This window comes from Rhopalosiphum padi, chromosome 1 (assembly GCF_020882245.1).
Source record: "Rhopalosiphum padi isolate XX-2018 chromosome 1, ASM2088224v1, whole genome shotgun sequence".
NCBI classification, from domain to species: domain Eukaryota; kingdom Metazoa; phylum Arthropoda; class Insecta; order Hemiptera; family Aphididae; genus Rhopalosiphum; species Rhopalosiphum padi.
The window spans coordinates 8,856,167-9,000,345 of NC_083597.1; the positions used below are offsets into that span (position 1 = coordinate 8,856,167).

General features: G+C 25.9%; 6 protein-coding genes, 3 long non-coding RNA genes and 1 pseudogene across 13 annotated transcripts; 4 read left to right on the forward strand and 6 right to left on the reverse strand.

The window, feature by feature from the left end:
* Positions 1–42,214: 42,214 nt before the first annotated feature.
* LOC132931797 (small ubiquitin-related modifier 2-like) lies at positions 42,215–44,059 on the reverse strand. Its single transcript, XM_060997813.1, has 3 exons — positions 43,874–44,059; positions 42,872–42,991; positions 42,215–42,557 (listed from the first exon to the last, which is right to left on the reverse strand). Exons 1-3 carry the CDS (start codon positions 43,889–43,891, stop codon positions 42,420–42,422), a joined length of 276 nt encoding a protein of 91 aa, XP_060853796.1. The 5' UTR covers positions 43,892–44,059; the 3' UTR covers positions 42,215–42,419.
* Positions 44,060–44,874: 815 nt separating this feature from the next.
* On the forward strand, positions 44,875–45,689 carry LOC132931799 (uncharacterized). Its single transcript, XR_009662778.1, has 2 exons — positions 44,875–45,043; positions 45,485–45,689. It is a non-coding gene; the product is annotated as an uncharacterized LOC132931799 (long non-coding RNA).
* A 25-nt stretch (positions 45,690–45,714) lies between these two features.
* Positions 45,715–46,886, forward strand: LOC132931798 (uncharacterized; annotated as a pseudogene).
* Positions 46,887–47,506: 620 nt separating this feature from the next.
* On the forward strand, positions 47,507–49,318 carry LOC132917491 (uncharacterized). The gene is made up of 3 exons (XR_009660291.1): positions 47,507–48,020; positions 48,135–48,814; positions 48,908–49,318. It is a non-coding gene; the product is annotated as an uncharacterized LOC132917491 (long non-coding RNA).
* Positions 49,319–50,508: 1,190 nt separating this feature from the next.
* On the forward strand, positions 50,509–52,301 carry LOC132917371 (chromobox protein homolog 5-like). The gene is made up of 2 exons (XM_060978088.1): positions 50,509–50,782; positions 51,735–52,301. Exons 1-2 carry the CDS (start codon positions 50,772–50,774, stop codon positions 52,195–52,197), a joined length of 474 nt encoding a protein of 157 aa, XP_060834071.1. The 5' UTR covers positions 50,509–50,771; the 3' UTR covers positions 52,198–52,301.
* A 674-nt stretch (positions 52,302–52,975) lies between these two features.
* Positions 52,976–55,220, reverse strand: LOC132918668 (uncharacterized). The gene is made up of 3 exons (XR_009660531.1): positions 54,977–55,220; positions 54,774–54,869; positions 52,976–53,270 (listed from the first exon to the last, which is right to left on the reverse strand). It is a non-coding gene; the product is annotated as an uncharacterized LOC132918668 (long non-coding RNA).
* Positions 55,221–64,928: 9,708 nt separating this feature from the next.
* On the reverse strand, positions 64,929–67,501 carry LOC132916956 (small ubiquitin-related modifier 3-like). Its single transcript, XM_060977429.1, has 4 exons — positions 67,261–67,501; positions 66,208–66,336; positions 65,503–65,637; positions 64,929–65,100 (listed from the first exon to the last, which is right to left on the reverse strand). The coding sequence occupies exons 1-4, from the start codon at positions 67,276–67,278 to the stop codon at positions 65,089–65,091; spliced, it is 294 nt and encodes a 97-aa protein (XP_060833412.1). The 5' UTR covers positions 67,279–67,501; the 3' UTR covers positions 64,929–65,088.
* A 3,409-nt stretch (positions 67,502–70,910) lies between these two features.
* Positions 70,911–85,522, reverse strand: LOC132918162 (uncharacterized). 5 transcript variants are annotated; one of them, XM_060979279.1, is made up of 11 exons: positions 85,251–85,522; positions 84,965–85,100; positions 82,893–83,009; positions 82,661–82,808; positions 75,998–76,133; positions 75,747–75,923; positions 74,454–74,573; positions 73,484–73,607; positions 71,631–71,717; positions 71,312–71,556; positions 70,911–71,135 (listed from the first exon to the last, which is right to left on the reverse strand). In XM_060979279.1, the coding sequence occupies exons 6-11, from the start codon at positions 75,792–75,794 to the stop codon at positions 71,034–71,036; spliced, it is 726 nt and encodes a 241-aa protein (XP_060835262.1). In that variant the 5' UTR covers positions 75,795–75,923; positions 75,998–76,133; positions 82,661–82,808; positions 82,893–83,009; positions 84,965–85,100; positions 85,251–85,522; the 3' UTR covers positions 70,911–71,033. The 5 variants fall into 5 exon arrangements, with proteins under 5 accessions (XP_060835262.1, XP_060835263.1, XP_060835267.1 ...); XM_060979280.1 differs by having other exon boundaries at positions 84,965–85,192; XM_060979284.1 differs by lacking the exons at positions 82,661–82,808; positions 82,893–83,009; positions 84,965–85,100; positions 85,251–85,522 and adding exons at positions 80,634–80,780; positions 80,844–81,261.
* A 5,785-nt stretch (positions 85,523–91,307) lies between these two features.
* On the reverse strand, positions 91,308–93,400 carry LOC132932023 (inhibitor of growth protein 3-like). The gene is made up of 10 exons (XM_060998192.1): positions 93,268–93,400; positions 92,973–93,211; positions 92,805–92,910; positions 92,642–92,728; positions 92,487–92,573; positions 92,332–92,418; positions 92,177–92,263; positions 92,022–92,108; positions 91,703–91,947; positions 91,308–91,526 (listed from the first exon to the last, which is right to left on the reverse strand). Exons 1-10 carry the CDS (start codon positions 93,302–93,304, stop codon positions 91,425–91,427), a joined length of 1,164 nt encoding a protein of 387 aa, XP_060854175.1. The 5' UTR covers positions 93,305–93,400; the 3' UTR covers positions 91,308–91,424.
* Positions 93,401–107,022: 13,622 nt separating this feature from the next.
* LOC132923842 (52 kDa repressor of the inhibitor of the protein kinase-like) lies at positions 107,023–115,040 on the reverse strand. The gene is made up of 6 exons (XM_060987852.1): positions 114,952–115,040; positions 114,617–114,849; positions 113,470–113,609; positions 111,817–111,907; positions 108,617–108,712; positions 107,023–107,150 (listed from the first exon to the last, which is right to left on the reverse strand). The coding sequence occupies exons 1-5, from the start codon at positions 115,038–115,040 to the stop codon at positions 108,645–108,647; spliced, it is 621 nt and encodes a 206-aa protein (XP_060843835.1). The 3' UTR covers positions 107,023–107,150; positions 108,617–108,644.
* Between the last annotated feature and the right edge of the window lie 29,139 nt (positions 115,041–144,179).

A 144,179-nucleotide genomic window follows, 5' to 3' on the forward strand; every position in this document is an offset into this window, starting at 1 on the left:
TTATTTTTTTTATCAGTTACAGAATGATATTGGAGTCTTCCTATTTAAGCTATTGCAGTCGCTTGCTCAAGAAGAAATATTCACGTATAATCATTTTGAACAAACTATAAATGTTTTGGATCTTTATCTTCAAAAGAGCATAGTAATCAATTGTTATTTTGAATGAATAATCCTATTTATGAGTAAATAATCAAACTTTAAATTTTTATTATATCTATTGATGTCGCAATTACCCAGATTTGTTTAATTTAGCTAATTTTATTATTTTTTTTTTCAGTTACAGAATGATATTGGAGTCTTCCTATTTAAGCTATTGCAGTCGCTTGCTCCAGAAGAAATATTCACGTATAATCATTTTGAACAAACTATAAATGTTTTGGATCTTTATCTTCAAAAGAGCATAGTAATCAATTGTTATTTTGAATGAATAATCCTATTTATAGTTACAGAATGATATTGGAGTCTTCCTATTTAAGCTATTGCAGTCGCTTGCTGAACAAGAAATATTCACGTATAATCATTTTGAATAAACTATAAATGTTTTGGATCTTTATCTTCAAAAGAGCATAGAAATCAATTGTTATTTTGATTGAATAATTCTATTTATGAGTAAATATTTCAGATTATAATTTTCTTTATATCCATTGAATTGGCTGTTACCAAATTTTTCAGATAAACCTAATTTTATTCTTATTTTTTTCAGAGACAGAACACATTGGTGACATCTTTTTTAAAGTTTTGCAGTCGCTTGCTGAACAAGAAATATTCACGTATAATCATTTTGAATAAACTATAAATGTTTTGGATCTTTATCTTCAAAAGAGCATAGAATTCAATTGTTATTTTGATTGAATAATTCTATTTATGAGTAAATATTTCAGATTTTAATTTTCTTTATATCCATTGAATTGGCTGTTACCAAATTTTTCAGATAAACCTAATTTTATTCTTATTTTTTTCAGAGACAGAACAAATAGGAGACATCCAATTTAAGGTTTTGAAGTCGCTTGATCAAGAATCAATATTTACGTTTTATAATTTTTAACAATCCTAAATGTTTTGGGTCTTTGTCATAAAAGGGCATAGAAATCAATTGTGATTTTGAGTGAATAATCCCATTTATGAGTAAATATTTACGTTTTTAATTTTCTTTATATCTATTGAATTGGCTGTTACCAAAATTTTCAGATAAACCTAATTTTATTTTTTTTTTTCAGTTACAGAATGATATTAGATTCTTACTATTTAAGCTATTGCAGTCGCTTGCTCAAGAAGAAATATTCACGTATAATCATTTTGAACAAACTATAAATGTTTTGGATCTTTATCTTCAAAAGAGCATAGAAATCAATTGTTATTTTGATTGAATAATCCTATTTATGAGTAAATATTTAAGATTATAATTTTCTTTATATATTTTGAAATAGCCGTTACCAAAATTTGTCAGATAAACCTAATTTTATTATTTTTTTTATCAGTTACAGAATGATATTGGAGTCTTCCTATTTAAGCTATTGCAGTCGCTTGCTCAAGAAGAAATATTCACGTATAATCATTTTGAACAAACTATAAATGTTTTGGATCTTTATCTTCAAAAGAGCATAGTAATCAATTGTTATTTTGAATGAATAATCCTATTTATGAGTAAATAATCAAACTTATAATTTTCATTATATCTATTGAATTGGCTGTTACTAAAATTTGTTAGATAAACCTAATTTTATGCTTTTTTTCAGAGACAGAACAAATTGGCCACATCGTTTTTAAGGATTTGCAGTCGCTTGCTCAATAAGAAAAATTCACGTATAATAATTTTGAACAAACTATAAATGTTTTGGATCTTTATCTTCAAAAGAGCATAGTAATCAATTGTTATTTTGAATGAATAATCCTATTTATAGTTACAGAATGATATTGGAGTCTTCCTATTTAAGCTATTGCAGTCGCTTGCTCAAGAAGAAATATTCACGTATAATCATTTTGAACAAACTATAAATGTTTTGGATCTTTATCTTCAAAAGAGCATAGTAATCAATTGTTATTTTGAATGAATAATCCTATTTATGAGTAAATAATCAAACTTTAAATTTTTATTATATCTATTGATGTCGCAATTACCCAGATATGTTTAATTTAGCTAATTTTATTATTTTTTTTTTCAGTTACAGAATGATATTGGAGTCTTCCTATTTAAGCTATTGCAGTCGCTTGCTCCAGAAGAAATATTCACGTATAATCATTTTGAACAAACTATAAATGTTTTGGATCTTTATCTTCAAAAGAGCATAGAAATCAATTGTGATTTTGAGTGATTAATCCTATTTATGAGTAAATAATTAAACTTATAATTTTCATTATATCTATTGAATTGGCTGTTACTAAAATTTTTCAGATAAACCTAATTTTATTCTTTTTATTTTCAGAGACAGAACAAATAGGAGACATCCAATTTAAGGTTTTGAAGTCAATTGATCAAGAATAAATATTTACGTTATATAATTTTTAACAATCCTAAATGTTTTGGGTCTTTGTCATAAAAGGGCATAGAAATCAATTGTGATTTTGATTGATTAATCCTATTTATGAGTAAATAATTAAACTCATAATTTTCATTATATCTATTGAATTGGCTGTTACCAAAATTTGTTAGATAAACCTAATTTTATGCTTTTTTTTTCAGAGACAGAACAAATTGGCTACATCGTATTTAAGGTTTTGCAGTCGCTTGCTGAACAAGAAATATTCACGTATAATAATTTTGAACAAACTCTAAATGTTTTGGATCTTTATCTTCAAAAGAGCATAGAAATCAATTGTGATTTTGAGTGATTAATCCTATTTATGAGTAAATAATTAAACTTATAATTTTCATTATATCTATTGAATTGGCTGTTACTAAAATTTGTTAGATAAACCTAATTTTTTGCTTTTTTTCAGAGACAGAACAAATTGGCGACATCGTTTTTAAGGATTTGCAGTCGCTTGCTCAATAAGAAATATTCACGTATAATAATTTTGAACAAACTATAAATGTTTTGGATCTTTATCTTCAAAAGAGCATAGAAATCAATTGTTATTTTGATTGAATAATTCTATTTATGAGTAAATATTTCAGATTATAATTTTCTTTATATCCATTGAATTGGCTGTTACCAAATTTTTCAGATAAACCTAATTTTATTCTTATTTTTTTCAGAGACAGAACACATTGGTGACATCTTTTTTAAAGTTTTGCAGTCGCTTGCTGAACAAGAAATATTCACGTATAATCATTTTGAATAAACTATAAATGTTTTGGATCTTTATCTTCAAAAGAGCATAGAAATCAATTGTTATTTTGATTGAATAATTCTATTTATGAGTAAATATTTCAGATTATAATTTTCTTTATATCCATTGAATTGGCTGTTACCAAATTTTTCAGATAAACCTAATTTTATTCTTATTTTTTTCAGAGACAGAACATATTGGTGACATCTTATTTAAAGTTTTGCAGTCGCTTGCTCAAGAAGAAATATTCACGTATAATCATTTTGAACAAACTATAAATGTTTTGGATCTTTATCTTCAAAAGAGCATAGTAATCAATTGTTATTTTGATTGAATAATTCTATTTATGAGTAAATATTTCAGATTATAATTTTCTTTATATATTTTGAAATAGCTGTTACCAAAATTTGTCAGGTAAACCTAATTTTATAATTTTTTTTTTAGTTACAGAATGATATTAGATTCTTCCAATTTAAGCTATTGCAGTCGCTTGCTCAAGAAGAAATATTCACGTATAATCATTTTGAACAAACTATAAATGTTATGGATCTTTATCTTCAAAAGAGCATAGAAATCAATTGTTATTTTGATTGAATAATCCTATTTATGAGTAAATATTTAAGATTATAATTTTCTTTATATATTTTGAAATAGCTGTTACCAAAATTTGTCAGGTAAACCTAATTTTATTCTTTTTTTTTTCAGAGACAGAACAAATTGGTGACATCCTATTTAAGGTTTTGAAATCGCTTGATGAAGAAGCAATATTTACGTTTAATAATTTTTAACAATCCTAAATGTTTTGGGTCTTTGTCATAAAAGGGCATAGAAATCAATTGTGATTTTGATTGATTAATCCTATTTATGAGTAAATAATTAAACTTATAATTTTCATTATATCTATTGAATTGGCTGTTACCAAAATTTGTTAGATAAACCTAATTTTATGCTTTTTTTTCAGAGACAGAACAAATTGGCGACATCGTTTTTAAGGATTTGCAGTCGCTTGCTCAATAAGAAATATTCACGTATAATAATTTTGAACAAACTCTAAATGTTTTGGATCTTTATCTTCAAAAGAGCATAGAAATCAATTGTTATTTTGATTGAATAATCCTATTTATGATTAAATATTTAAGATTATAATTTTCTTTATATATTTTGAAATAACTGTTACCAAAATTTGTCAGGTAAACCTAATTTTATTAATTTTTTTTCAGTTACAGAATGATATTAGATTCTTCCAATTTAAGCTATTGCAGTCGCTTGCTCAAGAAGAAAGATTTACGTTTAATAATTTTTAACAATCCTAAATGTTTTGGGTCTTTGTCATAAAAGGGCATAGAAATCAATTGTGATTTTGATTGATTAATCCTATTTATGAGTAAATAATCAAACTTTTAATTTTTATTATATCTATTGATGTTGCAATTACCCAGATTTGTTTAATTTAGCTAATTTTATTATTTTTTTTTCAGTTACAGAATGATATTGGAGTCTTCCTATTTAAGCTATTGCAGTCGCTTGCTCAAGAAGAAACATTCACGTATAATCATTTTGAACAAACTATAAATGTTTTGGATCTTTATCTTCAAAAGAGCATAGAAATCAATTGTTATTTTGATTGAATAATTCTATTTATGAGTAAATATTTCAGATTATAATTTTCTTTATATCCATTGAATTGGCTGTTACCAAATTTTTTAGATAAACCTAATTTTATTCTTATTTTTTTCAGAGACAGAACACATTGGTGATATCTTTTTTAAAGTTTTGCAGTCGCTTGCTGAACAAGAAATATTCACGTATAATCATTTTGAATAAACTATAAATGTTTTGGATCTTTATCTTCAAAAGAGCATAGAAATCAATTGTTATTTTGATTGAATAATTCTATTTATGAGTAAATATTTCAGATTATAATTTTCTTTATATCCATTGAATTGGCTGTTACCAAATTTTTCAGATAAACCTAATTTTATTCTTATTTTTTTCAGAGACAGAACACATTGGTGACATCTTTTTTAAAGTTTTGCAGTCGCTTGCTGAACAAGAAATATTCACGTATAATCATTTTGAATAAACTATAAATGTTTTGGATCTTTATCTTCAAAAGAGCATAGAATTCAATTGTTATTTTGATTGAATAATTCTATTTATGAGTAAATATTTCAGATTATAATTTTCTTTATATCCATTGAATTGGCTGTTACCAAATTTTTCAGATAAACCTAATTTTATTCTTATTTTTTTCAGAGACAGAACAAATAGGAGACATCCAATTTAAGGTTTTGAAGTCGCTTGATCAAGAATCAATATTTACGTTTTATAATTTTTAACAATCCTAAATGTTTTGGGTCTTCGTCATAAAAGGGCATAGAAATCAATTGTGATTTTGATTGATTAATCCTTTTTATGAGTAAATAATTAAAGTCATAATTTTCATTATATCTATTGAATTGGCTATTACCAAAATTTGTCAGATAAACCTAATTTTATTATTTTTTTTATCAGTTACAGAATGATATTGGAGTCTTCCTATTTAAGCTATTGCAGTCGCTTGCTCAAGAAGAAATATTCACGTATAATCATTTTGAACAAACTATAAATGCTTTGGATCTTTATCTTCAAAAGAGCATAGTAATCAATTGTTATTTTGAATGAATAATCCTATTTATAGTTACAGAATGATATTGGAGTCTTCCTATTTAAGCTATTGCAGTCGCTTGCTCCAGAAGAAATATTCACGTATAATCATTTTGAACAAACTATAAATGTTTTGGATCTTTATCTTCAAAAGAGCATAGAAATCAATTGTTATTTTGATTGAATAATCCTATTTATGAGTAAATATTTCAGATTATAATTTTCTTTATATCCATTGAATTGGCTGTTACCAAATTTTTCAGATAAACCTAATTTTATTCTTATTTTTTTCAGAGACAGAACAAATTGGCGACATCGTTTTTAAGGATTTGCAGTCGCTTGCTCAATAAGAAAAATTCACGTATAATAATTTTGAACAAACTATAAATGTTTTGGATCTTTATCTTCAAAAGAGCATAGTAATCAATTGTTATTTTGAATGAATAATCCTATTTATAGTTACAGAATGATATTGGAGTCTTCCTATTTAAGCTATTGCAGTCGCTTGCTGAACAAGAAATATTCACGTATAATCATTTTGAATAAACTATAAATGTTTTGGATCTTTATCTTCAAAAGAGCATAGAAATCAATTGTTATTTTGATTGAATAATTCTATTTATGAGTAAATATTTCAGATAATAATTTTCTTTATATCCATTGAATTGGCTGTTACCAAATTTTTCAGATAAACCTAATTTTATTCTTATTTTTTTCAGAGACAGAACAAATAGGAGACATCCAATTTAAGGTTTTGAAGTCGCTTGATCAAGAATCAATATTTACGTTTTATAATTTTTAACAATCCTAAATGTTTTGGGTCTTTGTCATAGAAGGGCATAGAAATCAATTGTGATTTTGAGTGAATAATCCTATTTATGAGTAAATATTTACGTTTTTAATTTTCTTTATATCTATTGAATTGGCTGTTACCAAAATTTTCAGATAAACCTAATTTTATTTTTTTTTTTTCAGTTACAGAATGATATTAGATTCTTACTATTTAAGCTATTGCAGTCGCTTGCTCAAGAAGAAATATTCACGTATAATCATTTTGAACAAACTATAAATGTTTTGGATCTTTATCATCAAAAGAGCATAGAAATCAATTGTTATTTTGATTGAATAATCCTATTTATGAGTAAATATTTAAGATTATAATTTTCTTTATATATTTTGAAATAGCCGTTACCAAAATTTGTCAGATAAACCTAATTTTATTATTTTTTTTATCAGTTACAGAATGATATTGGAGTCTTCCTATTTAAGCTATTGCAGTCGCTTGCTCAAGAAGAAATATTCACGTATAATCATTTTGAACAAACTATAAATGTTTTGGATCTTTATCTTCAAAAGAGCATAGTAATCAATTGTTATTTTGAATGAATAATCCTATTTATGAGTAAATAATCAAACTTTAAATTTTTATTATATCTATTGATGTCGCAATTACCCAGATATGTTTAATTTAGCTAATTTTATTATTTTTTTTTTCAGTTACAGAATGATATTGGAGTCTTCCTATTTAAGCTATTGCAGTCGCTTGCTCCAGAAGAAATATTCACGTATAATCATTTTGAACAAACTATAAATGTTTTGGATCTTTATCTTCAAAAGAGCATAGAAATCAATTGTTATTTTGATTGAATAATCCTATTTATGAGTAAATATTTCAGATTATAATTTTCTTTATATCCATTGAATTGGCTGTTACCAAATTTTTCAGATAAACCTAATTTTATTCTTATTTTTTTCAGAGACAGAACACATTGGTGACATCTTTTTTAAAGTTTTGCAGTCGCTTGCTGAACAAGAAATATTCACGTATAATCATTTTGAATAAACTATAAATGTTTTGGATCTTTATCTTCAAAAGAGCATAGAAATCAATTGTTATTTTGATTGAATAATTCTATTTATGAGTAAATATTTCAGATTATAATTTTCTTTATATCCATTGAATTGGCTGTTACCAAATTTTTCAGATAAACCTAATTTTATTCTTTTTTTTTTCATAGACAGAACAAATTGGTGACATCCTATTTAAGGTTTTGAAGTCGCTTGATCAAGAATCAATATTTACGTTTTATAATTTTTAACAATCCTAAATGTTTTGGGTCTTTGTCATAGAAGGGCATAGAAATCAATTGTGATTTTGAGTGAATAATCCTATTTATGAGTAAATATTTACGTTTTTAATTTTCTTTATATCTATTGAATTGGCTGTTACCAAAATTTTCAGATAAACCTAATTTTATTTTTTTTTTTCAGTTACAGAATGATATTAGATTCTTACTATTTAAGCTATTGCAGTCGCTTGCTCAAGAAGAAATATTCACGTATAATCATTTTGAACAAACTATAAATGTTTTGGATCTTTATCATCAAAAGAGCATAGAAATCAATTGTTATTTTGATTGAATAATCCTATTTATGAGTAAATATTTAAGATTATAATTTTCTTTATATATTTTGAAATAGCCGTTACCAAAATTTGTCAGATAAACCTAATTTTATTATTTTTTTTATCAGTTACAGAATGATATTGGAGTCTTCCTATTTAAGCTATTGCAGTCGCTTGCTCAAGAAGAAATATTCACGTATAATCATTTTGAACAAACTATAAATGTTTTGGATCTTTATCTTCAAAAGAGCATAGTAATCAATTGTTATTTTGAATGAATAATCCTATTTATGAGTAAATAATCAAACTTTAAATTTTTATTATATCTATTGATGTCGCAATTACCCAGATTTGTTTAATTTAGCTAATTTTATTATTTTTTTTTTCAGTTACAGAATGATATTGGAGTCTTCCTATTTAAGCTATTGCAGTCGCTTGCTGAACAAGAAATATTCACGTATAATCATTTTGAACAAACTATAAATGTTTTGGATCTTTATCTTCAAAAGAGCATAGAAATCAATTGTTATTTTGATTGAATAATCCTATTTATGAGTAAATATTTCAGATTATTATTTTCCTTATATCCATTGAATTGGCTGTTACCAAATTTTTCAGATAAACCTAATTTTATTCTTTTTTTTTTCAGAGACAGAACAAAATGGTGACATCCTATTTAAGGTTTTGAAGTCGCTTGATCAAGAAGCAATATTTACGTTTAATAATTTTTAACAATCCTAAATGTTTTGGGTCTTCGTCATAAAAGGGCATAGAAATCAATTGTGATTTTGATTGATTAATCCTTTTTATGAGTAAATAATTAAACTCATAATTTTCATTATATCTATTGAATTGGCTATTACCAAAATGTGTTAAATAAACCTAATTTTATGCTTTTTTTTTCAGTTGCAGAACAAATTGGCGGCATCGTATTTAAGGTTTTGCAGTCGCTTGCTCAACAAGAAATATTCATGTATAATAATTTTGAACAAACTATAAATGTTTTGGATCTTTATCTTCAAATAGCATAGAAATCAATTGTTATTTTGATTGAATAATCCTATTTATGAGTAAATATTTAAGATTATAATTTTCTTTATATATTTTGAAATAGCTGTTACCAAAATTTGTCAGATAAACCTAATTTTATTATTTTTTTTATCAGTTACAGAATGATATTGGACTCTTCCTATTTAAGCTATTGCAGTCGTATATTCAAGAAGAAATATTCAAGTTTAATAATGCTGAACAATCCTAAATGTTTTGGGTCATTGTCATAGAAAGAACATAGAAATCAATTGTTATTTTGATTGATTAATCCTATTCATGAGTAAATAATCAAACTTTTAATTTTTATTATATCTATTGATGTCGCAATTTCCCAGATTTGTTTAATTTAGCTAATTTTATTATTTTTTTTTTCAGTTACAGAATGATATTGGAGTCTTCCTATTTAAGCTATTGAAGTCGCTTGCTCAAGAAGAAATATTCACGTATAATCATTTTGAACAAACTCTAAATGTTTTGGATCTTTATCTTCAAAAGAGCATAGAAATCAATTGTTATTTTGAGTGAATAATCCTATTTATGAGTAAATATTTACGTTTTTAATTTTCTTTATATCTATTGAATTGGCTGTTACCAAATTTTTCAGATAAACCTAATTTTATTCTTTTTTTTTTCATAGACAGAACAAATTGGTGACATCCTATTTAAGGTTTTGAAGTCGCTTGATCAAGAATCAATATTTACGTTTTATAATTTTTAACAATCCTAAATGTTTTGGGTCTTTGTCATAGAAGGGCATAGAAATCAATTGTGATTTTGAGTGAATAATCCTATTTATGAGTAAATATTTACGTTTTTAATTTTCTTTATATCTATTGAATTGGCTGTTACCAAAATTTTCAGATAAACCTAATTTTATTTTTTTTTTTCAGTTACAGAATGATATTAGATTCTTACTATTTAAGCTATTGCAGTCGCTTGCTCAAGAAGAAATATTCACGTATAATCATTTTGAACAAACTATAAATGTTTTGGATCTTTATCATCAAAAGAGCATAGAAATCAATTGTTATTTTGATTGAATAATCCTATTTATGAGTAAATATTTAAGATTATAATTTTCTTTATATATTTTGAAATAGCCGTTACCAAAATTTGTCAGATAAACCTAATTTTATTATTTTTTTTATCAGTTACAGAATGATATTGGAGTCTTCCTATTTAAGCTATTGCAGTCGCTTGCTCAAGAAGAAATATTCACGTATAATCATTTTGAACAAACTATAAATGATTTGGATCTTTATCTTCAAAAGAGCATAGTAATCAATTGTTATTTTGAATGAATAATCCTATTTATGAGTAAATAATCAAACTTTAAATTTTTATTATATCTATTGATGTCGCAATTACCCAGATATGTTTAATTTAGCTAATTTTATTATTTTTTTTTTCAGTTACAGAATGATATTGGAGTCTTCCTATTTAAGCTATTGCAGTCGCTTGCTCCAGAAGAAATATTCACGTATAATCATTTTGAACAAACTATAAATGTTTTGGATCTTTATCTTCAAAAGAGCATAGTAATCAATTGTTATTTTGAATGAATAATCCTATTTATAGTTACAGAATGATATTGGAGTCTTCCTATTTAAGCTATTGCAGTCGCTTGCTCCAGAAGAAATATTCACGTATAATCATTTTGAACAAACTATAAATGTTTTGGATCTTTATCTTCAAAAGAGCATAGAAATCAATTGTTATTTTGATTGAATAATCCTATTTATGAGTAAATATTTCAGATTATAATTTTCTTTATATCCATTGAATTGGCTGTTACCAAATTTTTCAGATAAACCTAATTTTATTCTTATTTTTTTCAGAGACAGAACACATTGGTGACATCTTTTTTAAAGTTTTGCAGTCGCTTGCTGAACAAGAAATATTCACGTATAATCATTTTGAATAAACTATAAATGTTTTGGATCTTTATCTTCAAAAGAGCATAGAAATCAATTGTTATTTTGATTGAATAATTCTATTTATGAGTAAATATTTCAGATTATAATTTTCTTTATATCCATTGAATTGGCTGTTACCAAATTTTTCAGATAAACCTAATTTTATTCTTATTTTTTTCAGAGACAGAACAAATAGGAGACATCCAATTTAAGGTTTTGAAGTCGCTTGATCAAGAATCAATATTTACGTTTTATAATTTTTAACAATCCTAAATGTTTTGGGTCTTTGTCATAGAAGGGCATAGAAATCAATTGTGATTTTGAGTGAATAATCCTATTTATGTGTAAATATTTACGTTTTTAATTTTCTTTATATCTATTGAATTGGCTGTTACCAAAATTTTCAGATAAACCTAATTTTATTTTTTTTTTTCAGTTACAGAATGATATTAGATTCTTACTATTTAAGCTATTGCAGTCGCTTGCTCAAGAAGAAATATTCACGTATAATCATTTTGAACAAACTATAAATGTTTTGGATCTTTATCATCAAAAGAGCATAGAAATCAATTGTTATTTTGATTGAATAATCCTATTTATGAGTAAATATTTAAGATTATAATTTTCTTTATATATTTTGAAATAGCCGTTACCAAAATTTGTCAGATAAACCTAATTTTATTATTTTTTTTATCAGTTACAGAATGATATTGGAGTCTTCCTATTTAAGCTATTGCAGTCGCTTGCTCAAGAAGAAATATTCACGTATAATCATTTTGAACAAACTATAAATGTTTTGGATCTTTATCTTCAAAAGAGCATAGTAATCAATTGTTATTTTGAATGAATAATCCTATTTATGAGTAAATAATCAAACTTTAAATTTTTATTATTTCTATTGATGTCGCAATTACCCAGATTTGTTTAATTTAGCTAATTTTATTATTTTTTTTTTCAGTTACAGAATGATATTGGAGTCTTCCTATTTAAGCTATTGCAGTCGCTTGCTGAACAAGAAATATTCACGTATAATCATTTTGAACAAACTATAAATGTTTTGGATCTTTATCTTCAAAAGAGCATAGAAATCAATTGTTATTTTGATTGAATAATCCTATTTATGAGTAAATATTTCAGATTATTATTTTCTTTATATCCATTGAATTGGCTGTTACCAAATTTTTCAGATAAACCTAATTTTATTCTTTTTTTTTTCAGAGACAGAACAAAATGGTGACATCCTATTTAAGGTTTTGAAGTCGCTTGATCAAGAAGCAATATTTACGTTTAATAATTTTTTACAATCCTAAATGTTTTGGGTCTTCGTCATAAAAGGGCATAGAAATCAATTGTGATTTTGATTGATTAATCCTTTTTATGAGTAAATAATTAAACTCATAATTTTCATTATATCTATTGAATTGGCTATTACCAAAATGTGTTAAATAAACCTAATTTTATGCTTTTTTTTTCAGTTGCAGAACAAATTGGCGGCATCGTATTTAAGGTTTTGCAGTCGCTTGCTCAACAAGAAATATTCATGTATAATAATTTTGAACAAACTATAAATGTTTTGGATCTTTATCTTCAAAAGAGCATAGAAATCAATTGTTATTTTGATTGAATAATCCTATTTATGAGTAAATATTTAAGATTATAATTTTCTTTATATATTTTGAAATAGCTGTTACCAAAATTTGTCAGATAAACCTAATTTTATTATTTTTTTTATCAGTTACAGAATGATATTGGACTCTTCCTATTTAAGCTATTGCAGTCGTATATTCAAGAAGAAATATTCAAGTTTAATAATGCTGAACAATCCTAAATGTTTTGGGTCATTGTCATAGAAAGAACATAGAAATCAATTGTTATTTTGATTGATTAATCCTATTCATGAGTAAATAATCAAACTTTTAATTTTTATTATATCTATTGATGTCGCAATTTCCCAGATTTGTTTAATTTAGCTAATTTTATTATTTTTTTTTTCAGTTACAGAATGATATTGGAGTCTTCCTATTTAAGCTATTGAAGTCGCTTGCTCAAGAAGAAATATTCACGTATAATCATTTTGAACAAACTATAAATGTTTTGGATCTTTATCTTCAAAAGAGCATAGAAATCAATTGTTATTTTGATTGAATAATCCTATTTATGAGTAAATATTTCAGATTATAATTTTCTTTATATCCATTGAATTGGCTGTTACTAAAATTTGTTAGATAAACCTAATTTTATGCTTTTTTTCAGAGACAGAACAAATTGGTGACATCGTTTTTAAGGATTTGCAGTCGCTTGCTCAATAAGAAATATTCACGTAAAATAATTTTGAACAAACTCTAAATGTTTTGGATCTTTATCTTCAAAAGAGCATAGAAATCAATTGTTATTTTGAGTGAATAATCCTATTTATGAGTAAATATTTACGTTTTTAATTTTCTTTATATCTATTGAATTGGCTGTTACCAAATTTTTCAGATAAACCTAATTTTATTCTTTTTTTTTTCATAGACAGAACAAATTGGTGACATCCTATTTAAGGTTTTGAAGTCGCTTGATCAAGAATCAATATTTACGTTTTATAATTTTTAACAATCCTAAATGTTTTGGGTCTTTGTCATAGAAGGGCATAGAAATCAATTGTGATTTTGAGTGAATAATCCTATTTATGAGTAAATATTTACGTTTTTAATTTTCTTTATATCTATTGAATTGGCTGTTACCAAAATTTTCAGATAAACCTAATTTTATTTTTTTTTTTCAGTTACAGAATGATATTAGATTCTTACTATTTAAGCTATTGCAGTCGCTTGCTCAAGAAGAAATATTCACGTATAATCATTTTGAACAAACTATAAATGTTTTGGATCTTTATCATCAAAAGAGCATAGAAATCAATTGTTATTTTGATTGAATAATCCTATTTATGAGTAAATATTTAAGATTATAATTTTCTTTATATATTTTGAAATAGCCGTTACCAAAATTTGTCAGATAAACCTAATTTTATTATTTTTTTTATCAGTTACAGAATGATATTGGAGTCTTCCTATTTAAGCTATTGCAGTCGCTTGCTCAAGAAGAAATATTCACGTATAATCATTTTGAACAAACTATAAATGATTTGGATCTTTATCTTCAAAAGAGCATAGTAATCAATTGTTATTTTGAATGAATAATCCTATTTATGAGTAAATAATCAAACTTTAAATTTTTATTATATCTATTGATGTCGCAATTACCCAGATATGTTTAATTTAGCTAATTTTATTATTTTTTTTTTCAGTTACAGAATGATATTGGAGTCTTCCTATTTAAGCTATTGCAGTCGCTTGCTCCAGAAGAAATATTCACGTATAATCATTTTGAACAAACTATAAATGTTTTGGATCTTTATCTTCAAAAGAGCATAGTAATCAATTGTTATTTTGAATGAATAATCCTATTTATAGTTACAGAATGATATTGGAGTCTTCCTATTTAAGCTATTGCAGTCGCTTGCTCCAGAAGAAATATTCACGTATAATCATTTTGAACAAACTATAAATGTTTTGGATCTTTATCTTCAAAAGAGCATAGAAAACAATTGTTATTTTGATTGAATAATCCTATTTATGAGTAAATATTTCAGATTATAATTTTCTTTATATCCATTGAATTGGCTGTTACCAAATTTTTCAGATAAACCTAATTTTATTCTTATTTTTTTCAGAGACAGAACACATTGGTGACATCTTTTTTAAAGTTTTGCAGTCGCTTGCTGAACAAGAAATATTCACGTATAATCATTTTGAATAAACTCTAAATGTTTTGGATCTTTATCTTCAAAAGAGCATAGAAATCAATTGTTATTTTGATTGAATAATCCTATTTATGAGTAAATATTTAAGATTATAATTTTCTTTATATATTTTGAAATAGCTGTTACCAAAATTTGTCAGGTAAACCTAATTTTATTAATTTTTTTTCAGTTACAGAATGATATTAGATTCTTCCAATTTAAGCTATTGCAGTCGCTTGCTCAAGAAGAAAGATTTACGTTTAATAATTTTTAACAATCCTAAATGTTTTGGGTCTTTGTCATAAAAGGGCATAGAAATCAATTGTGATTTTGATTGATTAATCCTATTTATGAGTAAATAATCAAACTTTTAATTTTTATTTTATCTATTGATGTCGCAATTACCCAGATATGTTTAAATTAGCTAATTTTATTATTTTTTTTTCAGTTACAGAATGATATTGGAGTCTTCCTATTTAAGCTATTGCAGTCGCTTGCTCAAGAAGAAATATTCACGTATAATCATTTTGAACAAACTATAAATGTTTTGGATCTTTATCTTCAAAAGAGCATAGAAATCAATTATTATTTTGATTGAATAATTCTATTTATGTGTAAATATTTCAGATTATAATTTTCTTTATATCCATTGAATTGGCTGTTACCAAATTTTTCAGATAAACCTAATTTTATTCTTATTTTTTTCAGAGACAGAACACATTGGTGACATCTTTTTTAAAGTTTTGCAGTCGCTTGCTGAACAAGAAATATTCACGTATAATCATTTTGAATAAACTATAACTGTTTTGGATCTTTATCTTCAAAAGAGCATAGAAATCAATTGTTATTTTGAGTGAATAATCCTATTTATGAGTAAATATTTACGTTTTTAATTTTCTTTATATCTATTGAATTGGCTGTTACCAAATTTTTCAGATAAACCTAATTTTATTCTTTTTTTTTTCATAGACAGAACAAATTGGTGACATCCTATTTAAGGTTTTGAAGTCGCTTGATCAAGAATCAATATTTACGTTTTATAATTTTTAACAATCCTAAATGTTTTGGGTCTTTGTCATAGAAGGGCATAGAAATCAATTGTGATTTTGAGTGAATAATCCTATTTATGAGTAAATATTTACGTTTTTAATTTTCTTTATATCTATTGAATTGGCTGTTACCAAAATTTTCAGATAAACCTAATTTTATTTTTTTTTTTCAGTTACAGAATGATATTAGATTCTTACTATTTAAGCTATTGCAGTCGCTTGCTCAAGAAGAAATATTCACGTATAATCATTTTGAACAAACTATAAATGTTTTGGATCTTTATCATCAAAAGAGCATAGAAATCAATTGTTATTTTGATTGAATAATCCTATTTATGAGTAAATATTTAAGATTATAATTTTCTTTATATATTTTGAAATAGCCGTTACCAAAATTTGTCAGATAAACCTAATTTTATTATTTTTTTTATCAGTTACAGAATGATATTGGAGTCTTCCTATTTAAGCTATTGCAGTCGCTTGCTCAAGAAGAAATATTCACGTATAATCATTTTGAACAAACTATAAATGATTTGGATCTTTATCTTCAAAAGAGCATAGTAATCAATTGTTATTTTGAATGAATAATCCTATTTATGAGTAAATAATCAAACTTTAAATTTTTATTATATCTATTGATGTCGCAATTACCCAGATATGTTTAATTTAGCTAATTTTATTATTTTTTTTTTCAGTTACAGAATGATATTGGAGTCTTCCTATTTAAGCTATTGCAGTCGCTTGCTCCAGAAGAAATATTCACGTATAATCATTTTGAACAAACTATAAATGTTTTGGATCTTTATCTTCAAAAGAGCATAGTAATCAATTGTTATTTTGAATGAATAATCCTATTTATAGTTACAGAATGATATTGGAGTCTTCCTATTTAAGCTATTGCAGTCGCTTGCTCCAGAAGAAATATTCACGTATAATCATTTTGAACAAACTATAAATGTTTTGGATCTTTATCTTCAAAAGAGCATAGAAAACAATTGTTATTTTGATTGAATAATCCTATTTATGAGTAAATATTTCAGATTATAATTTTCTTTATATCCATTGAATTGGCTGTTACCAAATTTTTCAGATAAACCTAATTTTATTCTTATTTTTTTCAGAGACAGAACACATTGGTGACATCTTTTTTAAAGTTTTGCAGTCGCTTGCTGAACAAGAAATATTCACGTATAATCATTTTGAATAAACTCTAAATGTTTTGGATCTTTATCTTCAAAAGAGCATAGAAATCAATTGTTATTTTGATTGAATAATCCTATTTATGAGTAAATATTTAAGATTATAATTTTCTTTATATATTTTGAAATAGCTGTTACCAAAATTTGTCAGGTAAACCTAATTTTATTCTTTTTTTTTTCAGAGACAGAACAAATTGGTGACATCCTATTTAAGGTTTTGAAGTCGCTTGATGAAGAAGCAATATTTACGTTTAATAATTTTTAACATTCCTAAACGTTTTGGGTCTTTGTCATAAAAGGGCATAGAAATCAATTGTGATTTTGATTGATTAATCCTATTTATGAGTAAATAATTAAACTTATAATTTTCATTATATCTATTGAATTGGCTGTTACCAAAATTTGTTAGATAAACCTAATTTTATGCTTTTTTTTCAGAGACAGAACAAATTGGCGACATCGTTTTTAAGGATTTGCAGTCGCTTGCTCAATAAGAAATATTCACCTATAATAATTTTGAACAAACTCTAAATGTTTTGGATCTTTATCTTCAAAAGAGCATAGAAATCAATTGTTATTTTGATTGAATAATCCTATTTATGAGTAAATATTTAAGATTATAATTTTCTTTATATATTTTGAAATAGCTGTTACCAAAATTTGTCAGGTAAACCTAATTTTATTAATTTTTTTTCAGTTACAGAATGATATTAGATTCTTCCAATTTAAGCTATTGCAGTCGCTTGCTCAAGAAGAAAGATTTACGTTTAATAATTTTTAACAATCCTCAATGTTTTGGGTCTTTGTCATAAAAGGGCATAGAAACCAATTGTGATTTTGATTGATTAATCCTATTTATGAGTAAATAATCAAACTTTTAATTTTTATTTTATCTATTGATGTCGCAATTACCCAGATTTGTTTAATTTAGCTAATTTTATTATTTTTTTTTCAGTTACAGAATGATATTGGAGTCTTCCTATTTAAGCTATTGCAGTCGCTTGCTCAAGAAGAAATATTCACGTATAATCATTTTGAACAAACTATAAATGTTTTGGATCTTTATCTTCAAAAGAGCATAGAAATCAATTGTTATTTTGATTGAATAATTCTATTTATGAGTAAATATTTCAGATTATAATTTTCTTTATATACATTGAATTGGCTGTTACCAAATTTTTCAGATAAACCTAATTTTATTCTTATTTTTTTCAGAGACAGAACACATTGGTGACATCTTATTTAAAGTTTTGCAGTCGCTTGCTGAACAAGAAATATTCACGTATAATAATTTTGAACAAACTCTAAATGTTTTGGATCTTTATCTTCAAAAGAGCATAGAAATCAATTGTTATTTTGAGTGAATAATCCTATTTATGAGTAAATATTTACGTTTTTAATTTTCTTTATATCTATTGAATTGGCTGTTACCAAAATTTGTCAGATAAACCTAATCTTATTCTTTTTTTTTTCAGAGACAGAACAAATTGATGACATCCAATTTAAGGTTTTGAAGTCGCTTGCTCAAGAAGAAATATTCACGTATAATAATTTTGGACAAACTATAAACGTTTTGGACCTTTATCTTCAAATGCGTATAGAATTCAATTGTCATTTTTATTTATTAATCCTATTTATGAGTAAATATTTACGTTTTTAATTTTCTTTATATCTATTGAATTGGCTGTTACCAAAATTTTCAGATAAACCTTATTTTATTTATTTTTTTCAGTTACAGAATGATATTGGACTCTTCCTATTTAAGCTATTGCAGTCGTATACTCAAGAAGAAATATTCAAGTTTAATAATTCTGAACAATCCTAAATGTTTTGGGTCATTGTCATCGAAAGAACATAGAAATCAATTGTTATTTTGATTGAATAATCCTATTTATGAGTAAATATTTAAGATTATAATTTTCTTTATATATTTTGAAATAGCTGTTACCAAAATTTGTCAGATAAACCTAATTTTATTATTTTTTTTATCAGTTACAGAATGATATTGGACTCTTCCTATTTAAGCTATTGCAGTCGTATATTCAAGAAGAAATATTCAAGTTTAATAATGCTGAACAATCCTAAATGTTTTGGGTCATTGTCATAGAAAGAACATAGAAATCAATTGTTATTTTGATTGATTAATCCTATTCATGAGTAAATAATCAAACTTTTAATTTTTATTATATCTATTGATGTCGCAATTACCCAGATTTGTTTAATTTAGCTAATTTTATTATTTTTTTTTTCAGTTACAGAATGATATTGGAGTCTTCCTATTTAAGCTATTGAAGTCGCTTGCTCAAGAAGAAATATTCACGTATAATCATTTTGAACAAACTATAAATGTTTTGGATCTTTATCTTCAAAAGAGCATAGAAATCAATTGTTATTTTGATTGAATAATCCTATTTATGAGTAAATATTTCAGATTATAATTTTCTTTATATCCATTGAATTGGCTGTTACTAAAATTTGTTAGATAAACCTAATATTATGCTTTTTTTCAGAGACAGAACAAATTGGTGACATCGTTTTTAAGGATTTGCAGTCGCTTGCTCAATAAGAAATATTCACGTAAAATAATTTTGAACAAACTCTAAATGTTTTGGATCTTTATCTTCAAAAGAGCATAGAAATCAATTGTTATTTTGATTGAATAATCCTATTTATGAGTAAATATTTCAGATTATAATTTTCTTTATATATTTTGAAATAGCTGTTACCAAAATTTGTCAGGTAAACCTAATTTTATTCTTTTTTTTTTCAGAGACAGAACAAATTGGTGACATCCTATTTAAGGTTTTGAAGTCGCTTGATGAAGAAGCAATATTTACGTTTAATAATTTTTAACATTCCTAAACGTTTTGGGTCTTTGTCATAAAAGGGCATAGAAATCAATTGTGATTTTGATTGATTAATCCTATTTATGAGTAAATAATTAAACTTATAATTTTCATTATATCTATTGAATTGGCTGTTACCAAAATTTGTTAGATAAACCTAATTTTATGCTTTTTTTTCAGAGACAGAACAAATTGGCGACATCGTTTTTAAGGATTTGCAGTCGCTTGCTCAATAAGAAATATTCACCTATAATAATTATGAACAAACTCTAAATGTTTTGGATCTTTATCTTCAAAAGAGCATAGAAATCAATTGTTATTTTGATTGAATAATCCTATTTATGAGTAAATATTTAAGATTATAATTTTCTTTATATATTTTGAAATAGCTGTTACCAAAATTTGTCAGGTAAACCTAATTTTATTAATTTTTTTTCAGTTACAGAATGATATTAGATTCTTCCAATTTAAGCTATTGCAGTCGCTTGCTCAAGAAGAAAGATTTACGTTTAATAATTTTTAACAATCCTCAATGTTTTGGGTCTTTGTCATAAAAGGGCATAGAAACCAATTGTGATTTTGATTGATTAATCCTATTTATGAGTAAATAATCAAACTTTTAATTTTTATTTTATCTATTGATGTCGCAATTACCCAGATTTGTTTAATTTAGCTAATTTTATTATTTTTTTTCAGTTACAGAATGATATTGGAGTCTTCCTATTTAAGCTATTGCAGTCGCTTGCTCAAGAAGAAATATTCACGTATAATCATTTTGAACAAACTATAAATGTTTTGGATCTTTATCTTCAAAAGAGCATAGAAATCAATTGTTATTTTGATTGAATAATTCTATTTATGAGTAAATATTTCAGATTATAATTTTCTTTATATACATTGAATTGGCTGTTACCAAATTTTTCAGATAAACCTAATTTTATTCTTATTTTTTTCAGAGACAGAACACATTGGTGACATCTTATTTAAAGTTTTGCAGTCGCTTGCTGAACAAGAAATATTCACGTATAATAATTTTGAACAAACTCTAAATGTTTTGGATCTTTATCTTCAAAAGAGCATAGAAATCAATTGTTATTTTGAGTGAATAATCCTATTTATGAGTAAATATTTACGTTTTTAATTTTCTTTATATCTATTGAATTGGCTGTTACCAAAATTTGTCAGATAAACCTAATCTTATTCTTTTTTTTTTCAGAGACAGAACAAATTGATGACATCCAATTTAAGGTTTTGAAGTCGCTTGCTCAAGAAGAAATATTCACGTATAATAATTTTGGACAAACTATAAACGTTTTGGACCTTTATCTTCAAATGCGCATAGAATTCAATTGTCATTTTTATTTATTAATCCTATTTATGAGTAAATATTTACGTTTTTAATTTTCTTTATATCTATTGAATTGGCTGTTACCAAAATTTTCAGATAAACCTTATTTTATTTATTTTTTTCAGTTACAGAATGATATTGGACTCTTCCTATTTAAGCTATTGCAGTCGTATACTCAAGAAGAAATATTCAAGTTTAATAATTCTGAACAATCCTAAATGTTTTGGGTCATTGTCATCGAAAGAACATAGAAATCAATTGTTATTTTGATTGAATAATCCTATTTATGAGTAAATATTTAAGATTATAATTTTCTTTATATATTTTGAAATAGCTGTTACCAAAATTTGTCAGATAAACCTAATTTTATTATTTTTTTTATCAGTTACAGAATGATATTGGACTCTTCCTATTTAAGCTATTGCAGTCGTATATTCAAGAAGAAATATTCAAGTTTAATAATGCTGAACAATCCTAAATGTTTTGGGTCATTGTCATAGAAAGAACATAGAAATCAATTGTTATTTTGATTGATTAATCCTATTCATGAGTAAATAATCAAACTTTTAATTTTTATTATATCTATTGATGTCGCAATTACCCAGATTTGTTTAATTTAGCTAATTTTATTATTTTTTTTTTCAGTTACAGAATGATATTGGAGTCTTCCTATTTAAGCTATTGAAGTCGCTTGCTCAAGAAGAAATATTCACGTATAATCATTTTGAACAAACTATAAATGTTTTGGATCTTTATCTTCAAAAGAGCATAGAAATCAATTGTTATTTTGATTGAATAATCCTATTTATGAGTAAATATTTCAGATTATAATTTTCTTTATATCCATTGAATTGGCTGTTACTAAAATTTGTTAGATAAACCTAATATTATGCTTTTTTTCAGAGACAGAACAAATTGGTGACATCGTTTTTAAGGATTTGCAGTCGCTTGCTCAATAAGAAATATTCACGTAAAATAATTTTGAACAAACTCTAAATGTTTTGGATCTTTATCTTCAAAAGAGCATAGAAATCAATTGTTATTTTGAGTGAATAATCCTATTTATGAGTAAATATTTACGTTTTTAATTTTCTTTATATCTATTGAATTGGCTGTTACCAAAATTTTCAGATAAACCTAATTTTATTTGTTTTTTTCAGTTACAGAATGATATTGGAGTCTTCCTATTTAAGCTATTGCAGTCGTATACTCAAGAAGAAATATTCAAGTTTAATATTTTTGAACAATCCTAAATGTTTTGGGTCATTGTCATAAAAGGGCATAGAAATCAATTGTGATTTTGATTGATTAATCCTATTTATGAGTAAATAATTAAACTTATAATTTTCATTATATCTATTGAATTGGCTGTTACCAAAATTTTCAGATAAACCTAATTTTATGCTTTTTTTTCAGTTACAGAATGATATTGGAGTCTTCCTATTTAAGCTATTGCAGTCGTATACTCAAGAAGAAATATTCAAGTTTAATATTTTTGAACAATCCTAAATGTTTTGGGTCATTGTCATCGAAAGAACATAGAAATCAATTGTTATTTTGATTGAATAATCCTATTTATGAGTAAATATTTACGTTTTTAATTTTCTTTATATCTATTGAATTGGCTGTTACCAAAATTTTCAGATAAACCTAATTTTATTTGTTTTTTTCAGTTACAGAATGATATTGGAGTCTTCCTATTTAAGCTATTGCAGTCGTATACTCAAGAAGAAATATTCAAGTTTAATATTTTTGAACAATCCTAAATGTTTTGGGTCATTGTCATCGAAAGAACATAGAAATCAATTGTTATTTTGATTGAATAATCCTATTTATGAGTAAATATTTAAGATTATAATTTTCTTTATATATTTTGAAATAGCTGTTACCAAAATTTGTCAGGTAAACCTAATTTTATTCTTTTTTTTTTCAGAGACAGAACAAATTGGTGACATCCTATTTAAGGTTTTGAAGTCGCTTGATGAAGAAGCAATATTTACGTTTAATAATTTTTAACATTCCTAAATGTTTTGGGTCTTTGTCATAAAAGGGCATAGAAATCAATTGTGATTTTGATTGATTAATCCTATTTATGAGTAAATAATTAAACTTATAATTTTCATTATATCTATTGAATTGGCTGTTACCAAAATTTGTTAGATAAACCTAATTTTATGCTTTTTTTTCAGAGACAGAACAAATTGGCGACATCGTTTTTAAGGATTTGCAGTCGCTTGCTCAATAAGAAATATTCACGTATAATAATTTTGAACAAACTCTAAATGTTTTGGATCTTTATCTTCAAAAGAGCATAGAAATCAATTGTTATTTTGATTGAATAATCCTATTTATGAGTAAATATTTAAGATTATAATTTTCTTTATATATTTTGAAATAGCTGTTACCAAAATTTGTCAGGTAAACCTAATTTTATTCTTTTTTTTTTCAGAGACAGAACAAATTGGTGACATCCTATTTAAGGTTTTGAAGTCGCTTGATGAAGAAGCAATATTTACGTTTAATAATTTTTAACATTCCTAAATGTTTTGGGTCTTTGTCATAAAAGGGCATAGAAATCAATTGTGATTTTGATTGATTAATCCTATTTATGAGTAAATAATTAAACTTATAATTTTCATTATATCTATTGAATTGGCTGTTACCAAAATTTTCAGATAAACCTAATTTTATGCTTTTTTTTCAGTTACAGAATGATATTGGAGTCTTCCTATTTAAGCTATTGCCGTATACTCAAGAAGAAATATTCAAGTTTAATATTTTTGAACAATCCTAAATGTTTTGGGTCATTGTCATCGAAAGAACATAGAAATCAATTGTTATTTTGATTGAATAATCCTATTTATGAGTAAATATTTCAGATTATAATTTTCTTTATATCCATTGAATTGGCTGTTACTAAAATTTGTTAGATAAACCTAATATTATGCTTTTTTTCAGAGACAGAACAAATTGGTGACATCGTTTTTAAGGATTTGCAGTCGCTTGCTCAATAAGAAATATTCACGTAAAATAATTTTGAACAAACTCTAAATGTTTTGGATCTTTATCTTCAAAAGAGCATAGAAATCAATTGTTATTTTGATTGAATAATCCTATTTATGAGTAAATATTTCAGATTATAATTTTCTTTATATCTATTGAATTGGCTGTTACCAAAATTTTCAGATAAACCTTATTTTATTTATTTTTTTCAGTTACAGAATGATATTGGACTCTTCCTATTTAAGCTATTGCAGTCGTATACTCAAGAAGAAATATTCAAGTTTAATAATTCTGAACAATCCTAAATGTTTTGGGTCATTGTCATCGAAAGAACATAGAAATCAATTGTTATTTTGATTGAATAATCCTATTTATGAGTAAATATTTAAGATTATAATTTTCTTTATATATTTTGAAATAGCTGTTACCAAAATTTGTCAGATAAACCTAATTTTATTATTTTTTTTATCAGTTACAGAATGATATTGGACTCTTCCTATTTAAGCTATTGCAGTCGTATATTCAAGAAGAAATATTCAAGTTTAATAATGCTGAACAATCCTAAATGTTTTGGGTCATTGTCATAGAAAGAACATAGAAATCAATTGTTATTTTGATTGATTAATCCTATTCATGAGTAAATAATCAAACTTTTAATTTTTATTATATCTATTGATGTCGCAATTACCCAGATTTGTTTAATTTAGCTAATTTTATTATTTTTTTTTTCAGTTACAGAATGATATTGGAGTCTTCCTATTTAAGCTATTGAAGTCGCTTGCTCAAGAAGAAATATTCACGTATAATCATTTTGAACAAACTATAAATGTTTTGGATCTTTATCTTCAAAAGAGCATAGAAATCAATTGTTATTTTGATTGAATAATCCTATTTATGACTTAATATTTCAGATTATAATTTTCTTTATATCCATTGAATTGGCTGTTACTAAAATTTGTTAGATAAACCTAATATTATGCTTTTTTTCAGAGACAGAACAAATTGGTGACATCGTTTTTAAGGATTTGCAGTCGCTTGCTCAATAAGAAATATTCACGTAAAATAATTTTGAACAAACTCTAAATGTTTTGGATCTTTATCTTCAAAAGAGCATAGAAATCAATTGTTATTTTGAGTGAATAATCCTATTTATGAGTAAATATTTACGTTTTTAATTTTCTTTATATCTATTGAATTGGCTGTTACCAAAATTTTCAGATAAACCTAATTTTATTTGTTTTTTTCAGTTACAGAATGATATTGGAGTCTTCCTATTTAAGCTATTGCAGTCGTATACTCAAGAAGAAATATTCAAGTTTAATATTTTTGAACAATCCTAAATGTTTTGGGTCATTGTCATAAAAGGGCATAGAAATCAATTGTGATTTTGATTGATTAATCCTATTTATGAGTAAATAATTAAACTTATAATTTTCATTATATCTATTGAATTGGCTGTTACCAAAATTTTCAGATAAACCTAATTTTATGCTTTTTTTTCAGTTACAGAATGATATTGGAGTCTTCCTATTTAAGCTATTGCAGTCGTATACTCAAGAAGAAATATTCAAGTTTAATATTTTTGAACAATCCTAAATGTTTTGGGTCATTGTCATCGAAAGAACATAGAAATCAATTGTTATTTTGATTGAATAATCCTATTTATGAGTAAATATTTACGTTTTTAATTTTCTTTATATCTATTGAATTGGCTGTTACCAAAATTTTCAGATAAACCTAATTTTATTTGTTTTTTTCAGTTACAGAATGATATTGGAGTCTTCCTATTTAAGCTATTGCAGTCGTATACTCAAGAAGAAATATTCAAGTTTAATATTTTTGAACAATCCTAAATGTTTTGGGTCATTGTCATCGAAAGAACATAGAAATCAATTGTTATTTTGATTGAATAATCCTATTTATGAGTAAATATTTAAGATTATAATTTTCTTTATATATTTTGAAATAGCTGTTACCAAAATTTGTCAGGTAAACCTAATTTTATTCTTTTTTTTTTCAGAGACAGAACAAATTGGTGACATCCTATTTAAGGTTTTGAAGTCGCTTGATGAAGAAGCAATATTTACGTTTAATAATTTTTAACATTCCTAAATGTTTTGGGTCTTTGTCATAAAAGGGCATAGAAATCAATTGTGATTTTGATTGATTAATCCTATTTATGAGTAAATAATTAAACTTATAATTTTCATTATATCTATTGAATTGGCTGTTACCAAAATTTTCAGATAAACCTAATTTTATGCTTTTTTTTCAGTTACAGAATGATATTGGAGTCTTCCTATTTAAGCTATTGCCGTATACTCAAGAAGAAATATTCAAGTTTAATATTTTTGAACAATCCTAAATGTTTTGGGTCATTGTCATCGAAAGAACATAGAAATCAATTGTTATTTTGATTGAATAATCCTATTTATGAGTAAATATTTACGTTTTTAATTTTCTTTATATCTATTGAATTGGCTGTTACCAAAATTTTCAGATAAACCTTATTTTATTTATTTTTTTCAGTTACAGAATGATATTGGACTCTTCCTATTTAAGCTATTGCAGTCGTATACTCAAGAAGAAATATTCAAGTTTAATAATTCTGAACAATCCTAAATGTTTTGGGTCATTGTCATCGAAAGAACATAGAAATCAATTGTTATTTTGATTGAATAATCCTATTTATGAGTAAATATTTAAGATTATAATTTTCTTTATATATTTTGAAATAGCTGTTACCAAAATTTGTCAGATAAACCTAATTTTATTATTTTTTTTATCAGTTACAGAATGATATTGGACTCTTCCTATTTAAGCTATTGCAGTCGTATATTCAAGAAGAAATATTTAAGTTTAATAATGCTGAACAATCCTAAATGTTTTGGGTCATTGTCATAGAAAGAACATAGAAATCAATTGTTATTTTGATTGATTAATCCTATTCATGAGTAAATAATCAAACTTTTAATTTTTATTATATCTATTGATGTCGCAATTACCCAGATTTGTTTAATTTAGCTAATTTTATTATTTTTTTTTTCAGTTACAGAATGATATTGGAGTCTTCCTATTTAAGCTATTGAAGTCGCTTGCTCAAGAAGAAATATTCACGTATAATCATTTTGAACAAACTATAAATGTTTTGGATCTTTATCTTCAAAAGAGCATAGAAATCAATTGTTATTTTGATTGAATAATCCTATTTATGAGTAAATATTTAAGATTATAATTTTCTTTATATATTTTGAAATAGCTGTTACCAAAATTTGTCAGGTAAACCTAATTTTATTCTTTTTTTTTTCAGAGACAGAACAAATTGGTGACATCCTATTTAAGGTTTTGAAGTCGCTTGATGAAGAAGCAATATTTACGTTTAATAATTTTTAACATTCCTAAATGTTTTGGGTCTTTGTCATAAAAGGGCATAGAAATCAATTGTGATTTTGATTGATTAATCCTATTTATGAGTAAATAATTAAACTTATAATTTTCATTATATCTATTGAATTGGCTGTTACCAAAATTTGTTAGATAAACCTAATTTTATGCTTTTTTTTCAGAGACAGAACAAATTGGCGACATCGTTTTTAAGGATTTGCAGTCGCTTGCTCAATAAGAAATATTCACGTATAATAATTTTGAACAAACTCTAAATGTTTTGGATCTTTATCTTCAAAAGAGCATAGAAATCAATTGTTATTTTGATTGAATAATCCTATTTATGAGTAAATATTTAAGATTATAATTTTCTTTATATATTTTGAAATAACTGTTACCAAAATTTGTCAGATAAACCTAATTTTATTTTTTTTTTCATCAGTTACAGAATGATATTGGAGTCTTCCTATTTAAGCTATTGCATTCGCTTGCTCAAGAAGAAATATTTACGTTTAAAAATTTTTAACAATCTTCTAAATGTTTGGGGTCTTTGTCATCAAAAGAGCATAGAAACTAATTGTTATTTTTATTTATTAACCCTTTTAATGAGTAAATATTTAAGTTTATAATTTTCTTTATACCTATTGAATTGGCTGTTACCAAAATTTTCAGATAAACCTAATTTTATACTTTTTTTTTCAGAGACAGAACAAATTGGCGACATCGTATTTAAGGATTTGCAGTCGCTTGCTCAATAAGAAATATTCACGTATAATAATTTTGAACAAACTCTAAATGTTTTGGATCTTTATCTTCAAAAGAGCATAGAAATCAATTGTGATTTTGATTGATTAATCCTCTTTATGAGTTAATAAGTAAACTTATAATTTTCATTATATCTATTGAATTGGCTGTTACCAAAATTTGTTAGATAAACCTAATTTTATGCTATTTTTTCAGAGACAGAACAAATTGGCGACATCGTTTTTAAGGATTCGCAGTCGCTTGCTCAATAAGAAATATTCACGTATAATAATTTTGAACAAACTCTAAATGTTTTGGATCTTTATCTTCAAAAGAGCATAGAAATCAATTGTTATTTTGATTGAATAATCCTATTTATAAGTAAATATTTAAGATTTTAATTTTCTTAATATATTTTGAAATAGCTGTTACCAAAATTTGTCAGATAAACCTAATCTTATACTTTTTTTTTTCAGAGACAGAACAAATTGGTGACATCCAATTTAAGGTTTTGAAGTCGCTTGCTCAAGAAGAAATATTCACGTATAATAATTTTGAACAAACTATAAACGTTTTGGATCTTTATCTTCAAAAGCGCATAGAAATCAATTGTCATTTTTATTTATTAATCCTTTTTATGAGTAAATTTTTACGTTTTTAATTTTCTTTATATCTATTGAATTGGCTGTTACCAAAATTTTCAGATAAACCTAATTTTATTTGTTTTTTTCAGTTACAGAATGATATTGGAGTCTTCCTATTTAAGCTATTGAAGTCGCTTGATCAAGAAGAAATATTCAAGTTTAATAATTTTGAACAATCCTAAATGTTTTGGGTCATTGTCATCGAAAGAACATAGAAATCAATTGTTATTTTGATTTATTAATCAATTTTAGGAGTAAATATTTAAGATTATTATTTTCTTTATATCCATTGAATTGGCTGTTACCAAATTTTTCAGATAAACCTAATTTTATTCTTTTTTTTTTCAGAGACAGAACAAAATGGTGACATCCTATTTAAGGTTTTGAAGTCTCTTGATCAAGAAGCAATATTTACGTTTAATAATTTTTAACAATCCTAAATGTTTTGGGTCTTTGTCATAAAAGGGCATAGAAATCAATTGTGATTTTGATTGATTAATCCTTTTTATGAGTAAATAATTAAACTCATAATTTTCATTATATCTATTGAATTGGCTATTACCAAAATGTGTTAAATAAACCTAATTTTATGCTTTTTTTTTCAGTGGCAGAACAAATTGGCGGCATCGTATTTAAGGTTTTGCAGTCGCTTGCTCAACAAGAAATATTCACGTATAATAATTTTGAACAAACTATAAATATTTTGGATCTTTATCTTCAAAAGAGCATAGAAATCAATTGTTATTTTGATTGAATAATCCTATTTATGAGTAAATATTTAAGATTATAATTTTCTTTATATATTTTGAAATAACTGTTACCAAAATTTGTCAGATAAACCTAATTTTATTTTTTTTTTCATCAGTTACAGAATGATATTGGAGTCTTCCTATTTAAGCTATTGCATTCGCTTGCTCAAGAAGAAATATTTACGTTTAAAAATTTTTAACAATCTTCTAAATGTTTGGGGTCTTTGTCATCAAAAGAGCATAGAAACTAATTGTTATTTTTATTTATTAACCCTCTTAATGAGTAAATATTTAAGTTTATAATTTTCTTTATACCTATTGAATTGGCTGTTACCAAAATTTTCAGATAAACCTAATTTTATACTTTTTTTTTCAGAGACAGAACAAATTGGCGACATCGTATTTAAGGATTTGCATTCGCTTGCTCATTAAGAAATATTCACGTATAATAATTTTGAACAAACTCTAAATGTTTTGGATCTTTATCTTCAAAAGAGCATAGAAATCAATTGTGATTTTGATTGATTAATCCTCTTTATGAGTTAATAAGTAAACTTATAATTTTCATTATATCTATTGAATTGGCTGTTACCAAAATTTGTTAGATAAACCTAATTTTATGCTATTTTTTCAGAGACAGAACAAATTGGCGACATCGTTTTTAAGGATTCGCAGTCGCTTGCTCAATAAGAAATATTCACGTATAATAATTTTGAACAAACTCTAAATGTTTTGGATCTTTATCTTCAAAAGAGCATAGAAATCAATTGTTATTTTGATTGAATAATCCTATTTATAAGTAAATATTTAAGATTTTAATTTTCTTAATATATTTTGAAATAGCTGTTACCAAAATTTGTCAGATAAACCTAATCTTATACTTTTTTTTTTCAGAGACAGAACAAATTGGTGACATCCAATTTAAGGTTTTGAAGTCGCTTGCTCAAGAAGAAATATTCACGTATAATAATTTTGAACAAACTATAAACGTTTTGGATCTTTATCTTCAAAAGCGCATAGAAATCAATTGTCATTTTTATTTATTAATCCTTTTTATGAGTAAATTTTTACGTTTTTAATTTTCTTTATATCTATTGAATTGGCTGTTACCAAAATTTTCAGATAAACCTAATTTTATTTGTTTTTTTCAGTTACAGAATGATATTGGAGTCTTCCTATTTAAGCTATTGAAGTCGCTTGATCAAGAAGAAATATTCAAGTTTAATAATTTTGAACAATCCTAAATGTTTTGGGTCATTGTCATCGAAAGAACATAGAAATCAATTGTTATTTTGATTTATTAATCAATTTTAGGAGTAAATATTTAAGATTATTATTTTCTTTATATCCATTGAATTGGCTGTTACCAAATTTTTCAGATAAACCTAATTTTATTCTTTTTTTTTTCAGAGACAGAACAAAATGGTGACATCCTATTTAAGGTTTTGAAGTCTCTTGATCAAGAAGCAATATTTACGTTTAATAATTTTTAACAATCCTAAATGTTTTGGGTCTTTGTCATAAAAGGGCATAGAAATCAATTGTGATTTTGATTGATTAATCCTTTTTATGAGTAAATAATTAAACTCATAATTTTCATTATATCTATTGAATTGGCTATTACCAAAATGTGTTAAATAAACCTAATTTTATGCTTTTTTTTTCAGTGGCAGAACAAATTGGCGGCATCGTATTTAAGGTTTTGCAGTCGCTTGCTCAACAAGAAATATTCACGTATAATAATTTTGAACAAACTATAAATATTTTGGATCTTTATCTTCAAAAGAGCATAGAAATCAATTGTTATTTTGATTGAATAATCCTATTTATGAGTAAATATTTAAGATTATAATTTTCTTTATATATTTTGAAATAACTGTTACCAAAATTTGTCAGATAAACCTAATTTTATTTTTTTTTTCATCAGTTACAGAATGATATTGGAGTCTTCCTATTTAAGCTATTGCATTCGCTTGCTCAAGAAGAAATATTTACGTTTAAAAATTTTTAACAATCTTCTAAATGTTTGGGGTCTTTGTCATCAAAAGAGCATAGAAACTAATTGTTATTTTTATTTATTAACCCTTTTAATGAGTAAATATTTAAGTTTATAATTTTCTTTATACCTATTGAATTGGCTGTTACCAAAATTTTCAGATAAACCTAATTTTATATTTTTTTTTTTCAGTTACAGAATGATATTGGAGTCTTCCTATTTAAGCTATTGCAGTCGTATACTCAAGAAGAAATATTCAAGTTTAATAATTTTGAACAATCCTAAATGTTTTGGGTCATTGTCATCGAAAGAACATAGAAATCAATTGTTATTTTGATTGAATAATCCTAGTTATGAGTAAATATTTCAGATTATAATTTTCTTTATATCTATTGAATTGGCTGTTACCAAATTTTTCAGATAAACCTAATTTTATTCTTTTTTTTTTCAGAGACAGAACAAATTGGTGACATCCTATTTAAGGTTTTGAAGTCGCTTGATCAAGAATCAATATTTACGTTTTATAATTTTTAACAATCCTAAATGTTTTGGGTCTTTGTCATAAAAGGGCATAGAAATCAATTGTGATTTTGATTGAATAATCCTATTTATGAGTAAATATTTAAGATTTTAATTTTCTTTATATATTTTGAATTGGCTGTTACTAAAATTTGTTAGATAAACCTAATTTTATGCTTTTTTTCAGAGACAGAACAAATTGGTGACATCGTTTTTAAGGATTTGCAGTCGCTTGCTCAATAAGAAATATTCACGTAAAATAATTTTGAACAAACTCTAAATGTTTTGGATCTTTATCTTCAAAAGAGCATAGAAATCAATTGTTATTTTGAGTGAATAATCCTATTTATGAGTAAATATTTACGTTTTTAATTTTCTTTATATCTATTGAATTGGCTGTTACCAAAATTTTCAGATAAACCTAATTTTATTTGTTTTTTTCAGTTACAGAATGATATTGGAGTCTTCCTATTTAAGCTATTGAAGTCGCTTGATCAAGAAGAAATATTCAAGTTTAATATTTTTGAACAATCCTAAATGTTTTGGGTCATTGTCATCGAAAGAACATAGAAATCAATTGTTATTTTGATTGAATAATCCTATTTATGAGTAAATATTTAAGATTATAATTTTCTTTATATATTTTGAAATAGCTGTTACCAAAATTTGTCAGGTAAACCTAATTTTATTCTTTTTTTTTCAGTTACAGAATGATATTAGATTCTTCCAATTTAAGCTATTGCAGTCGCTTGCTCAAGAAGAAAGATTTACGTTTAATAATTTTTAACAATCCTAAATGTTTTGGGTCTTTGTCATAAAAGGGCATAGAAATCAATTGTGATTTTGATTGATTAATCCTATTTATGAGTAAATAATCAAACTTTTAATTTTTATTTTATCTATTGATGTCGCAATTACCCAGATTTGTTTAATTTAGCTAATTTTATTATTTTTTTTTCAGTTACAGAATGATATTGGAGTCTTCCTATTTAAGCTATTGCAGTCGCTTGCTCAAGAAGAAATATTCACGTATAATCATTTTGAACAAACTATAAATGTTTTGGATCTTTATCTTCAAAAGAGCATAGAAATCAATTGTTATTTTGATTGAATAATTCTATTTTTGAGTAAATATTTCAGATTATAATTTTCTTTATATCCATTGAATTGGCTGTTACCAAATTTTTCAGATAAACCTAATTTTATTCTTATTTTTTTCAGAGACAGAACACATTGGTGACATCTTATTTAAAGTTTTGCAGTCGCTTGCTGAACAAGAAATATTCACGTATAATAATTTTGAACAAACTCTAAATGTTTCGGATCTTTATCTTCAAAAGAGCATAGAAATCAATTGTTATTTTGAGTGAATAATCCTATTTATGAGTAAATATTTACGTTTTTAATTTTCTTTATATCTATTGAATTGGCTGTTACCAAAATTTGTCAGATAAACCTAATCTTATTCTTTTTTTTTTCAGAGACAGAACAAATTGATGACATCCAATTTAAGGTTTTGAAGTCGCTTGCTCAAGAAGAAATATTCACGTATAATAATTTTGGACAAACTATAAACGTTTTGGACCTTTATCTTCAAAAGAGCATAGAAATCAATTGTTATTTTGAGTGAATAATCCTATTTATGAGTAAATATTTACGTTTTTAATTTTCTTTATATCTATTGAATTGGCTGTTACCAAAATTTTCAGATAAACCTAATTTTATTTGTTTTTTTCAGTTACAGAATGATATTGGAGTCTTCCTATTTAAGCTATTGAAGTCGCTTGATCAAGAAGAAATATTCAAGTTTAATATTTTTGAACAATCCTAAATGTTTTGGGTCATTGTCATCGAAAGAACATAGAAATCAATTGTTATTTTGATTGAATAATCCTATTTATGAGTAAATATTTAAGATTATAATTTTCTTTATATATTTTGAAATAGCTGTTACCAAAATTTGTCAGGTAAACCTAATTTTATTCTTTTTTTTTCAGTTACAGAATGATATTAGATTCTTCCAATTTAAGCTATTGCAGTCGCTTGCTCAAGAAGAAAGATTTACGTTTAATAATTTTTAACAATCCTAAATGTTTTGGGTCTTTGTCATAAAAGGGCATAGAAATCAATTGTGATTTTGATTGATTAATCCTATTTATGAGTAAATAATCAAACTTTTAATTTTTATTTTATCTATTGATGTCGCAATTACCCAGATTTGTTTAATTTAGCTAATTTTATTATTTTTTTTTCAGTTACAGAATGATATTGGAGTCTTCCTATTTAAGCTATTGCAGTCGCTTGCTCAAGAAGAAATATTCACGTATAATCATTTTGAACAAACTATAAATGTTTTGGATCTTTATCTTCAAAAGAGCATAGAAATCAATTGTTATTTTGATTGAATAATTCTATTTTTGAGTAAATATTTCAGATTATAATTTTCTTTATATCCATTGAATTGGCTGTTACCAAATTTTTCAGATAAACCTAATTTTATTCTTATTTTTTTCAGAGACAGAACACATTGGTGACATCTTATTTAAAGTTTTGCAGTCGCTTGCTGAACAAGAAATATTCACGTATAATAATTTTGAACAAACTCTAAATGTTTCGGATCTTTATCTTCAAAAGAGCATAGAAATCAATTGTTATTTTGAGTGAATAATCCTATTTATGAGTAAATATTTACGTTTTTAATTTTCTTTATATCTATTGAATTGGCTGTTACCAAAATTTGTCAGATAAACCTAATCTTATTCTTTTTTTTTTCAGAGACAGAACAAATTGATGACATCCAATTTAAGGTTTTGAAGTCGCTTGCTCAAGAAGAAATATTCACGTATAATAATTTTGGACAAACTATAAACGTTTTGGACCTTTATCTTCAAATGCGCATAGAATTCAATTGTCATTTTTATTTATTAATCCTTTTTATGAGTAAATATTTACGTTTTTAATTTTCTTTATATCTATTGAATTGGCTGTTATCAAAATTTTCAGATAAACCTTATTTTATTTGTTTTTTTCAGTTACAGAATGATATTGGACTCTTCCTATTTAAGCTATTGCAGTCGTATACTCAAGAAGAAATATTCAAGTTTAATAATTCTGAACAATCCTAAATGTTTTGGGTCATTGTCATCGAAAGAACATAGAAATCAATTGTTATTTTGATTGATTAATCCTATTCATGAGTAAATAATAAAACTTTTAATTTTTATTATATCTATTGATGTCGCAATTACCCAGATTTGTTTAATTTAGCTAATTTTATTATTTTTTTTTTCAGTTACAGAATGATATTGGAGTCTTCCTATTTAAGCTATTGCAATCGCTTGTTGAACAAGAAATATTCACGTATAATCATTTTGAACAAACTATAAATGTTTTGGATCTTTATCTTCAAAAGAGCATAGAAATCAATTGTTATTTTGATTGAATAATCCTATTTATGAGTAAATATTTCAGATTATTATTTTCTTTATATCCATTGAATTGGCTGTTACCAAATTTTTCAGATAAACCTAATTTTATTCTTTTTTTTTTCAGAGACAGAACAAAATGGTGACATCCTATTTAAGGTTTTGAAGTCGCTTGATCAAGAAGCAATATTTACGTTTAATAATTTTTAACAATCCTAAATGTTTTGGGTCTTTGTCATAAAAGGGCATAGAAATCAATTGTGATTTTGATTGATTAATCCTTTTTATGAGTAAATAATTAAACTCATAATTTTCATTATATCTATTGAATTGGCTATTACCAAAATGTGTTAAATAAACCTAATTTTATGCTTTTTTTTTCAGTGGCAGAACAAATTGGCAGCATCGTATTTAAGGTTTTGCAGTCGCTTGCTCAACAAGAAATATTCACGTATAATAATTTTGAACAAACTATAAATGTTTTGGATCTTTATCTTCAAAAGAGCATAGAAATCAATTGTTATTTTGATTGAATAATCCTATTTATGAGTAAATATTTAAGATTATAATTTTCTTTATATATTTTGAAATAGCTGTTACCAAAATTTGTCAGATAAACCTAATTTTATTTTTTTTTTTATCAGTTACAGAATGATATTGGAGTCTTCCTATTTAAGCTATTGCATTCGCTTGCTCAAGAAGAAATATTTACGTTTAAAAATTTTTAACAATCTTCTAAATGTTTGGGGTCTTTGTCATCAAAAGAGCATAGAAACCAATTGTTATTTTTATTTATTAACCCTTTTAATGAGTAAATATTTAAGTTTATAATTTTCTTTATACCTATTGAATTGGCTGTTACCAAAATTTTCAGGTAAATCTAATTTTATTATTTTTTTTTCAGTTACAGAATGATATTAGATTCTTCCTATTTAAGCTATTGCAGTCGCTTGCTTAATAAGAAATATTCACGTATAATCATTTTGAACAAACTATAAATGTTTTGGATCTTTATCTTCAAAAGAGCATAGAAATCAATTGTTATTTTGATTGAATAATCCTGTTTATGAGTAAATATTTAAGATTATAATTTTCTTTATATATTTTGAAATAGCTGTTACCAAAATTTGTCAGATAAACCTAATTTTATTATTTTTTTTTTTCAGTTACAGAATGATATTGGAGTCTTCCTATTTAAGCTATTGCAGTCGTTTACTCAAGAAGAAATATTCACGTTTAATAATTTTGAACAATCCTAAATGTTTTGGGTCTTTGTCATAAAAGGGCATAGAAATCAATTGTGATTTTGATTGATTAATCCTATTTATGAGTAAATAATTAAACTTATAATTTTCATTATATCTATTGAATTGGCTGTTACCAAAATTTGTTAGATAAACCTAATTTTATACTTTTTTTTTTCAGAGACAAAACAAATTGGCGACATCGTATTTAAGGATTTGCATTTGCTTGCTCAACAAGAAATATTCACGTTTAATAATTTTGAACAATCCCAAATGTTTTGGATCTTTATCTTCAAAAGAGCATAGAAATCAATTGTTATTTTGATTGAATAATCCTATTTATGAGTAAATATTTAAGATTATAATTTTCTTTATATATTTTGAAATAGCTGTTACCAAAATTTGTCAGGTAAACCTAATTTTTTTTTTTTTTTTTCAGTTACAGAATGATATTGGAGTCTTCCTATTTAAGCTATTGCAGTCGCTTGCTTAATAAGAAATATTCACGTATAATCATTTTGAACAAACTATAAATGTTTTGGATCTTTATCTTCAAAAGAGCATAGAAATCAATTGTTATTTTGATTGAATAATCCTATTTATGACTAAATATTTAAGATTATAATTTTCTTTATATATTTTGAAATAGCTGTTACCAAAATTTATCAGATAAACCTAATTTTATTATTTTTTTTTTCAGTTACAGAATGATATTGGAGTCTTCCTATTTAAGCTATTGAAGTCGCTTGATCAAGAAGAAATATTCAAGTTTAATATTTTTGAACAATCCTAAATGTTTTGGGTCATTGTCATCGAAAGAACATAGAAATCAATTGTTATTTTGATTGAATAATCCTATTTATGAGTAAATATTTAAGATTATAATTTTCTTTATATATTTTGAAATAGCTGTTACCAAAATTTGTCAGGTAAACCTAATTTTATTCTTTTTTTTTCAGTTACAGAATGATATTAGATTCTTCCAATTTAAGCTATTGCAGTCGCTTGCTCAAGAAGAAAGATTTACGTTTAATAATTTTTAACAATCCTAAATGTTTTGGGTCTTTGTCATAAAAGGGCATAGAAATCAATTGTGATTTTGATTGATTAATCCTATTTATGAGTAAATAATCAAACTTTTAATTTTTATTTTATCTATTGATGTCGCAATTACCCAGATTTGTTTAATTTAGCTAATTTTATTATTTTTTTTTCAGTTACAGAATGATATTGGAGTCTTCCTATTTAAGCTATTGCAGTCGCTTGCTCAAGAAGAAATATTCACGTATAATCATTTTGAACAAACTATAAATGTTTTGGATCTTTATCTTCAAAAGAGCATAGAAATCAATTGTTATTTTGATTGAATAATTCTATTTTTGAGTAAATATTTCAGATTATAATTTTCTTTATATCCATTGAATTGGCTGTTACCAAATTTTTCAGATAAACCTAATTTTATTCTTATTTTTTTCAGAGACAGAACACATTGGTGACATCTTATTTAAAGTTTTGCAGTCGCTTGCTGAACAAGAAATATTCACGTATAATAATTTTGAACAAACTCTAAATGTTTCGGATCTTTATCTTCAAAAGAGCATAGAAATCAATTGTTATTTTGAGTGAATAATCCTATTTATGAGTAAATATTTACGTTTTTAATTTTCTTTATATCTATTGAATTGGCTGTTACCAAAATTTGTCAGATAAACCTAATCTTATTCTTTTTTTTTTCAGAGACAGAACAAATTGATGACATCCAATTTAAGGTTTTGAAGTCGCTTGCTCAAGAAGAAATATTCACGTATAATAATTTTGGACAAACTATAAACGTTTTGGACCTTTATCTTCAAATGCGCATAGAATTCAATTGTCATTTTTATTTATTAATCCTTTTTATGAGTAAATATTTACGTTTTTAATTTTCTTTATATCTATTGAATTGGCTGTTATCAAAATTTTCAGATAAACCTTATTTTATTTGTTTTTTTCAGTTACAGAATGATATTGGACTCTTCCTATTTAAGCTATTGCAGTCGTATACTCAAGAAGAAATATTCAAGTTTAATAATTCTGAACAATCCTAAATGTTTTGGGTCATTGTCATCGAAAGAACATAGAAATCAATTGTTATTTTGATTGATTAATCCTATTCATGAGTAAATAATAAAACTTTTAATTTTTATTATATCTATTGATGTCGCAATTACCCAGATTTGTTTAATTTAGCTAATTTTATTATTTTTTTTTTCAGTTACAGAATGATATTGGAGTCTTCCTATTTAAGCTATTGCAATCGCTTGTTGAACAAGAAATATTCACGTATAATCATTTTGAACAAACTATAAATGTTTTGGATCTTTATCTTCAAAAGAGCATAGAAATCAATTGTTATTTTGATTGAATAATCCTATTTATGAGTAAATATTTCAGATTATTATTTTCTTTATATCCATTGAATTGGCTGTTACCAAATTTTTCAGATAAACCTAATTTTATTCTTTTTTTTTTCAGAGACAGAACAAAATGGTGACATCCTATTTAAGGTTTTGAAGTCGCTTGATCAAGAAGCAATATTTACGTTTAATAATTTTTAACAATCCTAAATGTTTTGGGTCTTTGTCATAAAAGGGCATAGAAATCAATTGTGATTTTGATTGATTAATCCTTTTTATGAGTAAATAATTAAACTCATAATTTTCATTATATCTATTGAATTGGCTATTACCAAAATGTGTTAAATAAACCTAATTTTATGCTTTTTTTTTCAGTGGCAGAACAAATTGGCAGCATCGTATTTAAGGTTTTGCAGTCGCTTGCTCAACAAGAAATATTCACGTATAATAATTTTGAACAAACTATAAATGTTTTGGATCTTTATCTTCAAAAGAGCATAGAAATCAATTGTTATTTTGATTGAATAATCCTATTTATGAGTAAATATTTAAGATTATAATTTTCTTTATATATTTTGAAATAGCTGTTACCAAAATTTGTCAGATAAACCTAATTTTATTTTTTTTTTTATCAGTTACAGAATGATATTGGAGTCTTCCTATTTAAGCTATTGCATTCGCTTGCTCAAGAAGAAATATTTACGTTTAAAAATTTTTAACAATCTTCTAAATGTTTGGGGTCTTTGTCATCAAAAGAGCATAGAAACCAATTGTTATTTTTATTTATTAACCCTTTTAATGAGTAAATATTTAAGTTTATAATTTTCTTTATACCTATTGAATTGGCTGTTACCAAAATTTTCAGGTAAATCTAATTTTATTATTTTTTTTTCAGTTACAGAATGATATTAGATTCTTCCTATTTAAGCTATTGCAGTCGCTTGCTTAATAAGAAATATTCACGTATAATCATTTTGAACAAACTATAAATGTTTTGGATCTTTATCTTCAAAAGAGCATAGAAATCAATTGTTATTTTGATTGAATAATCCTGTTTATGAGTAAATATTTAAGATTATAATTTTCTTTATATATTTTGAAATAGCTGTTACCAAAATTTGTCAGATAAACCTAATTTTATTATTTTTTTTTTTCAGTTACAGAATGATATTGGAGTCTTCCTATTTAAGCTATTGCAGTCGTTTACTCAAGAAGAAATATTCACGTTTAATAATTTTGAACAATCCTAAATGTTTTGGGTCTTTGTCATAAAAGGGCATAGAAATCAATTGTGATTTTGATTGATTAATCCTATTTATGAGTAAATAATTAAACTTATAATTTTCATTATATCTATTGAATTGGCTGTTACCAAAATTTGTTAGATAAACCTAATTTTATACTTTTTTTTTTCAGAGACAAAACAAATTGGCGACATCGTATTTAAGGATTTGCATTTGCTTGCTCAACAAGAAATATTCACGTTTAATAATTTTGAACAATCCCAAATGTTTTGGATCTTTATCTTCAAAAGAGCATAGAAATCAATTGTTATTTTGATTGAATAATCCTATTTATGAGTAAATATTTAAGATTATAATTTTCTTTATATATTTTGAAATAGCTGTTACCAAAATTTGTCAGGTAAACCTAATTTTTTTTTTTTTTTTTTCAGTTACAGAATGATATTGGAGTCTTCCTATTTAAGCTATTGCAGTCGCTTGCTTAATAAGAAATATTCACGTATAATCATTTTGAACAAACTATAAATGTTTTGGATCTTTATCTTCAAAAGAGCATAGAAATCAATTGTTATTTTGATTGAATAATCCTATTTATGACTAAATATTTAAGATTATAATTTTCTTTATATATTTTGAAATAGCTGTTACCAAAATTTATCAGATAAACCTAATTTTATTATTTTTTTTTTCAGTTACAGAATGATATTGGAGTCTTCCTATTTAAGCTATTGCAGTCGTTTACTCAAGAAGAAATATTCACGTTTAATAATTTTGAACAATCCTAAATGTTTTGGGTCTTTGTCATAAAAGGGCATAGAAATCAATTGTGATTTTGATTGATTAATCCTATTTATGAGTAAATAATTCAGATTATAATTTTCTTTATATCCATTGAATTGGCTGTTACCAAATTTTTCAGATAAACCTAATTTTATTCTTTTTTTTTTCAGAGACAGAACAAATTGGTGACATCCTATTTAAGGTTTTGAAGTCGCTTGATCAAGAATCAATATTCACGTTTAATAATTTTGAACAATCCTAAATGTTTTGGATCTTTATCTTCAAAAGAGCATAGAAATCAATTGTTATTTTTATTTATTACCCCTTTTTATGAGTAAATATTTAAGTTTATAATTTTCTTTATACCTATTGAATTGGCTGTTACCAAAATTTTCAGATAAACCTAATTTTATTTTTTTTTTTTCAGTTACAGAATGATATTGGAGTCTTCCTATTTAAGCTATTGCAGTCGTTTACTCAAGAAGAATTATTCACGTTTAATAATTATAATGTCTTTTACACTTTTAATGAATCATTTAAAAATTTAAAATAGTAAAACAAATTAAAAAACCTCATTAATTATATCAAAAGTTTATTAATCTAGAGAAATATGAAAATAATATTAATAGTATAAATAAATTGGTATACAAATAAAGTTTTACAGTATATATTTTATCTATAATGTTCTACACACATCAATTAATCTATCAAATGTAGTTCTTGATATAATACTAATTTATTATTTTAAATATTTTTTTATTATGTCAAATAATAAGTAGTTAATAAAGGCCACCACCAGTCTGATGCTGGAAAACTTCAATTACATCTTTATCCTTTATTCCCATAGAATTCGCCGTACTTGTTTCAGAAATTGCCGCTCCGTTAAACCTGAACCTAGTTATTGCTCTGTCTAAACCCTAAAACATTAAAAAATTTCAGAAAAACAATTTTATTACCTTCAATAATATATCTCTGTTTAACTAATGTACAATATGTATCTTAGCTATGATAAAAATAGTAGTGTTTCTATTTCTAAAATCTAGACAATATGGTAAATAGAATTTATTATTTTCAAGTTAATAAAACATTATATGGATGTTATTAAAAAACATGACACCAAGTTATAAGTAAGAAATATATTCTATTAAAAAAAAATGTAGTCTAATATTAAGTTAAATTGTTACTAATGGTATAAATTACAATTAATTACTTCTTAATAGCTTATACTTACCGATTTTGCGCAGTACGCATTCATGAGCTTTATTAAATGACAATGTGTCTTGATTTTAAATTGGATAACATTATTATCTACGCCAAGAACATTAACTTTAATGAACATTTGAGGGGAATCCTAAAATACAAAATATTTTTTAATAATGTAAACTAATAATAATAAACTAACAAAATTATAATTTAAAAATAATATTCTAATTTTATAAAATTTAGATAAAATAATAATTCAATAACCAGTTAACTAGTTATTATTATTGTATCGAAACACTTTTTTACAAAAATCCAAAATTGATTTTGAATAACCATTTGATTATGAACTTAAAAAATCTTATGCAAGTCAGAAGTCAGTTGACTTATCGTCATATAAAGAATGTTAAAGATAATAAATGCCAACAGTGATTGAGGTACATCAATGATGGTGGTAAATTTCAGATTCGAGGTAAATTATAAAACTTATGATTGACAGATTTAATGGTACCACCACTTCTGGGAATATCAACATAACGACCTTCAATATGGTAAAATTACATGGTTGATCAGCACTGTTGAATTTTAGAAAAACTTGATTGTTTAACGATACGTGTATGAAACAAACGAGCGTGTGCGGAAATGAAATAAAACGTTAACAAACGCTTAAGAGGACTCCATACCCACATATGTTGTCTCTGTCTTACTAACGTACATCATAACAATTTGCGTTTAGAAGAATATATTTTATGTTGTATATAAGTTAGTAAGACATAGACAACACATGGGAGTATGGCGTCTCCTTAAAATACTAGACAGAGGTTAAGACGGAATATGCGTAGACACGATGGTGACTTGAGCACAAAAAAACGGGCGGGCATCAGGTGTCAAAACGTACGGCGCGCAATAGCAAACGTCAAAACGGGTGGGTAACAGGCGCGATCAACCATTGTTTTCCATCGTCCGAAGCCATTAAAGAACGCCAACTCGTGTTTTTATTTTTCGCGCAATATGCTAACTTGTTTATACTTACTCCTGTGTTTTCAGCCATTTTTGATCTGTGAAAAATTATTGAAAACAGACGAACGGTGTTGAAGTCTATGAAGATGAGATGATGAAGAGAACAGGGCTCCTTCAAAGAATAATGAACAATGTAGGTCACACACCAGACACAGACGCCAGTCGCCACACGAATGGATCTTCGCAGCAGCGTTGCCAATGTTTGTTATCTAGTCAGCGGGGAGAATATGACAAAATTACCGTACTATGAACAATATTACCGTACTTATTGATTTATAATTTGAGGTTAGAATTCAAACTATTCAAACTGTGGCGATATATGTTATAAGAAACATTGAAGCTTCCATATATTTTATTAAATGTCATTACAAAATAATCCAATAATTTTTGAGCATAGATCTTTAGGTAATGACTAGGGAGGGGATTTTATTGTAATAAATAAATCAATATAATATGTATCAATTTTTCTTAAAATATGGAATAAAAAATCCAAAATATGTAAATATTGAAAAAATGTATAAGTATTGAAAATTACAAAAAAATAAATATTTCCTAATTACAAATATTGAATAAAATTAAAACAAATGATGTGGTGGAAGGGAAACAATTAATAGCAGAATACTTCTATTAGACATAAAAAACAATACATTTTATTTAACATAAAAATATGTTTTTTATTAGATGATTGTTATAGAACAAACAATACAAAAATTTGTAGATAGCATATTTATGTATAATAGACGTATATATTAATATTTTATAGCCGCTATAACAGCTGCGCAGCCCTGGATCTTGGTGTGCGGCAACTGTAGTAGGTAGACTGTAATATGTTTTTTGTAGTGGAGGGGCCATGTATCTCACTATCAAATTTTTATCAATAAATAACAATATAAGTTATCACAGTGACACTCACAGTCTACATTCTACTCCATAGTTAATACTTGATATTATTATGTTATTATTTATTAATTTATTATTAATTTAATATGGGTATTTTGTTATTTAATTTATCGATTGTCAGAATGTCTGATAAAGTGATAACTCTCGTCGTCACTCACAGTTTTCACACTACTTTGTACTTTGTATCTGCGTACTGTAGTTTATTTTATTCTGTAACTGTGACCTAGCAGTATACGGTGTACAACATCAAGATCAGCCTCACACCAAAATTTAAATTGATATTGTAAGTATGCCTAAACATCCTTTTAAAGATTTTAAACACTTAGGTCGAGCTCAATGGTATAGACGATTAAATAGTATAAATGGACTAAACGGCCCTGAAATAATAAAAAGTACTGCAACACCAGAACATTTAATTGAAAAAATAGAACACGAAAATAGTTTGAACGATTTTAACATTACCTCCTATGAAAGTGATATTAAAACTATCTCATCTGAAAGTGAAATTGATATAGAGGGTAGTAGTAAAATGTATGAACAAAATGCTCTTCAATGTAAACTAGCACAATGCGTTTTAATTAACTGTGTCCCTCTTAATGTAACTACCCAATTACTTAAAATTCTAAATGAATGTAATCCATCTGATGTGATTAAACTTTCTGCGAGAAGTTTGTTAATATAAATTATATTTTATTTATCAGTACCTAATATATTTTAATTATAGAAACATATGAGAAAGCTAGAAGTAAATTACCATAATATGACAATAATGATGATGATAAAAGCTCGAATATTGAAAACCGGGGTCGTGGAACTCGTAAAAAGAAACCCAATATTGGAAAAGGAATTCAGATTCAGAATGAGATTCACCATCAATGATAACTATGCCAGAACCAGAAACCAAACCAGCTACTTGGATAAGATCCCTTGGTATGGATTTTTTTATGTGCTAGGTTACAAGGTATTTAAAACTAAATAATGTATGTTACAAAATTATTGCTTACTGACTTATCAATTATTAATATCAAATGTATTGTAGATCAGTTACCAACAGAAACAATTTCTGACAATTGTTTTCACCACCAATGTTTGAAAATTATAATGAATCTCATAATGAAGGTAAATATTTTCTTCTGCATAAGCATAAATGTCATACATATTATAGTTATGTGTTACATATTTATATTTTATTTTGTAGAAAATGAACAGTATTAGCCTTCATCACCCGGAGCCGTGGATTTGTCACATACTACAATACATTTATTACAACAGAAAATTTTGTTAGTCTAACAAATTGTACGAGGTCAACAGATAACCAATAAATTATTAAATTATTAACAACATTAATCATTAGCAATGAAGAATCTAACCTCAATCAACAATCAGACAAAAATGTTCTGAACATTTTATTCTACCTGCTAAATCTATAGCTGAAGTGTGTGATATCGAAGAAAAATTACAATTGTCTGCTTCACGACAACTAATGATATTAATTAAATCACTCATCCAATTATTAAAAACTACCATAATAAAACAGTAATTCAAATTTAATTTTAATTTTAGATCAGTAGATTACAGCAATGTGGGGAAAGATTGCAGAATGACACTACCACATTGGTATTAAGAACATTATTAACAGACCATTGCGCATCTAACTACACTTAGATGGCCGAAATTCTGGAAAACATGTTTTCAAAGATTTGATAATGTTTAGCATTGTATTTGGTAAGACCATTTTTAACTTAAAAATACTAGTTACTTACTCAAATTAATTATACTATTATTTTAACTTTTCAAGATGTAACTATGATGAAAGATCCAACAGGATCCGAAGATGAGGTTAGATGCAGAATTAAAAATTGGTTACGCTTAGCATCAACTCAGGACAAATATAAAAGTAATAAATAATAATATTAAGTGGTATTGTGGTTGGTAGGAAGTGTATATAGTGTATTATTATGATTTATAATTCATAACAGTTTTTTTTTTTAAATTGACTAAATATAAATGTATATTTTATTGTAAATATTATTAAAGAAAGCTTAAAAGCTTTCATTACAACAGTTTAATTTTAACTTAACATGTTAAATTGTTATTTTATCATAATATAATTTACATATTATGTATTTTATGGGAGTGCGCACTTTTCCAATTATTAGTTATTATTTATTTATACTTATTAAAATTAATTAATTTTGTGTAGTTATTAATTTTTATTTTTGAATATATTAATTACATTTAATGCCTATCCAACTGTAAACATGTACATTTACCTCAAAATGTATAATAATAAATAAGTGGACTTATTAGTCAATAATGGTAAACATAAAGATTATAGTTTAAGACTAAAGACTATATTAAATTAAATTGTATTAATTAGTCATGTATCATAATCCTACACAAATAATAGATATTTTATATACACCTAAAATGCTAGTTTGTATACCAATAAAAGACCATCTTAAATACGTATTAACAATATTCACTTAGAGATTTTAAATAGCTGTCTCATTTAGACTTATTTTGGAACATAAAAAGAACATCTATTACACATAAAAAATAGATACTTTGATCTAATAAATCATATATAATAGACATTGGCATGTTTACTGGGAAGTTATTTACCTACTTTATTTATGTAGGTAATTTAATTATTTACTCTTTGGTAGGTAAACAATTCATATTTTAAGTACCTAAAATCTAAATATAAATTACCTACTTATTTTTTTTCAGAAAATTCATATATATATATATAAGTATGCAGAGTTTTTAGCTGATACAGATGTGGTAAAAAACTAATTGCTTACAAAATATTCAAAATTATGAAGATACAGTAACAAAAAAAATCCACTGACGGATGCTAAATCGAGCAATCTCATACAGTCTACATTATACAGAATTGGTACTGGAAATGAAATAATTACCCAAAAGCAACTGGACTCAGCAATAATTAAATTTGTTGTTCATAATACACAGCCAATTAATATTATTGACAAGCCAGTATTTTTAAATTTAATTAGGTTGGGACTACCAAAATCATTAAGTGTAATGTGTTCAAAAACATTAAAAACACGGTTAAACTCTGCAGCTGATTCAATAGTAAATCATATTACTAAAGCACTGTCAAATATTGAATATAAGAAACCGCAGATTGTTGGACCCAAGATAAAAAAAATCTTACCTTGGCATAACAGCCCATTGGATTAATACAACAATGTTAGTTAGAAAAGGTGCATCATTAGCTTGTGCAGTGATAAAAGGTAGGCATACTTTTGATATAATAGCCAAATATAATATAATATAAACGTTAAATACAAAATTCAAAATAAAGTAACTAGTGCTGATAATGGTAGCAATTTTGTTAAAACATTTAGGGTTTTTTGAATTGATAAAAATTATGAGGAAAACTTATTCGTTGAAGATCAGAATAATGATGAAGAAATAGAGTAAATTTGAAATTGATTTAACTAGTATAATTGAAAATGCTGAAGGTGGTGCAGAAAATGATTATGTAAATGAAGTTAGTTTGTCGTCTCACTGACGATATGTGAGTCATACTTTGAACTTGGTCGCAACAAAAGATCCTGAAAAATGGTTCAATGAAAATGAAAGAAAGGCTGATGTTCTTCAACTCAAAAAGCTCTACAGAAAACTCTTTGTCAAAACAAAATCACTCAACAATTGTGGCAGAAAAAATTCATGAAGTACTTAATGTGTATTTCAAAGTACCTATTAAAACAAGATGGAATTCCATGTATGATGCATTACTTCAATTAAAAAAAACCGGGTGGCTTAGAAAAATTGAACCAAGTCCTAGATTTTATTACATTATTATGAATATTAAAGGAAGAAGCTTTATTCATTAATGAATTTTGTGATATATTTGGACCATTCGCAGAGTTTTTAGATTTCTTACAAGGTGAATAAGCTATGTGTATATGGGATATCTGCTTCGAATTTTACATGTTTTAGAGATGTATTAAAGTAGACAATGTAAACCTATGACGTATTGTACACTTCTATAGGAAGCTGTTTTAAGATCAATAAAAAAAAGGTTTGTATGATTAAATTAGAAAATTAAATAAATTATTATTTAATATATTAACGGTTATTCTTAATTAATATTATTATGTTGCTGGTGTTTTAGATTTGATCACATATGGATGGAAAAATAATTAGTGATTGCTGCATGTCTTATTCCAAGATTTAAATTAAATTAGCTGGAAGGTAACGACAAATTGAATGCAGAATTATTTTTAAAAACTGAGTTTTCATGTTCTGAAAATGAAGTATCTGATGGTAATTCAGATAGAGATTCTGATTCTGTTCAAATAAAGATTTTTTTTTGTTTACCAACAAAAAGCTATTATAATAAAATATAACCTCGGATCAAGAACTTTTAAATTTCTTAAAAAACAAAAATGTTAATTTAAAAGTTTATTTACATTTCCTAAAGTACTATCCAAATTCATTTAGTTTGATACAAGTTTACCCACTAGTGCACCTGTAGCAAGGTTATTTAGTATTGGTGGAAATGTAATTACCTTAAAACGCTATAGACTGGGTGATGATATGTTTGAAAACTTAATTTTTTTAAAACAAAATAAGATGTTTTGAAGTTAAATAAAATTTACAAATGGTTTATTTTTTATTTATAAGTAATAAGTACCTATAATTCATATGACTATAATGTATTATAAATAGATATTTACCTACAGTTATATTTTATTTGATGTTTTAAATTAAAATAACATAAGGATGCAAGTTGTTTTTTTTTATTCAATAATGTTGTAAAAATGTATCAAATTAAAATATGAATTATTTATTTATTATGTACCTATTTACTGTTATTGATTCAATATTTAAAGTCTCAGTTGAATATATTAGGAAATAAAATCATAGTTTTCAATTCCAACTGAATTTAAGTCTTCAATAGAAAAGATTTTTTTCGACTGGTCGGCTGTGTGCATAATGCCCTAGTATTTGCTTAACTTTATCAATACGAAATCCTTATCAAAATGTACCTCAAATAACATGTCAGATATTAAAAATATAATTCAGATACTTAATAAATTGTAAATGCTCTAAAGTCTAAATTGTATTTTTATTATTGGGTTGAGTCGTATATTTTTATGGATTCTTATCTTTACTGCAGGTTGATTCATAATAAAAATTTAAAAAAATTAATGAACGCGTTTATTTTTTTGAAAGAACGAGAACGTGAACGAATCCATTTTTTTTAGTGAACGTTCCGAACACGGCTTTTTCCATTAAGCGAGCACGTATAATGTTAGTGTTATTTATTCTATAGTAATAAGCAGTGACTTTTTAAAAAAAAAAATTGGCGGGCTGGTATCGAGCATTCCATTTTTATGATAAAAGTGTTCGTAACATCATGCCATATACTGTCAAGCTTGTCGCTCCGAAATAAAGAAAATAAAAGTGGAAAGGTGAGCATTGCTTCTATAGTGTTGTATGGTGATGGGCTTCTTTTGATTTGTTTTTTTATTCATATTGCACAATAAAACGTTAATATAATTATATAAAACAGTACTAAACGGTAATAAAACAATAATATTTTTTTTTTATATTTTTTAATTATTTTATAATATAGATAATATAGATAGAAGGTAGTTGTCCAAAAATAATAAGAGCATCAACCGAAAAATTTGTTATATTGATTACGGAGAATTGATAATAATGAGCATGGATCGGGGGGGTTTTGATCCGCTCGTGTTATAACAACGACCCGGTGGCAGGAAGCCTAATCAAAATTGTTGGCGTGAATACCATTTTTTTTCCGTTACAAACACATTGTCTTTAGTGTTGGTATCTCTTGTCCCATCATCATCTTTTATTAAGTTGTTGAGATTGTATATATTTGTTCTGTTATCTGTTATTTGTCGTTTGATGATTCACCGTTTTCTTTCATTTACTCGAGTCCCGCCACACGGTTGACATCTCCAACGCCGTAAACTCATTTCAAATATTTTCATAGACAAATCTTCGATATGAATCCCAGGTGAGTAACAACTATAATATTTATGCACATGCACGAGCTTCCGAATTTCCGGCAACTCGGTTTTTACCTGCTGTTTTCATTGTTTGCAAATGTTATCCGTCCCCATGTTATCTGCACATGACTGAGGTCTGAATAGTTTTTTCAAAAAATACCATAATTTTATAGTTCATCGGTAATACTGGCAACGTCACCGCCGTAATCATTATTCAAATGTAGGTAATTGTGGTTATAGGTAAATGTTCGACCGAACAAATAATAAATCACAAAATCCATTTCGAATTTATAATGGATACCTATCTACATCAACAATTTTCTATCGCGTAACTTGATAGTTGACAGTGTTAAGTGTTATGCATTGCCTTTCTGTTACTTTGTAGTCCTAAGTGACTAAGTAGAATATTATGCAATGCACATACGTCTTCGCCGCAACTGTCGGGATCGACTAATTGTTATACAAATAATCGTCGAAGTCACGTTATCATATACCTATCAAATGAATAAACAATAGTAAAAAAACTATTTTCATACAGCTACTAACTAATTTACATAAACTACCTCTACAGGTGGTTCATGACGTCAAGTTAACGCTCTCCGTGTCGCAAAAATTTATAGAACAACCCCAACCGGCTTACAATGATAAGATGAGGAATTTATTTTGTTCTACAAATATACAATTTTTATTTTATAATTTTAATTCAATTTTTTTTTAATAATACAAAATAAAAGTAACTAAAATAATGTAGTGAATCATAAGCATAATATTCCGTCTATAATATAAATAATATCAAACAAATTGTAGGATTTGTAAAGCATAACACTTGTAGAGGTTACACAAATACAAAAAAAAGTTTAGTAACACTGTTTGGTAGTTTCTGCAGCAACCTATTTTAAATACATGATGAATCTATTTTGATGTTTCAATTATCAACATATAAATTTTATTTTATTACAGCCCAAACAAACTCACTGAAAATAATACAGATTCCAATTCAAATAATGAAAAACAAGATGAGGAGTATGTGGTGAAAAAGATTTTAGATAAGCGTATACAGCATGGTAAGGTGGAATACCTTCTCAAATGGAAAGGTTTCAGTAATTTTGAAAATTCTTGGGAACCTATTGAAAATCTTAATTGTGAAGATTTGATAAAAAAATATGAAAAAGAAAGAAAAAGAAAAAGCAAGCCATCAAATTCAATTGATTCCAAATCTTCTGATGAGTCTGATAATAATAATACTGAGCATCAGAAAGTAGCAGAAAAAGTTGTGCATGTTAAAAAACTGCGTGGCAAGATTACATATTGTATTAAATTTAAAGGAATTGAAGAACCTGTGGAGATCAAATCTAAAAAGGCTACAAAATTATATCCACAACTCATACTCAAACACTATCATAAAATATTTGTATGGAAATAATAATTAACTGTTTTAATCAAATCCTATAGTAAATATCTTGAATTATTTTATTTTTTTATTATATGTGACAATTATGCCTTACAGAAAAAAATAAAATACTTAAATGTTAGTAACTTAATATACTTTCATAAAATAATTAACTATTTTTATTTCACTGATACAATTTAATAATAGTGTATTTTTAAAATGTATTAATATTTCAATTTATGTTGATAAGTAACTAATTAATTTTGAATTTTTTCATTATTAATTTGTTTAAATTGTAACGCAATAGTAAATAAATATATATATATATGCTAATTTAAGTTTATTTACTTTGTATTTGGTTGTTTAAAATGTAGGTTAAACATTCAATACTATTTTATTTTAATAACTAAAGCATTTTTCACCATTTCTTATCTTTTATTATTATTAGACAGAACCCTAGTACTTTAGTACCATAGATTTTTTTATATTATTTATATACATGACTAACTAGTATGCCCAAATGTGCTGATTTTCTAGCAAGTGTCCCTTTAAATATTTTTATTATTTCAGGTCCTCAAAATATACCGATTGTTACTCAGCATCTAGCTTTTAACCCAACTTCAAATAATTATTATTTTATATTAAAATTAGTGGTAATTGTAGTTAAATTTATTCAATACTATGATCATGTTTTTTAATCGTAAGTAATTTGATAAAAGTTTTAAATATGTATTTAACAAGAAGATTCAAAACAAACTACATATTCATATTCTATAATTGGTTTTTTATAATAATAATATAATAAGGGTATCTAAAATCGAATCTAGTTATGTGTGATGTATAATATTAATGGTACGTTGTGATTGCTCAATTAAAATTTAAGAGAATTAATTAAAAATCAGAGCATGTTTAATTAATCACTAAGAAGTTAGGCCACAATCTTTTTATCACTATTTTAAGTATGAAAAAAAGTAGTTATATGTATATTATATACATTTAAAAACTAGTTTGTTCATGTTTTAAGAATAATTTCATCTTTAATGCCACCTGCCTTTTTGTACCAATATGACAGCACATAGATTTTGAGCGAGGCATATGCCTAAAATCTGAAATTTAAAATAAAATAATATTAATACAAATATTAAATTAAAAATAAGAATGTTATACTTTGAACTAATAGCAAATTAAAAACATTTCAATAATAATTTGTTTTTAAAACATGCACAAACTTTGTAATTTTTTACCAATATCACTATTAAAATATCTGCAAAATAACAGCCAAAAAATCTAAAAAATTTATACTTTATTTAGGAAAAAGATGCAAAGGATTTTAAAGTAGTTTTCGTTTAATTAAACTAGAAAATAACATGAAATATAAAGATTGTATTGGCACCATCAGTAATCAGAAAATTAATAAACAAAAATATAGTTAAATTTGTAATTGCTACATTTTCAAGTAAACTGTAAACTATACATCCTTATTCTACCAAGCAGGTGGTCTTTAGGATTTACAATTATAATATCATTACTATTTTATAATAAATAAATATTCAAGTGTAGTTATTGGTAACTCAAACATTTAGATTGCTGTTGATGAAACATAGTCATCTCTATCTTTTAGATTAGGTAAGTAAACTTCCTAAAACCAATCACTTTACAGTATCTTGTGACAGCTTAAGTATATTATAGCCTACAGGTGGAAATAATGTTAATCTTGAACCAATTATTACAAGTTGGTGCACATCGAAAGAAGCAGTTATATTTAATACAAATAACTATGAGTATATTAAAACTTAAATAGAAAAACCAACAATGATTCATCAGCAAGTGTAGAGTTGTAAGAAAATGCTCATTTAAAAAAAAATTAACTTTAAAGGACAAATTCGAGTAATTACAAATTTAAGAAGATACCAAAATGAATTTACTATGATCATTAAAAATTATGAGAAATATAATTTCAGAACTATCAAATATTAAATATATTTAATTTCAATTGCATCACAGATATTAATAACCTACCTTTTACAATGATTTAAAATAAAAAAGTCAAAAACCATTTTTTCAAAAAAATTTTTTTAATTTGAAAATAGCCATTTTGTATTGAAACAATACCACAGAAATGTGATTGGGAATGAGAAGGCATTTTAGTATAGCAGCACTTGCTTTCATTATCAAAGAAATATTATATAATGTGTTAAATAAAAAAAAAAACTTCAAAGTCGGTAGTTAGAAAATGGAGCTAAACATATTTCATTTATATTTTATTATTTTTACAATTTGACTCATTTTTAATTATTTATTATTTTTAGTTGATATATATTTTTTTAAGATACATAATTCTTTGTATGTCTGGTTTAAATGAATCTGTGGAGTATCATACTATTTTTGTGTGTGATATTGTTTTACTCATTTTGAACGGTATTGGGTCATGTTTATGCTGTAATGGAAAGCGCAGATAAATAACTATGTAAAATGTTATTGAATTTTATATTCAATATTATTTAAAATATATAGGTTAAGAAAAAAAAACAATTTTTTAGAAAATATTATAAATGATAATAACTGTAAAAATATCAATGAAATATGCAAAATGTGCATTTTAAACTTACCATCATAAAGTTCAGATTTCTAGCTAGACATGCTATTATCTGAGAGCATATAAAACTATATACAACTCCAACAACTTCCGAGCCAATAAATAAGACCTATGACCAGTTAAGAAAATGGTAAGATACTAGAATCTGTAGTCAAGATACTCAGTATTAATTAACACCACAGATATACATGTTTTATATCTATGATTAACACGAACCTTGTTAATGCAGCTTTTATCTTAGTTGTACATTTCGTCGCCACTACGCAGTACGCAATACGCATTCAATGTGTTTTCGCTACAGATTTCTTAAGTATAGAAGTCTGTACTGTGGGTAGTTTTCGTCGTTTTCGAAGACTGATAATCTGTCACTGATTGCACAATGTAAATAAAGACTGATAAGTGATAACAATAACAAAACTACTTTAAAATTATTATTAATAATATGACGAGGACACTACACAGAAAATGAAACCTAAACAACGCTTCAGAGATGGCTTTGTGCGTCAATATCACCACCGCTGTGCCTGTTGCGGCAGACCGTATTCAGTAATACGCCTATTACCTATCTCTGAAACGAAATTATCGCGGCGTAATTACGGGAGAGGCCGCATTATTTTTGGTCATACATCAATTATTACCGATAAAAATATACCGATGTTTTTACTTTAATAAAACCTTTTATTGTTACATACTTGCTTTGTAAATATTCACTTTATAAATGTAATATTAGGTACAATATATATAATATTTTTTTATTTTTATATACTCGTATATATTATTCTCAATGATGACAAACCACCTGCTCGACCAAAAATAACTAAGACCATAAGCCCTCTTGAATACAATTACCTAGATACTGTTGTACTCTGCATGGTCCGGTCTTAATCAGTCCGGTTCTAACATACAAAAACTATTGAATCATCGGTTTGGTCCGATTCAATATTTTTTAGGAGTAATTCAGTCCAGTCCTCAGATAAAATGTATTATTTTCAGTCCGGTTCGGTTTCAAAAGAAAAAAATGAAAATAGTTTAGTCCGGTTCGGCTCGGTCTCAATCACGGTTCTTAAAGTCTAAATAAGTTATTTTTACGTAATACCATTGATTATAAATACTATAGATAACTCACTTCAAAACAAAATTTGTCCAGTGTAATACAAAACGCATCATCGTCCGGTCTGAGCTAATATATTGACTGAACCTGACGGTCCGGTCCATTAAAGGTCCGAAATATTTTAATATCGAACCGGCAGTCCGGTCTCGGTCTACTCTATATGAATAAATTTAATAACTGGTCCGGTCCGGTCTATAAATAGTACGTAGCCATGGGTTCGGTCCGAATTTGGTCTTCTGTTAAACTTTTAAGTGGTGTGGTCTGGTTTATATCGCCCGAAGTTTGTATCTACTATATTGTTTTTATTTAATTTATATTGTACATAAATATAGACACTTACACTGTACACTGATGTGAGCTAACGCCGTATTACCGTTGAAATCAGGAAACGATGATTTATGAATAAGAACACTAATTTATTTATTACACACACTAATTTATAATACTTAACTCAAATACGATTTAACTAAATAACTAAGATTTTCTGTCTACACCAAAGAGGTTTTGTCTATACTTGAGTCCGTGCTCCGACTGCCAACACGGCCCTGTCCGTGAGAACTGTACGGGCAGTCGCCCTAGAATTTGTTGACCAACGCATTTCCCACAGTCACGTAGGCCATTGCATTAACCAGCAAATACATATACATAAATATCGTATATAGTGTGCTTAATACATACAGGGTACAACATACCCCTTGAGTTAAATGGAAGCAGTCCCTGCGACCTCGTAAAGCCAAATTATTTTTCCAAATCTTATACACTAATTTATAAACTACATTGAAAAAAAACATAATAACATATTTGCTTAATATTACGGGTGCGATAGTATACAATATCGCCACATGCGCTTTGCTTACTTAAATCTATTTTTTGCTAAATAGAATATTGTTTGCATGTTCAATTTACAAATGGGATTATTATTATTACTATTACTTATTATTATTATTATTATTATAAATTATGTTTAAATTTGAGTTTCCGCCACATCTCGTGGTTGGTCATGATAGGTTTACCAATGTTATATTTAACAAAACAGATTAAGGAACCCAAGAGGGTAATAAGAATGGTCGAGATAATAATCAAAGATATGATAAAATATATGTTACTTTCTTTTGGAATATAATTTTTATTTTATCACTTTTATCTGTTCCTCGATTTCTTTTAAAGATTTAGAATGTCGTGATAAGTCTTATAGACCAATGCTGTTTTGACTTTCTGAAAAATTGAATGCTTCAAATGAAGTCCTGGGAAATATTCGTTACTATAGTATAGCTAAGCCCCACACTTTGTATAGGATTATAAAGGTTTTGGCTGGAATTTTTAACAATTGTTTGCGACGGAAGAAGAATAGTTTGTCTCCTACATCTCAATGGAATGCGCGGTTTGGTCGTAATTGAACTTAGTTTTCTGTTTCTTCTAAATGAAGCGTTCTCGCGCGATCTGGTGGGATTCCCTTAACTAAGTTAAAACAGAAAGCTATGTTTGATAGTCATCATAATTATAACGGGCTTCTAGAGCTTTTGTCAGTGTAGTAGGCACTAACAAAGTCTTGCCATATAGTAACTCATAAGTCATAAGGTTGTTTACCCGTAGAGTTATGTACCGATGAGTTATACACGAACATTGTATACGGGACGTACGAATCCCAGTTTTTTTGGTGGACATCTACATAATATCGAGGTATTCTCCTAGAGTTCTGTGGCTTCGTTCAAGTTCCCCGTTCGCCTGTGGATGGTACGGTGACGTAGTGGTATGCTTTATGCCGATAAGCTTGCATGTTTCAGTGAAAACTCGACTGAGGAACACGGTACCCTGATCACTTACAAGAAGGCATTCCATGAATACTAACGAAAGAAGTAACAAAATGTTATGCTACCGTGTTTAATTCTATATTGGCCATGGGTGTTGCGATTGAGAACTTAGTTAGGTCACATTGCATGGTCAGTATATATGCATTACCATCAAAAGTTCGTGTTAGTGGGCCCACAACGTCTATAAATACTTTCTCAAACGGTTCAGATGCTGTGGTGCTGATTATTATAGGTTGTTTTGTGTTACGGTTAGAAACTTTATTTACTCGACATGAAGTGCATTTGTTAATGACCTCAGTAACATCCTGTTTCAAAACCTCCCAATCATATTGCCACTGAATTTGTTTTACTGCCTGTTATATACCACGATGACCTCCTAAGACTGACTGCAGCATGATGTTCACGGATTATTACTTGCTTGTCCAACTCAGAAATTTTTTGTTAGAAAATTACTTTAATCGAAATGCCGGAATCTTGAAATATGTATTTTTACATTTGTAGTATGGTCTGATCTAAGCCACTACCAATACGAGGAAGGCAAGCCTTTTGATTTTAACCTCCTGACAGAAACTTCTCAGATTACGTAAAGAGTTATACATATCTTGAAGAGTTGGCTTCTGCTAACATTTTGCTTTTATTACCAAATTTAAAATATGACGTGATCATTAACTTATAATAGGCTACCTCTATTTTCTTTGGGTGCTGTTGCTTTAGTTTCTCTATATAACCAAATTTTCTCCAGAATTCTAGTGCTATTCCTCGACTTAGTTTAAGATCTCCTGATACAAAATGAACTAAGTGAAATATTTTGGGAGTTTCAAAAATATCTCCCAAGACACGTACGTTTATGTACGTTTGTGTTCTTCAAGTTTTGACTAGCTGGGTCTTCCATGTACTTTTCAAACGATTTCAAAGTTATACTTTTATCCTCCTATGAAGTTTGAGATCTGGTTTTTATTATCTTCACTTCTCCGATGCGGCTTATTGCGTCCGCATTTGTATTGGTTACCCCAGATTTATACACTACTTCATAATTTTATTCAGCTAATTTCAATCTCCATCTCATCAGTTGAGATCCGGGATTTTTGACGTTGAACGTTTGGTATAATAATTTTACTCACAATATTATTGTTGCAATGATCCATGTCATGTTTTTATAGTGTACATATTTATTACTGACTCTTAAAATGTCCATGGACGCTTTGGACTGTTGCTCTGGATGATCTGCTGTGATGGTCTGCATGGCTAGATTCCGATTTTCCTAGCATTTAACGACGACTTTCCTCTTCGACTACTCTTGTGGAATCGACGTTCGCTACCCCCGAAACTGCAGGCGCGGAGACCACTACACCTTGTAATGGGTTTCAATTATAATAGTATGATAGTATAATTTTTTTTTTATTTCGTGTGTTTATATGTTAGTTGCACACCCGTGTAATACATGTATATATATTTTATTAAGAAATCAAAAACAAAACATGTTTTATGCAACAACATTAAATTGAGCAAGAATTGATTAACCTACCTCTTATACATATATATATATATGTATGTGTATAATTTTAATACGGCGGTAACGGATAACACGAAATATTGACGACAATGATACACGCGCGTACCAGGGGTTAGAACAGAAATTAAAAATACCGGTATTTTTACCGGAACCTTTTGAAAATATTGGAATCGGAACCGTACCGTAACCCTTTTTGGATTTTCTTAGGAACCGAAACCGATATTTGTCGGCGACGTTTTTTACGAATGCGGATGCATTGAGTCGCATTAAAGTGGTGACTACGCGAGCTTAAACCACATCAAGTCATCAGAATCAATCAGAAACTCCAGAAATTCAAAGAACCTCCGTACAATAAGTGGATAACGAATACCTAGATTTAGGGTCAGAAAGAGTTGATGATAATAGACATCAAACATTTCTGAAAGCGGACGAAACTAAACTAAACGCTTTAGCACCTTGTGTATTAGCAGACTTTAAGGCGAAGAAAGAAATTACATTGGAATTTCGGAAACGATTTGGGAAGATCATTGAATTTCGTCACCAAAAATGTCAAATAACGGAGATTGCAACTATTAATGTAGATAGTCGTCAGCTGTTAAATGATAGAGAAGAATGGAAACAATATGTTGTTGCGGCGTTGGGCCTTAAAGGCCTACAAAAGCCCAGAAAGAAGAAGAAGAAGAAGTCGTCAGCTGTTCTACATAATCATTTAACAGTTTTTTTGGCAAAAGGAAAATTATGAAACTATTTTCAAAAGTCTTCACAACCTTACACACGTGATAAATTATCGGACGAAAACAAATTACAGATCATCAAGGAATTTCATGAAAATCCACTGGGTGGTCACCAAAGTATGACACGCATCTACAATAAAATTGCACAACAGTACCAATGGCTGGGTATGAAAGCACAAATCCGAAAATACATAAAGAGGTGTCCGGTATGTGAGATCAACAAAACTCCGAACATTATCAAGGAACCTATGGTGATAACTACCACTGCTTCGAAACCACATAACCTAACAAATCGTACAATGGGAATTCACACATTTTAAAACTTATCGATGATTTCTCAAAGTTCGCATGGGCTTCTGCAATGAGAGATCACGAAGCAAACACAATCGCACAGCATTTTATTACGCAATTTGTATGTCTGCATGGACAACCCGAATCTCTGGTGATGGACTGTGGAACAGAATTCCTTAGTAAGCTTTTTAAAGAGGTATGCAAGGTTTTAAATATATCAAACATCCACTACCCCGTATCATCCACAGAAAAACGGTAGTTTGGAGAGAAGCCCCCAAAATCTGGGTGAATATTTGAGGAATTACTCTGGGAAAAATCCGCAAAACTGCAATATCTATGTTCCTTATGCAATGTACTGTCATAATTCTTCAGTACACACCTCTACGGGATTTCAACCGTATGAATTTGTGTATGGATATCCTTTGAAAATTCCGAATTCATTAAGCCGTAAGCCAGAACCTCAATATAACTATCAAGAATACCAATTTGAAATGAAACGACTTATGCAGGAAACTCATCAGATGGTAATAAAAAAACAAACTAAATCCAAGCAAAAATCACGGGAGCTGTACCGTTACAAATCAATGAAAGTGATAAGGTTATAGTTAGGTTAAGAAAAAGCAAATGAGGGAAAATTAGCACCTAAGTAGTTAGGACCATTCACAGTGGTGGAAGCTAATACAGACACTCCGAATGTAACCATATAAAAAATAAATAAATGTGTGAAATTGCATAAGAATCTCTTGAAGAAATTTCATGAATGAAATCTAAATTATGTTTCAGAAATATCAGTGATTAACAGTCATGGAATGTCAGATTCTCAAAATGGAAATTTCCAAGTTACACCGTTGCAGAATTAATCTGGCCTATACTTTGAAGCTATGGGTCCTCTTCGTGTCTCTTTCACGGATTGGGACTTTGTCACTTATATAAATATGACTACTTATCACATGAAGTACCGTTTACTCCAAAATCCCCATAATCAGACTGGTGAAATTTGCATTCAGCTAAAGAAGAAGGAAGATTTAATTTTAACAAGCACTTATACGGATTTCATGAAATCCACGAATCCATTCATGCAGAAGATTGAATAAAACTTCAACTCCATACTACGAATACTTGGATCAAACCACAGAACCTCTGAACATTTGAATCGTCAGCCTTGTGGATTAATAAATGCTGTAGGAAGGTTAGCGAACGTACTTTTTGGAGTTTGTGCTGATTAAGATGCCGAATTCTTTTACAAAAACATTGAAAACCTTACTCGTTCTGAAGATATGCACGTGCATCTATCACATGAACAAGTAAGAATAGTTTCTTCAGTCCCAAATAATGTTAATTCTACCATGCACGAATTATTAACAGACATTCAGAAGTTGCAAATGAACATAAACGAAATAGAAGAGCAGTCCAGACGTTCTGCTGAACGTGCTGGAACTACAAACTACCTCCTGGAACACACAGCAATATTGACCGTTCTTCTGAACCAATTCGCTTGGGAAACTCCAAACCTCCAGTCTATCGTTAATTCAGCATTGAATGGATTAATGCTTACAAATGTGTACCCTCCATCTGATCTAATTCATGAATTAAAACAAATTCAACTAACATTACCGTCTACACTAGAGCTTCCTACAACTGAATCTCACCTACCAATTCTGAATTATTTCGAACCTCCAAGTTAAGCGTATTGTACATTCAGTAGATTCTTATATTTGTGACTCATTTACCCTTATTATTGTCAAACCTTCGGTTTAGCCTTTTTCATAATATTCCACTTCCGATGCCTACCGACAAAGGTAATATAGTAATCATTGAACCACAAACTCAGTATCTGGCAATAAACGATACTAATGAATATAATTTTAGTCTAACGGAAAATCAATATGAAAGATGCACAACATTGTTTTCTTTTAAATTATGTGTAAATCCTGAGGCTATTAGTAAGTCTACATATCAGGAAAATTATTAGATATCTTAATACAATACCCCTTATCAAACAGCGGGAACATGTAATTTTAAATATCTGAACCTAAATTTGACGATCTGGCATAAACATTACTGCTTGCATTTCGCAAGCAGTAACAGTGACTTGCGCACAAAAATCTAGTAGGATTCTACTCACCGGTACGGAAAAAATTCAATTCTCAGAGAACTGTGTGTTATATACAGAAAATTTGATCTTAACACCATTTAGAGTCCTAACTTTAGAAATTCGTAGAGATTTTGTTTCAGAAAATCCTAGTCTGAACACTATGTTAAAATTATCCAAAATAACTAACAATCGTATTCCGGAACAAATCAATACTGTGAAATATATTAAAGGTTTAAATCAGCTGGCTCAGGATGCCAACAATTTGAAGGAAAGTTCAAAATTGTAAAACGATACTAAAATCTTAGTAACTCCAGACCATCATTTTATTGTAGTTTATATTATTGTAATCTTAATATTAGCTATAAGTCTATACATGTTAATTAAGTATAAATGTAAATTACCTCAACTTTATAGACCTGAAATGGCAAAACCTCAGAATATAGAAGTGTGTACAACCTACACATTCCCTGCGAATTTCAGAAGCTTTTCAGAATACCAGAAAAGTACGGATTAGATGAAACATGGTGATCATTGGAACCCCATGTCTCATGTAGTCCGGGGGGTGTTATGAACCCCTGTCCGCATTAAGTTAGTAAAGTAAGTATTTATTAATGTGAACGGGCAGAGACGCACGATCACACGGTCTGAAGGAATTCGCTGAGCGGACAGTTTTGAGTCCGAGCGAGCCTCTACTGTGTCTCACTGTCTGTGTAAGAATCAGTGTAGTACCGTCAGTACATCGGAAAGAGCCTCTGTTATTTAAATCCGTCTAATTCTGTTAAACTTAAGTTTTCTATTGATTTATTATTATAATAAAGTATAGTGATAACTTAAAATCATGCATTAATTATTATACGAGCAATTAGTTATGGAGACGTCCATAAGAACCTAGATCCTTTACTTCAGAAACTCGAGTTAAGGGTGAGTCATTATAGGTATAAATGTATTCCACTTTAGTCCATGATCTAGAGAATGATATGATTTTATACTTATCAAAGTTTAGTTTAAGGCCAATAGCCTGACACCATTTAATAAAAGTATTGAACGATGATTGAAGGACGTCAAAATCAGTACTGGAAGATATCCTGGAGAACAGCTTAGCATCATCGGCAAAAATAAGTAAACGAACCGACAGGACATTGCTAAATATTGAATTAAAAACAATATTAAATAGTAGTGGTGATGAATATCCACCTTGCGGAACTCCAAAAGAAATCTTAAATTTATTTGATGAAATATTGAACAACTTAACATATTGCCATCTATCCGCCAGGTATGAGCGAATCCATGATAGAAGAGAAAAACCAATTCCCAGTTTATTTAAGGTGTAGATAAGATAATTATGATCAATTGAATCAAACGCTTTAAAAAAGTCGTTAAAAATAGCATTAACTTGGGCTTTATCTCTAAAGGCATCACTTATAAAACAAGAAAAATCTAACGAACTGGAACGACCAGGAAAAAAGTCATGTTGGTCTATTGACAATGTAGAATGAAGAGAGTGTTCTAGTATTTAAGTTTTAGTAATTAAAATGAAATCAATTACCATACTTTTTTGAGAACATCGTTATCTTTTAACCCTGGAGAATCCAGAGTATGGGTTTGGTCAATTGTTAATTCATTAAATTTGTATCTTATATTTTCTGTAATAATATCCTAAAATATTACAATTTAGAATGAACTTAAGATATTCAAATTAGAAAGGTTAAACCAGTATAGCTTTTGAATTTGATATTTCATTATTAATTTATACAGTGGATTTAGATTTAACCAGAAAAATAAGATAACATACTAGTTTTTTTTTTTAATATAATGAAGATACTTATTAAATATTGGCTAAATAAGGCAGCTATCTAATATTTCTTTTTTATTGAGCAAGTATAAATTCAAAAATTAAAGAACTAAGTATGTGCATCTAATATCAAATTAAAATTAAAATAAAGTCTTAATAATGATACACTTTATTAAAACAGTGAGCATGTAGTAATCAATTAGAAAATGTTAATAATTAAATTGATTCTTTTAAACGTCTACATGTTAATAATGTATATATTATATACAAACAATAATTAAATTACAAGAAAAAATTCAGTTCAGAAATACAGCTAAGTCGATGCTCAATTTCTATTATTATTTCTATTATTGGTTATGTCTGTTATTTACAAAAGTCAATGATAAACTCAGGATTAAATTCAATAGACAAAATTCTCAGTAGTAACAGTAAACACAATAAATTGTCAATTATAAATGTACTCTGTAGAAGAGTGGTTCAATACACGTATCAGCTATAGCCACGGTGGTTATGTAAAAATGTGAAATGTAAATATGACATTTATTGTGATGTTATGTCTTGACAAGAACAGAGAAATTAAAAAACCAAAATTATATTTTATGGTATTTACTTTTAAAACTCTATAGGTATTTTCAAGAATATAGATATTTCATTTATTGCCTTAATGTTTATTGTAGTGTAGTGAGGTCTTAAAATTATTCTCATTGATTGTACATTTCAACATTTGTATACCATTTATAATCATGACATTTTTTTAATTCAGGTAGCTTTATATAAAATAGACATAATACGGTTTTATTATTTAAAAAACTAAGATAATGTAAATGCAATTTTTATTTATTTAAGATTCAAGAAATTATAATCATTGATATTCAAAATTAGGGGATTGAAAACAAATAATCCGCCCGTCTTCAATTCCATAAGTTTCAAAGGTACAATGTGGTGAAATTAATATACCAGTATACATAAATCTTACAGTTTCTAAATCAAATCCTGAAAAATTACAATTTTAAATGAATAATAAACATTAAAACAGCACATAAGTTTAGTTAATAACAGCTATACAGATAAATAAATGTATATATACATCAATATTTAAAATTTAAATTAATACATATGTTTTTTAAATATGATTAACCAATAATACATTATAAAAACGTTATTGTATTAACTATTAGTAAAAGAACGTAAAACGTAAACTGTTAAACGTAAATTAGCCGTGCACTTATTATTCTTTACAATGATACACTTACACACTTGTAACCTAACCCATCTGTTAATATTGATTTTCTGTATTAAATTCAAATAATATGGAAGTACTTAATGTTTAATTGATATAAATATACCAAACTTATGTTTACAAAGTTTAAGTTTTGAAATATTTTAAGTAAGTACCTGGAGAGGGAGATTTGGCGATTCAATGACGTAAATGGTATCACCTTGTTCCAACTGGAGTGATGTAGGAGTATCATCTTCACAAATACGACCGGCAGAAGTTTGGAATATTGCTTCATCCGGGTTAGGAAAACCCTAAAATATTACAGTTTTGAATAAATTATATTATAAACGTTAAACAAATTAGCACATAGGTTTAATAATATAATATATATAACCGAGGAGGGATTATTCTAAACATAGCCAGTAACTTTAAACATTTTTACAGTATAGAGTAAAATTCAAGTAATTTCATATGGTTATCATTTGTTTTTTAAGTGTGATTGTAAATAACTGATAATATTGATTTTCAGGAATAATTTAAAATGATGCGGAAATATAAAAAATGTACATAACTTATGCTTGCATACACAATACACATACACAAATAAAGTTGATGATCGCCATACTATTCCACTACTTGTCACTAATTTTTTATCTTTAAGTTAATTGATATGGCTCTAAATTCAAGTTAGCAACTACAGTTGCTAAACAACCGTGTTTTGTTCAGTGATAATCAGTGGGTAAATTAGCATTATTAAAATCAATTGCTAAATTAATTTTTGATTGAATATATTCTATTTATAAAAAGTTTAGTCCAAAATTTAGTTACTGTTACTAATTGTAACAATTGTAATAAATTACTTCTTAATAGCTTATACTTACAGCTTCTTCACAATAAATTCTCATAAGCGTTCTTAAACGAATATGTTTCTTCATTTTGAAATATCTAATAGGTAAAGCATTATCAGATGCGCCACAAACCTTAAGAAAAATATAGTGTTCAGAGGTGTCCTAAAATATAAAATATTTTTTAATAATGATTGATGTTTGAAAACTAATATTATTAAAATTTATAACTTAAATTCTAAACTTATAAAATTAGATAAAATAATAATCTAATAACAAGCTATTGTTATTCTATTGAAACAATTATTACATAAAATCCAAAATTGATTTTTAATAACCACACGATTATGAACTTATAAAATCTGATATAAGTCAGAAGTCAGTCGATTTATCGTCCTAAATATAATCAATGTTAACGATAATAATTGTCAACGGTGATTGTGGTAAGTCAATGATGGTGGTGAATTTCAGGTTTGAGGTAAATAATCAACTTATGATAGATATTTTTAATGGTACCACCACTTCTGAGACTATCAACATAATGACTTTCAATATGTGAAATGCCATGGTTGATCAGTACACACTATGCAGCACTGTTGAATTTTAGAAAAACTTAAATGTTTAATGAGATGTGCATGAAACAAACGAGCGAGTGCGGGAATGAAATTATAAAGTTGTAATATTTATAACTCATTTTAAAATTATAATATCAATAAAAGCATATGTCATTTTCCAGATAATATTCTCATTTTTAAATTTGATAATAGGTAAATGTACTCTAATATTAAGCTAACATAACAAAATATGTTCTACTGAACGAGAATTTGTAATGATGTATGTTAGTAAGACAGGGACAACACATGCGAATATGGCGTCATCTTAAAATACTAGACAAATGTTAAGACAGAATATGGGCGGGCACGACACCGACTTAAGCACGAAGTGTCAACACGTCCGACGCGCCCGAACAATCGTCGAAACGCGTAGGCAACAGACGCGATCGACCGTCAGGTTTTCCGACGCCATTACAGAATGCTTACTCGTGTTTTTATTTGGCGCGCGCGCTACGCGAACTTGTAAAACACTTACTTCTTCCAATATCGACATTTCTGATGTGTGTATATAAATTGGTTAATAGACAAACGGTGTTGAAGTCTGTAATGAAAAAAACGCGGTGGCAGTAAAATGCAATTTCTTGGTGAAAATGCAGTCAACAATATTTAAAACGAACGAGGATCGGTTGTTTGTTAGGGATTAGAGACCTCGTTATCATTGGGACGCCATAGCCCATGAAAACATAATATAGCCATTTATCATAACAGTGATAACAAGAAAATCAATGTCGTAGAAAAGCATAGACCTTATACCAAGGTAGATATCACAGATATCTATACTACTTTTATTATACTCAATAGGTAAAAGGATTTTACTCACTATCTCTGTTCTCGATTGACTCTCTTATTAATATTATCGTTGCGACTTCACTCGTCGAAACTACGTAGGTACAAAATACGATTATATAGTATCCTATCTTCTCTACTTAATATATAACTACAAATTAAAAATTTCAATAATTCAAGTTTCTTGAAATTAAATAAGCAATGTGAATTTATTTTAAATGTCAGTATTGTAAACATTTAATTTTAAAATATTATTGATCAAATACTTGTTTTAGAAAATGATAAGAAAACTATTTAATCAATTACCTATATTTTAAAAGTATTTATAATATTTGCAAAATATTTATTTTTAATGAAAGTATCATAGACATATTATCCAGTTGGATTTGTATATGCTTTAACAAAATAAAAAATGTTTAAATTTGTATGAATTTATTGTATTTCATGCATGTTAATAATATTGTTTTGTCATCCGAAAACGGCGGGCGTGTGATGACGCGCGTTCTGGGCTTCACTCAAGGTTTATAGGTTATATATAAGGAATGGTAAATTTATTTCTTCCTTGATTCGCTACCTCTCCTTAGTTTCCTCGTCATGAAATGTTATTTTTGTAAAAATATATTATAGTGATTCTATGAATGGCATAGTATTGAAAATACTAGGTATTACTATAATATATATTTAAAATACTAGGTATTACTATAAATATATTTCAAATATTATTACTCAATAGAAATATCTATTAAATTTATGAGTATAATAACAATATTTACATTATATTATCCAAGTGTACTCTTTTGAAGTTATTAATTTAAGTACCTATACAAGTTGTACCTTTACAAGGCACCAGGTTTTAAAAAATTTAATGGGTACCTTGCCCGGCCTTGTTATTATAGGCATAAATGCACAATTTGGGGTTGGGGCTTAGCCCCTGGTCAATGACAATGTCTCCATAAAATTAAAAAAATTCATAGAATCGCCTACTTGGGGGTTAGTTACAATTTAATTTTCTAAAATTAATTTTGGCTCTCCAAATTGCGCCGATTGATGTTATGATTTTACTACTTGACTAAAAACGTTTATATTTTCTTATGGATTTTACTAGTATACACAAATATTAAATAATACAATATAATAACATTAATCATGTTGTACACTGAAAAATGCAAATTCATCATTAATTATAAAATACTATATTAATTAATAATCATACAACAAAATAAATGTATACCAAATTGATAGCTTCTTTATAAATAATAAGTTAAACAAAAAAATAAATTTAATTTGACTGTTTACATAAAATTGTGATTTTACGTAATTTAGTTGAATTTATAAATGAGTTAGCTATTTGCTCTTCATTACGATGGACATACAATAAAGTAACTAACTTACTAACTATATTTTAAATTGTATTTTATACTGTTACGTTTTAAGATTAATATCAATATTTGTATTGGGCTAGTCCCGTTTATCAATATCAATAAATAAAGCAATATCGTTAAGACGATTTTGTGTCATTGTAGACCTCAAAAATGTTTTTAATCTTCGTAGTGCTGAAAAAGATGTTTCCGCAGTACAAGACAATACTGGAACAGTCAAAATAATTTTTAGAAGTTTATTAAACTCTGTTAACATACCTCCATTTTCTCCAATTTTCCGATTTAAATACATCTAAATGACATAATCTTGTGTTACTGTTTATACTAATTTTTCCTAATTTTACAAATTACAATATCTAAAAACATATCTCTATGCAACTTGAGTTTTTCTTGATTGAAATCAATCCCATAAAAGGAACTTATATAATATGTTGGCATGTTGCCAATTATTAGGTATACATTTTTCAATTTCGGATAAATGATTAATTACATTTTTTTTAAATCGGTTAGGTATTTAATGATGATAACATCTAGAAGTTCGTAAAATGTAATTTCGTAATTTTCTCTAACTGATGGAAATGTATGCCCTTCACTATTATCTTGAAGTAATTTCTTAAGAGTTTTTTTATTCTCAGTTCATTTGGCTTTTTCAGTTTTAGCTCACTAGATTTTTCTGAAACTTGTTCCTATAAGTCATCAAATCTAGAATCTCTTATGTCTTAGTTGTTGAATAGATATGATAATGTTTTAAATTTTTATTTGTAGTTTTTAATATTAAGAAATCTTAATAAAATATCTATATTTCTATATAAATCTGTTAAGTAATAATGTATTGTGAAAAAAATCTAGTGAATTAAAAAATTTAAAAAAAAATTCAAAAAACTAGATGTATGTTTTTCGAATAAATATTAAATGAATTTTGATTTTTTTTTTTATATTACGTGGAGTCTTAGCAAATATAGAATTTTTCATTTTTATATAGATTTGTTTTAGATTTTATTTAGATTTTGTTATAAAATAGAATTTTTTATTCAATATTGATTTTTTTATCATACAGATTTTAAATCAAATATAGTTTTTATTTAAATATGCTTTTTTTATTATTTTTATTTATTCTACGTGTTAACACATAAAATTTCAATAAAAATAAGCAGTTAAAAGAAATGTAACTTAAATAAAAAAAAATCTTAATACACAATCTATATATGAAAAAAAAAAAAATCAAAATTCAATAAAAAATTCTATTTTATATCAAAATCTATATTCAATAAAAATTAAAAAAGAACAATATCTATTTGATAAATACAGTGGACTGTGCTTACCAAAAATTAAATTGTAATGATATATGTTTGAGCACATGTAGAGAATGTAAACAAGATTGTTTACATGTACCTTGTAGCGAGATTTGCTACAAGATAAGCCCTTATCTAATTTTAACTATTTGGTCTCTTTCAATTAGACCTTTTTTTTTCAATATTACAGTCCTTAAAGATTTATAGATTCAAGTTGTGATCAGATGAAAATTCATATGTTCTAAGATTTTAAACTCTCAAAATTGCCCAAATTAAATTAAATAAAAAAAAATTGAATTATATAAATAAAACCCTCTTTAAAAATAATGTGTTGTATTTTTAAGATAGCAAAGAATTATTAAGTAAATGTCAATCAAAGAATGATTTAGATTTAGACCTATATTTCACCATACACATAGACATGGGTATGTATTTTCAATAAAAATATAGAAGTTATAGTTTTATAATAACTTAAAATCCAATCAACAATATTTTAGTAATATGTAATACGATTAAGATTTGTTGGTAGTGCCATTTAAATGTTGTAACATAAATTTCTTTTTATTTTCATAGTTAATTTTCCTAACATAATATGGATAATGTAATTATTAATTTAATTAATTGAAATATGGATTTTGTTTTAAATTTTGAACAAATAAATATATACATTTAAATTGTATTCTCAAATATGTATGTTATTTAATGACAATAATAATATTACGGTACTATAAACGGTATATTATTTTTATATGTATGTATAAAATTAAAAAGTTATTCATTTTTAAAATGAGTTATTTAATCATTTTGTTTGTTTTACATTTCGGACAGAACCATTTTCCTTTGGGCTCGGTAGTTACATTAACACATCCAAAATGGAACCATTCAATTGGACACTAAAATAAAAATAAGGCATAATTAAAAATTTGTTCCATACAAAAATTAAACAATGTAACAATGTTTTTAATACAAATAGAATGATATCGTCACAAATCACAATATTATATAATAACTATGTAAACAAAAGTAATAAATGTATTAATAATTAATTAATTAAAATTAAAATGCTTACACATGAATTATCGCAGGCTATCATTTTACCATAAGAAACTTGTTTGCATAAACAGTATGTTTGTTCATTTGAATCGACGGGCATTTCTGATTCTTCAGGCAAAAAGGCAACTCCAGCATTATCTAATGAACCATTCAGGGGACCAGTCTCTTCTTTATCATATACACTATTGGTAGCATTTGTTGGACGAATAACACCGACTAAAGGTGTTTTGCTAGTTGCTGTAATATTCATTTTTGTAACATCTGAAAAATGTTGATAATTATTATACTATTTAGATTTACCTCAACAAGACTAAAATGATGTTTTGTCTATTAACCTTTTTGAATTATTTTCTTTTCAGATATTTTGTAAGGTGTTGTTTCTTCTTCCCTTGATGTACTCGGCTTGTTCCAAATTCCATCGACTAAAGTAATACACATAAAATATGACCAAACACATTAAAACCATAATACAATATGTATTATAGAACAGTGATATTATTATTATTATTATTATTATTATCAGGATTACAAGAGTATTTATTATTTTACGTTTTTATAATTTTTTGTGTTTATGTTTTTATATTTTATGTAGTGAGAATGTGCACATGTAAGACACAGTCTTTTTATCTTGTTAATGTTGTATTTTGTTTGATTATTTTATTAAATTAAAGTTACTTATGAAAGTCAATTAGTATTTCTTACATGAAAAAAATTTGTACCTATCTTGTTGGCTTTTTTGTAAAGTTGTGCTAAACTAATATGCAATTTCTAAAGTCTATAAGTCCACTACCATAGAGAAGTTTATCATTTTATATTTAAATCTCTTTTAAGCTATAAATTGAATATTATTAAAATTTAACATACATTATAAATTGAATTATTGTATGGAAATTGTAACTCTCTATTAATTTTTGTTATATATTATAATTAATGATTAAACTTTATTAAAAAAAGCATTATATAATATTGCATAATTTAAATTTATTGTTTTGTATTATTTTGTATAAACCAAATTAATTCTAAATTGTGAATCAACTTTTGTTGCATATTTCATAATTTCTGATTGTATGGTAAGGCATTACTAAAGCCCATCAAAAATAATTTTATTTACATAATATAATTATTTTTAATCATATATTTAATATAGTTTAAATAATACTGATTTTGAAGTTAATAATAAGTATAATACAATTAATGTTACCTATTTAATTTAATTTTTATACTTAAAATTTTAATTAAAACCCTTAACTGAGGAACAAAAGTAATTTATTTTAAATTTTATATTTAAATATGTTTTAAGCAAATTGAATATTATTAATATTAACAAAAAAAAATTTTCGCTTTCCATTACCGCACAAACATGACCCAATACCGCACAAAGTGTATAACCCAATACCGCACACAAAAATAGTACAATACCGCACAGATTTATAAAAAGGTATAGCCTAATTCCGCATACAACAAATGGTACGATAGCACATAAATTTATTAAATATAAAAATTTCACATAGAATTAAATAGTTAAAAATAATTTTTAGTCATAATTTGTAGTAGTATTAGTAATAATAGTAACACAAATGTAATAATTTAAACATAAATTTTATTGTAGATACCTATATTGGTTTAAAATATAAACCAATTTGTACACTGTGAATACAATCTTTTACAGATAAAGTTTAATAATGTCGTTATAGATAATTGACGATAAGTGACGATAATCGTCCAAAATATAAGTGTGCGGCAATGGGATATCCAGTATTTTAAAATCTGTGTGCGGTTTTATTTCATGCATATTTTGCGCGTTTGTGCGTTAACGGGCGACGCCCACAATATATGGAACACCTTTTAAAAATCGGATTGAAAATATTATTTTAATAATCACAATAATTATATTAGCATTTAAATATTTTAGTGAATTATTTAAAATAATAAAAAAAATTAAAAAACTTTGTGGATTATATCAACATTTTATTATTAAGCTAGAGAAATATGAAAATAATATTAATAGTACAAATAAATTTGTTTACCAATAAAGTTTTACAGTAAATTTTTTATACTCATTAAATTTATCTGTTTAATGTAGTTAATTCTTGATATCGTTCTAGTTAATTATAAATTTGTATTATTTTTTTACATTTTTTTATTATATAAAATAATAAGTAGTTAATAATAGTTAAAATAAAGCTACCGCCAGCCCGGTGTTGAAAGACTTCAATAACATCACCATCTTCCAGTTCTAAAGAAAATGGAGTATCTTGGCCAGAAAATGATTGTCCGTCAAATTGGAATCTTAATGTTGCTATATCTGAAGCCTAAAATATTACAATTTTTAACGAGTTAAATTATAAATGTTAACCTAACACATAGAATTAGTTAATACTAGCTGTATTGATGAATAAAATATCTATAATAACATTTAAATATAATTTAAATTATATATATTTTTTTTTAAACAATAATTCATCATTAACTAACACCTTACAGTGATTTTTTGTACACCATACAAATGTTTATTGTCTTCATTTCATAAATATGTCTTTTGAAAAATGTACATTGAGCAATTCACATACACATTATTTTGTTTTAATATAAGTTAATTGACTCATCATTTAACCTAACTTTGATATATTAATTTTAAAGCAAGTTACAAGTGTGTACAATATTATAATAAATTTAAAAATGATTAAAAATTGCATCATTTTTAAATTTTAAAAAAAAGAACTTCATTCAAACTTCAGAAAGACAATATTGTACCTTCAATAATATATCACTCAACACTAATATTCAAACTAAACCCTATTAAACTAAAAATTGAGCCACTCTCATGCATTTAGACAGTACCGTCTGATACACCAAAAGCTATGTATTCTATCATTGGTTAACAATATTTTGGCAACAGTTATTGATTATTGGTGTCGGTGCAATTAACATACATATGGGCAATTATAAATTTCAGTAGAAGCTATCAATTAGTAGAAATGTGATGATTTGAGTAAAAACAAAACTAAATGTCAATTGTTAAATGTGAATTTGTCAATAATTTGTTAGTTGTTAAAATATGATATCATTCTAAACAATAAAAATACAAGTGTGGTGTTTTGTTACTGTTACTTATGGGTACAATTGCAAAAAAATACTTTTTAATAGTATATACTTACAGCTCCTTCACAATAAGCTTTCATGAGCTTTTTCATAGGAGTATGTATCTTCATCTTGAATTGGACAAAATAATTATTTGGTCCATGAACTTTAAGATTAATGGTAGGTTCAGGGGCAATCTAAAATACAAGATATTTTTTTAATAATGATTGATATTTAAAAAATAACAAAATTATAATTTGTAACTAATGTTCAAATCTTATAAAATTAAATAAAATAATAATTCAATAACAAGCTATTGTTATCGTATCGAAACACTTTTTACACATAATCCAACATTGATTTTAATAACCACAGGATTATGAACATATACAATCTGATGCAAGTCAGAAGTCAATCGACTTGTCGCCCTAAATATAATCATTAATCAATATTAACAATAATAAATGTCAACAGGTCAGGTTCTAGGTAAATAATTAAACTTATGAATGATACATTTAATAATGGTATCACCACTTCTAGGACTAACAACGTAACGAACTTCAATATAACAAAATGCCATGGTTGACCAGTACACACTATACAGCACTGTTAAATTTTAGGAAAGCTTGATTGTTTAATGAGACGTGTATGAAGCAAATGAGCTTGTGCGGGAATGAATTATAACGTTAACAAATTTGTGTTCAGTAGAACACATTTTTTATGTTAGCTTTAATATTAGAGTTATTTACTTTATTATCAAAGTTAAAGGCAAGAATATTATCTAGAAAAATTAACATATGCGTATATTGCATATTAACATATGCTATTGAAAGTCGTAATATTTATTACTCACTTTAAAATGATAATATCAATAAAAGCATATAGTTATTTTACGTACCACTAGAAAACGCATACAGCGGCCATACTAATCAGTCTCAATACGAAACCAGTCGTTCGCTATCGGAACTAGTCTGTTATATTGCCGTATGCGTTCTCTCGAAACGACAGGGCGCGACAGAGTATAAGTAATTTTACTCTAATATAAAAGCTAACATCACAAAATGTGTTTTGCTGAACACAAATTTGTTATAAATTATGATACACGTTAGTAAGACAGAAATAACACATGCGGGTATGGCGTCCTCTTCAAATACTAGACAGATATTAAGAAAAAATATGAGCGGGAATGACGCTGAATTGAGCAGCAGGTGTCAACACAACACGTACAGGGCGCACAAGAAAACGTTGTAACGGGGGGGGGGGGGCAACAGACGCGATCAACCGTGGGATTTTTCATCAACCAACGCCATTACAAAACGCCGACTTATGATTTTATTTTGCGTGCGTTACGCTAATTTGTAAATACTTACTCCTTTGTTTACAGCCATTTCTGATGTGTAATTTCGTGTTCTGTACATCGACTACACCGTCAACAATAATGAACAATGCTGTTCATGACAAATTAAATAGGTATGCCAGCAACTCGCGATGTGCATGAGCGGTGGAGTGGTGGTGGAGTTACCGGCGGCGGCTGTGGCGACGGCGGACTATTGATAAACGGAGAATCACATTTATATGATTATTCATCCGGGGTAGGTAGATATGTAAGACGGTTGGTTACCATGTTTTAGGCGGCACAACCACTACGGCACTCAACGCGGTGGGTGGGGGCTGGTCTTCTACCCAGTTCTCTTTTACCGAGACGAATCCAACTATCCACACGAGCGACCGCCATTTTGTCACATTTATCACACTGACTAAACAATATTACCAAAAATCGTGACACTCGAGTATTATTAAAAATAATTTGTAACTTAATTTATTAATTTACAGAAATAAAAACTTTATAGACGGAAGTAGTAAATTTAAATGCGTATTTATCGTAACATATAAAATAATGGTTTTAAATTATTTTGAAATAAAAACAAAAAATGATATCACTATTCTCGATTCTGTATGGAAAATGCAATAAAAGACGACAGTTTGGGGTAGGTTTTGCGGTACACAAAAGCCTAGTGCATGAATACTTCTTGAAATAATGAGTGTTTTATGATAAAAGAATTACCCTTTATACAAAAGTACACGGAGGTCCACGGATGGACAATATAACAAACAAATTGACCATATTCTAGTGAATAATTGGTTTACAAATAATGTCAATGATGTAAGAGTATATAGAGTGGTGGACTGTGACTCGGACCACTATCTGGTGGTTGGAAAGCGCAATATCAAATTTAAGGCAAGACAACAGATTGATAGCTCCAACTGTGTTGCACATGAAAAAACAAAGCTCAGTAATGAAGAGATTTGTAGTTTCCCTAACCAAAATGGGGGATTAACACAGCTAATAGACATAAGTGAGACTCACACCACTGAAACTTGTCGGGAAAATATAAAAAACATAATTATGAAGAGGAAGTCATCGGAAAAAAAAGAGATCTAAAAGAAAACCCTGGTTTCAAACAGTATGTGAAGAAGCCCTAATAAGAAGAAACGAGACGATATTAAAATGATTAGCAGATACAACAAACCAACTCAATAGAGTAAGATACATTACAAGAAGAAAAGAAGCCCGCAATGTCTGCAGAGAAAAAAGGAAGTATGAAATAGAATTATAGAAATGGCAAAATCAGAACACAGAGCATACAGAAGTAGACAATATACCAGAAAGTGAATAGAACGAGGAAAGGATGTATGTAGGAAAAATGTATAACGATCAAAAGCTGATAACAACAAAGATAGAAATAGCGGACACATAAGCAAAATATTTTGAACAGTTACTTAATGAAAAATACCCGGAAGAAACCTTTGTATATAAACAAGAACAACCCAATAATTGCAGATGAGAACTATCCACATTACAAGAAATTATATAACAAATTAAAAAATGTTGAGAAAAGAAAAATTGGAAAAAGTCAAAACTTTATGAAATAATGATTGTTAAATGATAAAAATAATCACCCTCTATATTTACTTTCTTTATAAATAGGGGTAATGGAAAAGTGTATTCATGCCGCAATGACGAGATACATGATGATATGATATATATATAAATATATAAATAATATATATATATTTATAAAGGTAGTTTCAAAAACAAACAAAAACAGTGCTAATCGTATGAATAAATATATACATAAGAACAAAACAAGGGCATTGGCCGCAGAACAACAAAAAATAATAATTGATACGAATAATGATATAATACATATGCGACAATAAGGAGACTTATAATTTTTCCACAGAGTACTTTTTTAAATCTTAAATGACAATGAACGGGCAACGTTAGGATACGCAAGTCGGACATTAAAACTACCAGAAAATAAATGCACTACAACAGAGATAGAAGCTTTAGCATTAATGTATTGTTTCACTAAGTAAAAGTAATACATACTTGGAAATAAAATAGTTGTATTAACGGATCATCACGCACTAATATTTTTGAAACAATGTAGATTGACCAGTGGATGAATGACAAGATGAACACTGGCTTTAAAAGAATAGGATGACTTGAAAATAATATATATCCTAGATAAACCAATTGTCGTAGCTGACACAATAACAATTTATCTAGGACAACGGTCAATAGATAAGAAAATAAATTATATCTAAACAAAGTTTAAATCAAAAGTATAGCAAACAGCTTAGGAATGACATAAGAAATTTAAAATTTTTACAAAATAATAAAAAACAAATAGCAGAATTAAAATTATAAAACTCCGACCATGTCCTGATAAAAAAAACAATATAATATTTATAAAAGATAAAGGATAGTGGCAAATAGCAATACCAGAGTAAATAGCGAGAGGACTAGTATAGGGAACGCACACCAAATGTGTACACCCAGGAAGGTATAACGCATTTCCCCTGTTATAATAGGTGTACATATTTCGTAACATACACAAAATAATAATGGATGTAATAAAAAAGTGTGACAATGTCAGAAAAACAGGGCTATTAATTATGATCCAAGCGGGCCTATTAAAATACATAAATCGAAAAGAATCTTAGAAAATGTGTCAATTGATTTGATGGGACCATTAACAATCGGAAAGGGAGGCACACACTAACACACTACATTTTGGCCATTTTATTTAAACCTTTTTAAAATATAATAAGTTGTATGCATTAAAAAAGGCAACTAGCTTAAAAAAAGAATTCATACCGACAATAGAAACACCAAAGGTGATCCAAACAGATGACGGTACACAACTCACCTCAAAACTATGGAACGAAACATTAAAAAAAACTTGGTAACAAAGTTATACATGAACTCCCATATATCTCACACAACAGGGAAACCATAAAATTGCTTTTTTCAAAGCAACCGATCAACGTAATCTTCCCAACGCACTTATTTCTCGCATTATAGGCAACCTCAGTGGCGTGTTGACCGTGATTTTGAAGGGCAGATGCCCGATCATTTTTAAGGGGTGGGTACTGGGTTGGTGGGTACTGGATTTAGTAAGAAATATTATTATACAAGACTACCTGACTACATCATCTGAATTAATTTGTTATTTAATAAGAATAATAACTTCAATAGTTATAATTATGCTAAGAAAAGCTATCTAATAGTATACCTACATATTATTAAATACACATTATACTACAGTGTACATTCTACGAATAAACAATAAATTAAAATAAGAAATTATAGTATTATGGTAGTTACTATGAGGGCATCCGACATAGGCATTTTGAGAATATTATATTATTGCGACATAATCTATTTTTAGAATCATAAACTGGGAAATATTCAGGTTTCAGCTGTTCGTTACCAGTGAACGATGATAATGATTGAATTGTACTATTGTCGTCATTATCGACCGTCGTAGTCTCGTAGACGACGTAGACTGTAGTATTTTACCTACTGAATTTTTGTTGTAAACATAGTGTCATAGTCTAAAATTATAGCAGTGAAAACTAAATAGTACATAACTAAAATTTTTTTTTCATAATAACTATCGATTATATTTATTAAGTATGTCTGAAAAAGGTGTATGTCACTGTGGTAAAAATATTTTATTAATGAACAAACATAATCGTGATTTACATTTGCGTTCATGCAAGAAGAGAAAGAATTTTGTATCAAATGTTTCTATTCAAAATTTTTTTATCGTTAGTGGATCTAAGGATAATTTGACAAAAAAACCAGCACTGACCGAAAAATCTTTCATCAATATTAATAACAATAAGTATTTATTTTTATATTTAATGTTTTATGGTTGTATCTTGTATAATATGTTTATATTACATTGTTACAACTTACAATATAATAATAGTAATAAGATTTTATAATAATATGTATCAATTATGTTTATCTACCTATTAATTTTTATATACTCAACTACATTATCCAAACATATTTATTTAAAATCTAAATATTTGTATGATTATTTATTAAAATATATTAATTATTTCTTCATATTCAATTTCAATAAATCAGGCAAGGATACCATAGCATTGGATACTATTGAAGCCTTACAGAATGTGGTAGATGACATACCTTCTTGCTCTTTTTCTACTGAAAGTGTTTTACCAGGTAATTATTTAAAATGTAAATATTTGTATGATTATTTATTAAAATATATTAATTATTTCTTCATATTCAATTTCAATAAATCAGGCATGGATACCATAGCATTAAATATTATGATAAGTTATAAGTTAATTACGCCTGCTATAATATAAAAATAAATGGTTCAGCATAAGCTGTAATAATATGCAAGTGTAAAGTGTGTATCTGTATTGTCATATTGTCCTTAATAATTGTTTTTAATGGTTTTATTAATTATTATCTAGTATTTTATATTTATATTATGATTGAGATTACAATTAACTGAATTTGACCACTAAATAGTTTAAACTAATTTAAAGGTTTTTAATTTACTTCTTAGTAACAAACAACTCTATTACTCTAATAATAACTTATCTATTTTAGTTAATTATTAAATTATATAAATTAATTAATTTGAAAATCACATATTGATTTAAATGTGGCATGTGCAAAAAATGCAACAATTTTTGACTTTAAGGTGTATTTTATCAAGTTTGAATTAAATTTAAAATAATAAAATTATTATAATACTTACTAAGTTTATTTTAATAATATTATATTTCAATTGATTATTTATCATTAAGTATTTTGTTTTTAAATTATTTTATTAAATCGCAGTTAGAAAGTTAATCTTATTATTATTCACTGAATTTTATTTTTAAAGGTGATTCTAATGGCTCATCAATAATAAACATACACAATGAAGTTACTGCTAATTTTGAAAGATACCCAAATGATCCAGCTTTGGTCAACAGTTCTGAAATAACCAGTGAATATTTATCATATATGATTTCTATTGGTCCATGCCAACCTTTAGCTTCAAATATTCCCGGTAAATCATTCCCTAAAAGGAAGCAAAACAATATTTTTCGATCATTTCATGATACTTATTATTACAAAATGTTACCTGATAAATCAACTGTTAAAAGAACTTGGGTCTCCTATTCACCTTCAATCGATAGAGTTTATTGTATTGTCTGTAAACTATTTGGAACAACTAAAGGGAAAAACTAATTATTTATCAAGAGAAGGGACAAATGATTGGCAACATATTTCTACTAGACTTAATGAACATGAATCGTCTATAGATCATTTAAACTCGGTAATAAGGTATTCCATGTATGTTAAGAATAATCGAGTAGATGTAAATGATCTTAGACTAACTTCAAACACAAAAATAGCCGAAAATAGAGAAACAGTAAAAGTTATAATTGAAATAATTATTTATCTTGCAAGACAAAATATTCCATTTAGAGGACATGATGAAAGTGTTAATTCGTTGAACCGAGGAAACTTTTTGCAACTCGATAAGTTATTATTCCATCATCATCCTATACTCTCTCATCATATGGCAAAAATAGACAATTCTATAAAAAAAAATCGATTAACTTTCTTATCAAATGTTAGTCAGAATACATTGATTCATATCCTTGGTGAAATCGTACGGAAAATATATTAACAAGTGTTGCAAAAGCGGGTAAGTTTTCCGTTATCATTGATACAACCATTGATGTGGCTTGTTTAGAACAGTTTTCCATGATTTTACGTTTTGTTATGAAAGTGGTCACATTAAAGAAAGACTCGTATCATTTTTATCATACGAGAGATTATTGAAAGTAAGCAATGGAGATGTAGTGCCAAAAGATACCTTTGATTCCCTTAAAACCTGGATTCCTGAAATAGATAAAGATTCAATTGGAATGGAATATAGAAATTTTGCTATGAGTTTTCAGAAATTACAATCAGGTATATGTCCATAACAGTTACATGATAAAGATGTCTTAATTAGTGAGAACACAAGTGACGAAGATGATTCTATAATAAATAGCGAAATGGATAACGAAGACATAGTACATAACAGTTCAAAAAAAATGGTATCTCCCACACAAATATTTGAACTTTTGAACTCATTTAAGTTAGCCTCAGCATTTCCTAACTTATATATTGCTTACAAATTACTATGCACAATACCAGCTACTTCAGTTTTCAGTGAACGTTCCTTTTCAAAAGTTAAACTTGTTAAGACCCGTTTACGTTCAACTATTGGTCAAGGTAGATTGGAAGGTTTACTGCTTCTATCTTGTGAAAAAGATCTTTCTGACAAAATTAATATTCAAGAAGTTATCGATACGTTAGCAAACAAATCAATTATATTAAAAAAAGCTTTGATGTTTAAATAATATTTGTTGTATCTAATAATAAAAATAAGCAATTTTATATAAATACTATTCATGTAAACATTTTCATCTTTTTATATTGTTATTTTTGTATAACTATTACAGTTAGAAACTAATATATTAAGTTTAAAAAGTTGTTTATGATAAGTATTAAATTTATTTTTTAGTTACTTTTACATGAACTTAATATTAATTACTAAGTGTACGGTGGACTACATAGTAATTAATACTTCAATTATAGCATTCAAAATAAAGTGATAGGTACTTTTTTGTTGTATATAATATGGCACATGGGTCATGGGTAGTGGGTACTGCGTAAGAATTAAGGGGTGGTAGGTTATTCAAAAAATTAATTGTCCGATAAAATATTTCACTTCGCCACGCCATTGGGCAACCTAATATATCCGAGGGTTAACAAGAAATGAGACAATTAACATACATTTTAAACAGATAAGGCTAGTAATTAATTTCTGTAGGCGTGGAGGAGGAGGCTCTGTTGTAGGCATCACTGAAGCTTATATATAAATGGAAAATACTTGAAAATTACTTTTAAATATAACGGCGTTGATGGATGATGATCTATTACAATTGTAGGCCTTGGAGGTATCTCACACACCACGGCGAATGTTGGCGGACTTACGCAATAATAATGGACACCAATACCAATCTATGACAAATACAGGTGATGACGAAGACTACAACAAAGAGAATAGATTATCAATGTGCAAATAATTGTAATAATAATACTAATACACATAATGATAATATTGAATACATACAGGAATATTGAAAAAGAGTATAATAACATCCATTGTCTTGCTCATAAGAATATCGCATATGTTCCTGATCGTTTTTTTCAAAGGAACGGGTCTTTTTGACACAAACTTCTTAATTCCCTGCATAATATTTATTACATTTTAAATTATAATATCATTAAATTTATTAAAATATTATATATATACTTTTCAATTATGTGTTACTATCAGAAATTAAATATAAAATATAATAAAAAGTATGTATATATGACATATAACGGTACACCAATTATTGTAAACATTTTATAAAAATTTTAATATATTATCATAGTTTTTTTAATACTTATATGCTTAACAAAATTGTACCAAAATCTTAATTTAACAGTACAAATCATAGGAATATTTGAGTAATGTATTTTATGATTTTAGAAATTTAAATTAACATTACAAAGAATTAAATGTTTTGATACTATGCCCTTAGATCTTAAATGCGCGGCAGCATCTTTTATATGAGAATGAAATTTGAGATTAGGAAAAAAAAATAACCAAATATTTCTTACTATATACTATGTCAATTATTGAACTACTTATTAGATACTTGGGCTTAATAATAGATTTACTACTGGTGAGACATAGTTTCATCTTCCTATTTTTATCTTAACTCTATAGAATTGTAATACATGGCAAAAACATCAAGAGGTTTTCAGGCGAGTTTCTTGATTATCAGAAGCTGATTCAATTTTACAGAAGAGCATAAGGAATTATCAATACGAGTATAATAGATACTTAAGATAAATAAAAATGGATTTTAGTTATTTGAATTTTTCATTTAGTGTTGTCATTATTGTAATTTCAAAGGACTTAATAAGATTTTAAAAATAAATATATTTCTTTATATCACAAGATTCCCATATAATATCAAAATATACAGCTCTTAGTATGAAAAATGATGTTAATTAAGTAAAATTAGTGCCAGGGCCTTTTGATAATGAAAACTAACTATATTTGTCTAATAAGTATACTTTACTTATATAAATATATAATTAACTTCTATATTTCATTACTTTTAAAAAAAGAAAGTCACTCCAAAAAAAAAAATAATAATACCAAAATATAATCACCAGTTCAAAAGAGAATTTTTGGAACTTCCTAAGCCACCTTTCACACCAATATATAATAATTTATTGTATTATATAGGTAGTTATTTATTTGACACTAAATTAATTTGTTTGATGTTACAATAACAAGATTTAGTTTACATTTTGGTTCTATTTTATCAGATACAAACGGTGTTTTACAAGATTTAAACTCCAGCTCATTGGATGAATATAAAAATATAATTAAATTTGTGTGTAACTATGTTCATACTAATAAAATCAATTGAATTTGCATTTATTAACTATGTAAAACTTGTTAATTTTCTTCATAATTGTATAAATAAGACAATTCAATTGTTAGTAGTTCTGTTCAAGTAAACCTAACCACAACATTAAATAGTTCAATCATTAAAATTAGTTCGCACAATAGAAAAATCGCAAAAAATAAATATATGAACTACATTTGTAAAATTACATTCATTTCATAAAAGTCGTCGATTGAAAATGTATTTTATATGTGTAATGTTATAGCTAAACATTTGAGTATAAATTCTAGTTCATTTTAAATTATTATAATAACAAAATTGCAAAACCTAACCATTGTTCAATTGGTCATCTCAAACAGCCACAATAATTAAATAACTCTTTTTTAAGTACAATAACTGGTGCTGAAAAATATATTATACTATATTCTGACAAATGTTACAAGACAAATATTGTTTATTTTGTAATAATAGATACTTTATAAGTAATCAAAAAGAAACGTTTTTCTAATAAACAGTATTATTAACTCATACTATGCAATATGCTTATAGATAGCTTAACTTAAGTCCCCCAAGTATTTTTATCAACATTATGCCACTGCTAGTTGGTAATCAATTAAATATAATAATCCACCTTAGTGATGCAATAAAATAACTACATAAATACATAATAGTTAACAAAATATATACATATATAATTAAAATAACACGCCTCGTCAGCCGTTTTTCAGCTTACCTTTTGAAATTGTTATCCATTAGTTGTAGTAGTTTTACACCTGCACAACCGCTTTATACCGTTTACACATTTGTACAATAATATCTAAAAAGATCCCTTAATCGCGTGACTACCGAGCCAACCACCTAGGCGCACACTGTCAAACATAGGTATAACTTAAACAAAAGGCATTTTTGGCTCACAACACTGGTGTTGAGATGAGCTTATACAAGTATGATACTGACCAACCTATAATAAAAATACAATTATAACAAAAAATAAACGCAGTTTGTGGAACGATACTTACAATAACTAAAAGAAATGAAATTCACGTTCTCCAAAAAATCTGAATAATATAAAACCTGGTACTACATAACATTAAGAGACTTTTAGTTATAATAAAACAATTACACCTGGATGAAAAATATGAAACTTTGTAACACTAGTAACATTAATACTAAAAACATGACATGACAATAATTATTTACGAGCAACGACGACGTTAAGATAACGATGGGTATATCAGCGCCGCGACGGTGAAATGATAACACATACAAAACACAAACATTGATATGACAGTGCGATTCGCAGTTGGGCTTGTTGTTCACACCAATAAATTATAATATTATCACTGCTCTCGACCGATCGGCAACACTACGACTGTAGTGGCCGTCATGACATACACAACACTGAACGAGGGGCCGGCGATTCAAGTGATTCAACACCAAGTGGCCCGTTGGCACCAACATAATTAAAATAAAATTCATCCAAACAGGAATAAACTGTACACTATAACCGCCCTTTCTAGTATTACTGTCGATACAGTATCTATCTTTTCTCGAATAACACTTCAATAATAATGGTATCGTCGTGAATTAAAATAAAGATTTGATGCAGACGCGCCTAAAAATCAAATTTTTTAACAATGCTGTAACTCAGTTATATTTTTGAAAATAGCCAAATCAAAATTATGAGTATAGTGAATCATCTACGGACATTTTTGATTATCGTAAATCTAGCACCCCTAAAAATGTAACCTTCATTGCACCTGTGTGACACACAATGAACTTAAACATTTTTAAATACGATAATTGTTACACACCGTTGCAGGTGACCACCTCGATAAATTTCCTCTCCAACTCCGGACTGTGACCTTTGTTCAGTCTAGCTACGCTAACGCTTTTGCCCTTCTCATCCTATTTCATCATTATTATTTATTAATTATTATCATTAAGTCCGAAGTCTGGTCACAGTCGTTGACATGACTCGACTTATCCGTGAGTGCACGTCCTTCGCCACTATCCTCTGAGCCCCGCGTTATGTTATGTTATTTTTTATCTTTATGAAGAAAACAAAAACCTATTTTTAAAGGTAATATATACCAATTTACCAATATAAAATAAACAAATACTTAATATATTATTTATTAATTAAAACACTATCGATTTTTAATAAATTATAATTGAAAAAAATTAAAATCTCTTGTATCAGTCGGAACAATACATATTTAAAAATTTTAATTAAAAACAAAATTTTACATCATGTATTTTCCATCCAATTGTCTACAATTATTATACACACTTTTGGAGGGCTAAGTTTTGAAGAATCTGCATAATTATCGCCTTCAGTTTCGGGTTCAGAACTCTTCATTTTATGACCAATATCAATGAAATCTATTCATTCATTATGACTTGAATTCCGTCCAATTCTAGTGGCATACAGATTCTTTTGTTTTTATTATTTTTATGGAGGGAAAATAATCATTTGTGTGATGTGTATATAGACTGCTTGCTTTAACTCATTGTTTTTTTGTATATGAATAAAAATATAACCTTTAAGTGATATAGCCAAGTATAATATAATTACTTTACTCATAAGTTTACTAACTATTTATAAATATATATTTTTTATTACTTTTTACGGTATCTATTACAATATTAAAGTAGAATCAATTGATAAAAATTCATCAGTGATTGTTATATACATTATAGATATAATTTAACAGTATACTATGGAGACTATATCAAACCACAACCTATATAGAACAAAAGTAAGTTATTGAAATACAATAATAATTAAATGAAAATATTTTTGTTATGAAGTATAGAATTCTGTATGAATTCTATCATAGAACAATACTTTTTATTATGATTTAGTAATATTGTATTATAATTATATTTTAACCATGAATATCATAGATATTCTTAGAAAATAATATAAAAATAAATTATCATGTATAAATTTAATAATATTATTTTCTTAATGCATGTTATAAACTTCCATCAACCTGTGTGACTCGAATCTTTTATTGTTTTTTAGTTATGAGCAGTCATCAAAATCATTTATTATTACTGTTCTTATTCCTGCGGGTAATTAGATTTTAAATTTGTTTTTTTAATAAAACATAAACATTATACTGCTACTAGTAATATTTATTCACTTTAATTTATACTAAATATTATCAAAATATTATTATGGTAATCTATATTACTTGATATATTTTCACATAATAATAATAAAACATTTTATTATTAGTAAGTCACATTGATACACCAGCTGGAATAAAACTGATACCTATAAAAGATGGCAAACCATTGGTTAAATTCAGTAAGCAAAGATACATATTATAATTAATGAATAGTGTATGAATTAGTTTCAACAATTTATATTTCTTATCATTGATTAAAACATACTAATAGATTATATAAAATAATATATAAGTGTATTGGGTCAATTACCAGAATTGACTTTTATGACATATCATAATTTTATTCATGAATAAGTACAGTAGTTATAATTAAGGACAATACTTGTATGCATTTGATATTTTTATTGATTGGTCAAAAAAATAGCTAGTTTATACCAAAATTTGTTTCATAACTAAATGATGCTGTATATGAAATTTTATTTTACATATTTTTGCATATTATGGTACTTTTTCATTTTCAGGACATATTTTAGGATTTTTTACACTTTAAGAGCATATTTATGATTTAATCAAGAATCACTAATTATTTATTTCACTCCTAAAAGTTATTATGGATAATTGAACTTTTTAATAAAAATAAGTAAGATAGGTAATTATTCTTAATCGATAACAGGAAATGTCCAATTGGTAATGCATAACAATATCACATAAATATGTAGTACAGTCGAGTCGCGATACCTAGAAAAACTTGACAACTTGAATTTTTTTTATCCCCCAAAAAATATAAATTATACATAATTTAATATAGATTTGAGTTAGATATCTCGAATAATACAAATTTCGAAGTGAATGTTTATCTCCCTTCTACTTCGAGTTATTGTGATTCGATTGTATTAATATGTTTTATCATACCTAACGTCCTCGTCAGTCGTGGTTCATACTCATGTGTTGCATTATTAAATTGATAAACAATTTCAAAATGCCAAAAGTGAAAACTTCTAATATTTTTTTAAAGCATATTTTAGTAATTCTTAGGGAATAACAGTATACATATATTATAGGTTTTTAGGGCATGTAATTGTTGCCCTAGTTATAATCTTTTGTAACATTTAAATTTAAAATTATAGCTTCAGAAATGAATTCTTCTTAACGACAAGCAGTAATTATGGCTAAGATGAACGATTTGCGGAATAAATATAATGCAATTCAAATATGGAAAAAAAAAATTATGAAGCAAAAAAAGAAAATGTCGAATACTGCTACTAAAAATAAAACTGTAGTGATTACAATTTTTGAGAAGAAAAATTGAGTCTAAAAAAATCTTAATACCTATTTACAGTAAATGAATATTTTTTAGATGTTTTTATAAAGTTTTTATTACAGTTTCAGGACATCTTTTAAATGTTTTAAAAATATTTTTGATTTTAAGAAGAATGCATTTATATAACAACTATTAATAACTTGGCATATATGTATACTTTCTATACAGCATAATACCACAAAATTCTGTTGATAACATTTTAAATTTCATTAATACATTACATTATCTATGAATAAAATTGTGTTTTTAATTGCTTTGTTCATCTTCAAAATTAAAATACAACTCTGATATTGAATACTGGTACAAAATTCTGTGATTAAGTAATCTAATACCTATAATATCAGGTAGAATAATAAATATGAACAAGATACATATACAAAAATAATTAACTAATAATACTATTATATTCAATTAGTGACTGCATTTAATAGAAAAAAAAACTTCTATAATAAATAGTTTACATTGTTGTAGCCTGTAGGTTGCTATACATTAAAAAATAATATATTTATATGAAAAGATTGAAGTACAAGAGTATATCTTAATAATATAGGTTTTATAGTTAAAATATAAAATTTGATAGGTTTAATTTATAAATTTAATTATTGTAAACTTTATTATATAATATTTATTAATTTATTGTTCAAGTACATTATGGTAAATAATGATTTTCTAACAGCTTTTATAGGAAATAAAAAATTAAGTAAATAAATCAGAGTTAGACAAACAATAAAATATTTGTAATTAATATGTAATGAATAATATATATTACCATTATTAGATAAGTAGATTACATAATATTATAATGTATTATTATATTGAATACCAGGATTCATTATCCATTAGTTAAATTAAATAAACAAGAAGTTTAAAAATAGTAATATAATAATGATTACCATAGTGTTTGACAATTATAGGATTTATAGGAATAACCTATATGATGAATAAAATAAAACTCATAGTTGCTTACTAAAAACAAAATGTATTATTTATGGAGTGTTGACTATTTTATTGTTATGTCTTAAACTTAAATAATATAAATTATATATTTATATAACAATGAATTAGAAGAACTCTAAAATATTCAATTTAAGTTTGTCTTAATTGTTATCAAGTAGTCTCTAAAATATTTTAAGGTAGTTCAATGCTTCTTGTTCTTGATATTTAATTATAATTTTGTTGTGTTGTCCAATATGGATATTTTAAATAATTTGTTATATTTTCAAGCCTGAATATTTTATAATAATAATTTTTTCATCTAATTTTAACTATTTGGTTCAATAAGACCTTTTTTTTCAATATTACAGTCCTTAATCTATACTTAACATATACTCTACGCATAGTCATGTATACACACATTTTTTACATAAAAGGAAAACTCTCATATTCACACTCCGAATTTAATTTACACGTTAATGAAGATATATATAAAGTGATGAGCTAAGAATATCAATTTAAATACCATATATTAATTTGTATATTAAATTAGAACAACATATCTTATTTTTAACTCATTACAATACTATTAATACGTCTTATAATACATTTATAATAGGTACTTGTATAAATTAAATCAAACATTTAATTAATAAACAAAAAAATAAATATATTAAGAATCACAGAATAGAAGAACAATTTGATAAATACAGTGGACTGTGCTTACAAAAATTATTCAATATTGATTTTTTTTTATTATTAAATATAGACTTTTTATCGATTATAGATTTTATATTAAGATTTTTTTTTTATTAGATTTGTTTTATGAAATATAGATTTTGTTATAAAGTAGAATTTTTCTACAAAAATGCTTTTATTCAATATTGATTTTTTTATCATACAGATTTTAAATCAAATATAGTTTTTATTTAAATATGCTTTTTTTATTATTTTTATTTATTCTATGTGTTAACACATAAAATTTCAATAAAAATAAGCAGTTAAAAGAAAAATAACTTAAATAAAAAAAAATCTTAATACACAATCTATATATGAAAAAAAAAAATCAAAATTCAATAAAAAATTCTATTTTATATCAAAATCTATATTCAATAAAAATTAAAAAAGAACAATATCTATTTGATAAATACAGTGGACTGTGCTTACCAAAAATTAAATTGTAATGATATATGTTTGAGCACATGTAGAGAATGTAAACAAGGCTGTTTACATGTACCTTGTAGCGAGATTTGCTACAAGATAAGCCCTTATCTAATTTTAACTATTTGGTCTCTTTCAATTAGACCTTTTTTTTCAATATTACAGTCCTCTTTTTTTGAATTATATAAATAAAACCCTCTTTAAAAATAATGTGTTGTATTTTTAAGATAGCAAAGAATTATTAAGTAAATGTCAATCAAAGAATGATTTAGATTTATATTTCACCAATAAAAATAGAAGTTATAGTTTTTTAATAACTTAAAATTCAATCAACAATATTTTAGTAATATGTAATACGATTAAGATTTGTTGGTAATGCCATTTAAATGTTGTAACATAAATTTCTTTTTATTTTCATAATTAATTTTCCTAACATAATATAGATAATATAATTATTAATTTAATTAATTGAAATATGGATTTTGTTTTAAATTTTGAACAAATAAATATATACATTTAAATTGTATTCTCAAATATGTATGTTATTTAATGACAATAATAATATTACGGTACTATAAACGGTATATTATTTTTATATGTATGTATAAAATTAAAGAGTTATTCATTTTTAAAATGAGTTATTTATTCATTTTGTTTGTTTTACATTTCGGACAGAACCATTTTCCTTTGGGCTCGGTAGTTACATTAACACATCCAAAATGGAACCATTCAATTGGACACTAAAATAAAAATAAGGCATAATTAAAAATTTGTTCCATACAAAAATTAAACAATGTAACAATGTTTTTAATACAAATAGAATGATATCGTCACAAATCACAATATTATATAATAACTATGTAAATAAAAGTAATAAATGTATTAATAATTAATTAATTAAAATTAAAATGCTTACACATGAGTTATCGCAGGCTATCATTTTACCATAAGAAATTTGTTTGCATAAACAGTATGTTTGTTCATTTGAATCGACGGGCATTTCTGATTCTTCAGGCGAAAGGGCAACTCCAGCATTATCTAATGAACCATTCAGGGGACCAGTCTCTTCTTTATCATATACACTATTGGTAGCATTTGTTGGACGAATAACACCGACTAAAGGTGTTTTGCTAGTTGCTGTAATATTCATTTTTGTAACATCTGAAAAATGTTGATAATTATTATACTATTTAGATTTACCTCAACAAGACTAAAATGATGTTTTGTCTATTAACCTTTTTGAATTATTTTCTTTTCAGATATTTTGTAAGGTGTTGTTTCTTCTTCCCTTGATGTACTCGGCTTGTTCCAAATTTCATCGACTAAAGCAATACACATAAAGAGATGAAAAAACACTCAACAACACTAAAATGATGTTTTGTCTATTAACCTTTTTGAATTATTTTCTTTTCAGATATTTTGTAAGGTGTTGTTTCTTCTTCCCTTGATGTACTCGGCTTGTTCCAAATTTCATCGACTAAAGCAATACACATAAAGAGATGAAAAAACACTCAACAACACTAAAATTATGTTTTGTCTATTAACCTTTTTGAATTATTTTCTTTTCAGATATTTTGTAAGGTGTTGTTTCTTCTTCCCTTGATGTACTCGGCTTGTTCCAAATTTCATCGACTAAAGCAATACACATAAAGAGATGAAAAAACACTCAACAACACTAAAATGATGTTTTGTCTATTAACCTTTTTGAATTATTTTCTTTTCAGATATTTTGTAAGGTGTTGTTTCTTCTTCCCTTGATGTACTCGGCTTGTTCCAAATTTCATCGACTAAAGCAATACACATAAAGAGATGAAAAAACACTCAACAACACTAAAATGATGTTTTGTCTATTAACCTTTTTGAATTATTTTCTTTTCAGATATTTTGTAAGGTGTTGTTTCTTCTTCCCTTGATGTACTCGGCTTGTTCCAAATTTCATCGACTAAAGCAATACACATAAAGAGATGACCAAACACATTAAAACCATAGTATAATACAATATATTATAGAACACCTACTTTGTTGTACGCCTTCTTCAATATTTTTTGCGCCACTTGCTCTGTTATAAATGTTTTTTTCTAACCTTGCTTTACCTAAATCCAATTTCTTCTCATTTTCATTGAACTGAAAGGTACAATTATGTAGAATAACTCTAGGGGTATGTAAATAACTCAAAATCAACATACCTCATCATAAGTTTGAACAGCCAGTTTAACTTTGTCTTCAGCATGTTCTATCACTTCGTTAAGTAAACATAGTATTGAGTTTAAATATTCGCTTTTTTCGTTTGTCGTTAAGACTTTTATTCTTGACAGAAAATCGTTCTGTAATTTGTGAGCGTTACGCACCTTTTCTTTAGCTTTCTTTTCGATATGTCGCATCGTAGTGAAGTTTTTTTCTAACTCGACGGGAACATCCTTCAACGCTAAAATATCACTATGTTAGTATTTCATTGAAATGCAAAACTGATAATAAACTTACACTCCATAATGTCATCTGAGGATTGCGCTGAAGCCATTATTGTTATTTAATTTTTTAATCGAAAAATAAAAAAAAAACTATAAGTAAACAACAATCTGGTATTTGTTGTGTATAATCATGGACTAGACTGTACTGTCGTCGTCATGGTCGTGGGGGGGGGGAGGGTAGTAGAAAAACGGTCCTCGAATGTTAGGTTAGGTATTGTAAGGCATCGTTTAATAATTGTCTTAAAATCATGAAATAAAAAAATTGACTCCAATCGTACATATCAACATAAAATTCAAACTGTTATTAATGTTGTGACCAACAAAGGAATTTAATATATTATGTTATATATGACAAATATTTATTTTCTAGTTCAAATATTATCGTATAATTTATTTTCTGGTTCGAACATTGTTACTTGTTAGTTTTTAAGAATTTTTAAAAACTAATATTTTATATTATGAAAAATGGTTTCCGATGCTGAATACCGCTAAGATCAATTCAATTTCAGTGGAATACCTTCATATTCCCTTTGGTGCTTGACAAATCAGGAATGAAAATATATATTTTCAACATTTTAATAATCTTGCTTGATGGAAATATAATATAGCCTTTTCGCCCTTCTCTCCAAATTGTATTAAAATATTAAACTAAGCCATTCCAGATTTGTATAGAATTTAGTTTTACTTTTTAAAGAAGTTTACAATATATAAAAAATTAATTGGAAAATTAATTACTTTATAGTTACGAAAAATAATTAATAATGTGTGTATTTTTTTATATTTTATATTTTTGTATTTTGTATTTTATTTTTTGGTATCATAGATATTGTAATTCATATTTTTATGTGTACACCTACAGCAAACTGTTCAACAGAACGTTCATTTTCATGTTTAATACGAATAAAACGTACTTGCGTTCACAAATAAAACAAAAAAGATTAAACAGCATGGCAATTGTCAATTCTAACAATTGAGTCAAGTCTTCTTGTTTCATTATCATATGAAAATATTATAAAATCATTTGCAAATCAAAAAGCAAAACGTCACACGTCAACTTTTAAAATTAAAATAGTGAAGTTAAGTTTAGATGTAGTATAGATTAGTTACGATGTTAAAGTTAAACATCTGTTTTGTATGCCTTTTAATTTATATTAATTAAGAACACGTGTAAATTGTATGCCTATGTAGAAAATAATAAATGGTTTTATTGTAAAAATATTTAATTAATATAGTTTTTATCCTCACGCTAATTGTTAGCATTAGGCAACCAAACTTAACACTGATGCATTTTGCCATTTTGTACGGGCAACGAAGTGCACGGCTAGAGCTATATATTATATAGATAATAGTACAACGTATTAAGTAGTAATAACTAATAAGTTATATTGATATAGGTACCTACCTGATATTTGTTGACATAAAGGTTTATTTTCATTTTTTTGGTAACGAATAGCTTTTACTATTCCAGTAGAAACGACATTGTAAAATTACTTATTAATTTATAATTTATAGGATAAATAAGAAATAAGTTTTTTTGCAATAGCTATTAGCTGCTATGTTTTGACTATAATTAGGTAATAGATGATTACGACACTATTTTTTCAATTAAAACATTAGGACCATAAGGTATATAGTACTTCTAAGTTCTAACAATATTTTAGTGACACTACTATCCCCGTCACCTGGAAAATAAATGCAATTTTAAACTAAAAAACCGGGGACTTGAATTTAAAAAATGTATAAAAAAAATTATATTATGAGAAAAATACATTAATATCTCTTTATAGTGGATACTCTAAATAACGGTCAAATTATAAGATAAAATATGTACTGCAAGTGCGTGGTTTTTGTCCAAATTATTTATGGCAGTTTATAGTTAGGTATCTTATTGAACTTAAAATACTATTAATATTTTTAATTTCAATAAACACATATATAAACATGTTTATAATATACACCACTTTTAAATTAAAAATTTTTCATACATAGGTACGTGTTAAGTAAATAGCTGTAGTATGGTATAATTTTCAAAATATTTTGACTTTTTGAAACGCTATTTTCAGTTATATGACATATTGACATTTATTTTTTTTCTAGGTATATATTGATAAATACATTTTTGCTCTTTTAAATAGCTTGAAAATTGACACAAAGTTGCTTATAGGTTGTTCTTGATTATTGAAAAATATTAATGATACATTATTGCAATTTTTTTTTTTTAGAAGCATGAAATTAAAATGTTCACAAAATGTATCAAAATCACACGTTATTTTGTAATTTTGTAGTAAAAATCTAAATAATATTCAATTCTTTTTAGTAGGCTTAAAATTGCTATATAACTTACCTCATAAATAGCTTATTCTCAAACCTAAGACCAAAAAAAATGTGCATTATGCACAATGTAAGTGTAAGTTCAATGTTTGATGAACAATTGATTAACAATTTTAATTATTTTATTTTTTTGTACCTAAAATCTTATTTTTGGGGAATTAAAACTTGTATGTATATTGTTGTGTTTTATATACCTACATAAAGATGTTATGAAATATTATGTAGATTAACTTTAAGGTATTGCTTATATTTATTGATACCTATTTATTTATTAAACCTGCAGTGCTAATATGTTATTAGAATCAGACTAAATCACTTAATCACACTAGTACGCTACCATAATACTCATGAACTAAGAAGTTAATATTTTTCTTAGTTCGTGCATAATACAAAAAGGTAGTAAAATACATAAAAAAAATATACAGATATTGGCATATACCTTATATTCATAGACCGGCCTTGCAAACAATACGCGTCGTGAGCCGTGATAGAGGCTGCGATTAAGCGACCGATTGACCGATGCACAGACACAATTTCATGCGCATACAGAAATTGTGTCTGTTATCGCCAGTTACAATAACACTCTCATAATACGTAGATCTTTTATTGTATGCACAATCATTTTTATATCGCCTTCTATCGCGGTTCAGATCACGGACTAAGATATCTTATTCTATACATTATATCTATGTCAGCGGTTCAGATTTTAAATCACAGGACCGGTCTATGATTGTAGCCTTTAGGTGCATTTTACTAGTAAAATCCTATGGGTATTTTCTATAATTTAAATGTTTCAATTATCGCCTTTAATAATATGTAATATACAATATTATGCAAGTTGGTAAGTAAGATTATGTCTACACATTTTCTTTATTATTTCTATATTACTGTCTGCAAGTGTATTAACAAATATTATGTTTATTGTAGTTTGGTTTATTAAAATCCTTCTTACCTTTTTTTTTTTTTATTCGGGTAGCTATATAAGATAGACATTATATGGTTTTTTTATTTAAAAAACTTATACAATGTAAATGCAATTTTTATTCATTAATACATAAATTTCAAAACAATATTTATTCCTTGATTACCTTATGTCTCAATTTAAAACAAAAAACAGTATCTCCATTTTCAATTCCAAGTCTTTCTGAAGTATGTCTTTTGTTAATACGTGTACCATCATCATACACAAATCTTAGAGTATCCAATTTATGACCCTAAACAATAACAATTTTGAATAAATTATAAACATTAAACCAGCACATAAGTTAAGTTAATAACAGTTATACATATAAATTAATAAATATTTATATATAGTATATACATAGGTATAATGTACATATATATCAATATTTACAATTAAATTAACATACATTTTTTAAATATGATTAACCTATGTCTTAGGTAAACATTATTGTATTAGTACACCATTTAAAATAACGCCACACAACTGTTTTTCTTTATCTTAAAAATGTGTAACTTTTCGAGTTTACGCTTAGCAGTTCACACAAAACTTATTCAGTTATAATGTCAGTGAATTGAGTATTGATATTAAACTTAATTTCAATATTTTAATTTTATAACAAGTCATAAGAGTGTAAAAATTACAATACATTTTAAAATGATCATAATTTGCTTAAAATATAAATTTTTAAAATTATATAAAATAAATCACTTCAACAAAACGTAGATAATGTTTGTTATCTTTAATAATATAATGATCAATGCTTACATTAAAACAACTAACGCTAAACGTGAACTGCTAAACGTAAATCAGCCATGCATTTCTTAGTTGTTACAATGATACACTTGCACACTTGTATAACCTATCCCATCTGTTAATATTGATTTTTTGTATTAAATTCAAATTATATGGAAGTATTAAATGTTTAGTTGATATAAATATACCAAACTTATGTTTACTGCTACTTATTACATCTATTATTTACTGATAAAATATTAAGCATTGATTACATTGCTCAAAACTTACTTAATATTTTGTTTCTATAAAAATTCCTTAATGTAATTAAGGAAAAAGATAGTAAATTTGTACAATGTAATTGATGCCTTAGTGAATTTTTGATTAAAATAAATCTCATCAGTAAATACTTTTTAAATTATTATTTTTTGGCTATTTTCTATGAAATACATCCACTGGCATTGATATAGTTACAATTGCAATAAGCTGCTTTTAAATAGTTTATTACTTACAGTTTGATAGCTGTAATCAGCCATTAGCTTAATAAGCGGCGTTCTTTTTGATATTTTATACTCAATACTTGTGTTAATCATCCTTGAAATAACTTTTAACTTAATTTTCTTTTGAGTATTCTAAAATACAAAATATATTTATTAGTATTAATAGGAGTTTAAAAACTATTCTCTTTTTAAAGAAATATACAATTATATAATTAAGCACAATTAGTATATGTGAGTTGAGAATTAAGAAACATTAGAGTTGCGCGAGTAAAGAGCCATTCACTATTAGGAATTAACTTGGAATTTAAGTTATGGGCTTATTAAGTTAAAACGTCTCTACACCATTTTCTTTTGACTCTTTGAACTAATTAAGTAACTAATGAAACTAGATTTTTGTGAATCTCGTTCAAATCACGATGATGACTAGCGAGAGTGTTGAACTAGCTAACAAGCATCAAAGTTATTATTTGTCAAGTCATGCATTTAGTGGCACAAAGTGTTTTAGTTTTCAGTGGTAATGTTCTATTGTGATGTCATTTAAACACCATTCTGATTCATTATGATTCAATATATATATTAATAATTTCCAACCCTAGTCTTGTTAGAGCCGTTAGAGGGTCATCATTGCTTAATCTATGTTTTTTGGTCTTGTGTTCCTGTGAGATACAAATCAGTAAACCACCTTATGTGAATTCATACTGTTTTGTTTGTAATATCTGTGCATATTTTGCCTTACTAATATTGTTTTCCCATTCTACGATGGTCTAATTACCAACAATTATTTTGTGATTTAACATGTAATTTATACATAGAGGCAGTATTGAAAAGTTGTTATTATCTATTATATTATTGTATTAGCTATGTAACTAGCCAAAAAGACTAATTATTTTAGTTAATTATTTTTATACATATTAAATACATTTAAGGTTTTCTATTTATTAATAGTTGTACATTTATTGTACATTAATAAACAAACAATGTACCTAAAATGATTTAGTTAACACAAAAAAATATATATTTATATTCAAAACTCATGTTTTCATCTTTATAGTGATATGTACAGATTTTGATATTTTTTGTAGTTTTGTGTAATGTGAAGTATGTCTTTGTTTAACATGACAAAAAGTATACAATTTGTGAAATACATTTTAAAAATTGGATTAAATAAATTATTTTATTAACCACAATAGTCATAATAGCATTTTATACAAATTAATGATTTATTAAATTGTTTATAGAAAAAAAAGAAGAAGTAGTAGTTAAAATAAAATCAACCACCATATTTTATTGAAAAATATGAGCACTTCGTTATCTTATAACTCTGGTGAACAAAGAGTACCTATAGGATTGATTAATTGTTAATTCATTAAATTTGTATATAATATTTTCCGGAATAATATCCAAAAATATTACAATGTAGAATAAACTAAAAATATTCAAATTAGGAAGATTAAATTAATATATCTTTTAAATTTCATGTTTCCTTATCAAGACAGTATACATTGCATTAAATAATATTTAAAAAAAATCGCATTCCTATTGTTTGTCAATTTTGTACAAGTATGTAATATGACAGGTGTATATTTAGCAGTTTATTTATAATTGATTTTGTTTTAATATTAGTGAATTTACATATTATTACATATTATCATACTTGGCTTTGATATTTTAATTTTATAATTAAAATATCAAATTATATAATATCAATTTTAATATAATGATTTAAATATCAAATTATATAATATCAATTTTAATATAATGATTTAAATATACTTAACTTGTATTTACAATTGAACTTTTCTTTGTTACTCGTATAGTATCGAGATTATTTAGTAATTTGAGATAGTAATAAACTAATAACCTAATAATAATCAATGTGATAGTGATGAAATTTAAAAATAATAAGGCCATGCAAGTGTTTTTACTAGTAAAATCCTATGGGTATTTTCTATAATTTAAATGTTTCAATTATCGCCTTTAATAATATGTAATATACAATATGCTAGTTGGTAAGTAAGATTATGTTTACACATTTTCTTTATTATTTCTGTATTATTGCAAATGTATTAGCAAATATTATGTTTATTGTAGTTAGGTCTTAAAATCCTTCTTTCTTTTCTTTTTTTTTTTTATTCGGGTAGCTATATAAGATAGACATAATATGGTTATTTTATTTAAAAATCTAATACAATGTGAATGCAATTTTTATTTATTAATACATAAAGTGCAAAACAATATTTATTCCTTAATTACCTTATGTCTCGATTTAAAACAAAAAACAGTATCTCCATTTTCAATTCCAAGACTTTCTGAAGTATGTCTTTTGGTAATAGATCGACCATCATACACAAATCTTAGAGTATTCAATTTATGACCCTAAACAATTACAATTTTGAATAAATTATAAACATTAAACTAGCACATAAGTTAAGTTAATTACAGTTATACATATAAATTAATAAATATATATACATAGGTATATTGTATAATATATATCAATATTTACAATTAAATACTCGAGTTTCCTCTAGTATTTACTAACTATTAATCAGCAGTTGACACAAAACTTGTTCAGTTATAATGTCAGTGAATTGAGTATTGACATTAAACTTAATTTCAATATTTTAATTTTATAACAAGTCATAAGAGTGTAAAAATTACAATACATTTTAAAATGATCATAATTTGCTTCAAATATAAATTTTTAAAATTATATAAAATAAATCACTTCAACAAAACGTAGACAATGTTTGTTATCTTTAATAATATAATGAATAATGATCAATGCTTACATTAAAACAACTAACGCTAAACGTGAACTGCTAAATGTAAATCAGCCATGCATTTCTTAGTTGTTACAATGATACACTTGCACACTTGTATAACCTATCCCATCTGTTAATATTGATTTTTTGTATTAAATTCAAATTATATGGAAATATTAAATGTTTAATTGATATAAATATACCAAACTTATGTTTACTGCTACTTATTACATCTATTATTTACTGATAAAATATTAAGCCTCGATTACATTGCTCAAAACTTACCTTATATTTTGTTTCTATAAAAATTCCTTAATGTAATTAAGGAAAAAGATAGTAAATTTGTACAATGTAATTGATGCCTTAGTGAATTATTGATTAAAATAAATCTCATCAGTAAATACTTTTTAAATTATTATTTTTTGACTATTTTCTATGAGATACAGCCACTGGAATTAATATAGTTACAATTGCAATAAGTTGCTTTTAAATAATTTATTACTTACAATTTGGCAGCTGTAAGTAGCCATTAGATTAATAAGCGGCGTTCTTTTTGATATGTTATACAGAATACTCTTTTCAATTATCGTGGAAACAACTTTTATTAAAATTGTCTTTTCAGTTTTCTAAAATACAAAATATATTTATTAGTATTAATAGCGGTTTAAAAGCTATTTTTTTTTTTTAAGAAATATACAATTATATAATTAAGCTCATTAAGTATATGTAAGATGTGAATAAAAAAACGATGATTTCACAGTTAAACTGGTTAGGAGTTGAAGTCGTGAAATAGTAATTTTAGGGTGGCGATGGCAGTGAGAAACGAGCGCAGCTATAGTAGACGCGTCCTATATCACTTGGCGCCATTACGACATGCCAAATCAAATATATTATATATTTTTTTGAACTCGCAACGCAATTTCGTAAATACTTACTAATACTTTTTCCATGTTTTTTAATTTTTTGGACGATAATGATAGCAGCGGTGAATAACTACTTAGAGAGAGCACGAAACTCAAAATGGCTTAGTGCATAAAATCTAGTAAATTACGAGGATCAGACTGGACTGGTGACCGGTCTGTCCCTCTTAACCTTGGGTTCATCCCCCTCTATGTTACAAACGGTTGATGTGTGTATAGTCTTTCAATGTATGTTTGTACCGCTCCGATAGAATCTGATGAGTTATATAGGTATATAATGTGCATTTGTAATGAAAGGCGCCCGTGTTAGGAATAGGTAGGTACGAGAGAATGAACGATTTCTGATCGTCGTCGAGTTGATTTGTCTCTCTCTAAAACGGAGAATAGTATAGTATCTAATGATGGCTGTCCACAAATTGTTTTGATCACAGCGATAGTCATCAGGCATTTTATACCACAGGGCCACAGGACAACATTAACAAACAATTATAACTGACAAGATGGGATAATTAATGATAATTACAAAAATTGAAGAAAACATTTCGTATAAAAGCATATTCATTAAAATTTATTTTTTAAATAATTTTAAATAATTTTCATTTATTCATTAAAACTACCTATTAAATCTATAGTAGCTACAATATGTGTTGTACATACTAAGTACAGATGTTATAAGGTACTATATACTAGTATACTTATATTCCTAATTCAAATAAAAAAAACCATGTCGTCGTGGGATACGGATGTATAAATTGTATTATGGGTATAGCTACCTCTATCATTGTCTTGCCATGGATACAGATGGTTTTACCACCCAGAACCGCCAAAAGATGTTTCACATAAAAAAAATGATCTTAGGATTTTTCATTATTATTAAATATTCTCGTACTATGTCTAATTTAATATTTTTTAGCAACCCAACATAAAATTCACTTCTAAGTTATTAATGTTTTCTACACCTTATCGAATTGCTTAATGTCGTATCCAGCATTGTTTTGGATTAAATAATAATCCAAATACAATAAAATTTAAAACAGTTATATAATAGATTTTAATGAAAATTATTATTAAATGTAAATCATATTTCAGTTGTAATACTTACTTTTGCTGAAGTAACTGTAAAATAACCTATTTGGATTTAAGTGGATTCAAATAATAAAATAAAGTGGCCAGTAAATCTTGTGCAAAAAAAAAAATTTAATTTGTGAATGGTAAAAAATACCCATAATATAATAAAGATCAGATAGAAAATAAATGGAAATTTATAACATATTATATTCTACAATAAAATAATAATATGTAAATATATTTTTTGGTCAAAGATTCCTTAAGTAGGTACCTCCTATCAAAATTCAAAGTCCAATCGGTTTTAATTCAATTGATTTGGAAACAAAAATAAATATATGTTCTAAAGCTTATAATGTAAAAATGTTTACATCTTATTTATTTTTCTGTTGTTTTGCTGTTTCTCTATCAAAAATCATTACAACAATGTAGTAACTAAATTAGAAACAGCATATCTAAAATGTAAATATTTATTAAATAAATGTTTATAGTGCTTATACATTAACACTTTAACCGCCTATGGGCTATCTCCATAAAAATTCTAAAATCAATTGGATGGTACATCAATAGAAATTAATAATAATTTCTAATTAAGTTCAGTAGTTTTTCGATTAAAAAAAAATTGACTGAAAAATTTGTATCAGAAGTTAATAATTAACCTTTAAACAAATTAAAGCTTATAAACACTTCTAATTTAAATTACAATAATAATAGTAATTTACAATCACAGAAAAGTTGTATTTTTTTATTTATTACTAGGTATTTTGTTCTTAGAAAAATGCTAAGTTAGTTGTTGTTGTAATTATATTTTTCAATCTACATTTTAGATTCTGAGCGAAGATATGTATTGATTTTACAATAATGTGTATTTTTGTTTATTTTGTGTTCAAATATATTTTTATAGTAGAAAAAATGCCTCAAATATTTCAACTCTGAGGGTTAATTTTGGTAACAAATCATAGTACATTATCTCATTCAAAATAATTGGAAATTAAAATACAAACATTCATTGTCATTTTAATATTGTTGTGAAAATAGTTGTTCGTTACCAATGTTGACGAACAACTTGGTCAATCTTCGCTCAAAACCATTTTTCACCTTATACAATAATTTATCATTGAATTAAAATTTTATACATCCATTAAAGTTACCTAATCAGAGAAAAGTACATTATACTATTTATACAGGAGTACAGGAATGTCTTCAGATAAAGAGTAGGGGGAGATTCAGGGACGGATTTACCATTTTTCCGTCCCAAGGCATTACAACACTATTATATTATATAAATAAAAGTAGAAATATACTGAAAAAATGCGGTGCCCTCGAAATATGTTGAGCCCTAGGCACGTGCCTAGGTTGCATATGCGTAATTCCGCCCATGGGGAGATTACGAGGGGGTCTGCCATTTCACATAAAGGTATGATCATAGGCGTAAATAGGGGGGCGCTTAAGGGGTATTAGCAACTCAATTTTAAAAGTAGCACCTTCAAATATTTTTTTTATACTATTACAGTCAGTAGCTATTCAACGCTATACTCGGAAAATGGAAGAGATTAAGCTCCTTCAGTTTTTTTTATTTAAATTGCGCCTGCCGCCTATGGGTATATTATAGGCTTAAAGGTAATAATGATTATGAATGCATTTTAAAAGACAAGTGTTATCATTTGATAAACATTCAACTTTGTGAAGTTATTTACATTATTAAATGTTTGTTTTTTTAATACACACACATATAATATTATTATGTTATAGATATATATATACTCCATTTCAGGTATTATAATATATGCATAATTGCATTTATTAGTAGATGTTTTGCGTAGATTTTTTTTATCTACCTATTATAATTGTCAACATTTCATTGATACGCCTATGTAGGTATTATAAATTTTAGACGACATAGTACATACCTATCTATATATTAAAAATTAAATGATGAAATGATTAGATACAACATAGTTTTTAGTTATTAATATTTTTTATTATTTTTATAATATTGAGAAAAATGTCCGTAGTATCTGTAACCATTGGACGTAAAATTACATAGCAGATATAAATTATAAATTACCTACATAGGTAATTACTTAATTCATTAAAGTATAAGTAATAAACTGGCATTAATAATATTATTCATAAGCCAAAATAAGTACAATATTATGTATTATTAAATAAAAAATTGATAACACAAACATAAAACTTAATATTTAACAAAACCATACAATATTTAATTTATAACATATTTAAAATTAAATTTATGTAAACTACAAGTATAACTTAACTTTATTAACATATAATTAACATACTAAATGAAATTATAATATATATTATGTATACTGTATACATAACATAATATTAATATAATTATTAATTGTATATTAGTTGTCTTAAAAATAAATGGTACTTAAATTTATTTATAGGTACTATAAATATGACTTGATTTAAATATATAGAACTAGTATAATAAGTAGGTACTAAAAAAAAATAAAATAAAACTATTACCTAATTATTTATAAATTAATGACATTTATAATAAATATTAGTAATTAATAAATTTTACTATGTATTATAATATTAACAGGTACCTATGTACCTACATACCTACCTACCTAAATAATAACAATTTAACCTATTAGTAAGGTAGAATTAGTATTTATTATTATTTATGTGAATTTACAACTATTAACTAAACATAATATTAAATATATGGTAATAGGGAAAATTATCCAACTTAAATATTTCATGTTTAATAAACTAAAGGACAAAAATTCAAATTAAAGAAAAATTCAAAAAAAGCCTAAATAGTCTTTAATAAAATCCATCTATCTATAGGTAATTTATAATTTTATTTAAAATATAAATACATTATATAAAATATAAATTACCCATCGGTGTAACATTCAATATAATTTAATATGAAATTAAAAATATCAGGTAATTAAAAAAGTCAAACTATTTAGAGTAAAAATGAAAATTATAAAATATCTATTACCAACATAATATACAAAAATGTTGTTATAATATTTTTTGTACTTAAGTTCAAAATATATTAGAATCATATTTAATAACAACTATATGTGGTGCGTGAGTATAAGGAAATAAGTCAAAATCAAGATTTTTTGCAGATTGTTATAGATTTTTATTAATTACCTATATATACTATTAACAAAAGAATATTAATAATTTTTAGGCTTATTTTTTTGAAAATACCATTATTATAGAAAAGGAATAAATGAGTACCTATATAGCTACTGCACTATCTATAAAATAAAATAGTTAACGATATTTCCAATAAATAGGTATATTAATTTTATTAATTAATTTACTTAAAAAAAAATGTTTTATTCAATTTGTTGGTTTTATGATGTATGAAGAATTTGCGCATGTTAATGATTTATTAAATGAAAATAAAGAAGGATCAAGGTTTTTTTTTTTTTTTGAACGTATCATGAGTCTAAAGAAAAACCTAAGGAAAAACGTATAAATATAATACATTATATTTATTTGTATTAATTAACATTAATTATTTATGTTTCACAAATAAATTTAAAACATTTTATCAAAATGCGTGTAATAATATTATGTGTAATTTTCGATGTAATCGTTTATAAAAAAAATACTTAAATAATTATATACCTTTGACTAGGTTATGGACAAATGTTAAGTTTTTTTTCAATCAGTTCTACATATCGTTTTTCTTGTTGATACATACTACATATGTTTGAGTAGAATTAATCCTTTGCTATTATTATTGATAAACCCTAAATTGTTTCATACAATTTTAAGGATTAATGTGGTGTTAGTATTTCAAATCGGAGATTTAAACCAGATGATGATCAAGCCAAGTTTTGTTTAATCAATCGCTATATGTTTATATTAATAATGTGCCACAATCATACATCATACTTTAATACTTAGTTATATAATAAAAGAAATGGTGATGTCTCAAGAATACACAGGCTAAAGTTTTTCAGCTTATGCATGATTTTAAACTATTAACGAATGTGATGGTATCGGCCGTATCGAGATATAGGTACATATTCATTCTACTATTTATGTTAAATGATCATCTTAATCCAAAGAATAGTTATAGTTTTATAGTTACACTATGTTTAATATGAGTAATTAACGACTATTTTTAGTTTCCCGAAAGTACCCAGTAATTTTGACTTATTTCTTTTAACCCTCGCACACTAACTTAATTGTAAATAATTATTCAAATTCCTTAAATATATATAATAACTTAATTAAGTAAATTAAAGCAAGTTGCATACAACACATATGCTGCCATAAGACACAGCTAAATATAGTTATTTAAGATAAATATTAAGTTACTTTGGCATTAACACCAATTCCAATATAATTTTTGAAAATTATGGTTTATAGAGTACTTCAAAAACATTTTAAAAATGTTTCAACTATGATAATATATTAAAAAAAAAAAAATTACAATATTTAAAAAAATTTAATTTGTTTTAATATGCCATTTAGAATCTTGTCTGTTCTTGTAAAATGTTTTGTAGATATCTCATTGTATTTAGTTTTTTTTTTGTACCATTATAGTTGTTCAAATAATTGAGCTCTGTTACGACGTGTAAATATTTAATTGAGCTGTTATCTACCTGTGTAAGTAATAAAAACTATTAATAAATTGTTTTTATTAATCTGTGAATAAAAATCATGATTTTCAATTAGAAAAAGTTTAAGTAATATTTTATACATATAAAATAAAATAGAAATAGAATAACAACTCGTGTAAAAAAGAGAAGTCTAATGTAATAGATTATGGGCAAAACAATATTTTTATTAGATTATTAAAAAACCATTTCATAACTTAATATTATTAATCAGGTTTAAATTAAATAATATTAATTAATAACATTTAAATAAATATTTTGTGTGTTTAGTATAGAATCGAATTATGGACTGCATATAATGATTCAACTATATCTATATAGAACAATAGTAATCAAACTTAAATATGGTATCTTAGTATCTATAGTAGGGTAACTGGGTAAGTATTTACTTACTTCTACAATGCATCATAAAATGTTTCCGGTTAAAAAGGTATAAACGAATTGCGTTCAACCATATTTAATAGGTAGTTCATATTTTATTGTTAACATGGATTTTTTTAGTACTAATGGTACTACAATAGTTTGGTCCCAGAAAGAACATACAAATTAACACGTGTATATATTAAAATGAGAAATTCGGAAAGAATGAGAAAAAGAAACTGTAATTTACTAAAAAAAAAAATATATAATATATATAATTGAAGTACAGCACAGAGTAGGTTAACGGAATCCGTATTTCCAGGCTACCGCCGCCGCCCGTTGTAGTACGATAACCGAAAAGTACCGAAAAATTAATAAATTACTAAAAAAATGCAGAAAAATAAGGTGATTTGACATTGTAAAATTAATATTTTATATTTTTTTATTAGCATAAAAATTATTTTTTTAAATCGTATTTTATATATATTTAAAACTTGATGTTTAAAATGTATTCATTTATATCGAGTATTTTTATTATTTGTACAGTGAAACCTAACTAGTGTAGTAGTTTATAAAATAATCCTGGACTTAACTATAGTAGAGGAATTTCAGTTTTCAGACTCATTCAGATGCAGAATTTTTCAAATATTCTCACTAATTTACCATAAATGTTCTAATTTTTTTGACACTGATCACAGAAACTATAATATTTTAATCACTAGGTACAGATAAAATTAATTATTATTTATCATGGAAAAGTTTTATGGCATAGTAATATTGACAAAGTCTCATAATTTAATCTATGTATATTATCTATATATATTATATATATATATTTATTTAGTGTGTAAAGGTTAGTATTAAGTATTTTTTGATAAAGTCCAACGATTTTTTGAATGTATATTATTCAAAATAATTAATTTGGTATTTATATAATAATTAAGTAATTCAATATCATATTATAGGTACTAATAATTTATTATTTTATTTTATTTTAATAGTTTATTTTTCTTATTGACATGATTCTTTATTATTCAAAATTGACATAGCTAAAAATTAAAATACCTATTATATTTTTAATAAGCGCTTACCTTAAATAAATATTTTAATGTCAATAAACTAATGATTCATTGGAATAATAGGAACATTGTTGGTTCCATAATTCTTCTCAGGATCCAAAGAGTATTCTACAATTATTATAAACACATTAGACATTTATTGCACATGACTACAACTAAACTAACTTAATAACATTTTAATCAATCCCTCAACATAAAGTCTAGAAACAAATTTATTAATGGAATAATGCCAGGTGGAATATAAAAAAATTAAATATACCGTAGTTAAACGAATACATTTATCGCTCTGCTTTGATACTAAAATAATATGGAAAAATCGTAATCATACTAACCTTAATTATTAGTCATTAAAAGTAAAATAAACTGAGTAACTAAACAACAATTTGAACGATTAATTATTTGATTTGAATTTAAAAATGCTGTTAATCTTTAAAATCAAAACCTTTTGACATCAACATGTATTGTTTCCGACTTATAAACGCACAGTAGGGTGTTGACCAGTTGCCCTCGACCGAATGTGCCAATTTCCCTCAACCTAATGTAGTAATGTACTAGTTGCCCTCACATATTATTTTATACCTACACACCCGTAAAATAGGGGAAGTAATATATATAAATATTAAATAATAATCATAGTAATCATAATATATAAAAATAATTAAAATTGAATTAATAATAATAGCTCACTTGATAAAAAGAGAGAATTTCACCAGAATGCGTAATTTTGGACTTATGTCTAAGTGGAAAGCCGATAGACGATAGACGGCAGACGAGGCTTTTATCGCGTATGTTATTATTTATTATACTATGTTATACGTGTGTTATTATCATATTTTATTATATCTTTACTTTATTAGTAATGTTATGGTTGTTATAAAATTATTAAATGATACGATGTATACTTTGTTAGGTACATTTTAGTAGACGAAAATCTCTGATATCATGGAAAACATTATACCAGTGTATAGTGAAAAGGTCAAAATGTTATTAGTTTTAAATAATTACTTCACTTTTTATTAAGATCGCGTTACACAAGCGATATTAAACGTATTAAAAAAACGGGTATTAAACGGCAAAATGTACATTGAAGTCATGTATTTCAAAACTATTTATAATTGAAGATGAAAAGGTACTTTTAAAATCGGTTATCAAACATAAATATTCGCTGCGTAAAAATTTAATTTTATGTTAAAACATAAATATATATTATCTTTCTATGTATAATTGCAAATATTAATTATTTTTATCATTTTACATTACTTTACTTTTTTGACAAATTACGTTATAATGCTAATATTATTGTATTTAACCTTTTACTATAAATATTATTATTATTTACATATTAAATTTACTCCCCTATTTTATGGATTGGTATTATAATCATGCGTATGATATGTGAGGGTAAATGGTACATTTGGTTGAACGCAACTGGTATATTTAGTTGAGGGCAATTGGTACAACACGCCCGTACAATATTTGTAATAATTGTAATTAATTTTTGGCAAGTATCTACGATATATATTATATGGAATTTCTATCTAAATATTATAATACACATAGATACACCCATTTATATTTTTACTCAGTCTAGTAAGGTATTTGAGTAAATGTATTTATATACTTTTATAGTATTTACGAGTAGAATAATTTTTAAATACTTTATTGACTTTTTTAAATACATGATTAGCCCAGCAGGTGGCAGCAGCAGACGGCATTCTTCGAATTATTTATCAACAGATAGGTAATATTAATTTTAAATTATGGCATAAAATATAAAATATAATTTTATTAAGTATATATGAAATACAATAATGTATAATACCTATAGCTGTCCTAGCTCGTAAGTTGTAGGATAGCTCTACAGCAAGTGCCAGGTACCTAGACTAGAAATTAGTTGTTTAGTACCAATAGTAGCAGTACCTATCTCGCTATCTGGTATATGTATACACTAATAATTACCTACACTATATTATAATATATACAATTGAAATGAGTCTACGATCTCAATGGTGGAATTTAAAGTTAAAATATCAGAGAAAAGGTATTGATCGTAAAGTTAAAACAAATATATTTAGATAAGTATTTATATTTGTTCTTAAATACTTTTTGATGTATTTGTATTTCCGTTTAAATATAAATGAAAATTATCTTTTTACAAGATTGTTTGTACCTATTTTGAGTATAATATACACAGTTGTCTCCATTCTCCAACTTCGTCTTACAAGCGTCAACGGTAAAACATACTACATTTGCTGTCAGTAGAACCAATTTTGACGATTTAGTGTTTTATTTTTAGTATTACAGTGAATTGACATATCACCAAACTTATACGTAAGCATATTATTTATTATCTGTCGGCGGTTTTTTACAATATTTTAATTTTTAATAGTAAGTTATGAATATTTTTATATTTAACTATTATACATAAGTACTCATTATTCGCTTAAAAATTAAAATATCGTAATAAACCGTCGAGAGATAAAAGTTAATGTTCTTACCTTTACGTTTGAATGTTTGATGATAGGTAAATTCGATCTAATATTAAAGTTAATGATTTAAAATCAGTGCTACTAAAATAAAATTTGCAATGCTGTACGTTTTTAAGACGGAGACAATTATCATACTCATAATAGGTAGGTACAAATATAAATGAGATTATATTTATTATAATACATATTGGCTATTTAGATAGAAATTCCATAAAATAAATATTGTCTTTGCCAAAAATAAATTACAATTATTATTTATTACAAATAAAAACTTTATCAGTTACAGCGGAACAGTTATAATTAAACAAAATTATTATGCAAGTGCATAGTTCTTTTTAAAAGCAGTTATTATTTTTTTTCTCATAGATCGTTTATTGTAGATTTTTTCCCCATATGATTTTGTAAGGGATGATTGAATGTTACGTACATATTACTCGTTATGTATTTATTTTCCTATCATATAAAAACGAAAAATTCCATTTATATTTAAGACCTAATTAAAAAGTAATGATTTCATATTAGTTACGGAAAATAATTATCAATTACAAAAAATTTGGAAAAGTTACTTTTGACCCACAAAAATACAAACAAAATTCAATTGTTATCAAACAGAAATCATCTTCAATATTCAAGATAAAAACATCTTTTCATCATAAAAATGTCTCTATACACAAATACACACATCACTTTAATAATAAAATAAATAAAATATTATATTTTCACCTGACAATTTTGCAGTAAATTGACATAAAACCGCCATTGGTATAACATCAGCAGCTGGATTTTCTGGTTCTTCAACCTTTTTCTGTGTAGTGTCTAAAATTTAAAAATATTTAAATACATTTGTATAAGTCTTAAATTTTGGAATATATCTATTATTTTTACTACGTACAAAATAGCTATCTAAGACTATCTATTATTATATAATGTTGTAAACTAAACACTATAATATACTATTATATTTTTGTCAAACATATCTATAGACTCTATTTTTATACATACTCTTTATTAATTTATATAGATTCGTTTAGCTAATTAAAAAACAAATATTAATACATAATAATTAATATTCAAATTATTTATACATCTTATAAATAATATGTTTGTGATTCAATTTTTAAGTATTGATGATCAAAAAAAAAAGGATGAGTACTCAAATAAACATAATAAGAAAAGACATTCACTACTCGAATACTTCATACGCTGTATAGCGATATAATAATGATAAATTGAATACCTTTTGACATAATTTGAAAATGTTCAATAATTAACATACTTAAACTTACTGAATCATTATTTAAATATTTAAAATATAACCAATTATTAAAGTGTGACAATAGAAGTAGTGCAAGTATAAACACCCAAGCTTAAGTTGGTATTGAATAAACAAAGAGTATAATTATATTAAATAATAAATATGTACTAATCACTATCAAAAGCGGAGCCAGTCTTCATGTTCAGAGGTAACAAATATTTTACAAAACAAAATTATTAAAAAAAAAAACTACAAATTTTCATGTTACCTATATTGGCTATATTATATAATTATACACAACAACTCGCTCCGCTCAAAATCTAAAAAAGCGTCACATGTAGAGAACTTTTTTTGTTTAAGGGGTGCCACCGCATACCCCGCACACCCCTTAGCGTCACCTATACATTATGATCGCCATTTATAATGGTATGAATATTAGTATTTAAAGACGAGTTAGTTTTTAACGTTCCTGAATGTATTTGCAACGAAATTGAGATAGCCGGTTTATTGGTAATTATTAATAGGCTCGGTACTTCTAGGAGTTTGAATGTTTTAAATAATCATTAAAAACATAGCTAAGTAATATAGAAATTTGTTTCATAACTATACGAGTTTATATTTTTAAATTTATATTTGCATATTTAACCATATTTGACAATTATTTATATGAATGGGTAAGTTTTTAATTTCCAACTTAAGAAAATATCTAATAGTTCGATGTAATGCTCAAAGTAATTAGTACTATATTAAAAATAAACAAATTTATTCAATTTAAGTTGTCTTTTAAAAAAATTAAAATTTTTTTGTTTTAGACTACAACTCAATGTAAGATGAAAACAAATCTAAAAAAAGGAAAATAACTATCTCAGATAATTAATCAAATTTATCTATATAATGAAATTGGTCTATTTATGTATCATATATTCATATCTACAAATATTATTATTATTTATTACAAATATACTTTTTTTAAATGCAAATTTTAATAGCATATTTAGTGATTCTTTAGGGCATAAATACATGCATATTTTAAGGTTTTTAAGGCATGAAGTCACTAGCCCTAATTATTATTATTTAAATTGCTCATTCATTAAAAATTACGAAGAATAGTCTAACCTAATCGTCTTAATCGTCCGAGTGTTTAGAGTGTTTAGACTGTTTAAAATAAGTATAGTCGTGGGAATAGAATTTTGAACTATTGGTTTGACAAAATTAAGCATTAATGCCGGGATGAAATAAACTTTGCTATTACTTCTTGTACCTAATTGCAATTGTAGACCAATCTTCTTTACAATGAAAATAAAATAATTATTAAGTCGTCAATCAGTAACAATGTTGAGATTATTTAAATAAAGGTAAATTTATAACATTATTATCATAGTTAAATTCTAGATGATATAGAAAAGATATAATATATATAATATAATAAATACATTTTTTCGCATATCAATAACTAAGAAGAAATATTATTTATACCTATACGTCTATGTGAATATGATAATCTGCATATAAATACAATATTTTAGTAATTTTCAAGATCTTACTTATTAAATCAAATTTATTACTTTTTCATACATAACACTAATGCCATTTAGCCTGTAAAACTTAGTAAAATTATTTTAGCATTATAAATAATTAATGTAATAAAATTAATTAAATGATAAATAATGATAATTATAAATAAAAACGTATATAATAATATTATATTAAAATAAATTATTGGATCGGCAACATAATAAGTAATAACATTTTAAATTTTATCATTCAAACAGTTTCGTCTGGCTGTAAATACTTGCATCGCTCTACTGAATCGTATGTTGTCAAATAACCGAAAACGTTCATACTAGTACACTACTACATATTACTTTTAATACATATAAGTATAAACACATATTTATTACCGATTTGAGCGGGTTGTCAAAAAAATCTATTTAGATATTTTGTTGAAAAATTCTCATTTATTTTATAATGTGTTTTTTCCTTCGAATTAAATTTAATATTATTATTTTAGAACGCTCTTCCGGAATAATTTTATTAATTTCAATTATTAAATGGCAATTCAAAATATTTTTTATGGATGTTTAAATTTTTGGTTTTCTGATCAAACATTTTTTGATTTAAAAATTTATTTACATACGTTTTTATTTTATCCCTGATTAGTAATAGTAACTTAAACAATATTTATTTAGATAAGATAAAATATTAGAAATTATTATTTAGATAATCTCAACACTGTCGGTAAGTAGGTGTTATAAAATATAATATTACCGGTCTCGGAATTTTTTGAATATTTACTTCGTTTCTTGTTCCTTTTCCTTTTTATTGTCTCCTTAAAAATGACAGGGACTGCAGATTTTTTCAATACTCTTCTGATGCCGGTTAGGATGATACCATTTTCTTCAAAATGGGAAGAACACAACTTTCTATTATGTTGTACATCTTCCTCTACAAATCCACAGTTTTTAAGCCAAACTGCTCGTCTGGCTGGGTTTTTCGGGAATCTGATGACAGATGGATTTATATTAGGTAAAATTTAGATATATTTCATCCATTAAATTTGACGAAAAAAAAATTATATATTATAATAACAATGTCATACTTACTTGTGCAAAGAAATGTCATATCCTTTTTTTGTGGACTTCAAACACAGCACGCAGGAATTGAAGTTAGGCTTCTGGTAGTATGTTGGCATGATGGCAAAAAAAATAATTTAAGTAATTTATACCAAAAACAATTTAATAAAAACGGAAAAAAAAATTATTCTTATAAGACTCTTTTGGAAAAAAAAATGAAATTAAGCATTGATGGGTGATTTGAGCAAATAGTAGTATGAGGGTTAATGATGGCGTCGATAATGATATTATATGACTACTCGCGACATACGTGTCTCAAGATTCACGTCTGTTACAGCTCACGGGGACGATACGATTGAAATGAATGGAGGCAACCGAAAGGTAGGTATATTGGACGTCCACTGCCGAACGGTTGCCAAAAGTTGATCTTCTGATAAGACTCAAGAGTGGGGTACAGCGCTCGGTCCTAAGGGGTGGTGGCAACAGAAGCGTCGGCGCACCCGGCCACAGGTTGCCAATTATTATTATTATTATTATTTATGTGACCTCGTAACAACAAACACTACGAGTTACAAACAATAATAATATCCTGGATTTCGCCTATCATCCGGTAGACTCTACTAATAAAACATTTATTAATAATGTAAAATTCATTACACTAATAATTAATGAGGTTAGGTTAGGAATTATTTTGGTGGGCTTTAGGAGTTTTTTTAGAAGGCCTACCCCTCCAATGTACGCCTATGGTGCGTTATGTATTTTACGCATTTGAATTAGTCATTATTATCATTATCATTATTATAAAAATAGAATAAATATAGGTTATATTTTAAAAGCTAGGGTCTGGATTTAAATGCACTTAAAATTACTAAAAAATGCCTTTTTAATGCTTCACTTAAAAAATATAATCAATTTTTTATATGAGTGAAACTCGTTAACTATAGGAAAATAACATTTCATTTTTTGGCATTTATAAATAATACTTCATCTTTACTAAACTAACAATAATACAAATAAAATACTTGAAAAATTAAGCACTTGATAAAAAATAGCATACTCACTGGAAATAATACGATTTCATTGAATCTATTTCTAGTTGACCAATTAATATTTCTTTTTTCTTATCAGTAAAATTTGTTTGTAATGATTAAAAATATCTAAAAACTATTAAATCAAATATTATGTAAATCATATTTTGAATTCAATAAACTTAAGCTTGTACAATATATTAATATAATTACTACTAATAAAATTACATGAAAATTCTAAAAAAAAAATGCTTAATAAAAATTTCACCTTTGAAGTATCTGTTACACGAGACTAATAAAAATAATTATATAGCCTGCTTATACTACATTATTTTAGAGCACCAATAACTAATGCACTTTTTATTGGGTTCTGAATAATATATACGTATAATTGTTGAGAAAATATAACTATTTAAAAAAATTATACGTTTTGTACTTGAAGTTAATGTAATTAACTGCAGCTCATAAAGAATGTGCGTATAATGGTGGTATTTCATTTCTTATTTGTTTTTAATTATAAATTATAAGATATTTATTTAATAGTAAAATAATGAATGTTAATTCCTAGCTATATGACTCATAGTTAGTGCGATTAATGTGTACTTTAAATACAATTAGCGTTTTGATGTGTTTCGGATCAAAATTCCTCACCGAAATACGTCGCGAAAAGCATTCATACGCTATAAACATTACAGATATTTTATAATAACATTTCTAACTGAACATTTTTTGAATATTTCATAACAAAAGAGAAATAAAAATAAAATTATAACTAAAGAAAAAATGAAATGTCTAATGAAAACTTTACCTTAAAAATATAAATTTAATTTTAAATAATTATTATGGCGTATATTTTCTATTGGTATTGGATAACCTTTGAAATAACATATTAAATGCACTAAAATTTAATCAAAATAATATTGTTAACATTTGTTTAAATATATCTATGTTAATTCTACGAATGAAAACTATAAAGAATTTTGCGTTGACAATAAGAATAAACTTTTATAAAACACAAGAAAATTGAGAAATTATGATTTGACTGTTAAATATGAAAATAAATATTTTAGTCAGTCTCTTGTAGATTAATTTATTCTTAACATTGTTGTAAATAAAATATTTGAATTAAATTTATTTTGTTTTATTTGATTTGTAGGCTTGTAGTGTTCTATATTATCATTCGCATTATGTTTATATGTATTATTAATTAGTAGTTATCAATGGACAATGATAACTGATCATAAGCATAACTCCCTATCTTCCACACAAGCTACATAAACTTAGGATTAAGAAGTAGGTTGATCAAATCTGTAATTAAGTTTAATAACGAATTTGTAGTAAAATATGTTTAATTTTAATAAAAAGTAATTAATAAAAATTAGTATCAAATAAACTACAATAATATGTAAATAAATACACATATTTCTTAATATCATCATAATATAAAATGTTTATAAATTATTTATTTTTGTATAATGTATGGTCTCATGGTTAACGTTTAACGTAATTAGTTCAAATATTTCCATTATCCTTATTCTTGAGTTGTTATATTTATATACAACAGTTTAGGCATTTTTTTATGAACTGACTACATTTCTGACACATTTAAACTCTTTTATGGCTTTTAGATTCTCAGCGGTGAGATGAATGTATTAATTTTACAATGACGTGTGTCTTGTGTGTATATCTATAAAGGTAATATAAGTAGAAGAAAAAATGTTTCAATTTTCAATTTTGGCGATGATTTTTGATAGAAAATTAGATGTAGTTAGTTTGTACATTTAAGAGGTGAAAATAAAAAATTCTCAGTATTTTACTAAATAATTAGAACAAATAATGATTTTTCTACAAATCCAGTTGTTAAAAAATTTTTATTTTTGTTGTAACTCAAAAATGAATAACCTTAGATACTTTAAATTATCACTAATTGTTTATTTTAGCATTTCCAACACATAGTATGATTATCTAAATATTTTTAAACTATTTGTAAACATTTTAAATTTACTTTTATTTATTTTTAATGGCGATTAAAAATCAAATAATATGTACATATTGTCACAATGTACAAAAAGGAAAATTTTCAATAATTAAAACAAATAAAAATATGAATTATTTTACATATTTTTTTGAATCTATCCATCGTATACAAATAAAAACGTATTCAACATACACGGTATATGTATAAATAATACCTACAATAACGTTATTAGCTGATACATCATAATATAATATACCTAAGCTATCCTGTATTTTATAATAATCTTCAAGTACCTACTATGGAGATATTTATTATTAACTTGCACTGTATAAATAGTATATTTAGGGGTTAACCTTTTTTGACTCACGTACCCAAAAGTATTTTTTAAATATATATTTTCCTATAAAGTACCCTATATATTTTATAATTTCAGTTTTTCTAACTTAATATAACCAATTATATTATATACATATTATATTTTATAAAAAAATTAAATATTTTTAACATTACCTAATAAATAATAATTAATTATATATTACTAAATAGGTAAATATTATTATATGACTAATTTCTTATAGTAATGAGACACTTGAAGTTGCTTTTTTTACACAAATCCTTTATTCGTGAATTAACTGATGAAATATTTACCTCAATTTATTTTTGACATGTATATCACACGGCTGTTCTGATGTTTGCGCGACACGAATAGCATATTACCATGACGTAACCGTCTCTACATTCGGGCGTAATAAGATTGCGCACTTTTTACCTTTTTTCTTTAAGCAAACACAAATATTTAAATAAATATCAATTCAATAAAGTTACCAACGTCAATAATAACGGAATACGTATAGTAAAACAAAATCTTATAATACATCACAGTAATTACCCGTCAAAAAAAAAAGAATAATTTGAAGATATTCGTCTAAAAAATAAAAAATTAAAATGTACTCATAACGACGACAATAATAATAATTAATAACATAATAGATACGTATAGTATAAAAATAAAATTAAAATAATACATCACAGTAATTTATTATTAAGAAAACAAAATATAACAAAAATCAAGTTTTTGAAACTTTTTAGCACAAGAACGTAGTCCTAAATTACATATAACAATTACATATCATCTGTTGTCGCGTTTCTACCAATGTTATGGGCAATTGAACTTTCAACAGAAGCAAGAACGACCAATGGGCCAGAATCTTTCCATAGCCACTATAACACTGAGTTTTATAAATCTCATCCATCTATTTACCAAGTTATTCGTATTTTATTGGATATTCAAAGTGAATCTTATTTAAATATATATAGTATAAAACAAAAAAATATTAACAAATCTCGTAAAGAACAAGAAGAAAATATTACATTTATAATAAATACTTGGAAAAAAATAATGAGATACCTTTAAATAATTATTTGTTGACATAAGGACTACATTTTTGTGCTAAAAATTATAAGAACTTGATTTTTGTTATATACTTTTTAGATTCTGAACGAAGTGAGGAATGTATTGATTTTACAATGATGTAGGTATGTTTTTTATTTTATTTTTTTTGTGTCTGTCATCACGTTTTGGAGAAAAAATAATGCTTTGATTCTTGACTTCAGTCCCTCTTTGAAAAGGAAAATTCATCTAGTTGGTAAAAGTAAAAATTTCCAGTAGTTTTCACAAGCGTCAGGAAAAACCCTAAAAAAGTGACGGAAATATGGGAACACGCATAATCAATCAGATTTTGACAAAATCGATTTTTTTTATTTTGCTATAACTCGAAAACAAATCGTTGTATATACTTGAAATTTTCATCAAATGTTTATATTAGCATTTTTTGTTTACAATTGAATTTTCATAATATTTTGACTTTTTTAAGTTATTTATAGACAATTGATATTTTCGATTTTGCTAAGTTTTTTTTTTTTTGAAATGCCGATAAAAAGAATTTTCAGTCCAAAAAACCTTTAAAATTCAATAGAAGGTTTATTATAAGTTGTACTTATCCTAGTAAAAAAAAATCAAAAATCGTTAGTCACAAATTTGTTTATAAGCATTTAAAGTTCAAATGTCGCGAAAATTTTCAAGGAATTGAAAAATATAATATTTGTATTATATATAAATAATAATTAATAATATAATGTTATAATATTATAATATTATAATAATATTTATTATTATAAAAAATATTATTATTTTTGAAAATTTTTATAATTTATATCTAAGATTAAAACTCAATACAAGGTTTTCCATAAATTTTTCTTCAAGTAACTGTAAAAAAAAGTTCTAGCGTCAATATAGAAAAAATTTAATGAGCGTATTAAAATTTTTTTTTTTACGAAATCGAGTAAAATTACGATTTATAAGTTACAATTTAAATATAGGTTATACCAATACTAATTATCCTAGACTGACAAATCATCTCCGTTCAGAATCGTTTTTTTGTATACATTGATACCTGCCATTGCATTCAAATTTAACACACCTATTATAGTGACTTACGCTCCATCTCTACTATAAAGCAGAACGATACACACTTGCCGCCCCCTTTTTTTTTGACTCGTAATAATAAATTACTTTGATGTAAGTATTATTTATTTTTTTTTTTTTGACTACGTATATTACGTTATTATTAATGTTAGTAAATTTTTTGATTTGATATTTATTTAAGTATTTGTGTTTGCTCAAAGAAAAAAGGTAAAAGGTGCGTAATCGTGTTTTATTTTCTCAAATACAAAAAGGTAAAAAATGCACAATCGTTTTGTGTTTTTTTTTCGGGTAAAAAGCGCTCAATCGTGTTCCTAATCTCTTCCTAAAAAAAAACAACACCCAAATAAAGGAAAATCCCTAGTTAAAAGTAATAGCTTAGTCCGCGTATTAATTGTTTAAATAAAACCAATATTGGTTGATAGTTGTTCAACGATGTCGGTAGGGAGAAATTATTGTATATATTTGTAATTTTAGCTCATGATTTCTCATAAAATTATAATTTTATTATATTAATATTTAATAACTTACCGTCGTGATAAATTACTCAGTAGCCATAAGACATATATATGTACCGATGTATCTGCATGCAGTGTGGATACTCCTTAAGTTTTATTTTTCTATAAAATTGTAAAATTATGTATGATTTATATTATTTCAAATAGTTTATTTCACAGCACCCTAATTGGGAACCTCTGTAATTAACTATAATTAATGTTTTTTTTTTATTATTATTATTTTGTGTTTTCCTGTAGTTTTATATGAATAATGAATATTATATTATATACCTGTATTATATGTTTTTTCAAAACATTTAGTGGCGCATTAGAAAAAAAAGTTAGTTTGATGAAAGGTTATTCTCTCAGCCTATTCCATCTATTAAGTACCTAATACAATATACATATTATCGGTACGTCATGTGTAGATATATTATTAATATCTTTCGTAAAATTTAACTATCTGCTTACTATTACTTAACTCGAACGTTTACGTAACGTCAAAATAGGTAGGTGGCCTCCTTTTTCTGTCTTTCGTTTGTTTTTATCCAAAGTTGAGAGTGATATAAAACAAAAAATATTTGTACAATATTAAATTAATAACACATAATTTCTGTTATTTTATAACATTTATTTTTGAACTAAACTAAAACACTTATTATTAATTATAGCTATATTTTGTTTACGACACAACATAATTCTTTAATTTTGTTATAATAAATTGAACTTATAAATAGCACTAACTGTGAGTCTGTGAACATAATGCTTATACTTATTTTAGATATGAATTATTATGCAAATCTTTGTTGTGTGTGTGTTTAGTGAGTACAGTTTGATATTGGTTCTTTATTAACTTAAATAAGTAATTTTTAAGATATTCTCAATTTTGTAGGTATTTAAAAAAAAAAAATTATGAGAAATTTGAACTGATCAATTTTGGAAATTAAATAATTTTCTTATATCATTTTACTATTTATACTATTTATTAGTACCGTAACTAAAATCTTTTTAAAATCCAGTATATTTTTGTTCATTAAGAATTAGTTGCAACATACAGCTCAATGAAACCAAAGTATAAATAATACAACTTAAATGTCTTCAACTAAACTTGATTAATATTCAATATTTCTTTACAAAGATCATAATTTAATTGTGTTTAAGTTATAATAATTAATAATGTCTGTATTTTTAATCATTGAATTGTTTTCTTAAATAGAGTGATGAAAGTTTTGATTTTACTATGATGTTTGTTTTTGCAAAGAGGTTAAAATTAAATATTCCTAGTACTTTACCCCAAATGTTAATAATAGCGCTTTTTGACTTTTAGCACAGAAAAATTTTCAAAATATTCTGACTTTTGATCTGTTTCTATTTTTTAAATTTTAAATTGTTTTAGTTTTAATTTTATTAATCTTGATAAAAATGTTTTCACCTGGTTTAAAAATCGATTAAAAGATTTCACTTATACTCTTACGTGTAACAAATTAACAATATATTTAAAATATTATTATGCACAATCTTTTCAACCTATTTACTTCAACTAATCAGTGTAAATATTTACATAATTTAAACCATATAAACCAACATTGTCTATGGTAATGTAAACTTGGTACTGTATTTAGTTGAGAAATCTAAGAAACAAAAAATATTCGTGACGTACCGATTGGCCGATAAATCAATTCGCCGACACACCATTTTGCCGACACCTCGAACATCCGTGAAATAATTGTCTTTGATTATACATTGATTTATCAGTTTCATATTTTTCATGTTTGACTGTTTGAGTTTTAATTAATTTTAATTTTGATTTTGAATCTAGTTTTTTCAGTTAATCTAGCTAGACCATCTGTAAAAAATATGACGCCGCTACGGCAACATTAAACGATGGTATAGTTATGTGATCGCGCAGTAATTGAGATCACTCAGTAATACTATTGACAGCTGACAAATTCGTACTTCAAAGACGGCATTTTAATAAAGATGGTATTACAATAGACGAGTATATTATTTTATTGATCAGATGATTTCAATATTTGTGATTTTCCGTGGGTAACCGTATGCAAATAAGTATGCGTTTTTTATTGTTACACTTATGAATTTATGATAATATGTTTTACAAAACACGATTAGCACCGGTACGACGGCATCACTGTATTATGTTGCAATAAAATATCGTTTGCCGTTGAACTATTTGAAAGTTTATTACGAGTACATTTTTTTATGGAAAACGCGCGAAAATGTTCAACTTTTTATTAGGGATTTATGTGATCGTGTATCACTACGCAGTATACCACTTATACCACTTCGGTGCATCACGGTCCATCGTCACCGAGTTTTGATTTGATGGGGTAGAACTCGTGCGGGTGCGGGCCGACGCGGCGACGATCACGCACTGCTCATTGCTGCGACCCTAGTACTGTCGACTACACATTTCAGCAGCGTTGCCGTTTTATACGAGCGTTGCCGTTTTGTTCAATTCTCCGTCAATCACGGCACACGGGCTATACTATAATAATAATAATAATATGGGTAGGGCGAAGCGTAGAGGTACACCTTCTATCCCTCAGTTCGACTTAATCTATTGTTGTTGCTATCTTCTCCGGAAACGCCAAAGGTTATATCGATTTAGTTTGGAATTTTTAAATACTGTCATTAAGTAATTACGACTAATTACACAAAAATATAAGATAATCTCGTTGACTAATCAACGTTTTGCCAAAAACAAGATTTCAATAAAAATTAAAATTTTTAAACCAGTGGTTATCAACCTTTTTTGCGTCCATAGTTACTTTTGATTTTTACATAAAATATACGGCTTCCATGCGAATAATGATAATAATAAAAATTAAAACAAACAAATTTACATTATTTAATCCAACTTTATATTTCAATGACGAAATATAATTGACATATAAAATAATATATATTATATTAATAATAGGAAACATTTTATTTTTGAGATTAATTTTTTTTTTACAATTAAATAATATTTAATAATTAATAGGACGGATTTGCTTAATTTTTAAATATATAACAATTTTATTTTTTGATTCTATAGTGAACTCAGCTCCCTTAATTATAAAAGAAAACGCCTCTGGTAGCCGTGACGCACATATTAAAAACCACTATCTTGAGCCTGTTTTTATAGGGAGTTATAAATTGTATTCATTGCTCCTATAGGTATTTGCAACCAGCGGCGGATACAGACATTTTTTTAAGCAGGGACACATTATTAAATTTTTTCAGTAAACTAATGATACATTATTTATTAAATTAATATAAAATATATGCATACAGTTTCAACACCAACTGTTCAACTATATAGGTATTTATTTAGTTTTTAAAATCATATCTATATATCCATATATAAAAACAAAATAACAATTTCAACATTTTTCTGTAGTCATTGATAGAGGAGGCTCTGGATCCCCTTGGTTTTTTATTGTCGTGTATTTACTAAGACAACATGACAAAAAAGTTTTTTTTGTTATCTTTTCTGTATGAAAATAAAGAAAATAAAGAAAAAGACGTTTAAAGGGTTTACTGTAATGACCAAATAGTAAAATGTATTTACTGCATTTTATTAACTTAATCAATGATAATATAGGTAAAAAAACTATTTCTACAAAATCACATCTAATTTTTCTTATGCGTGGTTTGCCACCCTTTTTTTTTATAGATTGATAATTTAGACAAAAAATTAGATAGTTATATCTGTTGAGCAAATAATTAATAAATATGTGATGATCAAAAAATAAACTTGGATTTTTAATTTTAATACTAGTAAATTATCTCTATTCTAATTATATATTGATTATTATTATAATTTATTGGAAATATCTAATTTATGAAATAAATATTAATTAAATAATAAATAGTATCTAATGTGTGTTGTACAATTTTTAAATAAAACATAAAGTTGGCAAAACAATAGCATTTTCAGGAAGTTTTTAAAAATGATTTGACTAATAAATAATATGATATCATATGTCAATATATTACATATTATGTAAATTTAAAAAAATAAAAAATAGTACCTATATTAAATTAGGTAAAGGGTCTAAATAGATTACAGGTATTTTGTTTCAACTACCTGTGCATGTTTAGGGTTTTGGGTGAGGGGGGCTAAATTGTTTGGAAAACAATCAGGTATTTTGAATGTTAAAATATATATAAACGTATAAATCATTAGGGGTGCTTGACACAATAGCAATTCCCCTCCTTGACTCTCGAGTGGCTCTTGTTACGTCCCCTCTATACAGTCAAGTCATAATATACACCACTACTTACTTATTTTAATATATTAGCTTTTATCTTATTTGTGACGATCTATAAGGTACCTATTTAGTAGGTAATTTATGTACAGTTATTACATTACATACTATATTCTATATAGTAATACTTTAAACTATATATTATTAACTATACAATATTAAAAATATTTGAAACCGTTTGGCGAATATTCAGTATAAGTAATTACGTCTGACTGGAAAATGTGGTGTGCGCGTAAGTTCGGTGTCATTCACGGTAGGCTCGTACAGCGCGGCAACATGGAACGAGTGACAAGTAACAACGGTCAGGACACCAAGATCGGTGTGGTTCGTACTGCAAAGAATCGGACGGGTGACATAAAATATTAAACAAAACTGTTTACACAAAATGAAAAACCGGTAGCCGATGGCGTGTCGACCTTAGAAATACATAATAAAAATAATTAACATATGCGCGAACGACAATGCGGAAGATAATGCGGTATAACCGGGACGCAGAACTTTTGGAATGAGTCGACAAAGTCACGACTAGTTTGCGTTACAACAGAAAAAAAAAAGATAAACGGACGATGTGTCAAATACGACAGCTGACGCATCAGATCTGTGGCACCGAATACCGATAACAATAATAACAATCCCAACTCCGTGGGATCAAAGGCTTTTTCACGAGTTTTCGACACAAGTACGTCCCGAAGACAAACGCTGCTATACAAACTTTAAACCAGTCAGTGAACTATACTGTATATTAACAAAACAGTTTGCTATTGTCTATAGTACCTGATTTTATGGAGTTTGAGCAGGTAGGCACAACAACCACTATAGGTTAATAGGTAATAATTAAAAACCGTTTAAGACAAATATAAATTATAATAGGTATAGTATATTTATTATTTATACATGTATAACATAACTATTGCCAATATTATATAATAATATTTGAATTATTTTAAAATAATAACATTCATTATTGGTGAAGTGAGCAATTTTATAGTATTTTTTCAAATTTAAATATAATTTAAGTTAAGAATTAATTTTTTTAACAATGTTCCGATCCGATATGAATTTTAATATTTAAAAGATGAACTAAATTAAAAATTAAAATAATGTTCAATTGGGCAATTAATTTTAGTTTTATGACATTTGTAAAATATAAAAACAAGTATTGTAGCTAGGGTATCTAATGTTACATTTCTAACCAAAATATAAGTACTAATTTATAAAAACATTATTCGTTTTGAGGTGGCTGTGTGGGAGTGGGTACAGGTGCAGCTTTAAAATTGTTGCAGATACAGTAAAGAACTATAAAAATACAATGACAATTTTTAATTAACAAATGATTTGGTTAGCTAAAATATTTTTTACGTAAACATTAAACATACCAAATATCTTATCCAATGTTTTCAATAAATAGTTGCATTGAAACATTTCACCCCATTTAAACACATAATATGTTAATGTCAAAAAGTAACATGTTGTTACCACTGCTAAACATTTATCTAGAAATATTCTGAACTTTTGCTGAAACAAAATTTGTTTGATTACATTTATATAATATGATCTATAAATAATAAATTTATACCTTTATAACATAATGTGTTTTTATGAGAATTTTTATATACTTTTTAAAGTAAGATTTTTGATTGATAAGACAAAAATATAGGCATTTTCGATTCCTCACGTGTTATTTGACAAAAGTCGTGAAAGATGTAAGATAAATATATTTCAATAATATTAGCTCAAATATGATTTACGACAATTTTGAAACAAATTCGTATGATATAATTTTAATAACATTTCCAGTATTTTAGTGATATACGGCAGATCTCACTTGTAAAATGTCTGGATGCACTTTTCCTAAAATTGAATGGCTACAACCGTAGATACAACGATCATGCAGAATGCAGAAATACATATTTTTCTAAGTTTTACTTTGATTAGAAATTTCAAATAGATTTTTACAAATTCACAAACTAATGTATTAACATTTGGACAGTATAACGCCTGTCAGGTGGTCAGCTAGTTTATAATAACAATTACAATCTCAGAATAGCAGTTATTATCAAAAAAATTATAATAAATAAATAAATAATTTTAATACTATAATGATAAATAGTTTTATTAGATTAATGAATAATGGTTATAAAAAAAAATATATTATTATAAATATAATTGTTTGTTTAAATAAATTAGAGCGTCTCCTACTTGCTTTGTACATTTTTTTAAATATAATTTAAAAATATAAGAAATATATTTACATATTCTTATAAATATTGAAAATAAAGGTTATTAACGTTTTATCAACCTTGCAGATTATCATTATTTAAGGATAATCTTATTTTATTATTTAAATGTGTTTATATACTTTTCTATTTTTTTACTCACTCGAAACGTTTTTGGTTCGTCTTTTTCATCATGTTTGTGTACACGATACGTTTGTGTAAATAATATAAATGTAATATGCAGTTCGAAAAAAATATATTTGACTATACCCGTTTTTCCATCAAATATATTATATACCGGAAATAATAAATTTTTCGTTAGTTTTTCATCTTGAATGTCTGAAATACACAAGGATGGATATTTTTATAATATTATATATTGTTCAAATATAAACCTAATAAGTCATAGAAGTTTATTTTATTTTTTTACAAGTATATCAATATATTATAATATATTATACTACAGTCAATATTTACAATGCTTAGAATAATATTTTTGGTTAAATAATACTAAAAAGAAATATTTAAACAATTTTATTATATTATATTTCAACCAAAACGTAGGTAATTAAATGTTTCATATAATTCTAAAAAATAAAAACAAAATATATTATATTATGAAGATAGACGATAGTGAAATGTTATATATTAATTATTACAGATACCTATTATTATTATTAAAATTATATGAATCTAAAAATTATACCATTTTAAATTAATAATTATTACCTATACATAGCTATAGTATTATACTATAAACCAGAGGTCACCAACTGGCGGACACTTTTTTTACGGACCCTTATCCGCGGAGTTGATTTTAAAATTATTATTATATAAACAAATAAAAATTATAAGTGTGTTAAGTATATAAATTTTATATTACACAAAAAAAATAAATTAATCTGTATTGAATAAATGCATAAATAAATCTATATAAATACTAATTTAAAATAAATGTATTGATAAACGTGTGCAAATTATTAAAACTGTTAGGGTAGTATGATAAGTTTCAAAAGGGACCTCCATAAAAAGTGGTTGGAGACCCCTTAAGTATAATATAAACCATAATATGGCTCAATACAAAGTGATCTAATATCACTACTACACGCCTACACTACTACTGTAAAACTACACTTGCATTATTTCGAAGTTATAACTATTTTTAAATGTTAATTTTCTTTACAATTTTTTATCTTCATTATTTTTTAAGTTTTTACTTTTTTAAATGACAACACACATTTTTGAATTCATATTCAGAAGCTAAATATTTTTCATTAAATTTTAATATATTTTATTAATTAAATTCTAAATGAGTAACACACTAGGGTTGTATAATGCTTTGTTTTATATACATTCAAGGCCGTTTTTAAAAATTTGGCCCACCTGGGCATATAATTTATGCCACCTGCTACCCACCAACTAACAATATTAGTACACAGTGGCGCAACCAGAGGGGGTTAAGGGGTTGTAACCCTTCCCAAAATTTCTCCGAGGCCTAGTATAACCTATTTACTTATTATAGACAATTTTTTCTAGTTGCGACACTCATAATATAAATATTATACTAATTATTTCATCCATGATCAGGATTTTTCAATATTAAAATCTAATTAATTAATGAAAATCGTTTAATAATTATTAAAAAATTAAATCTTTTTCAATTAAAAAATTATGACATACATAATAAAACATACAAATTTCTTTTTTAGATTCTGAACGGAGTGATGAATGTATTGATTTTATTATTTTTTTTTTTGTGTCTGTCATCACTTTTTAAAGTAGTAATAATGCTTCGATTTTGACTTCAGCCCCTCTTTGAAAAGGAAAATTCATCTAGTTGGTACTTTAGGGGGTCAAAACTAAAAAATTTTCAATAGTTTTCAAAAACGTCGGGAAAAATCCTGAAAAAATTACGGAAAAACGGGAATTTTTACGCAATACCACTTTTTGACAAAATCGATTTTTTGATTTTACTGTAACTTAAAAATGAACCATTGTAAATACTTGAAATTTTCACAAAATATTCATATTAACGTTATCTATTTACTATTAAATTTTCAAAATATTTAGAATTCTTTTAAACTATTCATAAACCATTGAAATTTTCGATTTTTTAAAGTTTTTTTATCTTAAAATGCCAATAAAAAAAATTTGGCTATCCAAAAAATCTTTAAAATTTAATGCAAGGTTTATTATAAGTTGAAATTATCGTAGTAAAAAAAAATCAAAAGTGGTTAGTCACAATTTTTTTTTATAAGCATTTAAAGTTCAAATATTTACGAAATATATCAAAATTGCGAAAATTTGCAAGGAATTTTAAAGTTGAAAATTCATAAAATGTTTGTGATTTATACTTAAGGTTCAAAAATCCAATACAAGGTTATCCATAAGTTTTCTTTTAAGTAATTGTAAAAAAAAATTCTAGCGTCGATAAAGAAAAAATTTTATGAGCTTAAGAAATTTAATTTTTTACGAAATCGCGTAAAATAACGATATATTACAATTTAAATATAGTTAATAATATGATATATTCTGCTAATTACCATTTACTGACAAATCATCTCCGTTCAGAATCGTTTTTCGTATACAATGATATCAGTCGTTGCATTCAAATTTAACACATCCATTATAGTGACTTACTCTCCATCACTACTATACAGCAGAGCGATACCCACTTGCCCACTTTTTTAATGTAATTTTTTCAAATAATTCAATAAAATGTGATTATTTTTTTTCATTACATTTTTAAAATAACTTTCACTAAAATATTTTGCCATCCCTGAGATGTGCCGTCCCCGGGCATGTGACTACCCGCCCTCCCTAAATAAGGGCCTATATACATTATTGAATTTATACAACATATTATTGAGGATATCTAGATATTATTTTACTCTAATGATTTGAAAAATATTAACTTGAATTCTAACCAATAGGATTAACAAAATTAAAAATGTTGCTTAGGAGTTTTAATTCACACAAAAGTTTTGTGATTTTATATGATTTTTGGTTTTAGTATATACAAATTGATTATTAAGTTTTTAACATTTTCTTATCAGTCAAAAATTATAACAAATTTTAAAAACTATAACTCAATGTAATTGTACTTTGGCTAGCGAAAAACTCACAACATGTTAGTTGTTAATTCAACCACCAAATGTTGATTAAAAATTCGTAATTTAACCACGCTTGTAAAATAATGAACAAATATTTTTTATAGAATTATGAAATAAAAAATAAAAATAAATAAATCAATAAATACTTACACGCAATTATCACAATTATTGAAACTGCAAAAGAATTTATGGACTAAAATAGAAAAAATAAATCAAACATTTTTTTTTGAATTACATTAACAGCAAAGTATACCTTGTATAAAATTAAAGGAATTTGAACAGAGCGTTGATATATATTTATTAAAACTCAATTCTAACTGGTTTAATTAATAAAACGGTTTTTGTTTCATCTCCTACCACAAAAATAACTATTTTATATTATATTATATTCTATTTTACATTTTTCTCCGAGTAAAATAAATAAATTGATTGTTAAAATACACTTGAGCTATATTCGAAAATTATACTTAGAGAACATAATCAAGAGAACAAAATTAATAAAAAAAATTGATAATATTATATACTGTATGTGTTTAAACTTGATAGACAAATTATCATACTTATTCTATTAGGTATACTTATATTCCTTTAATAATTTTAATTTACATTTTTTGATATTTATTACCTACCAATACATAGCATACAACTTATAAGGTATGTAATAATGAATTTCAAATCATTAGAAAATTGTATTCTTACATAACAAAGGTTAACCAAATTGCGAAAGTTAATCATACGTATAGTCTCCATACAGCCAAATAATATAGTATCCAGTATCATCATATTTGCAATGGTAATCCTGAAAAATCAAAAAAAAAAAATGGTTCATTATAAAATGAAATTTAATGTATAAGATCTGTTGAATAATTCAGGTAGGTACTATAAAAAGAAAAACAACATACTTGCTACAAGATATGATTGTATGAGGTCCACTTGATACGAAAATAAATGGTAAGTAAGTAATATAGTTATATTATTTGATTTCAAAACAGTTGTCGCGAGGTAGTTTATTATACACACGTGTGCATATATATATATATGTGTGTGTATTATGTGTATGCGTGTGTACTATTTCTAAAATGAAAAATTAGACTAGAGTTATTCAGGTCGGTCACCAAAAGCGACTGAAGTGCGTTTCTTTACCACTGTCTCAGTAGCGTGAGCCAGCCAAACAGTCGGCGGGATCACAGGCTGGTCACCCATGGCAACAAGTGAGGATGAGCAGTGGGGTACCATGGCCCATGGGGAGACATGGGGGCATTTGCCCCCTCCCCTTATGATCTGCGTCTGGTGTATTATATTCTAATTTATGATTATAAAATTAATACATTTTAAACGCCATATTAAATAACTAAATGCTATCGATTCTAGCAATTTCAACATTTTTATTTTAATATGTGAATTTCTCGATTTTTTATAATTAAAAAACAAATACTTATTGTTATATGCATTTTTTTCAATTAGGTAATTTACCACTTCATTCTATTTATACTTGGATACTGTAGATCTAAAAGCTAATTATTCTCAAGAACAGACCAATAGTTAAGCTCATACGCCAAATATTAATTTTAGCCCTACTGGATATTAATAAGGAAATTAATTATTTATACCAGTGAATGTATTAATTAACAGCTTATGAATACATTATTACTTAATAAACTATAATAAATCATTTTTATTGCAATACTTGTCGTATTACAAATAATATGTATTATTTTTAATATAATGTTGACGTTGTACTACTTAAATTGTTTAATGCTTAAATATAAATTACTCAATACATAAAATTTTAGTCATTTATATATGTATTGTGTATTGCAGCGGTTCTCTGCAAACTTTTAACGTCCAAGTACCACCTATACGCATTTTGAAAATGTTCATATTGAAAATATACTGTATTGTATTATTGTCGAAGGAAAGAACTGTAGAAATGATTAAGGGGTGGAATAATTTTTTATGACAACTGTTTAGGGTACACTAGTGGAAAGTAGTGGAGAAACTGCCAAATTATATTATACAAAGCCTGATGAAACTTTATTTGTTTCCTAGATAATAAACCTAATAATATAATACAACCGTTTTTACAGTATTTATTAATTTCGTAAATATAGGTCTTTGTATTAAAATAATGATGTATGACAAATGTATAATAGGTAAATTTTTGTAATTTTTCCTATGATACATCGTTACGTGGTTTTTATGTATTATCAGATTTGTACTTGCTAATAACCACAGTTTCTTAAGATTTAACTTTAACAAATAAAAAAAAAAAAATAGCAAAAATATATTATTAAAAAATATTCACTATAATAATAGATAACTTGAACGATTTGAACATCATCAATGCAAGTCGTGGCCTTTGCCGCTAATAGTGCCTATAATCGGTTCGGTTTTCTGGTTCACTACTCCAATGAATGGGTATTGCATAAAAATGAAATACAATCCGTGTTCTTGATTTAAAATATGATGATCCTAATAAAACTGTTTGTAATTATTATATTTAATAGTATTTAACTGATTTTTATTATGATATTATGCTGTTCATATTATGTTTTATATTATTTCACGCATTTGGCAAACAATAGGTAAACACCACTAGATTTTTAATGTCACACTATAATTTATGTATATTACATAAATAAGTGTGATGGATGTTGGATGATATCAAGTTATTTGTTTCTAAGTCGATTGTTTTATATTATATAATTAATTAATATAATAATTAAAATACTTATGTATACAACGACTTTTATCTTTTTGCAATTTCCTTATTTGATGAATTATATGAAAATGATTAGAAATTTCATTTTAAAAGCTCTTAAGATTTTATTTTGTAATAAGAAAAAATGCATTTTATTATAATTTGTAATAATCATTACTGTATTTAATAATGTTACAAAATTATAATATTCTAGTATAGGTACAGTGGACGTCGCTTATAAGACTCACTTTGAGTACAAAATAAGTCTTATTATAACCTAATGAATCTTATACGCGAAATGGTGGGGGGAAACAAAAATTTTAATTATATATTTATGAATTTTATTTTACGACATATTTTGTTTTTATTTTAATTTACTCAAAGACATATTACTTACCATTTATTAGTGAATATATGAAAAAAAATTATATATATGATCATAAAAATTATTACATATTAATAAAAGCTTATAAATTATACATGTACAACGTACATACTTATTTAAAAAAAAAAAAAATTGTAATCTTATTGGTTTGTTTCGAATTATATTATTTTTTTATTATACATACCACATACGTATACACACATTTTATAGCATGAATCGAAACTAGTAGGTAATAACCAACAAAAATATGTAATTTTTGAAAACCAATTTATTTTTAAATTTTAACCAAAAATGTTTATTTTCTATTATTTTTTTTTTTTACGAAATTTGAGCCTTATAACCAATTTTTTACAATGTATTATGGATACGTCCGAACCGTTCCATACGACCATACGATTTTGAGTTTAATAAGCGACAGAACCTTATATCCGCGAGTCTTATAAGTGGCGTCCACTGTAGTACAATTTTTGTTTTTTGGTATATAAGTAGGTAATAGACAAAAGGGAACTAATAACGTTATTAATCAGTATAATTCGTAGAAATAATATAATGATAATAATATTGAGTCTCTTATTCAAAGGTCCAAAGACGTGATTATTGATTATTTAAGCATAAAATATACTTATATAGTATATACGATTATAATTATTATTATGAAATAAACAGACGTGATATGTTCTAAAAATTCTAAAGTTTAAATTAAATTTATTGCCTACATATAATAGTTTCATCAATATACAAAGCTCGTGAAAAATGTTTATAAAAATGTCTACTTGACGATATAGGAAAATAACATCTAGTTTATAAAGATATAACTTTTCCAGCACTATTTAAACCAAAAAAAACTGAAATATCTGTACTGATCACGATTCGAAATTTTACACGAATTGCGAACCAGTCCCTTGATTTGCGTTTTCATTCTTATCTTTATGTAAACTGTAAAGGTAACACAAATTGCAACTCCAGTTGAATTATTAAACATATTTTTTTGTGGTTATCAGTAGTTCCCAAATTGATTTACACAAAATAATGAAAATATTATAAATATATAATTACTTTTTATGAAAATATTTAGTGCTAAAACATTAAGTTAACAATATTAAATTAAATATTTCATATAAAATATAAACATAAATAAAACTAGTTTTTAGTAATTTGTAAGTTCAATAAAAAATATTACGTAACTTTACAAACTGCTTTATCGATAAGCAAAAATAATAGTACATAAGTTATACATCTAAATAAGATAAAATCATAAATAGTATGATTATTTAGAGGACACATATATTAGTGAAGATTCACTATTTCCTCCGGGATTATAGATGGAAAAAAGTTCAAGATCACAAAGAACCATCAATAATGCTCGTGAATCTGTTCATTCGAAAGGTTTGTTGAATATCTTCGCTCAAAGCACCATTTCAACAGCATGTACATTTGCGATTTTTTGAATTTTGTTAAATACATTATTTTGCGGACTAGTTTTCAATTTTTGCGGACAACCAGTTTTTTAGCAAATCAAAAAAAACGGTTAACATGCTGTTGAAATGTTGCAAAAATTAAAAAAATTCGATTACTTCACTTTTTAGTATACTATTATTTTGCGGATAATTTGCGTGATTTTGCGGACTAATTTTCAATTTTTGCGGACGAATAGTTTTTTAGCAAATCAAAAAAAACTTTGTAAAAATTTAAAAAACTACTTATTTTATTTTTTAATATACCATAATTTTGCGGATAATTTGCGTAAATTTATGTACTACTTTTTAATTTCTGCGGACGAATAGTTTTTTAGAAAATCAAAAAAAATGGTTGATATGCTAATAAAATTTTACAATCTTGCGGACTTTTCAAATTCACTTGACAAACATTTTTCATATTATAATAGGTATACCTTATTAAAATTATAATTTTTACAAATCAAACAATTTTTTCTCAAAATTTAAAAAAAACTCATTAGGTACTTTATTTTTTATTAATCTTTTTTAAACATGTTATTATTATGACTATTAAAACCTGCTAAGTTTCTCAGTTTATTTACGCAAATTATCTGCAAAATTATGGTATATTAAAAAATAAAATAAGTAGTTTTTTAAATTTTTACAAAGTTTTTTTTGATATGCTAAAAAAACTATTCGTCCGCAAAAATTGAAAATTAGTCCGCAAAATCACGCAAATTATCCGCAAAATAATGGTATATTAAAAAGTGAAGTAATCGAAATTTTTTTAATTTTTGCAACATTTCAACAGCATGTCGACCGTTTTTTTTGATTTGCTAAAAAACTGGTTGTCCGCAAAAATTGAAAACTAGTCCGCAAAATGATGGTATACAAAAAAATAAAATAAGTTGTTTTTTAAATTTTTGCAATGTTTTTTTTTTATTTGCTAAAAACTGTTTTTCCGCAAAAATTGAAAACTAGTCCGCAAAATCACGCAAATTATCCGCAAAATAATGGTATATTAAAAAGTGAAGTAATCGAAATTTTTTTAATTTTTGCAACATTTCAACAGCATGTCAACCGTTTTTTTGATTTGCTAAAAAACTGGTTGTCCGCAAAAATTGAAAACTAGTCCGCAAAATCACGCAAATTATTCGCAAAATGATGGTATACAAAAAAATAAAATAAGTTGTTTTTTAAATTTTTGCAATGTTTTTTTTATTTGCTAAAAACTGTTTTTCCGCAAAAATTGAAAACTAGTCCGCAAAATCACGCAAATTATCCGCAAAATAATGGTATACTAAAAAGTGAAGAAATCGAATTTTTTTAATTTTTGCAACATTTCACCAGCATGTCAACCGTTTTTTTTGATTTGCTAAAAAACCACTTGTCCGCAAAAATTGAAAACTAGTCTGCAAAATCACGCAAATTATCCGCAAAATAATGTATATAACAAAATTCAAAAAATCGCAAATGTACATGCTGTTGAAATGGAGCTTTGGCTCAAGCGTATATATATTAATATATATTATACATATTTTTAGAAGTTTTTAAAAATATACGAACCGATATTATGATAATATAAAAAATAAGTAATCCAGAAAAATTTCACGCACCTAGAAAACCAATAAAAGAATTAATCATAGAAAATAAAATAAGTCAATTAAATAATAATGAAATAACAATTAAAGATTATGTAAAAATATTAGCTAATAAATGTAAATAACGAAAATATGTAGTAAAATGTAATATTATGATTATAGTTATTTGTATATAGGTATTTTAGACATTTTTTTTATAAATTGGTATTAAATTAAATATGATATATTGTATTTATGGCGGGAGGTCCAGAGATACTAAATCTCCCAGAATAAAAAAAAAAGGATATAACTTAATACAGTAGAACCTCTATTTAAATAACTTATATTTAACAAAACTCTATGTTATTATGGTATGTAACCAAATATTTTATGGAACCTTGAAATTTTCGTTCTAAAACGATTCTATCTAACGAAAAACATTTCTATTTAACACATTAAGTATTAATTTTGTAATACATTTGAACATTTCTTCAACAAATATCAAAACTATTATTATTTATAAAGTCTCATCAAGAGGACAACTCGTTTGCTATCATACCTCGTTAAATTATTGTTATCGATGTTGTCATGTTGATATATAAGAGACGATCTATTATAAAACATACTATAAATTACGTAGTTGTCGCTGGTCGTTCATAGTCTTCGTTTGCGTTTTTATTTTAATTATAATTCATGAATATTTATTATATACATATTATTAAATACCTACATTCATATATAATTTTATAAATTTCGTACAGCAAAAATTAGTTCTTTAAGTAAAGAAAATTATTATTTGTATTATAATATTATATGTAATATAAAGTAACTAGTAAGTATAATATATAGTAATTTGTTAAATAGTGATTCCAGTATTCCACTGTATATTGCAATTGTAATTTAACGTTGTATCATAGTATAATTTATATAATGTTTATTCAGAGACTATTCACATTTAGTATTCACAATATTTTAGATATACTTTATTTATTGGAAAAACACAAAATTTAAGAAGCTCGACCTTATAAGCAGAATTTATTATAGCTTTATAACCTCTGTCCTCTTGAAACAATTTCAAAAATTAACATTAATTTAAAGATGGCTATGAGTTTTGCTCAAGATACATCCGGTGAACTACAAATAGTTAGGAAAATTGCTGATAATGAAATTTATATTAAAGCAAAACATAACATATCACTGACAAATCTGAATCACCTTTAAAGATTTACAAACAAATATTTACAAAAAACAGAATCCACATTCATACTAATGAATCCGTAAAATACTATGACATATACAAAAAAATAAATATTAATATATATTTATTTTTTGTCTTGACTCATTTATTAATCTGCTTAAATTTATATTTATTGATTATAAAACTATTTTAAATAACTTTTTAATCTCTTTTAAATTCAAAAGCAAAAGAAGATGATTTATAAAATTATTTAATACTTAAAAGGGAAAATTTATTTATTTTATTTCACCTATATCAGTAGTTGTAATTAAAAAATGAAAAGTTCAAATTATGGTAGAGAAAAATAAAAATATTATAATATATTAAAATATTAAAGTTTTATAATTTAGTGTTGAAAACTAATTATAAGATTTTTCATAAAAAGTTCTTACTTAAATCTAAAAAGCTAAATAATACATAGGTATGCTTAATTTATTTACAGACATTTGAAGCTCAAATTTTGTCGAAAATAGATGCATAAACAAAAAATAACAATTTTTAGTCATTTTTTTGTAATTCAAAAATATTATTCGTGAATACTTAAAACTTTAATATAAATTTTATAATTTATTCAAAACATTGATTTTTCTTTTTTGCTTGTCAAACCAAACTTATAAGACAACCAACTTCGTGAATTATTCACATCCTATCTAGAGTATATTTTGACTTTTTTGACATTTCAGAACTATGTATGAGTCACGGGTAATTATTTTCCCAAAAGTCGAAAAACTTGCACTTTTTTTAAATTTCCTTCACACGTCCTTGGCCCTGTTTATACCTTGTATCCTTTACTTTTACTATAGCTGTGTACATTCGATTTCACCCGGACGAAACTGAGGGTGGCTACAGATTCACTTACCACCCTGTTTCGCTATTTAAAGTGGGATGTTTTCCTTCCCAGATCGATTTGGAGACCGTGATGAGCTTTCGCTTTCCGTTCCACACAATCAATAACTGGTACAGGAATTTTATCAAATGGTAGTTTAAAATTAGTTTATTATTCGACATTTCGACTTATATACTGTTATAGAGTATTTTAATGCAGTTATACATAGATAATAATAATAATATTCAACGAATAAAATAAAAGATAAATCTTGTCTAAATTCAACAGTTTTGTATTTTTTGTTTCTATGTACAATACACACAAAAGTATTTAGTTATAACACTGTAACGGTACCCCCAGTAACCATGTAGTTAAGGTTAACACGTTATCATAATATAAAAAAAAAATATAATATAAATAATTTAAAAAATATTCAACTATTTCATAGTGTGATATTAATGGTTAGCAATTATAGATAAACTAAATATATAGATTTAAGTATATTTTACTAGTATCTTATTAATCCGTTACATAATATCTATGTATTATTTTATGTTATATACCTATTATGTACTTGAACTCTAGACCGTTAAATATTAAAATAAAATAAAATTTATATTATATAGGTTAGGTAGATATTTATAGTATTTATACCTACTTAAATTGATGACTAATATAAGTTAATGTATTTTATTTAAATAAAATATATTATAACTGAATGATTAGTAGATAGTTCTACTTATTATTATCTGTTATACATCTACACAATGATATCTTAAAAGTATTTAAATTAATTTTAAGCTATTACTTATTTATACCACGAACCTATAATCACATTGTTTCTACGATAAGTCGGTATTGACTCAAAAATTAATAACAATAATGTATGATATAAAACATAAATAAATACTATTAATAATAATAATATATTGATAATATAAATAATATAATAAATATAATATTTTATTACTAATTTTATGATAAATTACTAGTTACTATATAATAGTATAAATATAAATATATAATTAAAGATATTTATTAATATAGGCTAACAATCCGAATTTGCTCAGAACCGTATGTAATGAATAATGATGTATATCATTCAATTAAAATTGAAGACAATATGCTTTACAATTAATTACTTTTTAATTATTTTTATAGTTAAAATTAAAAACTTTATATTTTCAATTCCTTTTCAGATCATAAATGTAATAATAATAAAAGATGGGTAGGTGGGTACCTACCATTCTTCTGTACAGTAGATGTTCAGTGGCACACTATTAATGAATGTATTTAATTTGAATTCAATGACATATTGGAATGGAATTTAGAGAAATATAACTTAAAAAAATGTCAAATGTCATATTATGTTTATAAATAATTAAAAAAAGTTAAAATATTTTGAAAATTGTATCATTTATTTATATCATAATGATCATAATAGATATATAAGCATTTGGTAAAAATTTCAAGTATCTAAAGTCATTCATTTTTGATTGCTCAGAATCTAAAATGAGTTATGAAAATATATTTACGAGAAGCTTTACTCTTTACTTTGAAAACTATATGCACTCAAAATTAGAAAGTTGAATTCTGAAACTTTAAATAGGTGTATGAAGAAAGGATGTTCTATATAAGCATTGATATTCAAGAAAGGCACGTAACTCAATGACCCATAGACTATATAGACATAACATATTGTCTAATAAGTAATAATTAACAAATTTAAAAATATTACATTTGTTTACTCAAAATATAAATATGCATATAGGTATATATATATTATGACACAATATTATTGATGATCAAAATATATTTTTCGGATGAATGTAAACTTTCTTTATAATATAGATAAGGTAATACTACATTTCATAATAATTTTATAAATTTTACAAAACGGTCAAAACGTGTAAAAAATTAAAATCTGTCTCGTGCCACATACGGTATTTTATGCGCCCGAGTCGCGTAGCCATTAGCCAGGATCGGCAGGACCTAGGTTAGGATTACTAAATCCGGATTTTAAATTTCAATTATGGATATCTGAATTATAATTAAAAAATCATATTTTTTTTTTTTATAAAATGTTAAGTAACTAGCCTTTCAAACGTTTAATATTTTAAGTATAAAAAGTAATTTTAAGTTATGTCATATAATTTTTGCAAATTAGGTAAATCTAAGATATTTAATTGTTAATGTAAACTATTATCTTTACTGTTAGTTATACATTGTTTATTAAAGTATTATTTTTTCTATATTTTTGCATAAAATTTTCTGAACCTTATAAATGATATAATTAATTTCATATAATACTTATACTATAATGAAATATAAATTGAGTTTAAATCGTAAACCTATATACCGTAAAATGATTGATATTTATTGTTGTTTTATTTGTCATTTGTTGATCAAATATTTCAAATATCGTTTCTAATATTTGAAAACGAGATTACCATAATTTAGTGTATAAGTGCCAATGTGCCATAAAAAATTCTGTTTTTCCTTTAGAATCACTGTAATGTACTACTATCATGGCAAACAACGAGATCAATACAATGTTCATCAATCAACATGATACAAATCTAGTTAAACTAAATAAAATAATTATTCAATATTTCTAATTCCTAAAATTCGAATTTTTCCTATCACTATAGTATGTACTATATAGACATTATAGCTGTCCAATCGGTCTCCTGTCGGCTTTTGGACTCTAACCTCGACTTGTATACCGTATTTGCATAGCTGATATTGCCTGAACTGCTTTCGATTGCTCATTATATTGTCAATTTTGATAGCACTCACGAATATATAGAAATAGAATAGATGAACACAATCACCAATAACCATCACTAGATAAACAATCACAGTAATCAATCATTATACACAAACAGCAATAACCAGCACATATTGTACAATACTACAATTTGTTAAATACAATAGATTATACATAAAATGACAACATAAATTTATTCACCTTCGTGGGCGCGCATAGCTTCATTCAAACATAGTATTATAGAAATACTAGGTACAGTGTACATATTGCATACGCTATTATAATTATTATATTACGTCATATTATTCAAAGTTTTGCAATATAATTCTCTCTATAATATTATACTAGTTCAAAATATTTTAATAATTTAGTTAATTTATTCACTATCTATATTTGAAACATGGAATATATTTGTATTGCTATCAAGATGTAAAACGTAAAACGAACTACGAGTAAAAGTAGTTTTAATAAAATTTAATACTATTGCTATACAGAATTTAACTGACAATAAATTTGTATTTTATACCCATATATTATAATAAAATAGCCTTTAGATTGTTAAAAATGTCCAATGTGTAAACTGTAGTTTATCTATAACTATAATTATATTAAAATGATATCGATTCAAGAGAATATAATATAAACGATTTATTTATACTATTACTAATATCTTGTTGATAAATTAACAATAATAAATGGTAAATAACCATACCAGATAAAAAACACATTATTATATACAGTCAAAATATTAATGTTCGAGATTATTTTTTCTTTAATTGCTCGGCTCAAAATCATAAAGAATAAGTAATATTAATTCAGATAATAACAATTTAGATAGTTGTTCGTAATTAACAGTAATAATATAGAAAGTCGAAAAATAGTATGATTCATCAATTGCACTATTGTGTAGATATCTTCTAAAATGTATATTTTAATATTATGCGTATAAATACTTTATAGATAGCAGATAGGTACCGAATAATTGTAATAATAATATGAATAGAAGTCGACTCACTTATCTACGGATAATATAATATAAAATAGAATTTTAACTAATAGCGTATAGCCTAAGCCATTTAAGCTGTACATTGAATATTATTTATCTTTTACAGATAATATACAATATATACATTATATTATGTGATATACTGATATACAACATACATACAGTTTTAAAATCCAAAGGTTATCGTCTTATATTTGAATAGAGGCGAAATCAAATATTATTTATCACGCACACGATAAAGAGTGGTAATATTCTTTAAAACTATTTTATATGTGTTATAATATCAATAAATACCTATATTGTATAATGATTTTAGCTGTAGTATTTAACTTGTGTCACCCATAACGGCATAACTTTTACTAATTTTAATACAACCCACAAATATTGATTTAAATGTATACAAAATACAAATATAGATAATTGCTATAGGACAAAGTTTATGCGACACTATAATCATACCGTAATCATAGCGATAGCGTAATCATACTACAAGAAAATTAATTAGCCTATTACAAAGTGTAAGTGTAATTTATGACATTGTTTTAAATTATAATATAATTGCGGATGTTCAGTTGTTCAGTACCTACTACCTACTATACGATACTTGAAAAACATTTTAAGCATTATATATTGTAATATAATTATAAGTTGTTGAACAATAATAATACATAATTTACAATTTAATATGTAATAAGTATGTAGTTACTATTATATACAGGTATAGGTAATAACTAATAAGCTACATGAAATAAATATATTGGTAAAATGACAATAAAGAAACTATTACAATAAATTGTCAATTTTGTGATGACTGAATGACTGATGACGACTAATAATTATTATACGTACATTATAATGATTACAATAATTATTATAATAGCACCATTAGCACCTACTCGTCGTCTTACCAATTATTACTGTAATGAGAATGCAAATAAATATTATTTTGTCGATTATACAAATTATACTTGTTTATGTAGTAGAAATAGCATAAAAATATGAATGAGAGGCCAGTGCAGATCTTACGAGTTAATATATCTATACTTGGCTAGTGGCTATTTATTATTTATAATGTATAGAAATTTATTGATAAACAAAAACCAATATCTGTTATATTTTTATACATATATATTGTATAGGTACATGTATTGGGTAACGTATATTCCTTATTAAGAACTCGTATATTCCGATTTAGTATACTGTTGTAAAGTATAAAAGAGATGACAGGTATTCAAATATCGTTAGATTATAGTGCATAACATAATATTGTAGATGATATTTTAAATATTTTAAATAAAGTTAAACATCATATAATGTTGGATTACACTTTTCTTAATATTTAAGTATTAAATTAATATTTTATTATACCTACTTAAAGAAAAAATTCGATGATGATAATTAATAAGAAAATGATTTATAATTCTTAAGTAAATATTATCAGATTATCGTACTTATCTGTTGTAATATTTTGCTAAAACACAGTAAAATAGCTTTCTTATTGATATACAGGAAAAACAGACGACAGTGGGCAGTGGCCGTTTAATATTGTAAATAAATCACAAACAATTCATAAGTTAATAACTAAGGCGTATGTACCTAATTGGCGCCAAAAACAACCAAAAAGAATAAACACATATGTAATTTGCACCACATTTAAATATTAATTTTGGTGATTCGTGACACTTTTTAAAATTGTAAGTTGTGCCACATAAATCTAAATAAAAGGCGT

Excerpts from the sequence above, each read along its gene's own strand:
- LOC132918162 (XM_060979279.1), bottom strand. The coding sequence starts at position 75,794 with ATGTACAGAACACGAAATTACACATCAGAAATGGCTGTAAACAAAGGA. Across the intron at positions 71,557-71,630 it reads AAAGAAAATAATTCAAAAAG|ATGTTACAAAAATGAATATT; the intron begins GTTAATAGACAA and ends AACATTTTTCAG. Across the intron at positions 71,136-71,311 it reads TAGCCTGCGATAATTCATGT|TGTCCAATTGAATGGTTCCA; the intron begins GTAAGCATTTTA and ends TTTTTATTTTAG.
- LOC132931797 (XM_060997813.1), bottom strand. Across the intron at positions 42,558-42,871 it reads ATGCGTACTGCGCAAAATCG|GGTTTAGACAGAGCAATAAC; the intron begins GTAAGTATAAGC and ends TTAATGTTTTAG.
- LOC132923842 (XM_060987852.1), bottom strand. The coding sequence starts at position 115,040 with ATGCCAACATACTACCAGAAGCCTAACTTCAATTCCTGCGTGCTGTGT. Across the intron at positions 113,610-114,616 it reads TTCAAAAAATTCCGAGACCG|GTACAAGAAGTAATAGCAAA; the intron begins GTAATATTATAT and ends AATTGCAATTAG. Across the intron at positions 111,908-113,469 it reads ACACTCGGACGATTAAGACG|ACTACACAGAAAAAGGTTGA; the intron begins ATTAGGTTAGAC and ends TAAATTTTAGAC.
- LOC132916956 (XM_060977429.1), bottom strand. Across the intron at positions 65,638-66,207 it reads GAATTTATTGTGAAGAAGCT|GGTTTTCCTAACCCGGATGA; the intron begins GTAAGTATAAGC and ends GTAATATTTTAG.
- LOC132932023 (XM_060998192.1), bottom strand. The coding sequence starts at position 93,304 with ATGGCTTCAGCGCAATCCTCAGATGACATTATGGAGT. Across the intron at positions 92,419-92,486 it reads AAAGAAAATAATTCAAAAAG|TCGATGAAATTTGGAACAAG; the intron begins GTTAATAGACAA and ends GTATTGCTTTAG. Across the intron at positions 92,109-92,176 it reads AAAGAAAATAATTCAAAAAG|TCGATGAAATTTGGAACAAG; the intron begins GTTAATAGACAA and ends GTATTGCTTTAG.